Source organism: Convolutriloba macropyga, chromosome 1 (assembly GCF_964194025.1).
Source record: "Convolutriloba macropyga chromosome 1, txConMacr16.3, whole genome shotgun sequence".
Classification (NCBI taxonomy): domain Eukaryota; kingdom Metazoa; phylum Xenacoelomorpha; order Acoela; family Convolutidae; genus Convolutriloba; species Convolutriloba macropyga.
Window position 1 is genome coordinate 8081648 of NC_134468.1, and position 144179 is coordinate 8225826.

Consider the following 144179-nt stretch of genomic DNA (forward strand, 5'->3'; position numbering starts at 1 on the left):
GAGAATTGAAGTTTTTGAAAAACAAGGACAGCAAATCATAGATAGAACAAAAATCACAAAAGCTGAGGAGTGGGAAACTAAAAATTTTTAATGTAAAAATGATATAAAATTGCGGATTACCGCAATCTCGCTTGAATAGGGAAATGTTATGTCTTGCAAAACGTGAAAATTGTAATTTATCTACCATCAATTTGATATTTAAAGTTTTATAAAAATGACAGAAGGAAATTAAAGAATCTTTGATATCTGAAAATAAAGGTGACGTAAAAAATTCTGCTTCTTTTAAAAGACGACCGATGTACAATAAATTCATTGAACCTAATAGGCGGTTTAAGATAGATTAACAGTTGACAGATTGGAGTTTCTCAAACCAAAGATATAGATGCTGCGTCGTCTGTATGGCTTCGGCCCCAGTGTAACAAAAGACCTCTGTTTTGACCAATAATACAAGTGCGCTTATGAAAAAAGACAAACTCTTCTTTGTGAATTGTGTTCTTTTGTGAAATTAGGTTACCACTCTTAGGTTCGTTCATAGACGTAAACAGTGAAAAAACTACAAGTATCCGAGCTTTTGGTTTTGAATTAACGCAATTCGAATTAATTAAGTGAAATTATTTGATTAGTTCCGGCAAACTTAATTTGTTATTCAGCAAAATTGATAAATTTGTTATTTAAACTAATGAAACACCTTTTAGTGCAACAGTAATCTACAAAATAGCGGAAATACAGTTATAAATACCAATTGCACAAAGTAGTATCCCGACAACTTGTAAACCGCTAGTAACGAACTGGGAGGTATAAAACATTCCTTCATTCATTGAAATTCATTGACATCCAGTCATTGAAATGAAAGTTGGTAAAAAGTTGGTCAACCGACCCGGACAGTGGAACTGCTCTCTAATCTTGATCAAAGCAAAAAACCAACGAGGCAAATCGAGTTGCACAAAACAACTACGTCGAGGTGCGAACAAGAACACGGAGCAGTAGGAGTGAATCTGCAGCCTCAAAGTAAACAAGTAGTGACAAAGTCCTTTTTTCACAGCACCCTAGAGTGACAAATCATCCATTGCATGCAGCAGCCTGAGCTGAAGACAAAGGAGGGCTACGAACTGAGCAAGAAAAAGGATCTGCCTAGGAAATTTAAAACAATATATAATCAAATATTACAATTTGATAATATTTTGAGAAGCTGCATAACAAGAGGGGACAGCAAGTATCTGATCAGTTGTATTATATGACTGTTATTTAAATATAGGAGACCAGCAGAATCTAACAGTTCTCCAAACAAGGTTGCAGAACCAAACTAGAACGTTCCAAGATCTATGGGAGAAATTTTCCAAAACTCAGTTGAAAATCGGCAAAACGAAAATCAGGACAACGAATCAAAACAGCCTTCAGATGAAAGGTTAAAGGACGCAGAGAAGCATGTAGCTCTAGAAAAGGAATATAATTCAAAGATACATTCAACAAAAAAACGGATATGAATCAAAGGAAAACGAACATGAGATGGAACTGCGTCCTTTGGAAGAACAGAGTACACTCAAACGGGAAGACAACAAGATGCACTTGATGCAAGGGACTCTGGTTCTAATGATGATGACAAGCTTAGTATAAGAAGCCGATAGCCTTTCGATTGCAAAAACCCAAGGAGCAAAACATCTTCGGCGGGCTGGAAAATTCATATAACAGTTTTGCAAACTTTCAATTGTGTAGATTTGATTATATGAAGAGCGGACATGACAAATATTCTTGAGTCAATTTTCACTGAGAAAACTTCTTTAAATCTAAATCCCCAAGCGGCGAGCGTTGCAAATTTAACTGTTTCCAGAACAGGTCTGAGCTAGATGTATTCAGCTGTAGTCGTCACCTACCAAAGTTGAGGTGATTTCTTTGACAGAAACACAAACGATCAGCCGAAATGGTCGAATATGTTTGTAACAACACATCAAAACTGTTTCACAAGTAACTAAAGAAAATGAACTACTAGAAAAATGCTGACTGGGAAGGCAAAAACGGCCATAGCAATTATGGGTCACTCCGTTCAGTTATATAGTAAAGCTTGAGCTTTGTGGGAACCATGGTTCGGCCGACCTGTGAATCACCAGGCAATTTTATATTGGATTCAAAATCTTCAGTCAATTGTTCAACAACCATTAACAATGTAGTCAGTTATCTAAAGCAACAAAAAACATGAAGGCGACATGCCATCTAGTGCAAAACTGCAAATCGAGGTTAAAGAATACCCTTAAAATGAAAGAGGAACAGTGGTTCTATGTAGATTAAAGCAATGAGGACCGACCAGATCTCTGGCTCCTATAAAGATGGGTATCAGGAATGTCTTTTGTTTACTAAGGTTTGTCACAGGCCGTATGGCAAAACCAGGAGGAAAATCAACGATAAGCCGTTCTCAATATTAACGATTATTAGTGCAATTTCAAAGACGATGAAAGCGCAGCCAATACATAAAGATCACCACTGCTGTTAGCCGATGGTACACAAAAAATTGGAAATGTCTTTATTCAAGAACCTGAAAGTGATTGATAAATATTCAGCTCTTAGGATGCAACGCTTATGTTACGGGTGTCTAGAGAAGGACATGAAATTAAAGACTGTAAATTCAACGCCTGTGATACAACTGGATGAGCCAAAAGCAAAAACGTTTGCTGCACTCAGAAAACTAAACGGACGAGAGCAATAAGGCAGTCAACTTAAGCGCAGCAACTATCAGTCACGAAAGGGAATTTACTATTTTTCATCAGATAGTTCTTTCCTCGATTAAGAGCGGTAGCAAGATATTAAACAAATTTTTTGCTCGATAGCTGATCAACCGCATCATTCCATCATGTTACGGATAAAAGAGCCGGAATAAAAAGAATTTGTACGATTTTTACGAAGAATTTGAAGAGAAAAAAGGTGTCTAATAAAATAAGTTGACGCCATTCAAATGTGAATTCAATGTAAGCGTTTGTTCACCCCTCACCCTCATTGGGAACCACTAACTACGTTTAAACTGAACGGTAGCAATACTTCAACCACTTGAATTTCCTCCCAAAGAAGCTTCAACTTAATGGAAGTTGGCATTATTCTGGGCCAAGGTGCTTTCGAGATACAAAGACCATTGGAGTACCAGATAGAAACAGAAATAGCATGGGTAGTCAGTGCAACCATAACGGACAAGAGAAGACAAAATGTCATTTCGTCTTCACATAATGTGTGAAATTGGTTGACAATGTCCAAAAATGGTGGGATATATAAAACTACGCTTCCAAAGTAAGTGTCGGCGGTCAGTCAAAGAAAAAACTGCAAGAAGTAATGCTGCAAAGAGCGCGACAAAGATTGAAGACGCTTGATGAGAAGTAGGAATGCCCTGCAGCAAACCAGAGATCAAGCCCCCAAACAACTTACAGCTCTGCCTTGGGTCAGATTTACTCGTTGCAGCGAAGATTCCGAAGGGTTGCCATATTGAAAATCTGGTATTAACAGTCGATATATACAGAGGCCAAAAAGGAAATTGTAAGGATCCTGAAAAAGTCAGATGTCAAATACACTTGCCAAAAAGAATAGTATTTACCACAACATCAAGAGCTAAACCCTAACAAGGCTAGAAAATTTTGCGTGTTTGGGACGCCGCCTCAAATTATAAAGAAGTCTGCCTAAAAAATAAGCTACTAACAGGACCAGACTTGCACGCGTTGACTGTATGCGTTGATTCGGACAAAATTCCGATTTAGCGTGGTAACAATAGCACCAATAGCCGATATCGAACAGATGTTTCTTCAAGTGCAGGTCCCTGAAAATGAAAGAAGTTCAATGAGATTTCTATTGCGTCCCTGAACTAACAAACCTGAACCCATATTAAAAAAAATATCAATGTCGTATTTGGAGCTAGGAGTTCACTGATTTGTGCAAACTACGCTGTAAGGCCAGTGGGACTCGGCGATGAAGACCAGTCACCTATTGCAAAACAAAAGCAACTTCTAAACGGTTGATTGATCCAGTAAGTTGAAACGCCTCAGCAAGCCGTTGAAGTAATCCCTCAGCTAAAAGCCATTCTCCCAAAACATGCATTTCAGTTGAATCCATGGATCAGCAACATGAAATTGGTGACAAATTCCAAAATTTTAAGGTTGATCAATAACACGACGTTGGTGGATGTGGAACAAAAAGGTGAAATGTCAGTAATTGGCCTTGATTGGAGGGCTACAGATGACAGTCTTCAAGTTTGCAGATGAAATAGCAGGGAATTTCGATCACTACCTTCGTCAGTCTTCAATGGAATCGAACAGTTTGTCCCCTTTAGCTTGAAGACAACTATTGAATGGCATTTGGAGTAAAAATAGGCAACAACCCAGTCAAACCTATTGAGGAATAAAAAATTTTTTATTTGGACAGAATACCTACCAAATTCATCTGAAACCGGCAGCGAGAACATATTCCAATAGAGCGCAGAAAAAATGAAACTTCATGTTTAGCAGATGCCTCTTAGGACAAAAAGTGTACAGTGGCCTATCTACGCTCACTTGCAAAAGAACATTCAGCGGACTCAGCATTTTTTTTGGGAAGTGCCGAGTGACACCAATGCCGGACCTTTGAATACCAGGCTTAGGACCCCGAGCAACTGTTAGTGTATTGTAACTGAAAGTACAGATATTCAAGGAACACGAATCCAAGATTCATAGTTGTAGTTTTTGGGGTGACTTAACTACTGCACTACAAGGTTCCAAAGTTCACATAGCAAACAACCAATTATTCTTGCTAATCAAGTTGCTGAGATACTAAACACAACAGATGCTTCTCAATGGAAACAGGTAAGCGGCATCAGCAACCCATCCGACATTAGTATAGGGTCAGTCAACATTGAGAAACATAGGAGCAGCGAGTTACTCTTTAAATGAGGCTACTACAAAGTGAATGGTCAGAGCAAGTTGACCTAATCTTTGCCTCATTTGAAGAAAACAAGCACTCATCAATCTTCATAGAAGAAGCTGATGAAAACTAAGGAATGGTTCACAAGGGTTGGATTTAGCAACTTCAATAGGCTAGATAATACAATTGCATGTACAACGAGCATTGAGCAAACACAAACCAAAAAAATAGTAAGCGTTGAAGAAAGAGAAAACGCAAAGGCAATCATTTTGAAGCTACTACAGCCACAGCCGATTAGTGAAGAGCTGAAGACCCTGAATGCTGAAAAAAATCCAAAAACCAGCAAAATTTGGCAGTTATCGCCCTTTCTGGATAAAAAGGGGCTTTTTCGTGCCAAAAACAGAATACGCAGGAATCATTTGGACTTCAATGAGAAGCATACAAAAACTGCTACATTCGAAAATCACGCAAAAAATTTATTCTTACGAAAGGAACACAAGAAAAATCAACATGAAGACTCTGAGCAAGCAAGAAACGTCGTTCAGCAGAAAAACGGTTACTAGGCAATTGAAATGCTCTACGTTATATCGGAAACAAATGTAGTATCTGCAGAAAAATCGAATCTCAAACGATTAGAAGAGTTATGGCAGATCTGCCAGAAAAACGATTAAATGCTCCGGCAGTCTTTACCAATGGAGTAGATAATTTCGGTCCTTTCATTTTGAAGGTTGAGTGGGGGAATGAAAAGCGATAAAGTTGTCTCTTTGCGAGTCTAACTGTGAGAGCAGTGCGTATAAAAGTAGTATCCAAATTAGACACAAATAGTTGTCTCAATGCAATTATGCAATTTATTGCACGAAGAGGCGAACCAGCCGCAAAAATCAGCGACAACGGGACAAACCTGCTTGTTTCTGAAAGAGAATTCTCAAAGTACATCACTGCAGTGAACATAGAAGGAATCAAAGAACAACTTATTCAACAGGGATTTAGATAGAAGCTCAACCAATTTTCGTCACCCAACTTTGGAGAACGGTCTTTGGGAGCGATTGGTTAGCAGTTGCAACAAAAAAACAATGTAGGAATTCTTCAGAACCGGTCAGTCACAATGTTCTGACGACAACGAGAAGAGAACTTACAAAAAGTGCCTCTGTTTTTATCGCCCTATTTTGTAATGATAATAATATTGAAAACTCAATTTTATTGTTTTCAGGAGCGTGCGCTCATTCCAGCATATCTCGTTTTTCGATTACTTCGCCGATTTTAAATCTGTTTTGAGGTCTTGTATTTTCTTAAAGGTGAAGTTCATCAACATCTAATGTTTTCCTCGTTAAAATCTGAAGAACTAATTTCATTGACATTTTTATTTTTTGATTAAGGCGGCATTTTAAAACGTTTACTAGGCAAACGGAATGCTCTACGTTCAATCAGAAAAAAATGTAGTATCTGCAGAAAAATCGAATCTCAAACGATTAGAAGAGTTATGACAGATCTGCCAGAAAAACGATTAAATGCTCCGGCAGTCTTTACCAATGGTATAGATAATTTCGGTCCTTTCATTTTGAAGGTTGAGTGGAGGAACGAAAAGCGATAAAGTTGTCTCTTTACGAGTCTAACTGTGAGAGCAGTGCGTATAAAAGTAGTATCCAAGTTAGACACAAATAGTTGTCTCAATGCAATTATGCAATTTATTGCAGGAAGAGGCGAACCAGCCACAAAAATCAGCGACAACGGGACAAACTTGCTGGTTTCTGAAAGAGAATTGTCAAAGTACATCACTGCAGTGAACATAGAAGGAATCGAAGAACAACTTATTCAACAGGGATTTAGATAGAAGCTCAACCAATTTTCGTCACCCAACTTTGGAGAACGGTCTTTGGGAGCGATTGGTTAGCAGTTGCAACAAAAAAACAATGTAGGAATTCTTCAGAACCGGTCAGTCACAATGTTCTGACGACAACGAAAAGAAAACTTACAAAAAGTGCCTCTGTTTTTATCGCCCTATTTTGTAATGATAATAATATTGAAAACTCAATTTTATTGTTTTCAAGAGCGTGCGTTCTTTCCAGCATATCTCATTTTTCGATTACTTCACCGATTTCAAATCTGTTTTGAGGTTCTGTATTTTCTTAAATGTGAAGTTCATCAACATCTAATGTTTTCCTCGTTAAAATCTGAAGAACTAATTTCATTGACATTTTAATTTTTTGATTAAAGCAACATTTTAAAACGGTTACTAGGCAAACGGAATGCTCTACGTTCAATCAGAAAAAAATGTAGTATCTGCAGAAAAATCGAATCTCAAACGATTAGAAGAGTTATGGCAGATCTGCCAGAAAAACGATTAAATGCTCCGGCAGTCTTTACCAATGGTGTAGATAATTTCGGTCCTTTCATTTTGAAGGTTGAGTGGAGGAACCAAAAGCGATAAAGTTGTCTCTTTACGAGTCTAACTGTGAGAGCAGTGCGTATAAAAATATTATCCAGGTTAGACACAAATAGTTGTCTCAATGCAATTATGCAATTTATTACACGAAGAGGCGAACGAGCCACAAAAATCAGCAACAACAGGACAAACTTGGTTGTTGCTGAAAGATAATTCTCAGTACATCTCTGCAGTGAACATAGAGGGAATCGAAGAACAACTTATTCAACAAGGAATTCGATAGAAATTCAACCAATTTTCGGCACCCAAATTTGAAGAATGGTCTTTGGGAGCAATTGGTTAGCTGTTGCAACAAAAAAAACTATGTACGCACTCTTCAGAACCGGTCAGTCACGATGTTCGGACGGCAAAGATGTGTGTCGTTGAGCAATCATCTAACTCAAGACCGTTGCCAGCAGACAGCTAAGATGTCAAAGACTAAGGAGTATTGACTCTGTCATTTTTCGCAAAACACCAAAGTCTGCATACCCTATCTATCAAGCGCGGAGCGATTTGTTGAAAACCGAAAACTATTTCGACAAAGTCAAGTTCATGCAAACCTCATGTACAATAAATTTTGGAAACCGTATGTGTGACCTTTGAAAAATCGGTAAAAATGGCAATCGGTGGCAAACGAAAACCTTGAAGACGGGCATCTTGTTTGGTTGATCCAAAATAGTGACTAACGCCGCTCGAGGTACGGAGACCATCGAAATGTCTGATTGTGCGATTCAATCAGTAACAATTCGAACAAACGAGCGAGTTATATGACACTTAGGCTGGTGGTTATATTGAGAAAGACACATAATTTCTTATTACGCCAATTAATTTTGACTTGTTTAGCAATTTCCTTTTTTATGACTAGTTCTGCACACTTTCAATTTGATTCCGAAATAAACACATTAAAATCAAAAAGAAACCTTACAAAAAGTGCTTCTGTTTTTATCGCCCTATTTTGTAATGATAATAACATTGAATACTCCATTTTATTGTTTTCAAGAGCGTGCGTTTATTCCAGCATATCTTGTTCTTCGATTACTTCACCAATTTTAAAACTGTTGTGAGGTTTCTCTTCTGAGAAAAAGCAACAAAAAATTAAACACATATTTTATCAGCAATTAAAGCAAAACCTTCAATTCGCTCTGCTTATTTTCTTAAAGGTGAAGTTCAACAGCATCTAATTTTTTCCTCGTGAAAATCTGAAGAACTAATTTTATTAGTTGACATTTTTTTGATTAATGCAACGTTTTAAAACTGTTTTTTTTTTCCACGAGAAAATAGATATCCAAATTACTTCATCAACAAAGAAATTTTCCACTAAAAAGCAAAGGTTTTTTCTGTTCATATTCTTGAAAGTAACGCTCCAATTCCGAACAACACTCCATTTGTGAAAAAGCGCAAACTATAATTTTGAGTTAGTTTGCTTTATATTTAGGTTAACGCGACATTTATTAAAAGGTTGCATGAAATTTCAGAACACTTGAAAAGAAGCCAATCCTAAAAAATGAACAAGGAAATTTTTAGCAAGTAAAGCAAGAGTTTGAGGCACTTTAGTTGTTGGCCAATTTTTTTTAAAAAAAATAAAATCAATGAAAACATTGCCATCTACCATCCTAACCTATGAGCCTTGTTTGCTGTTTGATATATTTCACATACCGGGTATATTGCTGGAAATAATCCACCATTGATTCTCATACCACTTATTAGGATTGAAGGAAAAGAAAAACCATGATAAAATATGATTGTTGTACAAAAACATTTTCAAAGTGCAAACTATTTAGATTTCATTTCGCTTATAGGAAAATTTTATTATCCGTTTTTCGATTTGAGTTCGTTTTTCGATAGTTTTTCTGTTCACATTAGATAGCTCTGCTGGGCAAGTTCAGCCTAAAAACATTTTAAACAGAATCTGCGACGAACGAAACTATTCTAGAGAAGTCCAAACTGTTTCAAGCGAAATGCTGAACAAGCTGTTAAATAAGTTGAAGCGAAGCAAACATTTGTTCGACAGCGTAACAAACATAGCCGGAGGAATTCCGGTACCAACTCGAAGCATCAGAATTTCACAAGCAACATCGTAACGCAAGCTAAAACCAATAAGCTATGTCTTTATTTTTTTAATAAATTTTCATCTTACCAGATTTCATTGAAACCTTTTTTTAAAAAATTAACATATGTCATAACGTGCATTATTTGAGCATTAACTTCATTAGAACAAGTTTACAAAAAAAAACAATTAAGACGTCATCAAGAAATCATATAAAGGAAGCTGCACAAAATTAAATATTAAGAAAAATTTGACAAATTTTTCTACCAAATCTAATTTGGTAGTAATTTACTACCAAATCTTAAAACCGCAAAAATCATTTTTATTAGTTATCTAGTGAAATGTCTGGTGACGTTAGAAACTATTACAATTTTTAGGGTAAACAAATAGTGATAGAGCCACAAAACTAGCTGGTTAGAACCGAAAGACAGAGAACTCCGCAGCTGAACCTGCCGCCCAAAAAGACGCATTAGAAAATCAGATATGCAGACAATAATAGCAACAACAAAAATTCTCAAGCAAATAAAGAAACAAGCAAACACTCAATTTCTTTTCGTTGGCGTCACAGCAATTAGGGCCAAAATAGGATATGCTTTTCTCTTGTTTGATATATAGACAAAACAGATGCTAACTATTGCAAAGTTTGAGTGATCATGAAAAGACAAAGTAAACAGAACAGTCTGAAAGCGAATAATCGTCTATTACCAAAGTCTAGCCTTGAAACCATTCGCAGAAAACGGACAACAGTCATCTATAGAAACGTTCTTCAAGAAAATTGTCAATTCTACGCGACATTAAATAAAATCAAACCAACAAAAAAACCTGAAAAAATCTAAGAAACCAAGTCTGAAACGTAAAAATATGCAAAGAAATCTAAAATATTTAAACAACAAATCAGAGCCAATAGATCTGTCGTACTCCACTTAGAATCAGTGGTCACTTGCGGAGCGCGTTAGCTTATTTCCCTCAGAAGTGTGATTCGCGGAGCGCGATTCCAATTTGAACTACTTTCGCTTACTTGCGGCACGAGATACAAAGAGATTTGCAACTGAATTTGAATTAAGAAACTGAAGTTATGAAGCTCAAGTGGTTGTAATTAACTAAACAAGGTGTGATCAGACAGATATGTCTGATCACGAAGCGGGAAACCAAGACAGGATGTAAATGAACAACTTAAAATCAAGAATAGAATGAACATGAAATGATAAATCAAAGGCAAATGAAATTGAACTAAATTAAGAGCATCGTATTTAAATGTACTACATCAAATAAATAACAAAGTATGATATCCTTGGGTATCACATAACCCTTGTTGCGACAAAAAAAATTGTGACAGAAGCAATTTTTCGCATGTATAAAATAATAACAATGTTTACAAACTAATACTTGGTCCCCAGTTAAATAAATAATAACAATATATGTACTGCTTATCATAGCTAAGAAATAAGTTATACTAATTTAAAAGTTTATGTTTGATTCAGTTTGAATTAAGATTCAGTTTTCATCGACTTTACTCATCCATCGTTTCTTGGTTTTCGGCTTCGAATAACGTCATAGAGCGTACCAATGTCGGGGTATTTATATCCAGAAAGGATGGAACTTGCGGGGCGGGTGGCGAGGCGTCCCCTATTATCGTGTAGATGTTGGTTTCGTCCAGTTGTTGTTCCGCAATGTGTTGGACAGTTTCGACGATCGACTCAGGTGGAGAATCTGATGATGAGTTGTTGAAGCCATAGTATGAGGGGCTGCGACGGTTTCTGTCCGACAATCTTTTAGTCTGTTTAGTTGTACTTGGAAGGGGCAGCCGATGTTGTCGGTTGAGAAGAAGTGGGCTGCTCGCTATGAGAAACAGTAGTCTCTTCTTGCTGCTGCATGCGAATGGCGAGGAAGTTGGGGATTTTCGGTATACGCCCTCGCATCGCGCTTGAAATGTTAGATTTTGAAGATGATACACCGCTGCCAGGGTCACGTTTGCGATGTTTCATCTACTTGTCCCCTTTTATTTTTCGTGTTGTTTCTTTAATGTGGCTTTGTATGAGTTCCTCCACCAATTTCTCTCCTTTTCGTGGTCCTCTACGGTCGCTGTTCCTTACTGTTACCACGGGTTTTCCAGGCTGTTCCTTACTGTTACCACGGGTTTTCCAGGCCCTTTAATCGTTGATGTAGTTGGTCTCACTTTGAGAATATTCGAGCCAGGAGCAAGCACGTCGTATAGGCCTTCTATATTCTTCTTTGAACGCCGCTTGCCGTGTATCTTCCTGGCCAGTTTAAATTCCTCAGCCTGTTGTTTCAGAGGAAGAGGTCGGCAGGCCTTTGTCCGTAGAAAGCGAGATTCGCCGTCTGTGCCTTTCGTTCCCTTTTGTGAGCGTCCTGCGAAGCGCGGGTTATTCCAGCTTCGACCACTACGTCAATCCAATGGCCATTTGATCATTTATCATCGTGAAGGATTTCTTCTGGCATAACTGTGTCTCCATCTAAATATTAGTTTACAATGTTCTTTTCATATGAGAGATTAGACAATTTAAGCTTAGTCCATATCACGCTCAGCGAAGTATTAGGTTTTCTTCCAAAGTGTGCTTCGAAGAGCGAGATCTTTGTTGTTTTCTGCTTACAAGTTCGCAATTGGTGAACTATTATCTTTAATGCATACTTTACATGAAAGGCGTTATTAGTCGATTTTTCTTCTTTGATACATGCAAGTCTACTTTTAATCGTCTGAATGAGTTTTCTACCAAACCAATAGCACGGTGATCGTCTACTGGAGCTTCAATAATGTCAATATTATTTTTGTTAGAGAAGTTCGTTACTTGATTACCAACTAAACTTTTCGCTTGATCCAATCGAATAGATCGGGGAATTCCGTGATTTTCAATATACATGTCCAAAAATTTTAGAACATTTGGTCCATTAGCTTTGTCATAAATACATGCAGTAGGGTATTAAGAAAAACGATCAATAGCAGCTAGGAAATAACCTTCTTTACCCTTTTCATCGAAAATTGGACCTCCAAAGTCAATTTGGATTTCTTGATTTGGTTCAACACACGGTACATGAGGATAAAACTGCTTAGCAGGAATCACAGATTTAAGATTCTTACCAATCACTGTGCAGGGCTTGCACTCTGTAGCTTTGACAATAAACTTGCGGTCCATGTATGGCCACCAGCAATGCGTGGCCATGCATATCATACTCCAGGTACCCGGATGGCTGGAGTGAATGTCGTCAATCAACGCCTCTCGAAGAACTTTTGGTATTGCGACTTTTTCGTCAATGCACACACAGCCGGAACGTACGCGGAGATTTCTCCAGTACTAATATATGTACGAGTTTAGGGCTTTAAGACGGCTTTCGTTGTTCGTAAGTATACAGTCCCGTACCTCTTTCAGAACTACGTCCTTGCTCGTTAGGGATGCGGTAAGAGACTTACTAAAGATCTTAGTTACGATGTGATCGAATGTTGGAGTTTGTGGGCTAGGCGTAAGGGGGTACTGACGTTCAAAGAGAGAGTCGGAGATCTCGGTGTTGTTAATTGCGGAGAGCTTGCGGCGCGAGCATTGCTCGGCGAATTTGATCGTTTACTTGCGGGGCGAGTTGTTTTTTGATGCGCAGATAATTGATTGGCTGTGCGGGAAGCGTCATTAAAACGAACTTTTGTGATACCCTTTTTAGAAGGCATGTTGTTGTTTTTTTTGTTAATATAATTTGTTTCTAAGATGTGTTGGATGACAATGAAATATTTGAGTTAGAAGTGAACGACTGATTTCTAGTATGATTCAAGGCAAAAAGCACTGATTCTATTTTTGGGTAGTGACATTTAGAGATATTTGCGGAATGTCTCCTAATTGGCGGGAATTTAGCTTGAGTGAATTGAGTTTCGCACGTCGCGAGAGATAATTCATTCCGATTTTGGAAGAATTGTTTCAATGAATTGTATTTTGCTCTCCGAGTGAAGTGTCAAGTGGTTTTTGCAACGCAGGATATGCATATTTTAAATTGTTTATATTGTTACCATTATTTGTAGTGTGATTTTGCTGCGCAAGTGATAAGTGAGAACTATGCTTGTTTACGCGCTTTGCCTGTGTGCTAATTAAGTTTATAGCGTTAATTTTAGCCTCAATTTTAGGTGTGATTTGCTCTGCGGGATCATGTGCTTGTAAAAATTTATTAAAATGAACGGCAGATTTGGTGGGTTCTAATTTAAGGGAGTTAACTGATGTAGAGATAATTTCAACTTTGCCACAATAAATTTGTATTCATAAGCAGATACTTTTTTAGCTTTTTGATTTGGGTGTCGGGATATGTAGTCTACTAATCCCGTTTTTGCATCAGGCAAGTGTTCAATATCGAATTGGAACGGGATTAGCCTATTGATCCAGCGAGTTAAACGGCTGTTATATGATTTATTAGATCGATTTTCTTTCAATATAGAAAGAAGGGCTCTATGGTCTGTAATGACTGTGAAGTGTTTACCGTAAAAGTAATTTTTATGCAATAGACCAAACTACCCCGAGAAGTTCGAGTTCCTTCACGCTATATCGCTCCTCGCACGAAATTAAAAATCCAGATGTAAATGCAATTGTTTTCCATCCGTCAACGATTAATTGTTCGAGAGCTGCCCCGAGACCGGAACGTGAAGCGTCACATTTTACACGCAATTCAAGTTGCGGGTTATAGTGACTATTTTTGGTATCATTTGCGATGCGGTTCTTTATTTCAATAAAAGGATTTTCATGTTCCTCAGTCCAGATAAAAATAGATAACTTTCTTTGCAAGGGTCGGAGTGGGTGACTAATTTGAGCTAAATTTGGTATGAACTTACCAATATATTGTACTGAACCCAGGAAGGAACGGAATTCCTTTAATGTCTTTGAAGCCTCGAGAAAAAAAGATTGCAGAGGTTTTGCTCTCGATGGGCGAGATGCCCGATTTGTGAAATGATTCCCCAGCCAATCAATTTCTAGTTTTGAAAAATAAAACTTTTGAAGATTGATCCGAAGATTTTCATCATCTAAACGTTTAAGACAATTCGAAACGTATTGTTTGTGTTTTGCTTCCAATCCTTTACTTACAATCAAAATATCGTCAAGAAAACAATAAGTGTTTTTTCAAACCAATGAGAGTATAATGCATTTTTGAAATTCTGCCGGCATATCTGTTAGACCATAAAATCCGTTTGAAATCTGTATGTGCCAGTCATGTCTCCACTTATTATTTGAAAATACAGTCATCTGCTGTGTTAGCCTCTAAGTTTAATTGGCTGTACGCATTATTCAAGTTCAGCGTAAAGAAATAGGTTGTGTCCTGCGATGCGGGAGCACTAGTTCGTTGAGAGATAGATTCGATAATCCTATCAAAATTGGGCATCTGATACTTGTTTTTATGAATAACTTTATTTTTAGAGTCCAGTGCCAGTTTAATCGTTTGGTCTTTCTTTACTGAAACCACGATGGGGGATATAAAGTATTTGTCAGGACAACTACAGAGTTTTATTATGTGATTTTCGTCTAATAATTTTCGGAGTTCTTTTTTCACTTTATCTGGAGATTAATTGGTATCCGTCTACCTTTTTGGTGTCTAGGTTGACAACTTTATATGAAGTTTAGATTTAGCCGCGTAATTTTTCGATCTTCCGATGCGCGAAATCAAATTAGGAAAATTTAGGAAATCAAATTAGGAAACCAAGACAGGATGTAAATGAACAACTTAAAATCAAGAATAGAATGAACATGAAATGATAAATCAAAGGCAAATGAAATTGAACTAAATTGAGAGCATCGTATTAAAATGTACTACATCAAATAAATAACAAAGTATGATATCCCTGGGTATCACATAACCCTTGTTGCGACAAAAAAAATTGTGACAGAAGCAATTTTTTGTATGTATAAAATAATAACAATTTTTACAAATTAATACTTGGTCCCCAGTTAAATAAATAATAACAATATATGTACTGCTTATCATAGCTAAGAAATAGGTTATACTAATTTAAAAGTTTATGTTTGATTCAGTTTGAATTAAGTTTCAGTTTTCATCGACTTTACTCATCCATCGTTTCTTGGTTTTCGGCTTCGAATAACGTCATAGAGCGTACCAATGTCGGGGTATTTATATCCAGAAATGATGGAACTTGCGGGGCGGGTGGCGAGGCGTCCCCTATTATCGTGTAGATGTTGGTTTCGTCCGGTTGTTGTTCCGCAATGTGTTGGACAGTTTCGACGATCGACTCAGGTGGAGGCTGATAATTTTCAACGCCTCCCGCTCTGCGTAGACGTTTGGGGGGAGCTGCAATTGTCGAATCTGATGATGAGTTGTTGAAGCCATAGTATGAGGGGCTGCGACGGTTTCTGTCCGACGATTTTTTAGTCTGTTTAGTTGTACTTGGAAGGTGCAGCCGATGTTGTCGGTTGAGAAGAAGTGGGCTGCTCGCTATGAGAAACAGTAGTCTCTTCTTGCTGTTGCATGTGAATGGCGAGGAAGTTGGGGATTTTCGGTATACGCCCTCGCATCGCGCTTGAAATTTTAGATTTTGAAGATGATACACCGCTGCTAGGGTCACGCTTGCGATGTTTCATCTACTTGTCCCCTTTTATTTTTCGTGTAGTTTCCTTAATGTGGCTTTGTATGAGTTCCTCCACCAATTTCTCTCCTTTTCGTGGTCCTCTACGGTCCGCGTACAATTTTAATGGAGTTTGTTTCTCCTGTAAAGTCCCGAATTTCACTATGTCGCTGTGCCTTACTGTTACCACGGGTTTTCCAGGCTCTTTAGTCGTTGATGTAGTTGAGCTGACTTTGAGAATATTCAAGCCAGGAGCAAGCACGTCGTATAGGCCATCTATATTCTTCTTTGAACGCCGCTTGCTGTGTATCTTCCTGGCCACTTTCAATTCCTCAGCCTGTTGTTTCAGAGGAAGAGGTCGGCAGGCCTTTGTCCGTAGAAAGCGAGATTCGCCGTCTGTGCCTTTTCGTTCCCTTTTGTGAGCGTCCTGCGAAGCGCGGGTTATTCCAGCTTCGACCACTACGTCAATCCAATGGCCATTTGATCATTTATCATCGTGAAGGATTTCTTCTGGCATAACTGTGTCTCCATCTAAATAGTAGTTTACAATGTTCTTTTCATATGAGAGATTAGACAATTTAAGCTTAGTCCATATCACGCTCAGCGAAGTATTAGGTTTTCTTCCAAAGTGTGCTTCGAAGAGCGAGATCTTTGTTGTTTTCTGCTTACAAATTCACAATTGGTGAACTATTATCTTTAATGCATACTTTACATGAAAGGCGTTATTAGTCGATTTTTCTTCTTTGATACATGCTAGTCTACTTTTAATCGTCTGAATGAGTTTTTCTGCCAAACCAAAAGCACGATGATCGTTTACTGGAGCTTCAATAATGTCAATATTATTTTTGTTACAGAAGTTCGTTACTTGATTACCAACTAAACATTTCGCTTGATCCAATCGAATAGATCGGGGAATTCCGTGATTTTCAATATGTATGTCCAAAAATTTTAGAACATTTGGTCCATTAGCTTTGTCATAAATACATGCAGTAGGGTATTAAGAAAAACGATCAATAGCAGCTAGGAAATAACCTTCGTTACCCTTTTCATCGAAAATTGGACCTCCAAAGTCAATTTTGGATTTCTTGATTTGGTTCAACACACGGTACATGAGGACAAAATTGCTTGGCAGGAATTACAGATTTAAAAATCTTACCAATCACTGTGCAGGGCTTGCACTCTGTAGCTTTGACAATAAACTCGCGGTTCATGTATGGCCACCAGCAATGCGTGGCCATGCACATCATACTCCAGGTACCCGGATGGCTGGAGTGAATGTCGTCAATCAACGCCTCTCGAAGAACTTTTGGTATTGCGATTTTTTCGTCAATGCACACACAGCCGGAACGTACGTGGAGATTTCTCCAGTACGAATATATGTACGGGTTTAGGGCTTAAAGACGGCTTTCGTTGTTCGTAAGTATACAGTCCCGTACCCCTTTCAGAACTGCGTCCTTGCTCGTTAGGGATGCGGTAAGAGACTTACTAAAGATCTTAGTTACGATGTGATCGAATGTTGGAGTTTGTGGGCTAGGCGTAAGGGGGTACTGACGTTCAAAGAGAGAGTCGGAGATCTCGGTGTTGTTAATTGCGGAGAGCTTGCGGCGCGAGCATTGCTCGGCGAATTTGATCGTTGACTTGCGGGGCGAGTTGTTTTTTGATGCGTAGATGATTGATTGGCTGTAGATGATTGACTTTCTTTGCAAGGGTCGGAGTGGGTGACTAATTTGAGCTAAATTTGGTATGAACATACCAATATATTGTACTGAACCCAGGAAGGAACGGAATTCCTTTAATGTCTTTGAAGCCTCGAGAAAAAAAGATTGCAGAGGTTTTGCTCTTCATGGGCGAGATGCCCGATTGTGAAATGATTCTCCAGCCAATCAAGTTCTAGTTTTGAAAAATAAAACTTTTGAAGATTGATCCGAAAATTTTCATCATCTAACCGTTAAAGACAATTCAAAACGTATTGTTTGTGTTTTGCTTCCGATCCTTTCTTACAATCAAAATATCGTCAAGAAAACAATAAGTGTTTTTTCAAACCAAAGAGAGTATAATCCATTTTTGAAATTCTGCCGGCATATCTGTTAGACCATAAAATCCGGTTGAAATCTGTATGTGCCAGTCATGTCTCCACTTATTATTTGAAATTACAGTGATCTGCTGTGTTAGCATCTAAGTTTAATTGGCTGTACGCATATTTCAAGTTCAGCGTAAAGAAATAGGTTGTGTCCTGCGATGCGGGAGCACTAGTTCGTTGAGAGATAGATTCGATAAGCCTATCAATATTGGGCATCTGATACTTGTTTTATGAATATCTTTATTTAATTTTTTAGAGTCCAGTGCCAGTTTAATCGTTTGGTCTGTCTTTACTGTAACCACGATGGGGGATATAAAGTATTTGTCAGGACAACTACAGAGTTTTATTATGTGATTTTCGTCTAATAATTTTCGGAGTACTTTTTTCACTTTATCTGGAGATTAATTGGTATCCGTCTACCTTTTTGGTGTCTAGAATGACAACTTTATATGAAGTTTAGATTTAGCCACATAAATTTTCGATCTTCCGATGCGCGAAATCAAATTAGGAAAATTTTGTGCAATATGCTCTTTGAATTCTGACGATAAAACAATGGTGTTGACCTGATTAACATTTACTGACGAGGATTGTGTTACCGCCAGACCCAGACGATCAAATAGGTCTCTTCCAATGAGAAGTTTGAGGCCGTCCGCCACAACAGTGAAAGTCGCCGAGTTCGAAGTCCATCCATTGCGTGTGATGGGAGTTTGTATTTTGCCCTCAATGCGAATTGGTTCGTTAGAGAATGTTCTTAAGTGTGGACTGACCTGCTCGTGAATCCAGATCGCATGTGGACTACTGTTCACTACTTGCGTCGCGAGTGATCGATTAAGAATACTGCATGCGCTCCCGTAGTCCACGAGAACAGTAGTTGAAACATTGTCTATTTTGATAGGCATATTGAGGGGCTCAATCTTAGCTATGTCATTTTCAATTAACGCAACCGTATTATCTTCTCCAATGCTATAGTCGAATTCGTACAATTTGGTTGTCCGAAGAAAATTTACAGAATCTTCTGGGTGAGGTTCCTCATCCACTGTATTCACTGTTCGCTTTCTGGATTTCTGGGGTTTTATATTCTTTTGTTTTCTGCACTTTTTAGCGAAATAATTCATTAGTCCGCAGTTATTGCAGATTTTTAACGATGGTTAGGTAGCCATTTATCACGATGGTTAGGTAGCCAATTCCCACCGCAATTTGAGCAATATAGAGGTGGTCCACTGTTCGGTTTCTGGAAATTGTTTGAGTAAGAACAATTTGATGATCGGGGTTGCTTGGAAACTGAATCCCGTTCACGCTTGCCGAGATGAGTGTCTTCTTGTGCTGTTGAAATTGTTGCTGGTTTTGCATGCCGAGTTCCATATTAATGGCCAACTCTAGTGCCTGGCGTGGTTCTACTATCTGTTTGAGAAGTTCTTTTGTATCTCCGGATCAATTAAATTAGTGATGAATACATCACGTATCAGAGTTTCCTCTTTGTTCTCAAAATCACAATTTTCTGCTAATTCTTTTAGCTTACCGTAAAAATGTTTGACTGTTTCTCCCCGAAGTTGTTTTGTTATGAGGAATACGCGTCCGTCGAAAGGAATGTTGCGAGGGCGGATGAATGCACCTTCCACAATCTTCCAAAAGTCTGCAGTAGATAGTGTATCGATCATGATTTGCGGATTCTTACAGTTTAGAATCCGACGACCTTCCACTCCAATACTCAAGTATAGGAGAGACACTATTTTACGATCCACCAGTGACCATGGCTTGTCTCCACACATGATACCAATTTCGATTAGTCGTTGGCATTTGTTTTGCCAGTTTTTCTTCTGCTGGGCGTTGCGGACATTCCTTTCTCTTTCTGATTGCGCAGAGGAACCCATTATAGTCTCCTCGTATATGGGTTCTAATGGAAGATCCACCATCTCAGGTTTAGGTCCAAGTAGAGTGTCAATAATTATGTTTTCCTTTGCCTATAGTGCCAATTTTTATTTCATTCTCCATTTTTGCCAGCGAAGAGGGTCGGGTGTTGGCTTATCCCAAAAAGCGTCTATCCCAAGCGATGTACGCTTGTTTGCTGACTGTGCCATGTCGTACTCTACTTAGATTCAGTGATCACTTGCGGAGCGCGTTAGCTTTTTTCTCTAAGAAGTGTGATTCGCGGAGCGCGATTCCAATTTGTACTACTTTCGCTTACATGCGGCACGAGATACAAAGAGAGATTTGCAACTGAAGTTGAATTTGGAAACTGAAGTTATGAAGCTCAAGTGCTTGTAATCATTTAAACAAGGTGAGATCAGACATGTCTGATCACGAAGCGGGAAACTAAGACAGGACGTAAATGAACAACTTAAAATCAAGTATTGAATGAACATGAAATGATAAATCAAGGGCAATTGAAATTGAACTAAATTAAGAGCATCGTTTTAAAATGAACTACATCAAAAAAATAACAAAGTATGATATCATTAGGTATCACAAGATCTGAAGAGTTTGCAAGAATGATAAATGGTAGAATATGGAGAACATTTAAAGCTTGTAAAAAACAAGACTGATTCTTAATTTTTGAAGGTTGCAAATATTTGAAAAGTTGAAAGATGAAAAGAGCAAATCATTCATTAGCATTCATGGCTTCAAACATACATAGCTATCCTGCTGTCTGAATAAAAAAGTGAAAAAGAATTCGAAACACTAAATTACTTTCATAAAATTGTCATCAAAATATTGTAAAGATTGCGATTATGAAATAGTTTTTATTGAATTTCCAAGGCCAGCGCCAAAAAAATCAATTATCAAAAACACACAATCAGAATCCACAATTGTGCAGAGAAACACTTCCTTGTAATTTATACTAAAAATTAAACAAAAAAGTAGAAAAACGACAAATCGCCAAAATAGTATTAGTATGAGTGCAAATTTAAGGAACAAAATTACATCAGCTAAAAAGGGAGTTGACTTCATGATTTGTAAGAAAAAGACATTAACATATATACAATTTTGTAAGAAAAATGGCAGCTCAAAGATCCAAAAACAAAAAAAAAGCAAAAGTCCAAAAATTAACTTAAAAAATGAGAAATTTGTTACCATTCTGCATTTTAAACGCATTATTAGGCTTTCAAAAACTTCATAAATACTCACCATTGGCAAAATCTATTTCAACAACAAAACAAATGAGCAAAAAATGCGCCAAACGGACAAAAAATAGCTAAGTACGGTTATCTATAAGCGCCTTTCGTTCAAAATCACTTTTTGAAGTCGAAAAGGCATTCGTTAAAGGCAGCACAAGATCAAAAAACTACTCTCGCTGAGCAAAATCTGTTCAATATGGGAGCTTTTCTCACTTTCGCTTTTAGGTTTAAATGAGGAATGAACAAAACCACTTTCTGTAAAAAAAAACAAAAAAAAAACAAGGCAGGATAAGTCCTGACTCAACCCAAAGAATATAGAAAAAGCCATATAAAAAAAATAACCGAACCGATCACAAAATGGAAAAATTAAAAAAATGTGTAGTAAAAATAATTGCCAATGTGCCGCATGAGAACAAAAAACCATTAGCGAGAGAGCAAATTTTTCAAATTAGAGCAGAAAAATTTTACGCCGCAAAACCAGTTGCTTTTTCGCTCCATTTCTTTCAGCGTGACCCAAATCATCACTCCAATTTGACTGCAAAAATCATAAAAATGTGTGAACATGTCCTACCAGAAAGGAAGCAACCCAATACAATTCAATTCAGTTCAAAAGACCGATAGAAAACCAATACTCCTCTTCGAGTCGTAAAACAACAGGAGCGCTCAATTAGCCGGCTGAGAAGATGAGGTCGGCTATAATTAATAAATTATCTAAACATAGTGCACTTTACTGTGTTAGATAAACACCCTTCGTTGAAGTTACTTCAATTGAAATGCATGTTCTTTAGAAGAGCCAATCAATAAGACAAAACTTAAGTAATGGTTGCGTGACTCTGCTTGAAATCACTGAGAACTTCTGGCGTTTATCGAGAACCACGAAGCGGATCGAGATAATAAGTTAGAAACTCGAATTTACTTTTGCAGCCACGTAACCATGCTCAAAAGACTCACGTGGACATTTTAAAATGCCGTGAAGTCTGCAGTGCCAGAAGTTAAAATACCACAAGTTGCTACTTAGCCAGAAGTTAGCTTTCGTCATTTTGAAACGTGCGCGTTTGGTGTTTTAAGTAATGGTTACGTGACTCTGCTTGAAGTCACTGAGAACTTCTGGCGTTTATCGAGAACCACGAAGTGGTTCGAGATATTAAGTCAGAATTTCGAAGTGACTTCTGCAGTCACGTAACCATGCTTAAAACACCAAACGCGCACATTTCAAAATGAGGAAAGCTAACTTCTGGCTGAGTAGCAACTTCTGGCATATTAACTTCTGGCAGTGCAGACTTTCGGCACTTCAAAAATGTGCACGTGAGCGTTTTGACAATGATTTTCACTTCCTTTCCTGGGTCTTAATTTAAATTATCTTTTGAATAGTTAAATTTTTTGATTTCAGCTATTTACTTTATTCGTGAAGATTCGTTGATCTTTAAAAAATAAGTCTAGGTTATGAAGTCTAGTTGATCTATACAACAGATTCTAAGCTTTTCTTCCCCTTAAACTCTGGCAGCAAATAATCATCTGAAACAGAAGTTTTGAACAAATGTTCTGTGCAAATGATGCTATAATAAACAAGTGTCTTCAAATATGTCTCTACACGACAAGAGCTTAGAAAACAGTCATCAATTGAGGATTTGCAGCATTTGAGTTAAGGCACATCCCCCAATTATGCCAACATTTTTCCTGATCTTTTCCGCGTCCGAAAGCTCTAAACTATTTAGAATAAGCAATAAAAATTCGTACATATATTCTCCACTCTTTATACCTTTGCCAAAATCTTTTGCCCGGATTGTACTGAGAGGTGTACAAATAAATAATGTAACAGTTTCAAAAAAATAGTATTTAACATTTAAATTATTTACTCATTTTCTTGTAGACAACTGTTAGAGATACTTGAGTATTTATAAGCATCAAGTTGAATCCGAAGCACAGCCTTTAAGTGTTCTAATTGCCATTCGCCTAACTTCCACGAAATTTTCTTCAAAACTTTTGCCCAATGGCTACAAAAACATCTTTCGCCTATTCGAGTTTTCAGTTTTCGCCTAATATCCTACGCCCCCTTAAAGACGTTATGATGCACGTTTTGTTCAAGTGTTCACACTTATTACACAAACGGAAATGATACACAGTTTCTGATGATTGGTGGTCAGTTAAAGTTTGTCAAAATACGCCTTGAGAGCCTTTCCTTCTCTCGCTATTACAACTTCACGAATTGAAACAGCCTCTTTGTTCTGGGCAAGTGCTCTCTTGAACCTGTCGAATTTGTGCGTCTTGAAAATCCTTTCAGCAGGAGCCAAGTCTTCAACTTTGCAAAATGGGTTTGAACACATTTTTAACACGAAGTTCAAACTGCGAGACTCTATTCCTCCCGTTGCATCACGCACCTTCTCAAAGTTTTCCTGAAATCATCGATAGTTTTTTTTCTAGAAATGAAGCTTTATGCATGACGAAAATTCAAATTGAACACAAAATCATAAATGACATTCGAACTCAAAAGTAATTATTTTTGCGCAAATTGTTGTCCTCGTCCTTTAGTCTAATACAATCTTTACATATTTCAAAGAGGTTCTACCTTTTTTACCCTGATTCGTTTAACCCAGCATATCTTATCCCCATATCATTTAACCCCTCTATCATTTCACCACATCAATCAGCAGTTGACGTTGCAGGCATGATGTATCATAATGTAGTGGATAACTTAATCCCATTTTCGGTTGTGAATCATCACTTGTGAGAGGTGAATAAATCGGGCTTAAATGATAGGGGTTAAATTAATAGGGGTGAAAAAGCGGTACAAATTCAAAGAAAATGTGAAACTACAGTGCTACATAAGTCCACTAGAAATATAATTACAACGCTCCCAAATTTTCTGTTTTCAGCAGAAAGGGCCAAATTTCTGCCCGTTATCCAAAGCGTAGGAGAGTCTGATGTCAATTTCCTAGCGCGACTTAGAGAAGAAGTACGTTACTGTGACTTCGAAACACTTAAAACAGCAACCAACCCCGAGGATGTGTTGGTAAAAAGTAAAATTTATCATAGGCTTGAGACCCTCAGGCAAAACTAAGACTACTAGACGGCATAAAAAAAACGACAATGTCTCTTTCTAAAAAGACAAAAATCCTACAGTTCTGAAGTCAAGCAACGACTTTTGCACGTTCAACAGGTAACAAACTGCAAATAAAAGAAGAAGTGGGATATAACTTCAAAAAGATGTTTAGAAAACCAAGTGAAAAGCTCCCTGGTATTAAAGCCAATGGTAACTTGTGCAAAAGATGTCGAGGTAAGCCACACGGCAGCAAGCCATGACCGGCTTTGAACAAGAAACGTAAGACCTGTTAAAAGGCGCGGGCACTTTGCTAAAATGTCCAGAAGTAAAACCAAGCCTAAGTCCGGCAAGTTTGACCAAGAAAACAACTTCTGTGGGGAAGAAGGTTAGCTAGGTGGTCAAACATCTTCCGAAACGGAGATGGGAATGTACTATGCACGGAAAACATGTTAAACATGTCAGTGACAGGGGAGTACATTACAGGAAAAGACCACAATATAAAAATGCCAGTTCATACCGTTGCTGATAGTACCCTGATATCATCTTTTTTCTTGACGAAACCTGGTAAAACTCAGTTAGATGGAAAAATCAGACGTCTTCAGGTCTATGAGGGACACCAACTGAAGCTTCTGGGATCACTAACATGTGATGTTGAGTGGAACGAAAGTATAAGCAACAACACCTAACAGTTGCAAAGTCTGACAAAGAATTTGGCCAACTTGAGAGAGACCTAATACCCCAAGAAAGCATCCACACTGTGAGTGATAAGACTACCTGCAGTCAAAGGGTACAAAGCGCATGTGAAATTCATACCGGTATCACATTTGTGCAACGGTCTTCAATCTGGGAGTGTTCAGAGAGCTAAACTACTTATTCAATTCTTAGTTTATGCGACTGAAGTCATTGTGTCGCAATTTCGAAAACTCGTCGGGAACATATAATCGCACTCGACGCTGTTGGTCACGATAAATGCCGTCAATTGAGCTCAACTGCCCAAAAATGTGGATGAGGGGACAGTTTAGAAAATGCAATATCAGCTGACTAAAATTGTGAGCAAAATTTAGAGTATGCAAAATCAGGAACCCAAGTCAGTCGTCACGCAAAGAGTCAGAGGGTCCATCTAACGCTTAGAGTAAAATAAGACGCCAACTGAAACAATTGCTTCCAACATTTTAAAGAGCAGTTATTCTTTGACAATGTATACTGTTCAGTTGTAGCTTCACATGATCAAGAGTCTATTTTGAGGAGCATTTTCAATAACGATTCGACTTCCGTTTGTTTCGTACTTTGTAAGAATCGACCAACGACTTCCGCTAGAATTTCGATTGCCGTAAGTTACACCAAAACAGAAATAGCAGTTATGGAGAAACTACAGATGAAGTTTTCCAAGCTTTCGTGAGTACAATCTCACTTTAATTCTATTGAACTTGATAAAACGTTTGAATACACAATGCTGAAACTTACTTCAAATGATGTACGCATGATCATCTTAAACAGATTTTTTGAAACTTACTGCTTCCTAAAGACATGAAACAGATTTCTGAACTTACTGCTTCTTACAGAAAACTGGCAAACTTTATCTGGATTTTTTTAGTACTGCCATCTCTCCTCAATTTAGAGACGATAAAATTTTACTTCTTTATAGTCCACTCTTTTCTTGACACGAGGACATACCTTTAAAACAACCTATGCGCATGCAAAGGTTATTTTTATGATTAGGAAGAAAATAAAAATTGAATTAAATTTAGGATTTGATTATATTAACTTTAACGAATGCTTTGTTGATTTCTAGATATTGTTGTTTCAAATATCTTTAACCTTTTGGTCATAATCTAATTTGATTGTTTCGAAAAAAACAACAATCGATATCGTTTCAGTGCGAAACAGGCAGTTTACCGTGTAAAAATGCAATTTGAGCGTCTACTTTTGTCATTGAAGGCAATGAAAAAAGCTCGATAAATCAAGTTGTAGGTCGGTTGTAGCTATTTTGTACAAAACATAACAACACCAGGGTTCTTATAAATTGTGACGAAGTAGTAAGCAAATATAACTAAGACACAATTAATTTTTCCAAAAAAAAATTACTCAGACGGTAGCGCTGTGATATCGAAAATTACCTCGCAGTAATTAAGTAAGAACTCTCCAAGCTCCATATCGTATCCCAAATATTCAAAAGCGTAATTTTGGTCACCGTTCGGAATCTGATCAGATATCACAAACTCGACCACTCTCAAGGCCAATTCTTTGCCTTTCACACAACCCATGCCACGAAGCAGACCTCGTTTTTCTTCATTGCTCGACGACGATTTGTACAAACTGATCAGAACATCGAGTTCTTCTTTATCGAGTGTATTTGCGCCCACCACTTTCAAAACCGAGTCTCTTATTTTGGGACATATTGGCTCGTTGTTTTTTGCAAAGTTGTCGAATAAAGAACGGCAGTATGTGACTGTTTCTGGATGGCCAAGTTTCCCCATTTGAAACATAATCATCGTGCGCAGCATTTCAGTCAAGTGGGACTCGGTCTCTCTGAAACACAATTGGCGGCTATTTATTGCGAGATCATTTCCCACACATTCATTCCAGCCCTCAACACGTGTTGTGCCTAATTCAACCTGATTGTTTCGCTGTGAAAGCTTCAGTACCTCATACACAATAGAACAAGGTCACAAACACGGTTTTCCTCACTTAAACCAGACTAAGAGTTCATAAATGCTATCACTTTAGTATTGATTTTATGACTTTTCAAGAGAACAACATGAAAAAATTTGCGTAAAGCCTGCCAATAAAAATTGGCAATTTTCCTCATACGCTTATACATAATAGTTAATTATTTTTTATTATCACTGAAAAATAGTTTAACTATTCATCACACGAGAAAAAAAATTGGGTGATTTCACACGAGAGAGTTTTGAAGTGACCATGCAGACATTTTTTGACCTCATCATAATTTGCAGATATATATAAAAAATCAGCTGAGCAAAAGGCGCATTCAAGAAATTAAAAGATTGAAACTAAAAGTCAAAACAAAAATTTAAACACGCACGCCTAAAAAATTTACGTGTTTTTTCACGCGTTTTATGAAGAGTTCATGCTTTAACTTTAAAAAATATGCATTTCAGTGTCACCAATGGGATATGAATCAGTCAGTTTTTTTTTCGAAAGATTTTTCAATGTTAGGCCTCTATAAAAAACAGGGTTCAAACTCAGAAAAAGGGGGTAAAAGAGGTGCCCCCCACTAGAAACCTACCCCTGACTTAAAAATCACTCAGAATAGTACCGTCTAAACCACTTTTTTAATCTTTCATATTTGTGCTTCCTAATGATGCGGCCTAATGATTAAAGCAATTAAAGCAATTATAGCCTAATGATTAAAAAGCTATTAATGTCACTTTCGGATCAGTACCTCAAAGTGTGATAGGAAAACCACAAGCAAGCACTCCACTTTGTGCAGGAACGTCCTTTGGGAGTGAGTCTTTTATAAAAAGAAATTTTTCACAAAAAGTTGCTTAACATTTAAAATCCTGACTTCAATTACCTTTTTCTTTTAAATTTCGCTCTTCAAAAGTTCTTTTAAATCCCCTTCTTTCTTAGCTTTATCTTTGTCAGTAGTTCTTTTAAGTTGCCCTCTCCTTTAACTCAGAGCCTGATTACATGAGCCAAATTGACAGACTTTTATCTGAGGCTAGAATGACAGCAGAAGAATCAACGCAAGATGAAAGCGATTTTGATGAAGTAAGGAATAAAGGAAAACGTTTCAGAAAAAGCCAACTCCAATCAACAACGTACGGCCGATGATTGTTACAATTGATTCAAGACCATCACAAATTCAGTTTGCAAAAGCAATCAGGTCGAAGTTTCCAGCCGTCCAGATTAAACAAATAAGAGAACTGAGGAACAATACCGACTTCTTTATTCAGCTAGAGGACCTCGCTTCAAGAGAATGCTTGATGCTGTCACTAGACCTAAATCAGGCCTTTCCAAATGCCAAAGTGAATTCTATGAATCACACTTCCTCAGCCTAAAACAAAACCAAGTTTCGTCAATGTAAACGTTCAACACAGCATTACTGAAGATGAGGTAAAAGAAGAACTTTTAAACAACAACGCACTAAACGCCACCAAAGTTTCACGAATTACAAGTCGAGCAACATGCCAACCAACAAAATTAATACGCGTGATTACGGAATCAAGCAATCAAGTCAACGCAGCTCAAAAACATGGCGTCAAGATAGGCTGGCAGCTATACCGATGTGAAGCAAGCCAAGAACCACCACATGTTATGCAATGTTTCAAATGCCAAAAATTTTGCCACTCAGCAAGGGATTGCACTAATGCAATTCGATGTCTTCGCTGCTCGCAAGATCAGAGTGTTAAAGAATGCGCTGTTGCCAAAAAAAATGCCAAATGCTCACAATGTGGCGGTGCTCTTGCGACAGTTTATCGAGGCTGTCCAGCATATCAGCATAAGTTAGCAGAGGCCTCAAAGAAGATAAATGAACACAAATTCTCAGCCGTAGCTAATAAACTGAACTCTCAAGCAAAGACTGACCTAACGCCATCAACTGAAAAAATTGCTGTTCTGGTAACTGAAGTTTTGAGCAAAATACGAACAGTTCTTAACACTATGTCCTACAGTGACATAATAATTATTGTCTCTAACAGCGTCTCACGTATCTTGAACGAAAAAATTGATGGCCAGAGAATACAAGACAGCATACAAAGCGCAAATACAGCTCCTGTTATTTCAATTCAAACAAACAATTTACCAAACAGCCAAAACTTTTCGCAAAATGGATAAGCTCAAGATTTTGCAATGGAACTGACGCGGACTAAACATCAAAATAAGTGATCTGATTTTGTTTTCAATAGAAGAAATAGATGTAATTTGTTTGAAAGAAGTTAAGATCTGGAAAAAAACAACCCCCCTCAACAACTACATTGCTGCAACGGAAACCTTCAACAACGGTCATCATGGCTCTGCTATCGTAGTGAAGAACAGCATTGTTATGAAGCGAATAGAACCAGTAGAAAAAGAAACTGATAGCAACAGAAGAACACTAGAAACACTCAAAATTTGCCTTAAGTTGCTCACTTTCGATGATTTTTGGATAATAACTGCTTACAATTCCCCAGGAAAGCCGCACTCGACCGATTAAATATTTTCACGAAAACTGAAAAATGTCTTCGTATGTTGCGACTTTAATGCTCCCCACCATGAACTAAACTGCTCCTACGATTCTGAAAATGGAGAAAAGCTCCTAAATATTATTGACGAGGGCAATTTTAAACTGCTGAACAACGGTTATCACACATATCAGTCGTTTGACGGAAAATGCAAAATATGTTAGATCTGCACTTTTGCGACAATTCACTTTTTGCGCATTTTAACGACATCCAAGTATCAGAAGAATAAGGCAGCGATCACAAAGTTACAATTACGACACTGAACCTGAGAAAAGGTGAAGTTTTTCAACTAAAATCAAAACTCAACTACAGAAATTTTAGAGAACATGCAAGAAAATTATACAGAGCATCAAATCTCTGGCCTGTGAAGTATCCAAAAAAAATGAACTAAAACAGTTCAGCACCAGTTTAGTTGAATTAAAACACAAATCTTTGGAAGACTCAACAAAAGTTCTCCTACAGTGTTGAAACGCAAAAACTGATAAAACTGAGCAGAAAAAGGCGAAGAGAGCTCAAAATAGCAGTTGGCGATCAGTATACATCTTTAAGAACGGCGACAAATTACCTACAGAAAGAAATTAAACAATCAATGATGCGATCAGAAGACAGAACAAGAGCAAATGTCTTGGAGAGTGCATGTGATAAGGGTAGCAAAGGCTTTTGGAAAGCAATAAAAAACTAATAAAAACGAGCCCAAACAAAAAACAGCAGATATTGGCTCTTTGTTCTTTGCAAAGTTGTTGAATAAAGAACGGCGCTATGTGACTGTTTCTGGATGGCCAAGTTTCCCCATTTGAAACATAATCATCGTGCGCAACATTTCAGCCAAATGGGACTCCGTCTATTTGAAACACAATTGGCGGTTATTTGATGCGAGATAGTTTTCCACACATTCATTCCAGCCCTCAACACGTGTTGTGCCTAATTCAACCTGATTGTTTCGCTGTGAAAGCTTCAGTACCTCATACACAATAGAACAAGGTCACAAACACGGTTTTCCTCACTTAAACCAGACTAAGAGTTCATAAATGTTATCACTTTAGTATTGATTTTATGACTTTTCAGGAGAAACACTTGAAAAAATTTGCGTAAATCCTGCCAATAAAAATTGGCAATTTTCCTCATACGCTTATACATAATAGTTAAATATTTTTCATTATCACTGAAAAATAGTTTAACTATTCATCACACGAGAAAAAAAATTGGGTGATTTCACATGAGAGAGTTTTGAAGTGACCATGCAGACATTTTTTGACCTCATCATAATTTTCAGATATATATAAAAAATCAGCTGAGCAAAAGGCGCATTCAAGAAATTAAAAGATTGAAACTAAAAGTAAAAACAAAAATTTAAACACGCACGCCTAAAAAATTTACTTGTTTTTTCACGCTCTTCATGACGAGTTCACGCTTTAACTTTAAAAAATATGCATTTCAGTGTCACCAATGGGATATGAATCAGTCAGTTTTTTTTTCGAAAGATTTTTCAATGTTAGGCCTCTATAAAAAACAGGGTTCAAACTCAGAAAAAGGGGGTAAGAGAGGTGCCCCCCCCCCCAACTAGAAACCTACCCCTGACTTAAAAATCACTCAGAATAGTACCGTCTAAACCACTTTTTTAATCTTTCATATTTGTGCTTCCTAATGATGCGGCCTAATGATTAAAGCAATTAAAGCAATTATAGCCTAATGATTAAAAAGCTATTAATGTCACTTTCGGATCAGTACCTCAAAGTGTGATAGGAAAACCACAAGCAAGTACTCCACTTTGTGCAGGAACGTCCTTTGGGAGTGAGTCTTTTATAAAAAGAGACTTTTCACAAAAAGTTGCTTAACATTTAAAATCCTGACTTTTTCAATTACCTTTTTCTTTTAATTTTCGCTCTTCAAAAGTTCTTTTAAATCCCCTTCTTTCTTAGCTTTATCTTTGTCAGTAGTTCTTTTAAGTTGCCCTCTCCTTTAACTCAGAGCCTGATTACATGAGCCAAATTGACAGACTTTTATCTGAGGCTAGAATGACAGCAGAAGAATCAACGCAAGATGAAAGCGATTTTGATGAAGTAAGGAATAAAGGAAAACGCTTCAGAAAAGTGCCAACTCCAATCAACAACGTAAGGCCGATGATTGTTTCAATTGATCCAAGACCATCACAAATTCAGTTTGCAAAAGCAATCAGGTCAAAGTTTCCAGCCGTCAAGATTAAACAAATAAGAGAACTGAGGAACAATACCAGATTCTTTATTCAGCCAGAGGACCTCGCTTCAAGAGAATGCTTGATGCTGTCACTAAACCCTAGTCAGGCCTTTCCAAATGCCAAAGTGAATGCAAGGAATACACTTCCGAAGCCTAAAACAAAACCAAGTTTGGTCATTGTAAACGTTCAAAACAGCATTACTGAAGATGAGGTAAAAGAAGAACTTTTAAACATCAACGCAATAAACGCCACCAAAGTTACACGAATTACAAATCGAGCAACGGGCCAACCAACAAAATTAATACGCGTGATTACGGAATCAAACAATCAAAACAACGCAGCTCAAAAACATGGCGTCAAGATAGGCTGGCAGCTATACCGTTGTGAAGCAAGCCGAGAACCACCACGAAATATGCAATGTTTCAAATGCCAAAAATTTGGCCACTCAGCAAGGGATTGCACTAATGCAATTCGATGTCTTCGCTGCTCAAGATCAAAGTGTTAAAGAATGCACTGTTGCCAAAGAAAATGCCAAATGCTCAAAATGTGGCGGTGCTTATACGACAGTTTATCGAGGCTGTCCAACATATCAGCATAAGTTAACAGAGGCCTCAAAGAAGATGAATGAACACAAACTCTCAGCCGTAGCTAATAAACTGAATTCTCAAGCAAAGACTGACCTAACGCCATCAACTGAAAAAATTGCTGTTCTAGTAGCTGAAGTTTTGAGCAAAATACGAACAGTTCTTAACACTAGGTCCTACAGTGACATAATAAATATTGTCTCTAACAGCGCCTCACGTATCTTTAATGAAAAAATTAATGGCCAGAGAATACAAGACAGCATACAAAGCGCAAATACAGCTCCTGTTATTTCAATTCAAACAAACAATTTACCAAACAGCCAAAACTTTTCGCAAAATGGATAAGCTCAAGATTTTGCAATGGAACTGACGCGGAGAAAACATCAAAATAAGTGATCTGATTTTGTTTTCAATAGAAGAAATAGATGTAATTTGTTTGAATGAAGTTAAGATCTGGAAAAAAACAACCCCCCTCAACAACTACATTGTTGCAACGGAAACCTTCAACAACGGTCATCATGGCTCTGCTATCGTAGTGAAGAACAGCATTGTTATGAAGCGAATAGAACCAGTAGAAAAAGAAACTGATAGCAACGGAAGAACACTAGAAACACTCAAAATTTGCCTTAAGTTGCCCACTTTCGATGATTTTTGGATAATAACTGCTTACAATTCCCCAGGAAAGCCGCTCTCAACCGATAAAACATTTTCAGGAAAACTGAAAAATGTCTTCGTATGTGGCGAATTCAATGCTCCCCACCATGAACCAAACTGCTCCTACGATTCTGAAAATGGAGAGAAGCTCCTAAATATTATTGACGAGGGCAATTTTAAACTGCTGAACAACGGTTCTCACACATATCAGTCGTTTGACGGAAAATGCAAAAATGTTAGATCAGCACTTTTGCGACAATTCATTTTTTGCGCATTTTAACGACATCCAAGTAACAGAAGAGTTAGGCAGCGATCACAATGTTACAACTACAACACTGAACCTGAGAAAAGGTGAAGTTTTTCAACTAAAATCAACAATCCACTACAGAAATTTTAGAGAACATGCAAGAAAATTACACAGATCATCAAATCTCTGGCCTGTGAAGTATCCAAAAAAGAATGAACTAAAACAGTTCAGCAACAGTTTAGTTGAATTAAAACACAAATCTTTGGAAAATTCCTGCATTAACCAGAAAGAGTTCCCCTACAGTGTTGAGACGCAAAAACTGATAAAACTGAGGAGAAAAAGGCGAAGAGAGCTCAAAATAGCAGTTGGCGATCAGTATACATCTTTAGGAACGGAGATAAATTACCTAGAGAAAGAAATTAAACGATCAATGATTCGATCAGAAGACAGAAAAAGAGCAAAGAGAGTGCATGTGATAAGGGTAGCAAAGGCTTTTGGAAAGCAATAAAAGAACTAACTAATAAAAACGAGCCCAAACAAAAAACAGCAGAATATCCAAAATTATTCTACAAAAATTGCGTGGCGGTCACTGACAAGGAAAAAAGCGAAATGTTCAAACAGCTGCTAAAGGACACAATGAAAAATCACGAAACGGATTCATCAACAATTTCTGAACTCTGCGACAATATTGAGAATGAAACAGAAGCAACCATAAATACAAATGAACATACTGAACAACTTGGCATTGTGGTTACAACAAAAGAATTTGATGAAATCTTGAAAGAAACGAGTAAAACATGCCCTGAGCAGGACAAAATCTGCTACAAAAACAGAATGTTAAAGCCCCTGCATGTCTCCTCATATCTAGCTCCATAAACAACTCGTATGTTCCGGTTAACTGGAAAGAATCCCAGATAAAACCGATACCAAAACAAGACAAAGACCGATCGAAGGCTGAAAACAACCGACCCATTAGTCTTAAAAATTGCATAGCCAAAATATGTGAAATTGTTGTTAAAAATATCGTTATGGAATATTGTGAACGCCAAAATATATTTGGCGAGACTCAGAGTGCTTACAGGAAACACCGCTGCATAACAGATAACCTCATTAAACTCACTCAGCACGTCAGTGTAGCCTTTCAGTGGTCCGAAATGGATGGTTTCGTATGCTTGGATGTCGAAAAAGCGTTCGATGCTGTATGGCGCCTAGGACTCTCGCAAAGGAATGTGTTCGTGAAGATAAACTCCATTGTCAGTGATAGTTTCAGCCCGACAGCTGGAGTACCTCAAGGGGGCGTAATTGCTCATTCTCTTTCTCAATTACGTCAGTGGTTTGCCGCAAATAAAAGCCCAGATCTCACATTTCGCTGACGACTTTGCCCTCTACTATAGGTCAGGATCCCCCAAATTAATCGAAGAACATCTTCAATCGTCACTGAATAGTCTAATTAACTGGTGCGACTCCTTGAAAATCAAAATTAACCCAAATAAAACTCATTACTTGATCTTTAAAAACCCCTCAAAGAAAGAATCTTCTCTAGAGCTCAACATAAAATGAATATCCATTCAGAAGACACAATCGAAAAAATTCTTGGGTATCATTCTTACTCCACACCTCGAGTGGAATGAACATTGCAAAGATTTAATAAGAAGAGCAAACAGCCGGCTATTTCAACTCTGGAGGCTTAGTAACATAAACGTTAATGAGGAAAGTCTAATTTTGGTTTACAAATCTTGGATCAGACCACTATTTTTGTACTCAAATGCTTGCTGGCTGGATGAATTGCATGCTCTTATCAATAAAATACAAAACGTTCAAAACCGAGCCCTACGAATTTGCCTTCGAAAACCAAGATGGTACCAGACTCAAAAACTCCACGAAGAGGCAAACATGAAGTCAGTCAGGGAAATGCAGATGAAACTGGCCAACGTGTATATTCAAAGGGCAACCAAACACAACATACTATCTGTATCAGAGCTGATATATAAGAAACGACAGTGCCCGCTCAACTCTTACAAAAGCACTCTTGATCATCTAAATTACTAAATCTTCTAGCCGCATACACAATAGACTAGTGGCTAAGATGACTGCTCAGAATAGTGATCAATTAAACAAAAGGAGGATCAATCCCAGTTTAATCCCAGAAATTCAAAATCAAAGATCATCATCTTTCAAACAACAGAAATGGGTTCAATGACAGAATAAAATCAAAAACTGAGAAAGGAAAACTACGGAAACAGGAAAAAAAGTACAACAACAAACAAGAAAACAGATTGACAGATAGTGCAAATGAAAAACTAGCAGAAAAACCAAAAGTAGCTGTCGAATGGCACAAATGCGAGGAGCACAAAAAAGGTTTAACAAAGTAAACACAACCACGGTTCGAGTCCAACTCCAGCAAATTTACATTTATTTTCTTGGTGTTTCCTCCATCCAATGAACTGCATCAAATTTCTAACGTCTTGAAGAAGAGGAAAGTGGACCAGTTGTCAACAAAGCGAGGATTATTAAAGAAAGAATGAACATTTCTTTTCTCCGACCGGGGTTCGAGTCCAGCTTAGTTGCCTCCAACTTTCCTTATTATAATGAATTCATTTTCCCCCGCTATTTTAGCAATATGAAAAACAACAGAACAATCAGACGTGTTAAATGTATTTGGCCAGCCGCTCGCCTAGTCAATTCGGGGCCAAATATAACTCAGTCTTTGTCATTCTCTGCCCATCTCATTTAATTGTCTTCATCTGTTCGGCTAGCCGCTCGGCTACTGTCATCTATTATGCGTAGTTATTGCCAACATTTTCGCCTTCTTTCGAAGCCTCTCATTTCTACTTTATCGATGACTATTTTACTATTTTCATCAACACTCCACTGATTTAAAAAGAAAACGTCTGTGACATTAAACAAAAACAATCACTCTTGTGCTGCGCGTGGTTTGGTTTCAGTGGTTTTATGGTTTAGGTTAGCGTAGCACTTTTATTTATCAATTTCTTAATACTGTCACTTTTATATTAATGCATTTTCAAGTCAAAAACAATTCTTTTATTTATTCTTTTTCTCCATCTCCTCATTAATCATAACCGTTCCTTTCTTTTCTCGTCAATCCTTTCTTTTTCGACATCGAAGCAGGACTATTTGAAATCAGGGCCACCGATCTAAGCCCTAGCTATAATTGAATCAAGCGGACAGTAACATATTTGAATAAAAGCTGAATTTTTGTAACATCATACATGACACTTAGCGCGAACCGCTAATAAAACAGCAGAACTGGGAGCTTCGGTTTGAAACCGTTCGAGTCAGTTTGTCGATCTACGTTTTAAATTCGCAACGACTTAAACATTGAAAGAACGAAGCTTTGAAACAAAAAACCCGCAGAAACATAAGTCAACTTAGTGCAGTGAACTATTACCTCGAAGAAACAGAACATCAACACGCGTGGGTTCGAGTCCCACCTACGCCCCTCGAGCATTCAATGTTTTCCCATTCAATTTCATTTTATTTTTATTTTTATTCATCATAATTACCTGAAGAAACTATCACACTCATTTTAAACAATTTCCACGAGGCTAGCCAAGAAAACGATCCAATAGCGCTTGTATACGCAAAGTTCAGCCAGCAGAAGTCCTGCATGGTACTTGAAATGGCTGAGTCCATATGAGGCCGAGAAAGCCTTCTACTACAGTTATATAGAACTTTAAGTCTTAACAAAAACTTCTCGAACTTCTCAAACTCATTTTTTTCAACTAAATTGAGCTGCACAACAGATAACCTCATTAAACTCACTCAGCACGTCAGTGTAGCCTTTCAGTGGTCCGAAATGGTTGGTTTCGTATGCTTGGATGTCGAAAAAGCGTTCGATGCTGTATGGCGCCTAGGACTCTCGCAAAGGAATGTGTTCGTGAAGATAAACTCCACTGTCAGTGATAGTTTCAGCCCGACAGCTGGAGTACCTCAAGGGGGCGTAATTGCTCATTCTCTTTCTCATTTACGTCAGTGGTTTGCCGCAAATAAAAGCCCAGATCTCACATTTCGCTGACGACTTTGCCCTCTACTACAGGTCAGCATCCCCCAAATTAATCGAAGAACATCTTCAATCGTCACTGAATAGTCTAATTAACTGGTGCGACTCATTGAAAATCAAAATTAACCCAAATAAAACTCATTACTTGATCTTTAAAAACCCCTCAAAGAAAGAATCTTCTCTAGAGCTCAACATAAAATGAATATCCATTCAGAAGACACAATCGAAAAAATTCTTGGGTATCATTCTTACTCCACACCTCGAGTGGAATGAACATTGCAAAGATTTAATAAGAAGAGCAAACAGCCGGCTATTTCAACTCTGGAGGCTTAGTAACCTAAACGTTAACGAAGAAAGTCTAATTTTGGTTTACAAATCTTGGATCAGACCACTATTTTTTTTAATACTCAAATGCTTGCTGGCTGGATCACTTGCATGCTCTTATCAATAAAATAAAAAACGTTCAAAACCGAGCCCTACGAATTTGCCTTCGAAAACCAAGATGGTACCAGACTCAAAAACTCCACGAAGAGAAAAACATAAAGTCAGTCAAGGAAATGCAGATGAAACTGGCCAACGTGTATATTCAAAGGGCAACCAAACACAACATACTATCTGTATCAGAGCTGATATATAAGAAACGACAGTGCCCGCTCAACTCTTACAAAAGCACTCTTGTTCATCTAAATTACTAAATCTTCTAGCCGCATACACAATAGACTAGTGGCTAAGATGACTGCTCAGAATAGTGATCAATTAAACAAAAGGAGGATCAATCCCAGTTTAATCCCCGAAATTCAAAATCAAAGATCATCATCTTTCAAACAACAGAAATGGGTTCAATGACAGAATAAAATCAAAAACTGAGAAAGGAAAACTACGGAAACAGGAAAAAAAGTACAACAACAAACAAGAAAACAGATTGACAGATAGTGCAAATGAAAAACTAGCAGAAAAACCAAAAGTAGCTGTCGAATGGCACAAATGCGAGGAGCACAAAAAAGGTTTAACAAAGTAAACACAACCACGGTTCGAGTCCAACTCCAGCAAATTTACATTTATTTTCTTGGTGTTTCCTCCACCCAATGAACTACATCAAATTTCTAACGTCTTGAAGAAGAGGAAAGTGGACCAGTTGTCAACAAAGCGAGGATTATTAAAGAAAGAATGAACATTTCTTTTCTCAGACCGGGGTTCGAGTCCAGCTTAGTTGCCTCCAACTTTCCTTATTATAATGAATTTATTTTCCCCCGCTATTTTAGCAATATGAAAAACAACAGAACAATCAGACGTGTTAAATGTATTTGGCCAGCCGCTCGCCTAGTCAATTCGGGGCCAAATATAACTCAGTCTTTGTCATTCTCTGCCCATCTCATTTAATTGTCTTCATCTGTTCGGCTAGCCGCTCGGCTACTGTCATCTATTATGCGTAGTTATTGCCAACTTTTTCGCCTTCTTTCGAAGCCTCTCATTTCTACTTTATCGATGACTATTTTACTATTTTCATTAACACTCCACTGATTTAAAAAGAAAACGTCTGTGACATTAAAAAAAAACAATCACTCTTGTGCTGCGCGTGGTTTGGTTTCAGTGGTTTTATGGTTTAGGTTAGCGTAGCACTTTTATTTATCAATTTCTTAATACTGTCACTTTTATATTAATGCATTTTCAAGTCAAAAACAATTCTTTTATTTATTCTTTTTCTCCATCTCCTCATTAATCATAACCGTTCCTTTCTTTTCTCGTCAATCCTTTCTTTTTCGACATCGAAGCAGGACTATTTGAAATCAGGGCCACCGATCTAAGCCCTAGCTATAATTGAATCAAGCGGACAGTAACATATTTGAATGAAAGCTGAATTTTTGTACATCATACATGACACTTAGCGCGAACCGCTAATAAAACAGCAGAACTGGGAGCTTCGGTTCGAAACCGTTCCAGTCAGTTTGTCGATCTACGTTTTAAATTCGCAACGACTTAAACATTGAAAGAACGAAGCTTTGAAACAAAAAACCCGCAGAAACATAAGTCAACTTAGTGCAGTGAACTATTACCTCGAAGAAACAGAACATCAACACGCGTGGGTTCGAGTCCCACCCACGCCCCTCGAGCATTCAATGTTTTCCCATTCAATTTCATTTTATTTTTATTCATCATAATTACCTGAAGAAACTATCACACTCATTTTAAACAATTTCCACGAGGCTAGCCAAGAAAACGATCCAATAGCGCTTGTATACGCCAAGTTCAGCCAGCAGAAGTCCTGCATGGTACTTGAAATGGCTGAGGCATATGAGGCAGAGAAAGCCTTCTACAACAGTTATATAGAACTTTAAGTCTTAACAAAAACTTCTCGAACTTCTCAAACTCATTTTTTTCAATTAAATTGAGTTGAAAATTGCATTTTCAAGTCAAAAACAATTCTTTTATTTATTCTTTTTCTCTATCTCCTCATTAATCATAACCGTTTCTTTTTTTCTCGTCAATCCTTTTTTTTCGACATCGAAGCAGAACTATTTGAAATCAGGGCCACCGATCTAAGCCCTAGCTATAATTGAATCAAGCGGACAGTAACATATTTGAATAAAAGCTGAATTTTTGTAACATCATACATGACACTTAGCACGAACCGCTAATAAAACAGCAGAACTGGGAGCTTCGGTTCGAAACCGTTCCAGTCAGTTTGTCGATCTACGTTTTAAATTCGCAACGACTTAAACATTGAAAGAACGAAGCTTTGAAACAAAAAACCCGCGGAAACATAAGTCAACTTAGTGCAGTGAACTATTACCTCGAAGAAACAGAACATCAACACGCGTGGGTTAGAGTCCCACGCACGCCCCTCGAGCATTCAATGTTTTCCCATTCAATTTCATTTTATTTTTATTTTTATTCATCATAATTACCTGAAGAAACTATCACACTCATTTTGAAACAATTTCCACGAGGCTAGCCAAGAAAACGATCCAATAGCGCTTGTATACGCCAAGTTCAGCCAGCAGAAGTCCTCCATGGTACTTGAAATTGCTGAGTCCATCTGAGGCAGAGAAAGTCTTTTGCGCTACAGTTATATAGAACTTTAAGTCTTTTTAGAACTTTAAGTCTATTACTGTGTATATAACTGTGTATATAGCTTCTTTCACCTCTGGTTGTAAATAAATTTTATTGTATATAGGTGAATCTTTCATATTTGTGCTTCCTATGGGCAGTCAATAAGGGGGAAGGAGGTAGTGAAAGAAAGTGAAAAAAGTGAAGAGAATTTGATTATTCAATTATTTAATTTTGATTGAGTTTATATCTCTTTGACAGTCAAGTGGGGGTTTATTTCCCTGGGGGTTTCTTTCCGTGGGGGATTTTTTCCTATCTAATTTTGGTTTTTTTCCGAAACCGTTTCGCTTGAATTATTGCATAATCGGCCCAAAGACATCTACCTCCGGTCATTAACAGTTAGATACATCTAAAGCCAATTAGATATTTTTAAAATTTGATATCAAGGTACAACTTACCCTTCGTTCTTCTCCACGCCAATTTTGCTCGCTATCTTTTCAAACACTTCCATTTTAAACTTGTCAACTTTTGAGCTGTCGCAACCAGATCCGTAAAAAATGGGATTCAAACAGCTAAATACTTCAATCACAATGTTCCAGATCAGAAAATGTTGATCATCAACGTAACACTTCACAAGCTCCAAAAGCTCGACTATAGTCGACTGACCCGAAATAGCAAGCCGAAGCTTTTCGTAAAGTAACGCCGACCGGCTTTCAGCAGTCAAAATTTCTCCATTAGGGGACTGATTTATAGCATTGCTCAGCAATTTCATATTGTTTTCGGGATAGCTGACCAGATACATGCCTACAAAATCTGGGTTCAAATCAACCCAATCGGACTCACAAACGCCCTCAATTTCAATCACGTGCGTTTTAGATCGCATGACAAATTGTGACACAGGTTCTTTGGGACTTGATTGCGATATAATCGAAATAGGGATGCTCCATATTGTATTCAGCTCATCTTCTGTGCCATCATCAAGATGTCGTTTTTGAGATAACTTCAGCTGTCTTTTATTCGGCGTGAGTTGAGTCATTTCCTCAATAATTACCACTGGGAATCCAGTCTGTCTGGTCCATGAAGCCATCACCGATTCTAGGTCCATATTTGAAGCTTCACTAAAAATTTAAAAAATGTTTTGCACTACAATTACCACACAATACATTTACTAACTTAACAATTATGCCAATTTCAATTTAGCGATCTTTTCCGTATATGCTGCCCTCATTCTCCCCCCCCCCCCCCCCCCCCCCCAGTACGTTATGCACCAACCAGTTAGAGAGCACGTGCTATTACATAAAAAAATCATTATGTAAAAATATGGCACATGCGTCTGGGGGGTGCGAAAATTATGCACCAACGGGGGGGGGGGGGGGGGGGAGGTGACCGAGCGGGCAAAAACGTCGACTACGATTAGGGCATCATAACATATGATCGGTTTAATTTTTGGGTTAATATAATGAGTTTCAAAACTGTTACTCGTTTCGTGTGATTTAAAAAAAATCGCGTCCTTTTTCCACGAAAAATCATGAAAAGCAAAATCTAGTGTTCATCAGCTAGCCAATGAAAATTACGACACTTGCTAGGACCATCGAGGTGTTAATGAACTCCAAGGCAAAGCCTAGCTGCTGGATTAAAAAAAACATAAAACAGCCGAGAGTCATTTTACAATCAACAAAATGACTACATACACCTTTGAATTTTTTCTTCCTGAAGACAACTTATTAGTTTTTCTGCACTAATCAGAAGACATTCATTATCTTAATTGGAATCGACTATTCGGCACTCTTATGTGGGACTTCTTTTAGTATTCTTCATCTGGTGAGACCAATCCAATATTTTCCAAATTAACAATTGTTTCACTTTCAGGTCTTTTTTTAGGTCAAATTATTGAGTTTTTTTTTTCTTCTCACCGTTTTTTTCCAGAATGAGTCGTATTTATTATCCGTCATATCAATTATTCTGCAAAAAAGTGGAGATATTGAAACAAACCCTGGCCCAGCTCAAATAGAAAAATTGATAACAATAGACCAGTACTACAAAGAAAAGAACAGAACAGACGATAATCTCAAGTGGTACGTGAATTGTAGAAGCCTAAATAATAAATACCAAAAGTTATCAAATTTTTTGACATTTATCGACCAGTTGTCTTTTCTAGCTGTTACCGAAACATGGATTAAAGAGAACAATACTATTCCAAATTCTTTTTTGAGCAGTAGTCATCAATTTATTCACCAGCCGAGATCATCATCGACAGAACTGGAAAGAGGGGGAGGTGTAGGCATATGGATACCCAAGAAGTTTTCAATCAAAATAAATGACTTGAACACCATCAACCGGAGTTTTTTTTTTTGAATCACTATGGATAGAAGTAACTGAGCCTCTAGCACTGACAATCTAATCCTGTTTGGAGATTACAACATAAATATACTTAAAGAAACTGGGAAACAATTACTAAACAACTTCATTGCAGATAACGGGCTTCAGTATGTAAACACAAAAAAAGCAACATGGAAAAATGGAGAAACATTTTCTTTAATCGACCACTGCTTTATTTCTAAAAATCCAATCTTCGAAACAGATATAATAGAGTCAATACTTGAAAATGATCATTTCACTATTATATATCAATCATCATTGAAATTAGAATGGAAGCAGCAAAAGACAGAAAATTTAATGCGAGATAAAAAGAGATACACAAGAAGTAAGTTTAACCGTGATATTGCTTTGCAAGACTGGTCACTAATGTACAAAATCATTGGAGCAAATGAAATTTTCCAAAATGTATTAAATAGTCACGCACCTTTGAAGAATATAGAAGTAAAAACAAAAAAGGAGCACACAAAATGGCTATCAAAAGAACTGCGTATTCTCATTATTGAAAAGCATCGTGTATTCAATGAATGGAAAAAAGATCCTAATCAAGAGCTCTTTAACAGTTACAAAGTACTTAGAAACAGTGTTAATAGAAAATTGCGTAAAGCATCTGACGATTATACAAAACAATTTTTCGAGAATCTCCCAACTTCAAAAGAACAATGAAAATTTATCAAGAACAAAATTAACTCAAATAAACAGACAGAAAAAATTGCAAAGCTGAAAGAGGGCCATAACGTAATATCAGATGAAAAAAGCATTGCTAACTGTTTGAATAATTGTTTTGCCCGTCTTGGACTTTACAAGGGCGAAATAATTGCTCCTAAGTTGCCTTCTTTTAATTTTAAGGGAAATGAATTCAATTTCAGGCCGGTAAATAGAAGAGAGCTATACAAAGTTATTGAAAAACTACCAACACAAAAATGAGCTGGACCAGGGTATATAGCATCTTTGGCATTGAAAGGTTGTATATTGTCCATTGGAACCCATTTACAGTTTGCTATTAATGAGCGTATAAACGCAAAAACGTTCCCTGAAATTTTAAAAGAAGCCTATGTCACTCCCATCTATAAGAAAGGAGACAGGCACAACCCCAAAAACTATCGACCAATTTCGGTCACTCCGACGTTAGCAAAAATTTTTGAAAGACTTCTCTTGGAGCAAATGTCGGAACATTTAGATATGAATAAAATAATTTACAAAAATCAATTTGGTTTCCAAAAACAAAAGTCGTGTCTTAAAACAATAATTGCACAGACAGAGAAAATAAATCATTATGTTGAAGAAAAAGATATAGTCTTAACAATCTTTTTGGATTTAGCAAAAGCTTTTAACTCAATTTCCTTGGACAATTTTAGTTAAAAAATTGAAAAATTTGGTTTTGGAGAAAACGCAAGAGTCTTATTGAATTCGTTTCTATTTAACAGGAAACAATGCGTTAGAAACGGAATAGTTGAATCCGACTGGACAATTATAAATCATGGTGTTCCACAAGGTACTGTACTAGGACCACTAGTATTCATACTTTATGTAAATGACTTCGGTGAGGAAATAGGGAAAAGTTGGAATGTTTTACAATTTGCAGATAACACAGCAATTTTATGTCATGAAAAAATGAACAGTGTTTAGAAGCAAAGGCTAAAAAAATATTGATGGAGACTGAACAATATATGAAACAAAACAAGCTAACTCTAAATGAAATAAAAAACAGAAATAATGGTTTTCAAAAATGAAAAGTTACCAACTGTCAATTGCGTTGAATTGAATAGTCATTCATTGAAACCAACAGATGAAGTCAGATACCTAGGTGCTATTCTTGACAAAGAGTTGACATACCAAAAACAACTTAATAATGTGATCAGTAAAATGGCTTTAGCTATCAGATCAATTTCTTTGGTACGCAATCAATTACCTTTAAAGGCTCGAATTAATCTCTTTAGATCACTTGTTTTATCGCATTTAGAAGTTAGTGCAACTTTTTTTAAAGTGTGCCGTCCTACTCAATTGACAGAATAAACAAACAATTTAGATGGGGCATAAAAGTTTGCTTTTTTCGAAAATATGACAGTGCTCATAAACTAATTCTTGAAAATAAAATACTTCCCGCAGAACTTCAAATAGCAAAAACTTCATTAAATAGACTTTTCGATATTGTCCAATAAACAAACATACAGGACCAAAAAAATTCAGAATAATCGGAGACGTTGAAATTAAAGTTAATAATCGTACATATGATTTTTCTATCACAACAAATTGTAAATCAAAATGGAGTCAAAATTCAATTATGAGAAACTTTGTTCGGAAATGGAATGAACTTCCAAGAGCTCCAAAAAAGGAAAAATCAAAGAAAAAATTTAAAAAAGAATTAAAGGAAGAGATGCAAAAAAGACACGAACGAGTTCCAATGGACAAAAAAATTGAAGGCTTTAAAAGTTTATTTTTATATAATTCACGAGAACTAGAAACTGAACCTTAGTTTTTTATTATTATTATTATGTTTAGTTATTCAAGGGAAAGATGTAGTATGTTTGATTTATAATATTACAACATGTAACTTTAACCTTGGGGTTATTCGAATTTAAATGTTTGAGATTTGAAAAAAATGATCGTTACAAGCTCATGTAAATTTAATACAGTCAGAAAAACAATGTAAATATGAGCATTTGGGAATCCTCAACATATAATCAATGTATGCAAGAAAATGTAGGGGTCCCTGTACGCGCCCGATGAAAAAGTTATTCAGAGAGTGATTTATAAAAGAGGTTCTTTCAGTTCAAAATCGTTCAATTTAATGAGCCAGAATTGCCGATAGACATCAGTAGGTTAGTCGAGCTAAGCTTAGGCTCAAAACGTTGTTCGCTAACTACAGAGTGTTCATTCGTTTGTGTGATTAAATGAGATAGTACGTTGAAAGGTCTGCTTAAAGGAGCAAAAGGGTCACTGTTAGAACAGGCTATTATATAGAATATGATTTCTCACGTCTCCGGTCAAAACAGTCCCACACAAAATAGTCCTAAATTGCAAAATAGTCCCAAAAACAGACAAAACAGTCTCACACAAAATAGTCCCAAAATTTTACAGACTGTGACGCAACGCATTAATTAACGAAAGTTAATCTGACAATTAAGCTAAACCGAATCAAATTATCAAAGTATTAAAAGTGGACGCATAACTAGCTATTAAACTCAATGACATTTTTGTTTAAATTGGAAGGCATATAAAATATTGCCTCACGATGTTTGGCGTCACAATTTTTCCGACGCAAATTGTTAATATGAAATTTATTCAGACAAACAAAAAATCGGAAATGCTCGTCTTTGGAGGCTATGGCTATAATAGTCACCTACAATGCTGTATTTTAAAATGCAATGGCAGAGTCAGGCTACGCAATGAACAAATCGAAGTTATCACAGTTCATAGCCATTTACCTGATCCAGCAGGTATTGAAAAGAGAAAATTCCGCTCGGCGTTGAAACACAGTGCAGCAATGGCTGACGAGACTCCACGCCAAACAATATAGGTCCGAGAGCATATCAGAATGATGCTTTGCACGGCTTTCTTGTCAGTGAAAGATGTCATTACTGCATTGAAAAACTGCAGTCAAGTTGCCCAGAGGACTGTGAGCCAATTTTCAACTACTTTGAAGAAAATTACATGGGTCGATACAACTCAACTGGTCAGAAGCAGAAACCGCAATTGTACGTTGGAACTGCTGCGAGCGCATAAAAAGAGCTATCCAAGAACAAATAACTCTGTCGAAGGCTGGAACAGTAATTTTGTAAAACTAGTTAATACAAAACTTCCATCGCTACCAAAACTGATTGAAAAATATTAACATGAGGAATGAGCTAAATTTGAATGTGCGTACAAGTTTCAACGACTTAGACAAAGATGAGCATTTTGTCATTTGATTATTCGGTTATTACATCGCGAATTAGGGCAATTGAGAAGAAAATGAAAAAGATCAAATCTTTTCAAGTCTAAAAAGCATCTATGCAAGAATGGGCTTCATCCAGAACCTGCCGACATAGGCGAGCTGTCATCGGATTTTAGACGCGACATTTCTTATGTGAAATAATTCTGCGCCACTGTTGACGCAAGATAACTATTTTATTTTGTTGTTTTTATTTCAATTTTACTCGTTAGTTTTTATTTTATATGGTTTATCATCTAAATAGTGACAAATTTGCCGAAACTATGACCAGTTGGGGCTGAAAGATGTTGATTTCGATTCATACTGCCATAAGGCATTGACTCAACAGTATGGGTGTGCTCGAACCGGTCAGAAAATTTCGGTTAACAAGTGCCCGGTCAGGGCTGAAGAGTAATAAGCAAACAAACGATGAAATTCCCCGTTCAAGTCAATTTACCGACTAAACAGTGTCCACTTAGTGCTGAAGTATGAGATGAGGCAAATACAACTGGTCCTACCCAGTTTTGAGTTCAGAAAAGGAGGTAACAAAAGACGAACTACGACTACTATTCGATTAGATCAAGTCTTAAAAATGCAGGAAAGCATATTTTCAAAAAAAATCAGAACTTTCTTATCAATATCTTGGCAAACACACTGAAATATAACAATCCAATTTACAACTATTAGTAATGATTGGTTGTCAAACTCACTCCCATGTTTCTTTTCCTTGGAGGGGAAATAGCAGAAGTAGCTGGACTACAACATTAGTTTAAACAATTTTAATAAAATTTGAAACTATTGAAAACTAGAAATTCGCAAGCTCCAACGTTGCAATATTAGCTACGCTTTGGTCATTCGTAAACAGTAAATACATTTCGAGAAACAAATGTAATCTATACCTAATCAAACGCAAACAAAATTATAATCACAATAGTCAGCAATAACGTGGTAATTGTTCCTACAAATTTTAAAAATGGGGAAATATATATGCGAAGCTGGCCTTTTTCTTCAGTCAAATTTTCACAGGATCCAGTTTTGGTTTAAATTTATCAGAAATTAAAAAAAGGGGAACTCCTTAAAAGTTGGAAGGAAACCATCGATCGGGGGGGGGGGGGGGGGGGGGGGAGGGGAGCGGGTTGAGAGATCGCGTTGAAATTTGAGATGGATACTCAGGGAAAAATTTAAAGAACATTCAGTTAGATTAAATAGAGCAATTCTTTAAAGTTTCAAGCCTAAAAATAAACAATTTAAGCTATTTGAAACAAATATTCCCAACAAATGAAATATTTTGTTTGTTCTCTGCAAATTTTGTTCAAAAAACGTGTCTATACGTCTCTCTGTTTTGCTGGTTTAAAAATATTGTGCGGACCATTTTCTCACAGCATCAAAATGAATTGTTGAAAAATAAATTTCAGGCATTTAGGGCTCTCAAAACAGCAAATATTAAATTTGAAAATGTAAAATTAAAATTGTGTTCTTTTCTTAATTCTAGAGTTGATTTTTCAAAAAACACTTGTCATATCATCAGAACTAACCAATTGAGTATTTTCAATACTTTGAAGACGTAAAATAAACCGGTTTCAAGGAATCAATATCAAATCAAGCACAGTCATCATTGAAAAAAAAGGAAATCTCTTCTCATCTTTTTATTTGTATTCTAATAATGTTAAGGCAGATAGCTAGAAAACATAGCTGGCAGATTGCCAGAAAATAGCAGCAATAGCTTCGTAGACCTGCAGTCTCAAAAAACAGTAAAAAAGACAGACAAAAAAAATGTCTTCTCATTGAAGGCTGATATGTTATATTTTGATTAAAAATCTGTATAAGTTTTTGCTGCCTCTATTAGCTGCACAAAGAGTGACGCATACCCATTTGACCTTACATTTTTGAATTAAAGCAAATAAAAGTGAATTTCAAAGTGAGGCGTAGAAAAAGATGAGAATTTTGTCATTTGATTATTCGGCTATCACATCGCGAATTAGAGCGATTGAGAAGAAAATAAAAAAGCTCAAATCTTGAAAACACATACTTTTGCCTAAAAACTAGTCTCATCTCACAATGATTTCAAGTCTAAAAAGCATCTATGCAAGAATGGGCTTCATCCAGAACCTGCCGACATAGGCGAGCTGTCATAGAATTTTAGACGCGACATTTCTCATGTAAAATAATTCTGCGCCACTGTTGACGCAAGATAATTATTTTATTTTGTTGTTTTTATCTCAATTTTACTCGTTAGTTTTTATTTTATATGGTTTATCATCTAAATAGTGACAAATTTGCCGAAACTATGACCAGTTGGGGCTGAAAGATATTGATTTCGATTCATACTGCCATAAGGCATTGACTCAACAGTATGGGTGTGCTCGAACAGGTCAGAAAAATTCGATTAACAAGTGCCCGGTCAGGGCTGAAGAGTAATAAGCAGACAAACAATGAAATTCCCCGTTCAAGTCAATTTACGACTACTATTCGATTAGATCAAGTCTTAAAAATGCAGGAAAGCATATTTTCAAAAAATTTCAGAACTTTCTTATCAATATTTTGGCAAACATACTGAAATATAACAATCCATTTTACAGAAATTAGTAATGATCGTTTGTCCCACTTACTCCCATGTTTCTTTTCCTTGGAGGGGAAATAGCAGAAGTAGCTGGAATAAAACATTAGCTTAAAAAATTTTAATAAAATTTGAAATTATTGAAAACTAGAAATTCACAAGCCCCAAGGTCGCAATATTAGCTACGCTTTGGTCATTCGTAAACAGAAAATACAATTTGAGAAACAAATGTAATCTATACCTAATCAAACGCAAACAAAATTATAATCACAATAGTCAGCAATAACGTGGTAATATATGCGAAGCTGGCTTTTTCTTCAGTCAAATTTTCACAGGATCCAGTTTTGATTTAAATTTATCAGAAATTTTTTTAAAAAAAGGAACTCGAAGGAACTTAAAAGTTCGAAGGAAAACATCGCTAGGGGGAGCGGGTTGACAGATCGCGATGAAATTTGAGATGGATACACAGGGAAAAATTTAAAGAACATTCAGTTAGATTAAATAGAGCAATTCTTTAAAGTTTCAAGCCTAAAAATAAACAAATTAAACTAAATGAAACGAATATTCCCAACAAATGAAATATTTTGTTTGTTCTCTACAAATTTTGTTCAAAAAACGTTTCTATACGTCTCTCTGTTTTGCTGGTTTAAAAATATTGTGCTGACCATTTTCTCACTGCATAAAATTGAATTGTTGTAAAATTAAAGACCTCAGGCAATTTAGGGCTCTCAAAACAGCAAATATTAACTTTGAAAATGTAAAACTAAAAGCTCAAAATTGTATTCTTAATTCTAGAGTTAAGAATTAAACAGCAAATATTAACTTTGAAAATGTAACACTAAAAGCTCAAAATTGTATTTCTTAATTCTAGAGTTGATTTTTCAAAAAACACTTGTCATATCATCAGAACTATCCACTTGAATATTTTCAATAGCTTGAAGACGTAAACGAAACCGGTTTCAAGAAATCAATATCAAATCAAGCACATTCATTATTGAAAAAAAGAGAAGGAAATCTCATCTATTTATTTGTATTCTAATAATGTTAAGGCAGATAGCTAGAAAACATAGCTGGCAGATTGCCAGAAAACAGCAGCAATAGCTTCGTAGACCTGCAGTCTCAAAAAACAGTAAAAAAGACAGACCAAAAAAATTGTCTTCTCATTGAAGGCTGCTATGTTATATTTTGATTAAAAATCTGTATAAGTTTTTGCTGCCTCTATTAGCTGCTCTCAATTAATCATCATTATTTGAGTGACGCATACCCATTTGACCTTATATTTTTGAATTAAAGCAAATAAAAGTGAATTTCAAAGTGAGGAAGTCATTTTTGAGAGTCAGGTAAGTCAAATGTGACCTATTTAATCACGCGAATAAACAAAAAACTCGCTCCACTAAGAGCGAAAAATGACGCCACGCACCCAAGTCAGTTGAGATTGCATGAACGAATGAACAAAAAGCAGATTTAAAGTGGTTGTGACGTTCTATGGTCGTAACAAAAATCGCGACGACGAAATAAAAAAAACCAAGAGAAGGCCAATAATAGCCCCAGCTATCGCTGCGCGGCTATTAATAATCTCCTTTAGTAATGAAACACATATCAATTGCAAAGTTACAGCGTTTATGGACTGCCAGGTCGACAAACTTAATACACCTGGTCAATTTTGTTAATGAAAAAACTATTTTTCACTTCTCTGTATTTTGAAATTGCTCTTCGAAATGAGCTTTTCCAGTTTTCGGGCGTTTTTTTGTCGCAAGAAAAATCAAGATGTTTGTGAATGTGAAGCTCCTCAAATGAAAGAAGATAATTTTTTTTCGAAGGAAGGAAATTTTCTTTTCCAGTTCATAACAAATTATAAAATTTTCCTTTTCTTTTTGAAGAGTGGAAGGGTCAAACCACAAAACTTACTGATATTAAGTGCTCCTCAACGCTACTAAATAAGAGCCTTTAAGAACAGCTTTCAACGTTTCTTTGCATGATAGAAACAAACGAAGGAAGAGTCAAAAATTGTCAGAAATATTAAACGTTCGAAAAATTGCTTCAGTTTGAAAAGTTTTTGAAAATGCGGTTTTAATATATTCAGAAGTAAAACTGTGTTTGAAAAGCTGCTTGTGTGGGTGTATGTATGGGTGTTTGCTCTAGTAATGTCTGTGTTATGTGTGTTTTAGAGAGAGAGAAAGAGAGTTAGCGTGAAGAGATTTGCTAGATTTTTAAAAATTGACAGTCCCATTCTGCTCATGAAATATCAAAATTTAAAAAAAAATTCTCTACAAACTTCAAAAAAATACGTTTCAAAGTTTAGTGTCAACATTACAGTTACCGATACAATTGCCTTGAAAAGTCCGCGCCTAAATTTTTTAGCAAAAAACATACCTGATTGAACAGGGGCAAACCTTGAGTACTGACCAATTTACGAGTACACATTTTTTTAAATATGTTTTTTTTTGTGTTGGGCGTTGTATTTGTTGACATTTGTTTGTGTAATGTCTGCGTTTCTATGGTTTTTCTGTGTCTCTGTGTTTAAAAATGTACTACAGTTATCTTTTTGAAATTTTTTGAAGACCTTTTGGTTTGTATGCCGAAAAAAGACGGCCTTATTTTGCTTCAAACAGTACAAGTAATTTTCTCCAATGCATATAAGTTGCTTTTGGATACTCCCAACGGTTGTGACAGAAGTTGTTTTTGCAGCCATGAGAGGTATGTTGAAACACTCTGCACTACGCACAGACTCGCACGAGCCGTCTTGTTATATTTTACTTGTTGTTCCAACTTTTCACCCATATTTGAACCAATAACTTTACCCCACTATATTTTCACCCCCTGTAATTCCTTATACAACTGTTATAATTAACAATCAAAAACAGAGATATATAGGGGTGCCAAGTTTTGAGATTAATGCCCAAAATTAGGGAAACGTAGTGTTGGGGAAGGGTTTTGGGCCGAAACTTTTGTTTTTAGAGTTAAATGAATCGATGGTTAAAAGGAGTACAATTACACTGGATTTTTGTTACTAACCCTAAAAATTTCCATAGATCACTGGTGGATGCGTTGCTATATGCGAAGTGATTCAAGTAATTGCTCAGGCCTCGTACAAAAGTTTCCTTCCCCAGAAAAAAGTAGAGCATCCTGTTGAGAGAACAACCTTTATTGTAGCTTATGTCGTCAAAAATCTCTCTCACCTAAACACAAAACCGGTACATTCACGGTGTTTCAACAAAGAAAGATGGGAAGTTGGAACTGCAACCAACACACAGAGGCACGGGTAGAAACTGAATGTTTATAGCCGATAAGCTAACACTCGTATAGTTTTATATTAAAAAAGGCAATGGGCAATCCACATCTCTTATTGCGTAATACAAACATATCCGGCAGGTTGACGTAAAGCCGGAAAATATAGTTAGTACAGTGCCCTAGAACATAGATAGCAAAAGGTACTGAGCTGAATTGGAGTGATGGCCGCTATCCATTTAAAAAATGAAAATTCATTCTTCTTTATTGTGAACAACGTAAAAAGTTTCAATTAAAAATCAAATTCTTTATTTCATTTCATTCTCGAGCCATATATTTACAATCCGTTATTAACAGTTGTTCGTTATTGACCCTGAAAGGATTTAGAGTGAACTGAAATAACCTTAAAAAGTAATTTAGAGTGTGAGGTATGTCATGAAAAAAACTTATCGACTGAAATTCATGTTAAAACAGCACAATTCAACTAACAACTCACCACTAATAACACTATGCAAAATAAAATAGCTGAATAGCGGCATGAACGTCACAAACAAAACCGCTGTTTTGCACTTTGAGACAAGGACTAAAAACTGAAAAAGTGAGTAGGGACTACATACTTGACCAAACGCCGAATATTGCAAGGTCACCTACGACCAACCTGGCTGTATAAATATCTTACAGAGAACTATTTTTGAGGGAATTCTCTCAAAAAGCACCAGACTTCTCTCCGGGGTACCACAAGGTGGGGTTCTCAGCCCTCGCCTGTTCTGCTGGTATATAATTGATATGCCGAAACCATCTGACAATAGAGTTAAAGTACTGTATTTACAGACGACACAACATTGCATTCCCAAGATGCGGATTACAACCAAGCGGTGAAAAGAATAAGCGAGTACAGCCTGTACATCAGCGAATACCTGCCGTCGAGACAACTATGCGTCACCATCGAACTGGTCCGCCTTGTTGATCTCTCCGTGGAACCTCGAATAGTCCTTCCCACTAAATTTGAAACTAGTAGACATCGAAAACCCCACTTTAAAGAAGCTGAAACTGCGTGCAACTCTTTACTACCAGGGTTTTAGTTTCTCGAAGCACATCCACAGAACAAGACGGCAAGCAGCAGAAATTCTGTTCTAAAAGCGCTCGCAACATCTAAAAGCGGACTGCAGAAAGAGGGTCAAAACTCCATCTAAAAAACCTTGGTCAGATCAACGCTCAGTTATGCCGCTGCATCGTGGTGCCACCTAGCATCAAACACAGGATGGCAGAAACTCGAACGAAGGCAGAATGAGGCCCAGCGAGCGATAACAGGATACACGAGAATGAGCGACATTGATCTCCTACGGCATGAGTGAATATGTGTTCATGTCGAAAGTCACTGCAAACGCTTTGCAGCACAGTTTTAGACAAGAGCAGAGAGGGAAGGACACCCAGTCAACCTCTGCGTACACCACAAACATGACAGTAGAATGAAAACAAGGCCAGGGGGCACCTAGGGCAGCTGCAAGGAAAAGTTCGACATTTCCGACACAATCATGGGAAAACAGCTCTCCTAAGAATTGCGCACAGGCTACGTGCCAAGCTAACTCGAGAACTACACCGTTAAACATACCCGGCAGATTGCCGGAAAATAGCCGCCGTTGATTCCAATAAGCATGATTGGGATTGAACGAATAGAATATATTGAAAAAAAAATATAGATTTTTGTACAAAAATATTTTTCAAGTCCGATTTATTTTGATGGCATTTCGTAGTTGAACATACTTCTGTTTCTTAGAGAGACGCTACAGTGGCTACTATCAACAACAATAAGCATTAGAGGTGGTAACTAAGACTTATAGGAACGACGTTCAAATAGCGGGCATCTAAAATTGGGCTTTATGGGTTTATCCCGTTTCTATTTCTGACTTCAATTTTTTTTATACCGACTCAGTTCATTTTGAATTGCTTTGCTTAGCAACTGATGTTCAAATTCACTTTTAGCAGAATGAGAGAAGAGAGAAACTAGCCTAGAGAAGTCAAAAAGATTTCACGCAAAATGTCGAAAAAGCGGCAAAATGGTAAAGCGAAAAAATGTTTGACGAAGTAAAAAAAAAACATAGCAGGACAAGTCCTGACGTACAATTCAAAGAATTTTCATTGACTAAGCAGAAAATCTAGACCTAGAATGGGCCATGAGTGAATTCAGAAAACCATTTTAAAAAAATCAGAACAAAAAAAGAAAAAAACAGAAAATCAATATCAAAATGCCGCATGTGAGCAAAAAAAACCCTAGCGAGAAATGAAATTTTAATTCAAACAAAAAACTAGGCCTAGAATGAGCTGTGAATGGATTGGGAAAACCATTTAGAAAAAAATCCGATCCAAAAAATCGAAAAAAACAGTAAAAATCAGAGTGAAATTGCCGCATGTGAACAAAAAACCACTATCGAGAAACCGAATATTTGTTCAAACACCGTTTTCTCACTCTACTTTAAAATTAGAGCGAAAAAAATTCACGCCGCAAAACCACTCGCTTTTTCGCTCCACTTCCTGTTTCGGCGTGACCAAAATCACTACTCCAATTTGACTTCAAAAATCATGAAAATGTGTGAACCGATCTTAAAAAAAACATAGCAGGACAAGTCCTGACGTACAATTCAAAGAATTTTCATTGACTAAGCAGAAAATCTAGACCTAGAATGGGCCATGAGTGAATTCAGAAAACCATTTTAAAAAAATCAGAACAAAAAAAGAAAAAAACAGAAAATCAATATCAAAATGCCGCATGTGAGCAAAAAAAACCCTAGCGAGAAATGAAATTTTAATTCAAACAAAAAACTAGGCCTAGAATGAGCTGTGAATGGATTGGGAAAACCATTTAGAAAAAAATCCGATTCAAAAAATCGAAAAAAACAGTAAACATCAAAGTGAAATTGCCGCTTGTGAACAAAAAACCACTAGCGAGAAAACGAATTTTTGTTCAAACACCGTTTTCTCACTCTACTGTAAAATTAGAGTGAAAAAATTTCACGCCGCAAAACCACTCGCTTTTTCGCTCCATTTCCTGTTTCGGCGTGACCAAAATCACTACTCCAATTTGACTTCAAAAATCATGAAAATGTGTGAACAGATCTTAAAAAAAAAGACAGCGCCCCAATACAATTCAAATTCTTTGAATTGTAAAAAATACGAGTGCAATAATAGCCGGCTGAGAAGATGAGGGCGGCTATTAACAAGTTGATTAAGGAGAAACCAATCGTTCACCCGAGAAAGGTACACGAACTCGAAAGAAATCGGTCACGCTAAGATCGAGTAACTCTCGCCCAATTGCGATTGTCATATTGGCCCCCGCTCCAAGAATATCAACATAGAATAGGCAAAATAGACAACAATTTATGCCGGAGGTGTCAGCAGGAAACGGAAACAGCCTGGCACGCCCTATCATGCATTGCAGGAATTGATCACAAGTGTCAGTGGACAGACACTGGAAAAGCCGCAGAAGTAATTCAGATACTTCGGGCTTACAACAACAACCAACCTAGTATCTTCCTACCGGATACTGGTAACTCTGAACTAAAATCAATGTAACAGTCATGCATTTGGGACTATTAGCACCTATAAGGTGAAAAAATGAACTTTTTCTCTATTATACATATTTATAGTTGTGTTAGGTATCCACAGTCTACGACGCAGTTAAGGGAAATTTGAACACAAAATATGACTTGAAGCCATTCAACCAGCCAGCCTTAAGGATGTAAATTTGCTTGCCATTTGTATGATCAAATTGTTCAAATAATCAGCAAATTTAGAACCATTAGATACTGCTAACAAAAGCAGTTGACTCTATCGTCAAATTGAGAAACTCTAGGTTTTTAAACAGTTCAGAATCTGCAAGATTGTTATATCGGCTACGTTTCGAATTTTTCTTAAGCTGGCTTAAGCAAAATCTTATTAACAGTACTATCGTATAATGAGTGTTTATAAACATTATTAGAAGATTGCACAAAATTTATTACCTATGATATTCTTAACAAAAATAGTAAATTTAGAGGCCTAAGGTCAATACTGGCTCCAAGATTATTTTTTAAAAAATTCTAGTGAGAAAAACTGGGGCGGGCAACGTTTGAAAACAAGGCTGTGAAGATCATGTTTTTTGAGTTTCTTGAGCAGACGGAACAACAAATACAAAATGAAACAGTTCCAAAAAATCTAACATCTCAGCGAAGCAGCTCAAATCAATTAAAACATACCCGGCAGATTGCCGTAAAATAGCCGCCGTTGACACTCATAACCAAGATTCAGATTGAAAGAAGAGAAAAAAACTAATGAAAAAAATGATTTTTGTACACGAAGAATTTTAAAGTGGAAACTATTTTCATGTCATTTAGGAGCTGAACATACTCCTGCTTCATAGTGAGACGAAACAGGAGCTAGCATCAATTAAGCATTAAAGACGATAACTAAGAATGAAGTTTAAGTAACGGGCATCTAAATTTGGGCTTTACGGGTTTAACCCGTTTTCATTTCTGATTTCATTTCCCGATACTGATTCAGTTCATTTATTTTGAATTGCTTTGCTGAGCAACCGCTGTCTACAAACACTTTTAGCAGAATGAGAGAAGGTTGAAACTAGCCCAGAGAAGACAAAAAGATTATACGCAAAATGTTGAACAAGCTGTGAACTAAGTGAAAGCGAGAAGAATTAATCGACGAAGTAAAAAAACATAGCAGGACAAGTCCTGGCGTACAATTCGAAGAACTTTCATTGACTAAACAAAAAACTAGACCTAGAAGGGACTATGAGTGAAATTCGAAAACCGTTTCTAGAAAAAATCAGACCAGAAAATTAAAAAAAAAAACAGAAAATCAGTGTCAAAATGCCGCATTTGAACAGTAAACCACTGCCGACAAATAAAAATTTGGTTCAAACAAAAGACTAAACCTAGAATGGACTATTAATGGATTGGGAAAACCACTTAGAAAAAAATTCCGATCCAAAAAGCGAAAAAAACATTTAAAATCAAACTGAAATTGCCGCAGGTGAATAAAAAACCAATAGCGAGAAAGCGAAGTTTTGTTCAAACCTGGTTTTCTCACTCTACTTTAAAATTAGTGTGAAAAAAATTCACGCCGCAAAAACTACTCGCTTTTTCGCTCCACTTCCTGTTTCGGCGTGACCAAAATCACTACTCCAATTTGACTTCAAAAATCATGAAAATTTGTGAACATATATTAAAAAAACATAGCCGGAAGAATTCCGGAAGCAACTCGAAGCGTCAAAACTTCATAAATACACCGTAATTTCAGCTGAAGCTATTAAATGCAGCAAAATTTTATATTATTGAAAACGTTTGGTAGAATTAAAAAAGTCTGAAATAATAAGGATGATCAAAGTATTGATAGGCTGAACAAACTTACAGGGCTATCAATTACCCTCAAATAATTCATGATTCTAATCTCAAAAAGATCGCGAAATCAAACGGCACATAGTAATAATAACTTAGAAACGAAGTTAAAATTTTCAAAAAAAGAATGCTCAAATTTTGGAATCAGAAAATTACTACAATTATAATCCTAATCGCTGCAATTAAGACAAAAACAAGATATACTTCTTATTTGTTGTATATATGCTAGATAACATGATTTCATACTAATTCAAAAATTTAAAAAAAAAAATCACAGAAAAGACATAATCAAAAGAATAATACTCAAAAAATCATTTAAAAACAACACTAAGGCCGGAAGAAAAAAACATTATAAATAGCAATAAGTGGAAATTTTGGAAAAGGCTTTTTAACAATCTCTCAGTACTGCCTTATGTTCAATGAAATCAATTGCAAACCAAAGAAATGACGAAATCCTAAGAAAAAGTTAAAATCATTCAATTTTTTAACAACTGAAATCAATATAACCAATATAAAGGTAGGTGCCAGTACAAAGCTAGAATGATAAACTAGAATGTGAAGAATATGGACACAATATGAGGAACACCGTAACAAAAATTAATTCTTGATTTTTGAAAGTTAAAAATCAAATTAAAAAAATCAAGAAAACGAATACATTTCACTGTTCAGCATTCAAGACATAGAAAAGGCAATTGGTCATCAGAGACAAAGATCCATCCTCCTGAACAGAACAAAAAGAAAAAGCAGAATTCAAACATACAAAACATTGAAACACTTTGCAAAAAATGGTCAAAAATTATCAAAACTGCATTTATGAAAAATTTTAATTGTTTTTCTAAAGGTTAACGCTAAAAAATGATTGAATTTTTATTGAAACAAAATTAAAGTATCTCATGTTGCACAAAAAGACTATTTCTAGTAATTAAAACCAAAATACAGACAAAAACTGAGAAAAATTGGAAAAAACTACCAACATCGGATTAGCATATGCACAATTTTATAAAACAAAATTACATCGGGTAGAAAGAGGCGTTGAGTACATAAATTATCAAAGGGAAGTTGCCATAATAACTGATTTTTGACAAAAAGACGGCTGAAAAATCCAAAATTGAAATTAATAGAAAAAGACAGAAATTAACTAAAAACTCAAGAAATATGTGCCAATTTTGAACATGAAACGCATTTTCAGGCTCTGCAAAACACAGTGGTACCAATTTCCGAGGTTTACATTTCAATATAGCATCGACTAAAAATTATTGCTACAAAAACCAAATTACAAGCAAAAAAATGAGCCACTTAGACGAATAAAGGGCTAAAAACGGTTATCTATTTGTGCCATTCAGTCAAAAACTACTTTTCAAAGTCAAAAAGTCATTCAGTAAACGCAGCGCATGATCAAAAAACTTCTCTCGCTCAGAAAAAATTAGTTCACACGGCAATTGTTCTCACTTTCGGTTTTAGGTCAGAACAGCGTCTGAACGAATAGTACTTCCGGTAAAAAAAAACCTTAAGAAAACCAATAGTCCTCTTCGAGTCGTGAATAAAAAAAAGATAGCGCCCCAATACAATTCAAATTCTTTGAATTGTTAAAATAGGAGCGCTATAATAGCCGGCTGAGAAGCTGAGGCGGCTATTAATAAACCTATTAACCTCATTAGGAAAATATTCACCATTTAACTCATGCACTTCGATTCCTACAGTTGATATGTCAATGAATGGTGCAGAAAAGGAGGTTGTTTATTACACTTGTACACGAAATAAAATTGTCGAGAGAACATGGAGTACTTGAACATCTGGTCGATTTAATGTTTAGCAAAATTGATCGTAAGGTGTTTACAATTGTGATCTCCAGGTAATTTACTAGTGATCTCCAGGTAATTTACTAGTGATCTCCAGGTAATTTACTAGTGATCTCCAGAATTCTTCAACTTTCAGCTACAACGCATCTTGGGTGAGATCTGTTCTAATGAAATTCCCATCATAGTAGAGGTTTGAATGAATTGTTACATGAAAGGACATAATTTAAGGAATATGTTTTCTGGCTCCTGCCAGCCGAAAGTAGCTCCGAGTGTCCAAATTCTTGAAATCCGAGTGCTCAAATGTTGGCTCGTCTGACATGACAGCTATCTGGGTCCTAAATTCTTTAAGAGACCAAGAGAGACCGCTTCCAACAACTTTTTAAAAGCATCATCTTCGTGGTTCATCTTCAAAATCAAGCGATGTGCCTGGTAAGCACAGCAATCATAAAATCGCATGCTACTGTTGTGCTAAATTCTGATCCGAGTAAAAAAATTACTGTTGCCTTTTTCGTTCGCCACCAGATATAAACATCACTTCTTCGATCAACGCATTCATTGAAAGCTTCTCCATGGACGTTTCCGATGAACCTTGGACGATTCGCTCTCGAACAACAGACTGGGGCTCTGCTGTCACCTGCTTTGTTTCTGCTGAAGAAGAGTGCTTCAGAAGTTCACGCAGGTGCTTCAAATGAGGTCAGTTAAGATCAATATTAAGATCCGAACTGCGAAAAATGCAAACGCTGCTCGTCCTTTCAGTAATAAGGTACCGGCGATTGAATTCAGCTGCCTAAAAATGTGAAAGAGAGAGCAATTTAGATCATGCAAAACTCGTCAAAAACGTTTCAGCAAAAATTAACATAAAACGTCAAATACGACAACAAAAGTTGTTTCAAACTTCGTTTGAGAGCAATTAAACAGTTAGGTCAACGTGCCATGTTCCATAAAGGCCATTTGCTTCAGCGTTTTTCGACTTCTTCTTCATCTAAGTTGGAAGCGCTCTACCGTATTAGTTTTTCAGGATTTCAGGATTTTGCATAGTACTTTCCCCATTGTTTCAACCAGGAAAAGTGATCTATTGGCTTCCGGCGATGCTTTTTGGGCTTCCTAGACCAATCCAGGGCGACCATCCTGTTTTATCCAGGACATTTGACTGGCTAGAGGCTAATGGTGGTGTCCTGGTAGCTACCTCTTGACGCATGTTTGAGACTGCTAAGAAAAAAGGTTTTGTCTTGCAAAGCAGAGACGTCGGAGGACGCTTTCAACCCAAAGGCTGCTTGCTCTCTATGTTCGGATCTGCTGGCCTCATCTATGGAGTCAAGGGGGTTCGATCTAACCACCCTATTAAGTCTGACGACCAAAAATACTAATCAATGGGAGGAGCCTCCACCCCGAGGCGGACTAAGTTTCATTTCCACTAAATTTACCGCGGGATGCTATAATAGGAAAACCCAACACAGTTTGTCTGTAAATTGAAAGGTCACTATCCCTTTAGTCTAGTAGCTCTAATAAAACATAAACCGATTAACGTCGAATGAATTGCTCTCGAACGTTAGACGGGGCAATTTAATTTAGAAGTCGGCAGTCAGACATCCTAACGACTCAGCTACGATTGCTTTGATTTCCTTTCGCTCACTATCACTTTTGGCAACAAACTTGATTTGGAGGAGATCGCCTTAGACCTTAGATAACACAGAAATGAAGAACTAAACCGTCAAAAATTTCCATAACAAAGACAAATGTTTACAATAATTGCTTCGAACTTCGTACGTGAGTAATTAATAAACATAACCCCGCAGATTACCGGAAAATAGCCGCCGTTGATTCCAATAAGCATGATTTGCAAGAATAGAAGATATTGAAAAAAAAAGATTTTTGTACAAAAACATTTTTTTAAGTCCGATTTATTTTTATGGCATTTCGTAGTTGAACATACTTCTGTTTCTTAGAGAGAGGCCACAGGGGCTACTATCAATACCAATAAGCGTAAGAGATGGTAACTAAGACTTATAGGAACGACGTTCAAATAGCGGGCATCTAAAATTGGGCTTAATGGGTTTATCCCGTTTCTATTTCTGACTTCAATTTTTTATACTGACTCATTTTGAATTGGTTCATTATAATGGTTCATTTTGAATTGCTTTGCTGAGCAACTGATGTTCAAACTCACTTTTAGCAGAATTAGAGAAGAGAGAAACTAGCCTAGAGAAGTCAAAAAGATTTCACGCAAAATGTCGAAAAAGCGGCAAAATGGTAAAGCGAAAAAAAGTTCGACGAAGTAAAAAAAAAACATAGCCGGAAGAATTCCGGAAACGACTCGAAGTGAAAATCCATTTAAACGCCATCCACCAACTCATCAAACAAAACGTGCCTTCACTAATTTATAATTATCTTGAAACAAATTCATGAAACAAAAAAGTAAAAACAATAAAATCAAATCTGTTTGTCAAATCAAATAAAAAAATATGATAAAAAATCTGATCAAATTTTGTTATAAATTGAGATCCAGAAAAAACTATCTCTGCCAAAATAACTTCATCAAAACAACTAGTACTTACAAAAACCACATATGTGAATTTTGAAAAAATACTTTAGGCTAAAATTATAGCTCTTAAAAACAATTTTCACTGAAAAACTGGAAAAAGTTAATAAATTTTTTAATATTTCAAAAACATATAAATCCAAAGAAAAATTCCCTTCAGCCAATAGGGTATCCAGATGCCCGCAAAACAATAGGCAAGTCGTAAAAATGATTCTTACCCACAAAACTGTAACCAATTGTTATCATAAAATTGCTCAAGTAGAAGGGGTTTCTTCAATACCCATTTGAGCCAGTAAAACAAAATAATCGTCAAAAAAAAAAAACGCAAAAATTAGCCCGAAAATCAGCAAAATACATTAAAAACCTCCGAATTATCATAAAATTCATACGAATTTCCAGAAACCTTCAAACCACTACCGAAACCAGCCTAAAGTTAAAACAAAATCATAACCAAACCTCTTATCCAAAATAAATGGAAAAAACTGCTTTAAAATGCCGCACGTGAATAAAAAAATTCCGCTCGCTTAGAGAAAATTTTTTCACACGTCAATTTCTCGCTGTCTCAAAAACAGCGGTATGAACAAAAACCACTCTCTTTTCGCTCCGCTCTTCAATTTTGTTCAGCGCCAAAATCACTCCAAATTTTTTCACGCGTTTCATTTCCCGCTTCAAAAATCACTCCAATAAAATTGATTAAAAAAAGGACTTCTCCAATACTCCTCTTCGAGTCGTAATAAAAATAGGAGCGGTATAATAGCCGGCTGAGAAGATGAGGGCGGCTATTAATAAAGCAATGATGGGAAAGGCCCGTGACATTTACAACTTATTAACTAAAGAGCACAGTGCAGTTACTCACCTCGCTAGGGTGACCCACATCCACTTCGACAGGATGGGAACTTCTGAGACTGTCGAGAGAGAGGGCTCTTGTGAGGGCATCACTGATGAACTGAGTCCACATTTCAAAGTCAGGACGCAAGTAGTCAGTCACTACGTTCTGAATGAAGTTAGCAAAACCTGAACAAGAAACGTCCAGTGAATATGTGTTTCAATAATAAATGAGGCAAAGTGTACCTTTTCAAGTTCATAGTTTAGAATTACGATGTAACACAAGTTAGTCGACCTTTAGATGCACTATTAACAGTTGTAATTAATCATCCAGTCATATAAATTGATTTGTTATCGAGCTTCAGAGCTCAGCTTGTCAGGCAACTGTCTCATCTATGGCCCCGAAGAACTTTTCTTTTGAACTTAATTTTTGAAAAAAAAATAAAATTAAATACTTTTTGATATCAAAGTTGGCAAGTAAGTTTTAACGAAAATTTTGAGCAAACTTAGTAATTTTTAACAAAAAAATTGGTCGGTTATGAACTTAAAAAAAATTTAATCTGAAATAGAATATAATACAAGAAAGAGTGTAACAAATCATTTGCCACAAAAACGCTTCAATTAACCTAATACTTGATTTCGCAAATTTCTTATTTTTTCAATTACTTAAGATCTAACTGCTATCATAGAGCTATTCCCATATAGGTTAACTGCCAAACTGCAATTTTTTCATGATCTACAATAATTAATGCGAGGAATCTTATGCAATTATTTATCAATCAGGCTCTTTAATTTGTCTAATCGCGCCGTGATGAGCGTAATAAAATATCATTAATTGATTTTCAAACAAAGTTACCTTATACAGAAAATTATAAAACATAAAGATCGTTTCTGTTACCCCCGCCCTATAGCTTGTTTTGCATTTATCGAAATTTGATATCCTCCTCAATACTAGCGCTGTATGATTTTCATCACTGCTTGCGTTGCAGACTGAAATGAAAACAATTTTACAATAATTTTTCGGAAAATTAACTTGATCAGCCCAATTCTGTAGCCAAAACTTCAAGATGGTGCAAAAATACGTGGGGGCTAAAATAGAAAAGATCGGAATATAAAAATATTGTCAGTTATAGTGAGCTGCTTTATACCAACATTCATGTTGTTTTTCTTTGATAATGTGTAGCATTCTCAACCCCCCCCCCCCAAAAAAAAAAAATAATGCGCTCAAATTCCGCCACAGATATCGATAAAATCATCCGGCTTTATAGTAAGTCCCATAATTGTGCAGCGAAAGCGAACATTCAAAAAGCTCGGGGCATGCAAATAGGCAGTGTTTTGCTAGATATCTCCATGTTTTAAATTTGAACTTTCACCTTTGAAACGTTCGATAGCGTTGCAATTTTATGGGATTGACTATAAATCTACCATCTTCTTGCACCGGGAGAAACTGTTGATACCTTCATTGAGCCATATGTGAGTCCACCACTTCATAGTGACAAGATTCCCAAACCACTGATGGGTCAGCTCATGGGAAATGATCTCGTACACTGTCTGTAATGCATAGTTGCTTGTGCCATTCGGCTCCACAAACAGACAACTCGTTCTATAAATTACCAGACCCCAGTTCTCCATTGCGCCAAACTGAAAGCAAAGCAAATAGTCAAAAATAGCTGTGAAACAACATCTGCAAACAATGAAATGATGAGCAGACAGAAACGCTTTATCATCAGTGTAGCAGTAGCAGTGAGAACAAATTTTCATATTTATCTTCATTAAAGAACTAAAAGCACATCGTACTGAGTATATAAACTCAGCATGGTTGCTGTTTTCCACGCACATGTATTAAGATCAGGAAAATAAGCGAGTGCGACAAACGGTGACACACTCAAACGCTGATATTTATGTCGCTTGTTTTCGCATTTGTAACACGGTGACAAATTTTTTCATTATAATCCTTGAATTGGTCCCTCTTTTCCACACTCTTGATATCGGCTTTTGATTTACTATAAATGAATGGTGCAAACCCGTGTGCAAAACTTAGCGACGAGGGGACTTGGGGTGATTAGTCGACAAATTATGCATTTCTATTGCCACCACAATTCGCGTCAAAGACAGCGAATTTTGTTTCGATTTTTTAACATTTTGCCTACTGTGTTCGCTTTGTCACTGCTTTCAGAAAATGTGGTTTTCAAAACGTAATGCTGACCTCTGTCAAAAGTGACCTATTTTTGTGATTTCAGATACCAATGAAGGGAAGAGAAATTGAATTTTGACTTACTTCATTTCTGCTGAAATGTACATTTATGATTTATTGACTTACTTCATTTAACCATGTTTTTGTTCAATTTCCTCAAAGCAGAGATAAACATAAAGAGGCGCGTGTCATATTTGAACATGACCAAAAATGGCAAGCCAGAAATACCATTAAATTTGCCTATAGCATTTGTCCCCACCTTTACATCCAATGGAAAAGTTTTTTTTAGACTGAAAAAACATCTGCAGTTTGCAAGCAGTTTTGCAAATCTCGGGTTCGTCTTCCCATCTTTATCAGTGAGCAAAAAAATAGTTTCTAAAATTACATATCACGCACAAATTCACAATCAGAAAATATAACGCAATAACTGTGAAAACAGTGGAATTTATAAAAACTTCCAAACATTTTATTTTTTTGAAGATTTTCTTTTTGAAAAAACTGCAGCTTAATAACTTTTTTGTATTCAAATGGAAATGTCAAGATGTGATGACCCTGAACAGTAAAATTATATCCTATATCGATACAGTGTCTTCCACTTGTTTGCTAAAAAAAAGGCATTTCCAAACTGCGCATAAAATCAGCAATATTTGTTCAACCACATATTTGTTCAAATTTCGACAGATAAGTTAGTTTTCTACTGTCAAAGAAAAACAAAGGTATTTGTGACCAAAAAAATTTTGAAATATATCATTGACAACGGTATAAGTGTGCCTTCGTGTCTCATTTTTGTCCACTGTATAGATCTTTTTTTTACAAATTATGCATCGCATAACCAAAAGTAACCATTTTTCAATATAAACATCAAATTGAAGTGTTGGGCATTACTATACATCTGATATTACATATCGGGATCGATTTTAACCCAGCTTGACTTCAAAATACGATTCGTTTTTTCAGAGCTACATTTAATCCTTCAGAAAACTTGGTTTACAAACGATCCTTGTTATTATTATCAGTTCAGTTCGAAGCAACGATGGAATCACTATCGCCAACTTTTAAAAAAAATGTTTGAGGTATTTTTCGTTTTCGCTCCCAAGTTTTCCGCGTCAGTGATTTATGGCCTATACAAAAAGACAACATTTTGAGCTCCTCACTCATTGGTCGAGATATCAAAAAACTAATCAGTAGTGATTGTACCCGCTCATTGGTTGGCAAATCCCTTCAAAGGAGACTCCACTCTCATCCGGGAGATAAACATTCAGAAGTTTGCGCGCGTTTGCTCTTATCGTCGGCGAAACAGACGTCTTCAATATTTTGGACCGAGCACTAATGGCATTTCTTTTTCCTCGAAAGTAAACTTCTGTGCGAACGATCGTTTTGATTTTCCTTCATTAGTTGATCCTGTTTTTGTTAATAACTTCTCACTTGAATAACTTTGAAAACTTTGACCATTTTAAGGTAATTTTGATAGATTCAATTTTACAGGTTGGCATTTAAATTAGTTGTTCTGCGCTTTTCAAAGAAAAATTATTGTAAAAATTGTAGCCAATTTGGCTGTAGAAATTTTATTGCCCTGTATTCAGTGAAGATTTCTCGGATTCGTCTTTCGTAATCAGTAATTTTTGTTTCCAATTAACTGAACAGAACTAAAACTAATTCGTTTTTTTTGCCCCATCATTTTAATTGTTCAGACAAAATAATGGTCAAAACGGCATAAACTCAGCTACCCAAGAAAGCAAAGAATACACACTTTTGTGAATAAATATCAACACAGTGGCAATGAGGACATGAAATGCGTACAAAACAATAATTTTAATTAGATATTTAAACAATAAGGGCGTTAAGTTATCAAAACAACAACACATCCTGAAATCGATCGACATATCAAACGAGCTCAAAAAGTTACCCGCAAAAAATTTATTCAGGTAACCAACTAAAGAAAAAATAAACATACCCGGCAGATTGCCGGAAAATAGCCGCCGTTGATTCCAATAAGCATGATTGGGATTGAAAGAATAGAAGATATTGAAAAAAAAAGATTTTTGTACAAAAACATTTCTTAAGTCCGATTTATTTTGATGGCATTTCGTAGTTGAACATAACGTACTTCTGTTTCTTAGAGAGAGGCTACAGGGGCTACTATCAATACCAATAAGCATTAGAGAAGGTAACTACGACTTATAGGAACGACGTTCAAATAGCGGGCATCTAAAATTGGGCTTTATGGGTTTATCCCGTTTCTACTTCTGACTTCAATTTTTTATACTGACTCTGTTCATTTTGAATTGCTTTGCTGAGCAACTGATGTTCAAAATCACTTTTAACAGAATGAGAGAAGAGAGAAATTAGCCTAGAGAAGTCAAAAAGATATCACGCAAAATGTTGAAAAAGCGGCAAAATGAGGTAAAGCAAAACATTTTTTTATTCGACGAAGTAAAAAAACATAGCAGGACAAGTCCTGACGTACAATTCAAAGAATTTTCATTGACTAAAAAAACTAGACCGGAACTAAAACGGACTATTTAGAAAAAAATCCGATCCAAAAAATCGAAAAAAGTAAAAATCAAAGTGAAATTGCCGCATGTGAACATAAAACCACTAGCGAGAAAGCGAATTTTTGTTCAAACACCGTTTTCTCTCTCTACTTTAAATTTGGAGCGAAAAATTTCACGCCGCAAAACCACTCGCTTTTTCGCTCCACTTCCTGTTTCGGCGTGACCAAAATCACTACTCCAATTTGACTTTAAAAATCATGAAAATGTGTGAACAGATCTTAAAAAAAAGACAGCGCCCCAATACAATGTGTGAACAGATCTTAAAAAAAAGACAGCGCCCCAAAAAAAGACAGCGCCCCAAAAAGACAGCTCATGAAAATGTGTGAACAGATCTTAAAAAAAAGACAGCGCCCCAATGTAAAAAAGGAGCGCTATAATAGCCGGCTGAGAAGACGAGGGCGGCTATTAACAAGTACGACACGAATTGGCAACTTAAATCAAATTCTAAAAAAAGGCCATAAAACTAATTCAAAGTGAATGTCTTGGAAACTCTGTGCTGTAGCAGTAGTTTTTGGTCAAAACCAAAAACAGGCTGTTGAAAAAAATCTTCCACCAACTTTTTTATTCGTTGAAAAATTGCTTGACAATTGTTTGCTGAGGAATGTCTGCTCAGAAAACTATGTTTTATAATGAGGGGAAGAAATTAACCAGCAAAAGTGAAAACTGTTGCAAAAAATGTTCAAAAATTGGCACAAATGATGTCCTGATTGCTATTTCAACTAGTTCAGAGTCTAGAAATTTGATTTTCTGACTCGTGCGATTCAGTACCGGAATATTTATTAAAGCAACAGAACCTTAGTTGATATATTATTAATATAGAAATGAAAATTATATCACCAAAAACTCTGAAAACGCGGCTTGAAAACCAAACCAATATCAGTTTCACAGATACAAAACATAACAGAACAAGTTTGGATTTACTTTTCAAAAAGTTTAAATCATCAAAAACTGGGCTCAGTCGCTTACATGAGGCAATATTGATTAAAGTAATTACCTCAATTTGAAAAATTCCTCTCTTATGACTCCGGTGGTGTCAATTTCACTGGAAAACCACATTTCACCAAATTGATCAAATTAAAAGCCCAAGGTAAGCGAAATATAAAGGCTATTACGAAAAGTAACAACTGTTTGGACTCGAAATGGGGGACAAAAGCAAAAAAAAGTCAGCATTTGAAGAAAATCGAGGATACGCTAGAACTTTTAGAAACCTAGCTAAAAAACAGACTTGATCAGCAAGGCATGCTATATACAACTACAAAGCATAAACATAGCTGGCAGATTGCCAGAAAATAGCCGCAATAGAATCGCAGATCGGTAGTCTAAAAAAACAGTAAGACAGACCAAAAAAAATTGTCTTTTCATTGAAAGCTGAGCTGTTATAATTTGATTTAAAATCTGTATAAAATATTGCTGCATCTATTAGCTGATCTCAAATAACCTTCATTTAGAGTGACACACACCCATTTGACCTTATCTCTTTGAATTAAAGTAAATAAAAGTCAATTTCAAAGTGAGGAAGTCATTTTTCAGAGTCAGGTAAGTCAAGTGTGACCAAAAATTTAATCACGCGAATGAACAAAAAACTCGCTCCACTAAGAGCGAAAAATGACGTCAAGCATGCAATTCAGTTGAAATTGCATGAACGAATGAACAAAAAGTGGCTGTGACGTCATATGGTCGTAACAAAAATCATGACGACGAAATAAAAAACAGCCGGAAGAATTCCGGAAGCGACTCGAAGCGTCAAAACTTCACTGACAATACCGTAATTGCAGCGGAAGCCACTACCTTTTGTATTGAACCATTATTTCACTACATCTCCAGGTCTGCTCTAAAAATTGGTGAAACTTAAACCACTGTCACCAAGAGAAACAAAATGCAGCAAAATTTCATATTATTGAAAACGTTTGGTAACGTTAAAAAAACGAAATAATTAAGGTGGCCAAAAAAGTGATAGTCTGAAAAAGCTGACAAGGTTATCAATTGCCCTCAAATAATTCATTACTCTAATCTGAAAAAGATCACGAAAGCAAACGGCAGATAATAATCTTAGAAACTAAGTTAAATCTTTTCAAAACAGAAAGCTCAAATTTAAGAATCAGAAAACACCTACAATTACACTTCTAATCACTGCAATTAAGACAGAAAACAACACACACCTGTTCCTTGTTGTACATATGCTAGAAAACAAGATTTCATACTAATTCAAAAATTAAATTGATCATAGAGAAGACATAGGCAGCAGAAGAAAGTTCAAAGGCAAAAAATCGTTTAATTTAATACCGAGGCCGGAAGAAAGTTGCAGTAAATAGTCAGAGGTGGTAATTTTGGAAAAGCTAGCAATCAAACTCTCAGTACTGCCTAATGTTGAATGAAATCAATTGCAAACCAAAGAAATGACAAAAGTCTAAAAAGCTGAAATCATTCATTTTAAACAACTAAAAAAATCAATATACCAAATACAAATGTAGGTGCCAGGACAATGATGGAATGATTCTAACTAAAATGTTAAGAATATGGGCATAATGTAAGGAAAACCGTAATAAAAACACATTCTTGATTTTTGATAGTGAAAAATCTATTCAAAAAATTCAAGAAAAACGAATACATTTCATTGTTCAGCATTCAAGACATAGAAAAGATAACTAGTCATCCGATACAAAGATCTATCCTCCTGAAGAGACCAAAAAACAGGAAAGAAGCAGAATTCATTATACAAAACATTGAAACAATTTGCAAAAAAAATGGTCAAAAAACTTTTAAGACCGCATTTATGAAAAAGTTTTAACTGTTTTTCAAAAACTTAACGCCAAAAAATGATTGAATTTCTATTGAAACTAAATTAATGTCCCTCTTGTTGCGCAAAATGACTATTTCTAGCAATTACAACCAAAATGCAAACAAAAAACAGACGAAAATCGGAAAAAAACTACCAAAATCGGATTAGCATATGTACAATTTTATAAAAAAGAATTACATCGAGGGAGAAAGAGGCGTTGAGTATACAAATTATCAAAGAGAAGTTGCCATATTAACTGATTTTTGACAAAAAAAGACGCTCAAAAAAGATCCAAAAATGAAGAAATTAATAGAAAAAAGCCAAAATTTAACCGAAAAATGAAGAAATATGTGCCAATTTTAACTTGAAAACGCACTTTCAGGCTCTGCAAAACACTGTGGCATCATTTTCCGAGGTTGATATTTCAAAATAGTATCGAATTAACTTTATTTCTACAAGAAACCAAATTAAATGCAAAAAATAGGGCCACTTAGATGAAAAAACGGCTAAAAACGGCTATCTATATGTGCCATTCAGTCAAAAACTGCTTTTCAAAGTCAAAAAGTCATTCACAAAACGCAGCGCATGATCAAAAAACTTCTGTCGCTTAGCGAAAATCTGTTCACCAAGACAGCTTTTCTCATTTTCGCTTTTAGGTCAAAATGCCGCGTGAATAAATCTACTTCCTGTAAAAAAAAGACCGAGAGAAAACCAATACTCCTCTTCGAGTCGTAAAAAAACCAAGAGAAGGACAATAATAGACCCAGCTATCGCTGTGCGGCTATTAATAATTAAGTAATTAACCTATCTCACGACTACATGACAAAAGTATTAAAAGCGTCCAACATAACTCCCAACAAAACTTCTCCATCACATTCTGAACAACTAAAAAGAACAGATAGCCATAAAAATGTTACGTAGTAAATGGACGAATTAATATCCAATCAGAATCGAGTATTCAAATGCGTACAGAAATTCAAATGCGTACGTTCTAAATTAATAAAATACGTTCTAATATACGTAGAAAGTTCCGAAAAAGTTCATTTAACCTAATTTTAAGTAAATATAACCACTATATGTATCGATTAAGCTGGTTTTCGGCTTAATATTTTTAGTTTATCTAGACAATTGTTGGATGATTACGAACTGATTTTACGTCAATAACATCAGACAAAAAACCAGTAAAAGAGCATCGAAAAAACCTTGCCGTCTAAGTTTCACTTGTCGTCTTGAACTTGATAATGCTAATACGTTGCTTTGTACACCTTAATGCTTACACGTTGTTGCTGGAGCTTATACGAACTGAAATCGATCTACTGATTAAAATTGTTTTATCAGAAACTTTTTGGTACCGCTCCCGGTTTATGAACATATTGCAAACTTATTATAATAATTAATTGCTTTGAAGTATTGTTTCATTGCCTGACCCTGATTGACAGCTATCTGATCAAGATGTTTTTTACGAATGGCACTTGCTGGAAAACAGCAGAAGTCTAAGCTTAATATTGAGGAGTTGGTGGGCAAAAGAGCAAGTCGCACCCTTATCCCTTTCGATTCCCCCAACAAGAAGAGCTTCGTGGTTGACGAGGTGATGGGTTTGACGAGACAGGGCCCATTGGGAGAGAACTGTAAAGTGTGGGTTCTGGTCAAATGGGACGGAGACAAGGGATACAACTGGGTTGAACATAGACGACTCGACTGTGACGACTTAACTGCTAACTTCGTAGCCAAGGAGTATTCAGAATATCCACCTATACAGAAAAGATGATCGGAGCATGTTCAGATCAGAGAGTGGCAAAGAAGCTATCAAAAAGGCAACAAGACGAGTGAGAGAAATAGAGCTTTGTCGGAAACAAAACTGTAAGACAGAACCTTAATGAATTTTTTTGCTGATTTTTGTGATTTAATTAGATTTATCACTTAGACGGCAGGAAACCCAACCCGTGGATTTTTTTGACATTGGTGTAGTAGAAGTAAACTAATCTTTGAAAAAAACATTGGTAAGGGGGCGCACAAAAAACAATTTTTGACACGAAAAAACATCAATTTTAAAAATTTTTGGCCGATTTACCAAAAATTCGAGAAAAATGATATAGTCGGTTAATATATCAAAAAATAACCTCTGATATAGAGAAAATTGAGAGAAAATAATGCTAAATTGTTCAATTTTGAATATTTTTGGTCAATTTTGAGGCAATTCAAAAAAAAAATTAGAAAATTATTACCGAGTATTGATAAACTGAATTTTCGAGCACAAAAATGTCCAGTTTAGTGGATTACAGTTCCGTATTCAAGAAATTGCAAAAAATTGACCAAAAATAGAAAAATTGGACAAAAGCAGAATTTTTTGACAAAGTTGTCAAAATCAATTTCTCCAACAAGAAGGTTCGTTAATTGAGTGAAACTCAATACACAGAGAAGTTGTGAAAATTTTCACAACCTCCGGCCCACAAAAAATTATCGAGTTCCCATAATTTTTCTCATCGCTCGTTTATGTACCGTTTTTGTCCGCGTCCTTTTCGTCCTTTAACTTTTCAATTCTCTGTGTTCCGGATTTTTCAATTCTCCGTTTTTTCTCTGCTACTTTTCCGGATTTCGACGTAGTATGTCATATGTGATAAAGTACATTGTTGTTTTTGCTGTAGTATGTTGAGTATGCTAGTATGCTGGTTTGTTGTTTAGGTCTTATAGCTTTCTAGGGTGTGACTTAAGTTTATTCTCGAGTTACGGCTGGATTGTCCTTTGACTTTTCAACTTTACTGATTTACTAGCCCTCCTGTTGTAGTATATTGATTTTGCTGCTGTATGTTTGTGTACCTGTATGATTGCTAGTTGGTTTGGTCTCGCTGCCTTCTAGAGTGTGATTTAAGTTTATTCTCGAGTTACGGCTGGATTGTTTCGTGACTTTTCCAACTGTCTTAGTCTACAAATACACTGTTGTAGTTTATTCGATTTTGACGCAGTTTGTTTACTACCGTTAGCATGCTGATTGTTTGCTGTGGTTTGGGTTTTGCTAGGATGACTTAAGTTTATTCCGGAGTTACGGCTAGTAAATTTCTCGACCTTTTCATCCTTTTAGTGTACTACCGCATTGCCCTAAATTATTGTTATATTAAACCCCATAATGAACTATGCTAGATTGCCTTGCAGTAGCTTCTCTCCTTCTCCCTAGGGTGTGACTTAAGTTTGTTCTGGAGTTACGGCTAGGTTGTTTGGTTGAGTTTTTGCTGTGGTCTGCTAACATAGTTCTTTCCGACCTCACTTCCCGCCCGTTCTTTCCCACCGTCCCGTTTCGTCGCGTTGCGCGTTTTTCACCCGCTTTCCCGCACGTCCCGATTCCGTTCCGTCGCGCACTGCTCGCTCGACTTCTCGTCTGTCCCGTTTCCGTCGCGTCGCGCGTTGCTCGCTCGACTTCCCGTCCGTAACGTCTCCGTTTCGTCGCGCGTTGCTCGCTCGACTTCCCATGTGTCCTTTGCCTCCCTCCGCGTTGAGCGCATAGCGTTCAGCGCTCCACTTCTGTTTTTGTCGGGCACAGTGCGCTCGACGACCTTCTTTGCTCTTTGCGCGGTTTGTTTTACAGACTGTCTACAGTGTGCTGTGTTTGGTGTCTTTTGCGTTGGATTTGTTTTGCGTGTATTAGGTTTGTTTGAAGTGTGCATATAAAAGATAACCACGTGCAGTGGTAGGTTTGCTGGTCTTTGGAAATAATAGCATCGTGATGTCTAATAGTCTTGATCAAAAAGTCAAAAAGTTGTACGCTGCCTGGTCAAAGCGTGAAGCTGAATTGCATGCTATACATGAAGATATCCATCATTGTAAAAATAATCAAAGTAGGCGAGTGAAACTTGAACGCCTAGTAACAAAGTGCAACGAAGCATTTATGACTGCTGTAGACAAAAATGAGGACCTGATTGCATTTGCTGGAAAAACAGAGGATCCAAGTGCTCTTGTTCCTTCATTAGAGTCTTACTTGGAAGCAATGACAACTAAGAATGACAAGATACTCACTTCAGCACGAAACTACATCAACTCTGCTGATGATAAAGTGAGTGAGTTCCAGGAACCAAGGGCTTCCATTCGTTCTAGACTTCCCTCAATTATGACCTCGTCAAAAACATCTAGTCAGCGTAAACATGATTACGTAATTGCTAAAATGAAGCGCGAAGAAATGGAAAAACAGAATGAGGCAGCCATTCGCCTTGCTAAACAGAAAAGGCAAATGGAATTAGATGAACTGGAGGAAAACAACAGGAAACGGTTGGCAGAGGCAACTCTGCAAGAGTTTGAATTGCTGGACGCCGTTTCTAAAGGTAGCCAATCAAACAACTGCAAGTGCTAGGAGCTCAATGAAAAGTGAAAAGGCTGTCCAAGACTGGATCAACACCTCACTTGCTTTCACAATGAGGAGAAAACTAGTGAACCAGAGGTTACGATCGACCCTCCAGAATGTCCTAGCCACAACAACGGCAAAACAGTGGAAGATCAGAACACTGAAATTTCAGGGCATTCTGTTCCAAAAAATTGTCGAGGAAATTACATTTTAAGCAACGAGACCTTACAGCAACTCGATCCATATTATACCCCACCTGAAAACTTTTTGGCTGCTGCTAACACATAGGCGTTGTACCAGGCGCACCTAAGGGCGCAAATGGATCAAACAGGCCAACAAGACATGGCGCTTCCGAGCACAACTAACCAAGGAACCGCAGATAATCACCCCCCTTCTGTACACGCCCCAGGGGCTTCTTCACCACCCATTCAAGAGCCCGTTCGACCACAAATAAATCAAAATAATTCGTCCAATTTTTTTCCACACGCTCAACTTCAAATTTCAGAATCCAGGGGACCTGAAACATCAAGTCTGCCTAAGAATAATTCGGCCCAGCGTATATGCTCACGACAACAATATAATTTTGTCCCCCAAGCACCAAACGCCACTCTTCCTCCTTTTCCGACAACAAATCATCCAGCCCCCGCAATAAACGTTCCCTTGCACCCAAGCGCCCCACCAAGTCCAAACATTCAACAGCACAACTCCGAACCCGCTCATCCTAACGTCCTTCCCATTCCGAACCCAGCCTTCGCACCTAACCTCACTGCTCCCATATTACACGCCCCTTTGATTAATCCTCTCTCGTTAACAACAATTTCCAGAATAATAATAACCCAGTACACAAAGCTGTACGTTCCGTTGCTGCTCCTGTCCCAAATATGCCCAATATCCCATTTAGCCAAAACTTTGTGCCAAATATGAGTCATTGGCGGTTTCCACAGCAAGGACTGTCAATAGTCAACTAAGACACAACCACCGTGAATAGTCTGCCTCCAAATGTACAAACCCAGTTTGCACCATTAAGCACTTATGTTCCACTACAAATTTATCAGAATTCGCCCCCTTTGATTGATATGCAATCAACATCAGGTGCACAGCAGGAAAACCTGATCGCGACTACTAGTAATGTTGTACCTGGTCTAGCCACTCCGGTTTTTCAGCCAACATACCCCTATGTTGGGCCCACTCCGTTGAGTTTGAGCGGTCCGCAGGTGTCTGCACCTGCCCCTCCGATACCGGACAATGCGTCATTGATTAGGGAATTAGCTGATGCAATAACAAGCAAGAGAAACGACCCTTTGCCCGAGTGGAAACTTGCAGAGTTTAATGGCGACCCATTAAAGTGGCATGAGTGGTATGGTCAATTCAAAAGCGCGATTGACTCGCAGTCGCTCACTGATGACGTTAAATTGACATACTTTTAAAACACTCGTCACCGGTAAAGCAAAGATTGCAATCGCCGAGTTTGCTTACTGTGGTTTAATGTACAAGGATGCACTAAGGACTTTGGAACGTAAATTTGGCCAGCCACAGGCAGTCGTAAGTGCACACTTGGATAAACTAAGTAACTTTCCGCCTCTTAAAATGCACAATAGTGATAACATCATTAACTATTCTGCAGCCATATCCAGCCTCGGTGGGGTTTTCAAGTCACTATCATATGATGCTGACTTGAAGAGCGCTTCCCTACTTAACCAAGCGGTACAGAAGTTACCACCAAACATGAAAGAGTCATGGTCACTCTTTACGGTTAAGAAGCACTGGGTTAAGCCTACCCTCCTTGACTTTAACGATTGGCTTAAAGAAAAGGCTGAGGCCCATGATCTTATGAAACAGAGCGCAACCAAGGCCAAACATGAAGAGAACATAACTTCAGTAACAAAGACCAAAACAGCCTCAAAAGTGTTTGCATCAAACTCACAACAAAGGGACACAAAGAAGCGAACTCCATCTTCTTCCACAAACACTTACTCTCGGTGCATTGTATGCAAAGGTAACCACCGGCTATGGGAGTGTCGAATTTTCAAGGAAAAGACTCCAACCCAGAGAGCTAAGTTAGTGGCGGATAACAAACATTGCTTTTCGTGCTTAAGGGACAAGCACACGTTCCGCCAGTGCCCTCAGCCAAGAAAGTGCCGAGCAGAGGGGTGTAATAGTTCGCATAACTCACTATTGCATGGAGCAGATAGGGTTTTCCCAACAAAACAGTCAACAAATCCCAAAACTATCCAGTCTTCTGGCAACACAGGTCAAAGTAAAGCAACTACTAGTCAACAGCCGTCTAATAAGACCACAACAATGTCATTTGTAACTGATGTTAAGGGGCTCCTTCAGGTAACGGAATTGCAGTTGGTCAATTCGTCCGGTTTAGATACCAAGGCTTTAGTATTGTGTGATACCGCCTGCAGTAACACTTGGGTGGCCGGTAGTCTCACAGATAGACTCGGTTTGCACGGTAAAGCACTAAAGCAAACTGTCAAGGGTATTAATACCGAAGAAGTAGTTGAAACTAGGATTGTTGAAGTTTCTGTGAAACCAAGAGAACATCAAGATTTCGAACCATTTACCATCAACCCTTTCGTTAAAGAGAGTCTGAACGTCGGCTCTGATATAATTAATGTACAGGCCCTGCAAAAGACTTACCCACACTTAGCGGTCCTTGATCCCGTGACATATTCCTATAAAGACATTGAGATGATACTCGGACAAGATGTCTATCATGCCATCCGCCCGTTCGAATACTTCTCTGCCGATGAGAAGCGTTCACACGTTGCCGTACGCTTACCCATAGGTTGGGTCTAAGCGGTCCGTTACCATCAAGTTCTTGTTTAACCTCAACGTGCTTTAAAGAGAATATCGATCATGACAATGAGTTAGCAAGTCAAATAAAGTCATAGTACGACATTGAATCATTCGTGCCAAACAAGCAGGTCGACTCCAGATCTGCAGCAGATGCAAGGGCTCACGAGATCCTTGAGAGTACCACCATACACAATGGCCTGAGATACGATGTCGGAATGCTGTGGGCAGCAGACAACATCCAGCTCCCAAATAATTACTTCTCCTCTCTTGTGCAACTAAAATCGCTCGAAAAACGTTTGGCCAAGGATGAAGACCTCAGAGAGAAGTATACTAGTACCATCAAGGAAGACCTAAATAAGGGGTATGTAATTGAGGTTCCGGACGCTCACAAGGTTGAGAGCCGGTCCGATAAAGAGTGGTACCTACCCCACCATCCGGTTTTAAACCCGAACAAACCAGGTAAGGTGCGTAGGGTGCTCAATGGAGCAGCAAAATTTCATGGCGCCTCACTGAATAAATCTTTGCTCACTGGCCCTGATCTGCTCCAAAATCTTATTTACGTACTTCTTCGCTTCCGACAACATCCATATGCCGTCTCCCCCGACATCGAGGGAATGTTTCTACAGGTTGGCGTGTTACTATCAGATCAACCATCACTTCGCTTTCTGTGGCGGGAGGACCCCACAACTAACGTTGTAGTGTATCAATATACGCGCCATATATTCGGGGCTAAAGACTCGCCCACATGCGCCAACTATGCATTACAACGCACTGCGAGAGACAATGCCAAGTTTTACCCCGAAGCTGCAAAAGCCGTCCTTGAAAACTTCTACATGAACGATTATCTTGACTCAGTGAAGTCTCCAGAGAAAGCCATCAATAGATCGAAGGAATTGGTACATCTTCTCCATCTCGGTGGGTTCAAGCTTACAAAGTTCGTAAGCAATGTACCAAATCTGGCTGACCGAATTGATGGTTCCTCTCAATCTACTGAGCCCAAGGTTATTGTTTCATGTCAAGAGGACTCATCGCATGCGCTAGGGTTAAAGTGGGATCATACTAATGACACTTTAGTTGTGAGTAGGGGTTTAAGCTGCGATATCACCCAGTCCCTCACGCAACGCCTGGTCCTAAGTCTTGTCTCGAAAGTTTTTGACCCCATTGGTCTTGTCGCACCTTTTACGGTCGGTGCGCGACTGCTCTTAAAAGACATTTGGCGTGTCACAGGACAACAATGGGATGACGAGCTCCCACATGACATCGTTCAAAGATTTTTGGTTTGGAGTGCGGACTTACCAAAGCTTAAAAACATCAAAATTCCCCGAAGTTACTTTAGTGGACCCTTTGATAATATAGAGTTGCATATGTTCGGTGACAGTTGGCAGGATATTTTCAGTGCGGTTGCATTCTCGCAAGCCCGTGTAAAAACACCTACGGGCGAAGAAAAAACAGAGCTTGCGTTTGTTTTAGGGAAAGCGCGCGTGGCGCCAATGAAAGTAATGACTGTCCCAAAACTCGAATTACAAGCAGCTCTACTTGCCTCTCGACTGAAAAGGGAAATTACACAAGCACTTACCGTAACTGTTAACCAAGTATTCATGTGGACTGATAGCACGACCGTTCTCCAATGGATTAACTCTAATGAAAAGCAACCAATCTTTGTTGCAAACCGCGTTTGTGAAATTTTGGAGTATACCAGCGTTGAGCAATGGAACCACGTCGCAACTAAGGATAATCCATCTGACGCTGGCACGCGTGGAACGTCCGCTGAGGTTTTGCAACTAAGCAGTTGGGTCAATGGTCCACATTTCTTAACTAATTCAAATTTCCCTTTCCTGCCGAACAAAGACGTCATTAATAACATCAAACTTGGCGTCAAGCAAGCAGTCATTATAGAAGACAGTGTTTCTCTCGCTACATCTGTTAAAAAACAGACAACTCCCGTTCCGTCGTTATTCCCATTTGATAAGTTTAGTTCTTATCAAAAGTACTTGCGCATTGCCGCATACGTTCTCCGGCTTTTGCCGAAACATGCCGGCTACCGTAACCTCGATGGTAGCATTACTGACCCTACTGAGCTTGACGAAGCCGAGCGTCATCTACAGTATTTGGTGCAAGGAGAGTCTTTTGAAGCCGCAAGAAAAGATCTTCTTGACAATAAATTCGTTAAACGGAGTAGCCGAATTGCTCCACATTCACCGTTTATTAGTCCAAAATGGGCTGATCCGTTCCTCGGGCCGCATCAAGTGGTTAATTGAAGTTGGGTTTAAAGTAAAGTACCCAATCATCTAAGATGCACGTCATCCCTTTGTAAAACTGTTCCTTGAACACACGCACGTAAAGCATTATCATCAGGGCGTTGAATACCTAAGATCAATTGTGCAGGAACACTACACAGTACTGAAACTAAGATCATCCTTGCGTTCCATCAAAGCACACTGCCTGAGATGCCGAGAATTCCAATCTGTAACTATGCAACCAATCATGTCTGACTTACCTAAGGAGAGACTTGCTTACCAGTCTCCTCCCTTCACGAACACTGGCGTTGACTACTTTGGGCCATTCTATGTTACGGTCCGCCGTACTACTGAGAAAAGGTGGGGCTTCCTCTTCACCTGTCTCACTACTCGCGCTGTCCATGTCGAGATAGTTACATCCATGGACACCAGTTCTTGTGTTATGGGAGTTGAGCGGTTTGTGTCACGTAGGGGTACACCTGCCATGATTTGGTCGGACAATGGCACTAACTTTATTGGAGCGGAGAAAGAACTCCGAGAAAGTATTGAAAAGTGGAACGTTGTCAACATTGCTGCTGAGCTCGCTCACAAAGTTATTAAGTGGAGGTTCAATCAACCCAGCGCACCACATCAAGGTGGTATCTGGGAGAGGCTTGTACGCAGCTTCAAACGCGTGTTGTATACTATTCTTGGCACGCGTAGCCTCACGGATGAGGTACTGCATACTACATTTTGTCTCGTGGAGAATGCTCTCAATTCGCGTCCTTTAACACCCGTAAGCGCCGATCCGTGCGATTTGAACGCTTTAACGCCCAACCACTTTCTTTTAGGAGATTACTCTACCGGTATTCCGTCTGTTGTCGGCAATAATGAGCTTGACCATCGTAAACGTTACGCCCGTGCGCAGTCGTACGCTAATGTGATCTGGTCCCGTTGGATCAGAGAGTACGTACCGACGCTTAGCCGACGCTCTAAGTGGCAGACGCCTGCCGAGCAACACCTTAAGACCGGTGACTTGGTTTGGATAGTTGAAGAAACCAACCCTAGGGGTTACTACCCAACCGCTCGGATTGTGGAACTCCGTTACGGCTCCGATAGCGTCGCGCGCTGCGCCGTTTTACGTACGTCGACCGGTTCACTCGTCCGCCCGCTTGTAAAACTTCTACCAGTTTTCCCAACATCTTCTTCCGGTCCGGAGGATGTTACGTAGTAAATGAACGAATTATTAGCCAATCAGAATCGAGTATTCAAATGCGTACAGAAATTCAAATGCGTACGTTCTAAATTAATAAAATACGTTCTAATATACGTAGAAAGTTCCGAAAAATTTCATTTAACCTAATTTTAAGTAAATATAACCACTATATGTATCGATTAAGCTGGTTTTCGCCTTAATATTTTAAGGTTATCTAGACAATTGTTGGATGATTACGAACTGATTTTACGTCAACAACATCAGACAAAAAACCAGTAAAAGAGCATCGAAAAAATCTTGCCGTCTAAGTTTCACTTGTCGTCTTGAACTTGATAATGCTAATACGTTGCTTTGTACACCTTAATGCTCACACGTTGTTGCTGGAGCTTATACGAATTGAAATCGATCTACTGATTAAAATCAGTAGAGAGAAGGACAATAATAGACCCAGCTATCGCTGAGCGGCTATTAATAATTAAGTAATTAACCTATCTCACGACTACATGACAAAAGTAATAAAAGCGTCCAACATAACTCAAAACTTCTCCATCACATTCTGAACAAATAAAAAGAAGAGATAGCAATATAAAAGAGGGTTGAAGCAGATGATGTTCCCTGACAGACAGCACATGTGATCTTGCAATTCATTAGCTCCCTGTCGAAATTGAAAAAAAAAAAACAGCGCAAGAATTTAACAACTGTCTACGAACAAATTGAAAATTATTTTTTAAATGAAAGGGGTCAAAATTGTTTTAAAAAATGAAGAATTAATAATCGTAGGGAATTACATCTTAAAAGTACTCGTTTTTGTTACTGGTAAAGCTCGCGCTGTTCCACTGGATAAATCTATTTTTGATATTCAATGTGTTTTTTTGAAAGTGTTGAAAATAGAATCAGGCTAAGGAAATCTCAAAAATGTTTTTGTATTTGTGTTTTTAAGCCGCAACTTTGCATAACAAAGTAGTTAAAGCAGAATCAATGTTTTGAAGTTTTGGTCGATGTCCAGCTAAATGCGCCTCTGAACCCACTACGTCCAAAACAACTTTCCTTAGTTGTATTAAACTTCGTTATGAACTATCTTCAGAATTTTCGCGATGTCTTAGTATTTTATGAACTATTAACCAATTTGACACATGTGAAATCATTTGCTTCCTCTTGTTTCTCAAGATCTTAGACAAAAAATCAAATCGAAACGAAAAGTGGGTAAAATAATTTGAAAATTGATCGAATTGGCTTAAACTTGGTCAGAAATTTCCGTTCCTTTTAATCTAAAAATTACTTTTTGCTTTAAACTGCTTAAGTTAGTTTCAAAACAGTAATACAATAGTTGTTTTGAAATGCCCTCTGAAAAACTTGGGTCATTTAAAATGACCGGAGTAAGAACTAAATTGGGAAAAATTTTTGGCAGACAGACAATTTTTATTTGGGGGGGGGGGGGGGGGGGGGGGACGTAATGGTTTCTCTGCGATTTTATCGAAAAGGCAGTAATATGAGTTCAATTATCCAAAACAACTCTTTGACAATTTTAACCATTGCCGAAAAACATTTTCAAGCAAAACTTTGGAAAATTCTTTTTGTAGCGCTATTCTATACTCAGAGAGCCTGAATTGGATACCACATGTGTTATCCTGGGATGCCCTAAAAAAACTCAAAATTTTTCTGGACAAAAAAGTGGGGCTGTCATAAAGTTCTCCCATATTTTTTCTTCAAAAATATTGAAACAATAATTATTTTACAAACTTGTCAACGAGTACGGAATCAAATAGACAGGTGAAACTAGACAATTTTAAACTACAGGAAAGCTTAAGGTACCTTTAGAGACAATAAAGCAAATGGTCAAAAGCCTAGAAATTCTCCTAATTTGTCAAACTTACATCAAATCGTTCAACAGCTAGGGAGTCACATTTGGGCAATGGGTAGTCTATCTTGAAGAAATCAGTGAGACATTCAAGTGCCCCAACTGATACCTCAAGAGCCTTCTCACACTCTGGCATCTTTCCATAGTCAGCATACACTCTGTGCACGATTCCGTTTTTGTCCACCTTCTCAATGTATTCGAAGAGTCCAGCTGCGAATGCCACAAGGTATGTGGACATCTTGGGCGTACGTGCAAATTTAACAACCTAAACAAGATCACAGTTCAGAAACAGGAGTGACGGTTACTCTCGTTTTATAAGGCTACAGGAGTTTACTGCTAATTGTTAGTTGGCTTTGGTTGATCTTTTTACCATTTTATGATTTTTCAACTGTAGGTTTGTAAGCGTCCGGTTTTCTGCTAATATCAGCAAAATTGAAAAAAAATTGCTGACAAAGAGCTCTACTAAGTTTTGAGAGGATCAAGTTTTGAATGAATCTCAATATTTGCCAAACATTTCTTATTTATACCTACAATTTCATCCAATCAAATTTTAGTTCATTCTATTAATAGTTAGACTATATTGTAGGGTTTTAGTGTCAGTTTTTATGCTTGATAGGAGTCAAAGCTCAACAATGTGCAATAATAAGGCACAGATTACAAAACAAGACGCTGTGAGCAACTATATAATGCAACATTTATCGACTTAAGACAATCACGTGCAAGTTTTAAAATACCAGATCTCTGCAGCGCCAGGTTTTAAAAGTTACCAAAAGCTAACTTAGCGATAGATCACGCGACTCCAGCTAAAATTACTTCAAAATTCTGCCGCGATTCTTGACGACAGCTAGATTTTCTCAGTGGTTTCACCAAATTAACGTGACCTATACATTCACGTGCTGGGCTAGTTTTTGCAAGTTGGCGTCAAATCTGGTACCCCAGTGAAACGAAACTTGATACACCTTGCCATGTCATGCAAGATCTTGATAACTAATGCAAAACTTGAAACATCTTGCCAAGATCTTGATAGACAAATATTTCTTGGAACACCTGATGAGATCTTGGCAAGATCTTATCAAAACATGACAAGAAATTTTCTTGGCGTAACTGTATAAGATCTTGATAATTCTTGAGTTATAGAAAATTTTGTTTGTAATCAACCTGGAGTGAGGTGGTGGAACCAGCAGGAATGTCTTGTTAAAAAAAGACGGCATCCCAAGATTTTTACTCTGAAAAACAGTTTAGATGCTAAATCAATTGCAATCTCGTCACTCTTAACCTTTCGGTTCTCATTTCCGGGCAGCGGTTTGTTTGAAATTTCATTCATGTTGCTGATGAGAGTCAGCTCTTTATCCCCGATCATTGTGATATCAAACTGGGCTTTGAACTCCGGCTCATCCCAGCATGGAAACGCTCTCCTGGCATCTGCGGGCTCAAATTGAGTCGTGGCCGAATTCTTTCCTGGATGAGTTTTATCAGGTGTGTAGTAATATCCAAACAGACCGTCCAAAATTTTGCCCGAGAACTCCATGGAAACTTTGACTTTCCCGGGCGACAGCTCAGTTTTCAAACTTAACACGATCTAAATCAGAAAGCATATAAAATTATCACGGTTAATTCGTACGACCCATACATATAAATGTGTAGACTCGGATCCATCAGGTGAAGAAAACCTGATTACCACGCGTGAAAACTAAGTAATTCAAGTAGTAACTGAAAACTAAGTAATTCAAGTAGTAACTGAATTAAGTGGCAACAGAACCAACGAAAAACCCCAGCTGATGATATAATCCCTTTCAGCAATAATTTTGCCAATATTGGGGGGGGGGGGGGCTTTGCAAAAAACTTCAGATCAACCTCAGAAATTGAGAAAACTTGACAAAATTGATCATGATTTGTACAGTCTTAAAGTATCGATTATGGAATTCAGCAGGGTTATATTATAACGCCGCGGAGGCTGCGGGGAGTGGAGATTACGTTTTCTCAAATCCTGATCTCACCATGACAGCCACAGCGGGAGTGAGGAAAAGCTGATTGATTGAAATTTGTGAGAATTGTTTACTGGACAGTAACTATTCAAAAACACCAACAAACACTTCAAAGAGCTCCAAAGCAATTACTTTAGCAATGCAATAGTGAATCAGTATTATATGAAATCATAATCTTGTAATTATAAGTTTAAGACTTTTAAAAGTCATTCTCAACATAAATGACAAACATCGGACAAATTGCTCTCGAACGACTGGAGGGCACAAAATAATATTGTGGCCCACTTCAGACGGGGAGGGGCAAAAAGTTTATAAAGAGGCTTTGAAGTACGTTATTATAGAACACAACTAAGGTCTAAAGTAAAAACCGAAAACAATTTCCTCGCGCTTTACATTATACATTTGACAATTGAGTTCAGCTGCGAATGAGACAACAATTGATCTCTTTAAAACAGTCTACAGTGAACAAAAATCCAGAAACTGGCAAACGTTGAAAAGTATTCATTTGCTGGAGAAAATGGATTTCGTCTTGCGTCACAAGTTATCTCAGTTGTAGAATCAAAACGATAAAATCGAATTCCAACACAATTTTTGTCTGTGCAAGAGCTATTGAAAGAAATTTTCAGCCGTTATCATCCTTAAATACACGTAAAACAAAAAAAGAGTAGTTGGATTGACAATTACGAATCAAATGAAGCTGCCAAGAAAAACAAAATTGACAAGCATAATAAAAAACTTAACACAGCGGAATCGGGGCGTAGGCATAAAGAACAACGAAAGAGTAAAAACCTTCAAATACAAAAACAGTCAGAAATAACTGAAGGAAAACAATTATGTGTCAAAATCACACCGTGGTTTGTTTGCTTTGGTTTGTTAATTGTTTGGTTTGGTTGTTAATTCTTACCTGAATTGAGTAAGAGAAATCTAGGTAATAGAAGTAACAAATAAGCATCAATTAACGATGCGAACCTTTTCAACAACTCTTTTGCAACTATCGGGGAAAATCTTTGCAAAAAATTACAGAGAAACCGCACAATTTGCAAAAACCTCATCAAAGCTCTTTGATTCCATTCAAAACAAACACGGTGAATATTGTTAACTCCATCATGCAGCCAGAATAAGAATACAATAAAGACTAAATTGATATTCATTATTAGTTTTCAAAAACAACAGCTTTTACTCTGAGCACTCTCCTGTGTGATCTTTATAGCGAATGATTTAGTGCCGGCGCTTTTTCCAAATTGCCCCAAAATGGCCACGGTAATACCAATAAAAAAGAATGGCACATTATCAGAGTCAAAGAACTATCGCCCCATTTCAATATTACGAATAATTGGCAATTGGAAAAAAGATTACTGTTGGACCAAATAGTTATTTTCTTAAAACACTTGGAGCTTTTCAATGGAAATCACTTTGATTTCAGACAAAAAATTGCCGTTGAAACAATAGCAACTCTGGTAGAAAGTGCAACATCATCAAAATATTCGAAAACGGAAAATGAAGTGCGCTTTTTTCTCAAAAAACCTCAGAACTGTGGTTTTAGAAGTCCCATCCACAAAATTATCGAGTCCTAACTCGATGATCAGAAACAGTAGCCTACATCAATTACTTGAAACTTAACAGTCCGGAAACAGAAAAATTACTTATTGCAGAAGACACAACAATTAAAACAACTAGCGCAAAAATCAGTTTATGGAGAATTTTTTTGAATGAAACAGTAATACAGCTAGAGGCAAACAAACTCTCCTTGAAAACTGAAAAAGGTACCTAGGAGTAACCATTGACAACAAACTGAGTTTCTCAGGAGACAATAAGAACGTAGAACAGATTAATGCTTTTCTGTGGTGTCTGTACAATCTATGAATAATGCTTAATCCACAAACATAGCCGGCAGATTGCCGGAATAGCTGCGAAAGAATAGACCTGCGTGCCATATAATAGAGATAGAAACAGATACAGATCTAAATTGAAAAAACAAATCGACGCCGCTCAAAAAACTAGGTAAAAAACATTCAGCGATAAATTAATAAAGCTTGTTAAAATTCATTCCGCAGAAGCCTCTTATTAGGGACCTTAACTGCAAAACTGAGTTCCTTTGACCTTAAACAAATTCAAACTAAACTTAAGTTTTAAAGGGCAAAAGTCATTTTATTGAGGGAGGTAAGTCACGTACGATCAAAATCTAATCACGCAAATAACCTTAAAACTTTTGCTAAAGCGAGTGAGAAATGACGTCACGCGCGCAAATGCCGTTAGTGAGAGGAAGAAGTCATTCAGAAAATTTGACTTTTTCAGCTTTGCTGTGTGAACAAATGTAAAACGAAAGAAGAGCGTCAGACTACGAAACAAAAAACCAAGAGCACCGCAATATAGCTTCGCTCAGCTTACAGCTTCGCAGCTATAATAAATGTTGTTAGTTTTTATTTCATATGTGAAAAAGGTGTTGTAATACGGCATCATAGCATATGGGACTGCAAATAGAACAGCAATGTTAAAATTAGACTGCAATTTCAATAGAATCATTTGCACAATTTTTTCCAAAAAGAATTACAAGTCAGAATCACATCTACGAGAGAGACACAAGAACTATTCAGCTCAAGAATTCCATCCTTGCGAAACTTTCAAAGTGCAACTTAAAAACTCGCGGAAGGAAACATCAATTCTAAACGGCCAAAAATTTGTCAGCGATCAAAAATATTTGAGATTAACATCAGCCCAAAGACCATTAAAGACAATTGGCAGTAAGGACAAGTTTCCAAAAAACATTATTGTAAACAATCTTGCAAAACTTTTCACGTTCATTACGATTAAATAAAATTTCATTGACTAAGAAAAACAGTTCACAATAACCGGGCTAGATAGGTTTGCGGATGAACCTAGATAACCTTTTGCTCTCTATTGATTATCTAGTAATACTTATCTAAGGCGTGAAATATTATGTTGTGATAAACGGTTGAACATATACCTAAATATTCTTATTTCTTTCCGACACATTCTTTTGTTTCTGATTAAGCTCATACGAAAAAGTTTCTACTTTTAGTGTTTTAAAGTTTTATAATTTTTTTAAATAGTTTATTGGCTGAGGAACAACAGCTTAGAATTTGCCCTCCTTTTAATAGACGTTTGCAAACACCGACTTGAAGAATTAGACCTTATAAAATATAACAGCTTATAAGTGAAGGAGCCGCAAAGTTTTTCTATATGAAATAAAAACCCAGGCATAAAATAGGCCATATGCATTCAGAGCCTCATGCCAATGCATATATTAGAAACCTTATTTATGTTTTTACAAGATTCATATTCTTCAATGTCATATGATTGGACAGAATGCTTAAGTTAGACCCATCGAACGTTTCAAGATTAACAGTTCAAATTTAAAACATTCATCTATCACCATTTTGATGATCAATTACAACTCCTGACGTTCATGTGCGTTTTCCGAACGTTCGCTTGCGTTGCAACTTGAAACTAACCATAAAATCACTTCCTTTTCTACTGAAAGCTGTATGATTATGGTCCTCTCTGCTAAAGTCTCGCGAGACAAGCAGCCAAAATCAATGAAACAATCGGTAGGCGATTCCTGAGATATGTTATTTCCAACGCAATAAAAATAAGCAAAAACCGAATAACGTCGGAGGAATTGCTCTCGAACGACAAACTGGGGGCAATTTAATTTTGTGGTGTAGTTTAAAATTTTTTCGCGTTCACAAATTTGGACCTCATTGGGGTTCGAACAAGAGACCTCCAGGATAGCAGTCAGACATCTCATCTACGAAGCTACAAAGGCTTGGAGAGTCAACCGCTAACAATTTTATATTAACAAACAAACTACATTTCAGAATGAGAGAAATCACTAAAAATGAAGAAGTGAAGCGAGAAAAGTCGCTTCAAAGTCACAGCATGTTCAAGAACAAAGGCTTAAAAATGGTCAAGCAAAGATTTTGCATAAAAGAGATTACGACGCTTACAATAATTGCTTCAAACTTCGTTCGAAAACAATAAATAATAATAGTAATGAACTTCTTTGATGGAGATGAACAATACTTATGATTAACATAGCCAGAAAATTGCAGGAATAGCTACGAAATAGACTTGCCTGTAGTATAATACAGATAGAAACAGATACAGATATAAGTCGAAAAAGCTTTCGACGCCGCTAAAAAGCTATGTAAAAACATTCAGCGATAAAGCAATCAGGCTTGTTAAAATTCACTCCACAGATTCCTTTTTATTAGGGACCTTAATTAGACATGAGTTCCTTTAACCTTAAACTAATTCAAACTAAATTTAAGTTTTCTAAGTGTAAAACTAAGTTTATTATGTGAGGGAAGTCAAAATCTGATCACGCAAATGACCTAAAAGCTTTTGCTAGAGTGAGTGAGAATGACGTCAAGCGCGCAAATGCCGTTGTTGAGAGGAAGAAGTCATGGACTTTTTCAGCTTTGCGGTGAACAAATCTAAAACGAAAAAAGTGCGTTAGACGACGAAACAAAAACATAGCAGTACAAGTCCCGAAACAAAAAACTAGACCTATAATGAAACCCAGTAGCGAAAACCATGAATTGATCGGAAAACCATTTAGAAAAAACAATGATCAAAAAACCGAAAAAAACAGTCAAATTGCCACATGTGAACAAAAACACCACAAGCAAGAAAGCAAAGTTATGTTCAAACACCGTCTTCTCACTCTGCTTTAAAATTAGAGTGAAAACATTTCACGCGTCAAAATCACTCGCTTTTCCGCTCCTTTTCCTGTGTCGGGTGACCAATATCGTTACTTCAATTTGACTTCAAAAGTTACGAAAATGCGTGAACAAACCTTTCTCACTCCAGACCTTTCTAAATGAAGTCAGAATCTGGGACTTCTTTTAGTATTCTTCATCTGGTGAGACCAATCCAATATTTTCCAAATTAACAATTGTTTCACTCTCAGGTCTTTTTTAGGTCAAAGTTTTGAGTTGTTTTTTCTCACCGTTTTTTTTTACCACAATGAGTCACTAGTGTATTATAACTAAGCCCAGTGTATCCAGCGACAAAATGGAAGCGGCTGTTCTATCGAAATGGAACAAAGATAAACTCATTCAAGAAATTCTAAAACTAAGAGAGAACAAAAGATCATCACTCGATACTAGTAACTTGCAACAGGATGAAATAACAGAACTAAAAAAGACTTAGAAAAAAACAAGCAAGCAAATAGAGAACTCCAAACAGCTCTAGACAACAGCAAATCCCGATATGACCAAGCAATGTCAAATTGTTTTTTTGAGAGGACAAAATGAGAAAATGTTGACAAAAATTATTGATGGCAACAAAGACAAAGAAACTAAACAAGTTTATGCCAACAACAGACAGTTTTTTCCGAAGTTTGTACCACGATTTACTAAAAATCTTGTCATATCAGACAGCACGTATAAATTTGTTAAACAGGGTGATATAAGTAATGAAACTGCAATACACTCATAAAGCCTTGTTTTTCATTTGGGACACAATGCAATTGACCAAGGTACTGATGGAAAAAGGGCAGCTGAGCAAATGGGTGACTTAGTCAGTAAGTGTTTAACTAAATTCAAGCCCCATAAGGTTGCTATATGCCAAATTCCACAAGTTAAAAATGGACTATACGGACGGGACTCGAACAACCAAGAAATTGATGCTTATAACCAAGAAATCAACAGCATTGCTGACCAAATTAGAGGCGAATTCCAGTGGTCAAATGTATACGTCCTCAATTATGGTCTTGAGGCAAACGATATCAGACAAGATGGTGTTCACCCAAACATATATGGAATTCAAAAAACTGTTACAACTTTGCAGAAACATATGAAAAACATTGGCTACAACTGTTCATCAAACGATATATCATTGAGACAAATGCGTCCTAAACAGCAAAATGGAAATTTTTTGGCATTCAAAAGGGTATGGAATAACTTCAATAGTCCAAATGAGTTCTGATACATTTGGGTGACTTAATTCTTAGTTCTTTAATAGAAACGTTGAATGTTTCTTTTGAAGAAAAAATCTGTTTTGTTTGTGATTTTAATAATAGGCTGTGTTTGTAAAGGGGGGGGGGAAGTAGCCTTTTTCAAAAGTCACTCAAATCATACTAAAAAACCAAAGTTTAATTTTTGTCAGATTTATTATAATAATTTGTTTTCACTAGGGTTCGGTTTCATCAATATTACGTATTTATTATCCGTCATATCAATTATTCTGCAAAAAAGTGGTGATATTGAAACAAACCCTGGCCCAGCTCGAATAGAAAAATTGAAAACATTAGACCAGTACTACAAAGAAAAGAACAGAACAGACGATAATCTCAAGTTCTGGTACATGAATTGTAGAAGCCTAAATAAAAAATACGAAAAGTTATCAAATTTTTTGACAACTCTCGATCAGTTGTCTTTCGTAGCTGTTACCGAAACATGGATTAAAGAGAACAATACTATTCCAGATTCTTTTTTGAGCAGTAGTCATCAATTTATTCACCAGCCGAGATCATCATCGACTGAACTGGAAAGTGGGGGAGGTGTAGGCATATGGATACCCAAGAAGTTTTCAATCAAAATAAGAAATGACTTGAACACCATCATCCGGAGTTTTTTTGAATCACTATGGATAGAAGTAACTGAGCCTCTGAAAGAAAAACTGCTCATAAATGTGGCGTATTGTTCAAACGTAAACCTTTCAAAATTCTTCCTTGATGAAATGACATCAGAAATTTCAAATGTTTACTCAAGCACTGACAATCTAATCCTGTTGGGAGATTACAACATAAATATACTTAAAGAAACTGGGAAACAATTACTAAACAACTTCATTGCAGATAATGGGCTTCAGTATGTAAACACAAAAAAAGCCACATGGACAAATGGAGAAAAATTTTCTTTAATCGACCACTGCTTTATTTCTAAAAATCAAATCTTTGAAAGAGATATAATAGAGTCAATACTTGAAAATGATCATTTCACTATTGTATATCAATCATCATTGAAATTAGAATGGAAGCAGCAAAATACAGAATATTTAATGCGAGATAAAAAAGAGATACATAAGAAGTAACCGTGATATCGCTTTGCAAGACTGGTCACTAATGTACAAAATCATTGGAGCAAATGACATTTTTCATAAACTTATTGAAATTTTCCAAAATGTATTAAATAGTCACGCACCTTTGAAGTATATAGAAGTAAAAACAAAAAAGGAGAACAAAAAATGGCTATCAAAAGAACTGCGTAGTCTCATTAATGAAAAGCATCGTGTATTCAATGAATGGAAAAAAGATCCTAATCAAGAGCTCTTTAACAGTTACAAAGTACTTAGAACCAATGTTAATAGAAAATTGCGTAAAGCATCTGACGATTATACCAAGCAATTTTTCGAGATTCTCCCAACTTCAATAGAACAATGGAAATTTACCAAGAACAAAATTAACTCAAACAAAAAGACAGAAAAAATTGCAAAGCTGAAAGAGGGCCATAACGTAATATCAGATGAAAAAAGCATTGCTAACTGTTTGAATAATTGTTTTGCCCGTCTTGGACTTTACAAGGGCGAAATAATTGCTCCTAAGTTGCCTTCTTTTAACTTTAAGGGAAATGAATTCAATTTCAGGCCGGTAACCAGAAGAGAACTATACAAAGTTATTGACAAACTACCAGCACAAAAATCAGCTGGACCAGGGTATATACCATCTTGGGCATTGAAAGATTGTAAGTTGTCCATTGGAACCCATTTACAGTTTGCTTTTAATGAGTGTATAAACGCAAACACATTCCCTGAAATATTAAAAGAAGCCTATGTCACTCCCATCTATAAAAAAGGAGACAGGCATAACCCTGAAAACTATCGACCAATATCGGTCACTCCAACGTTAGCAAAAATTTTTGAAAGACTTCTCTGGGAGCAAATGTCGGAACATTTAGATATGAATAAAATAATTAACAAAAATCAATTTGGTTTCCAAAAACACAAGTCGTGTCTTAATACAATAAATGCACTGAGAGAGAAAATAAATCATTAAGTTGAAGTAAAAGATATAGTCTTAACAATCTTTTTGGATTGAGCGAAAGCTTTTAATTCAAAATCCTTGGACATTTTTATTCAAAAAATTGAAAAATATGGGTTTGGAGAAAACGCAAGAGTCTTATTGAATTCGTTTCTAATTAACAGGAAACAGTGTGTTAGAAACGGATTAGTTGAATCCGACTGGACAATTATAAATCATGGTGTTCCACAAGGTACTGTACTAGGACCACTAGTATTCATACTTTATGTAAATGACTTCGGTGAGGAAATAGGGAAAAGTTCAAATGTTTTACAATTTTCAGATGACACAGCAATTTTATGTCATGAAAAAAATGAACAGTGTTTAGAAGCAAAGGCTAAAAAAAATATTGATGGAAACTGAACAATATATGAAACAAAACGAGTTAACTCTAAATGAAGGGAAAACAGAAATAATGGTTTTCAAAAATGAGAAGTTACCAACTGTCAATTGCGTTGAATTTAATAGTCATTCATTGAAACCAACAGATGAAGTCAGATACTTAGGTGTTATTCTTGACAAAGAGTTGACATACCAAAAACAACTTAATAATGTGATCAGTAAAATGGCTTTAGCTATCAGATCAATTTATTTGGTACGCAATCAAATACCTTTAAAGGCTCGAATAAATCTCTTTAGATCACTTGTTTTATCGCATTTAGAATTTAGTGCAATATTTTTTCAAAGTTTGCCGTCCTACTCAATTGACAGAATAAACAAACAAATTAGATGGGGCATAAAAGTTTGCTTTTTTCGAACAAAATATGACAGAGCTCATAAACTACTTCTTGAAAATAAAATACTTCCCGCAGAACTTCAAATAGCAAAAACTTCATTAAATAGACTTTCCGATATTGTCCAACAAACAAACATACAAGACCAAAAAAATTCAGAGTAATCGGAGACGTTGAAATTAAAGTTAATAATCGTACATATGATTTTTCTATCACAACAAAATGTAAATCAAAATGGAGTCAAAATTCAATTATAAGAAACTTTGTTGGGAAATGGAATAAACTTCCAAGAGCTCTAAGAAAGGAAAAATCAAAGAAAAAATTTAAAAAAGAATTAAAGGAAGAGATGCAAAAAAGACACAAATGAGTTCCAATGGACAAAAAAATTGAAGGCTTTAAAAGTTTATTTTTATAAAATAATTCACCAGAACTAGAAACTGAACCTTAGTTTTTAATTATTATTATGTTTAGTTATTCAAGGGAAAGATGTAGTATGTTTGATTTATAATATTACAACATGTAACTTTAACCTTGGGGTTATTCGAATTTACATGTTTGAGATTTAAAAAAAAACAGCGCCCCAAAGGCCACCGCAATATAGCTCCGCTCAGCTTACAGCTATAATAATCAGTTAGCAATTTATTTACATCTGCATCAAAGGGGACTATCGGTAAGCACTAAAACCCTTGTGAGTGATCGCCCTCAGAGAACCACATCATTGTTTGAATAAATTACGAAAACCAACGTACAAATGATGAAACTTGATTTTTTTGTAAATATATATATATATATATATATATATATATATATATAGAAAAATGGTTTTCATTTATATTTAAAGAAATCCATTTTCGATTTCCCTATAAACTTATAAGCTATGCAAAGGTCCGGCAAATGATTGCAGGAAAATCTGAGCATCCCCCATTTGATACTCCCCTCTAATGAAGTCTAAGAGGTTAAGATTAACACTCACAGCAGTAGCTCTGAAATGAACAACATCGTTTTTATTTTAAAAACATTTAAGTGTCGCGAAAAAAATCAAATGATCATAACCGATAAATAAACGAATAACTTCATATATTACTCACTCTTTGCTCCTCGTCCAAGTAAGTCACTTCGGCAATCGCGCATAATTCATTTTGACACACAACAGCAGAAGAGATCTCAAGGTCTCTTGCATTCATTACGATCTCACTCACAGCCTGCAAACATAAAACGCAAGCGTTATCTATTTTTTCACCGACGATTTTAATTGCTTAACAAATCGAGGTTTATTTTATTTATCAAATATATTTTATTGTATAATCAAATATATTGTATTTTTCATCGGAAGGGTGAGAGTTTAAGGGTCGGATACAACTCCGATTATTTAGCCAAGAGATCTCAAAGTTCCGCGTTTTATATGAGTTTCAAATAAGATTTAATTTATTTGGTTTACTGAGAAACACATTTTCGTTTTTTCTTCACACAGGAAAAGCTATTTTTTGCGCCATTAATGCCGTTCAAAATTGAAAAAAAAACCTAAATAAATGAGTTTTGGAATGGTGCTAACGCTTCGTTTCTCTCGACAAATATACAGATATAAAAGATTTCTTCAAAAATATCAAATCCATTAAATTAAACAAGGGCTATGATGAATGATTTCAAAATTCTTTGTTCAATTATTAAGAGACAAACAGTTAATAATAAGTTTGTCAATTCAAGTCATCAGTTATTTTATCAGTTTTCTTTCAGCTTAGATGAACTCCTCTGACACCTTTAACCATAAAAGGGTTTCATATCATAAAAAGCTTCCATCATACCACTCAATTCATATAAAATAGAGCGACAGAAAAGTGAACCTATCTAATTTTCTCAATGAAGCTTAGCTGAGATTCTCGGATTCAGATGTAGTTTATTTATTCGAATGTATTCTTTACAGACCCGAGTGATAAGTTTTAGAAATACTGTTTAGAGAAGTTAAAGCAACTTGACAAAATCACAGAATCCCGAACCTCCGTTTTAAAACTATAGCCTCAGCAATTAATCATTAAGTCGTTGACCACAAAATATGTCAAAGACAAAAAAGATCTTGACAAAATCCGACAGTTTCTAATTAAAATAATACAATTCAATTAGTTTTTCTTTAAAAGTTAACAGTCTTCAGAAAAGGCAGCACTTCACTAGGCGTCTTTGAAGCCTATTGATGGATAGCCCGTAAGATCTGAGTGATGTTTTGTGTTGAACTAATAACATGTTCTCAGATTCCGAAAACCAATTTAATTTTAAAAGAATTATCTTAATTGCCTGAGTTATTAAAATTAAGAAGTTGAGTGCCACAAGTGCTTATTGAAAGCGTTATTTTCTAAGGAGTCTTAAAAGGCCTTCAGACATTTTTTCGGCAAGCAGATCTTTTTCCCAGCTTTTAGCAAAACTATTTTCGAAAGTGAGGATGCTTAGAATTTTTAGACGATTTGGACGATTTTTAGAATTCAAGTTAAGAATAAAAAACAATTAACTTTAAATCAAAAAATCCAAATCGATGTTCCCTAACTGGGTTACGGTGAACTCATAATATGAGGACCAGAAAGTTTATCTGGAGAGAAAGCAAAACATCAAATAGATTACATATAGGAAGTACAAATATCAAATTCAGTGACAACGCTACATTAAGAGGTCAAGAAAACAAATTCTGGAGATGAAATTCTGAGTTATTATAATTAAGAAGTTGAGTGCCCCAGGAGCTCATTGAAAACGTTATTTCCTAAAGAGTCTTAAAGGGTCTTCAGACATTTTTTTCGGCAAGCAGATCTTTTTTGCTAAGTTTTTCCAAGCGCGGGATACAAGTTAATAAGGGCACTAAATACAAGCGACTGAACGGAGGTAGTGGTAAAAACTGAAATTATACAACTTTACTGCTTCTATTTTCTATTTTTATCAACCAATCAAAAGCTATAGCGTGATAATTTCTAACCGCACTTAGAAAGCGGTGATGCAATCTTTATCGTTTTGACGCGATAAGTTTTTGCAGATTTTTGTCACTTTACATCGTTCACGCTCTCCATATTCTTTATTGTTGGTTTTACAAATACGAACATTGATTTTACGACTTCTTATTACTAAACTAGGATGAAAGTAAAAAAGGAACGTTTATAACTAAACAGACACGATCTCATTAAAGTACTTAATAGTCCAAAGGCTTTTCCAATCGTCAGCGTTCTTGTTTTGCAGCATTTTTTCTCTTTTAATTTATTTCAGACGTCTGAGGGCAACTTTGCGGTAACCATTATGAAATCTATCAATCGCTATTATTACTTTACCTGGTCAAAATTACGCTGATCTTCATTTTTTTCATGAAGAGAACATAAACCATCTAACGTCGCACAAAGTGCGCTCAAAGAAGAGGCAGGTTAATTTAATTCAAAGGGGGTTGTAGCCAAGGTAAAAATTTTGGGAGCAAAAAATTGCCACTAAGAAAGAATTCGAAAACCCGCACTCCCGTCATAAAAGCCTGGAGCATTGAATAATCCGATATCAGACCCATGTACTAGCTAATTTTAAAATCTTTTTGGTTTTAAGAACAGATTTAATTTTTGAAAGCTTGCATTTGAAATCACCCAGAAAAACCAAGAAGCCAAGCGTGAAAATGTCACTCAAGAACTGAAATCGGAAAAATGTTGTAGAAAACTGTCCAGCAAAAAAATGTGCCGAAAAAGACATACTTTTAAAAAAATTACATCAAACTTCGTGCGCTAACAATTAAAAATGCCCAAACCCTGGTCAAATTTTCTGCTCAATAATTACAACTTTAAATTTGAAAAAAAAACAATTTACCGCTTACAGTAGCTTTTTCACTTTTTCTTAAAGCTTTCACGGGCTATTGTAGTTTTCAGTTTTTACAACTCCTTCTGAATTGCAGTTTGGAATGGATATTCAATTTGGCTTCACTTCACTCATGTAACTGGAGAAAAAATTGGAAATACTTGAGTTGAGTTATTTTGTCATTTTTGAAATGACTCCGTTTTGGAGAAACCAGCATTTTAATATTTTCACAATTATGTAGAGGCAGCAATTCACTTCGATTGGAACAGTTGGAGCTCAGAGTGATGCTTAGTAGCAGTGCTAAGACTTAAAAAATTGATCCAATTTAGTCAGCTCTGTCCGATTTACGTTGGACATTAGTGGTAGTGACTGCCAAATAATTTTTCAAATTTTTGCTTTTATTTGAAAGCTCCCATTTTTCACTGTTTTCTCAAATTTGTGATTTTCGCAAATAATATGCATCCAGTAGCTGTTTGTCGATTCACTTTTGTTACCTGACTTGGATGAATGATTCTGAAACAAATCATTTATATTAGGCCAGAATTCTATAAATCCAAAAAGTGGTAATTTGGTTTCAAGTTCATACAACGGTACAGAAATGTGCATTATTATTGATAGTCTTATCAACATAGTCTGAAACGATACTCTTTATACTTTTTTTAAGGTCTTTATTAATTAAAAAATATAGCGAAATATTGTTTTTGTTAATTGACAATGTAAAATTTTACTTTAATTTCAATTAGATATAACTGGTTTATTAACGTTGATAACGAAACTATAAGGACACGAATTGGTCTAAAATGACTAAATATGACCTTCAAAGAGTATAAAGCATTTACTCGTATATCTTTGTTCAGACAATCAATTAAAATGTACTTAAATTTACCGTTGTATGAAATGAACTGCAAATTATCACTTTTTGGATTTACAGAATTCTGGCCAAAAATAAATTAACTTATGACAATCACACAACTGAATAAGATTACTTACCACAGAAATGTCAAAACAAAAAATCATCTTAAAAAAAGCCTGGTTTCAGATTATTTATAAGTTGCTTCAGATTATTTAAGGCGTTTTCAACACTTTACAATAATACGGACATTGTTAACTTTGCTGGGCCAAATGTTTCCACCTTCCGCTTTCAGTTAAAATAACTCACCTCAATCACATCACAGTCAATCTCCACTTTTCCTTTAAAGGTCAAAGCCTCTAAGTTCGAGTCAATAGTGACATCATACACAATAGGCAGAACACTCTGTGGCAAATGCTCGAATTTCAGCCTCTCTTCTGCCATGTTCAAAATTATCACTAACTCTCAACAATATTACTCTGATCAAAATATGGAATCTGAAAGAGGGCACGAAGGATGTCTTTTTCAACACGATTAAATGTATTTTGTCTCCCAAAAATATTCTACCTAAACAGCAAAAAATGGATTGGACTTTGAATGGCTGCGAATACGAAAGAAAGGGCCTCTAGTGCACATCGTTCTTTACAACTATACCCAAAACCAAGTTGTGATAAAACGTACAACCCACTAAATTATAATGCGTGATTGCAGTTATAATTGGAAGACCCTGAGCTTAGGTGGGTTTTGTCTCCCAACGTTCTTTTTTACCTCTGACGCTCAATTTGTGACGCTCCATAACGTTATCAGTGTTGAGTTGCGACATGCATTTTAAGGATTTATGGATTTGATTTTGATTTGATCAACATATTTAACATAACTGGATAAAATTAGAACAAGCCACACTACGATAAAGATTAGTACGCGGTAATTTATTACAATTCAAAGAATTTGAACGGTATTGGGGCGCAGCCTTTTTTACGAATCGAAGAGCAGCATGGGAAAGTCTTTGAAATCATTTTTTATGGAGTGAATTTTGAAACAGGAAATGAGTGAAAAATTTTGAAGCGGGCAAAAATTTCTGTGAGCGAGCAAAAATTTTGTTCACGTGCGGATTTTTTAGACAATTTTTTCGCGTTTTCTTTTACTTTAAAGTTTGCTTATAATATTGTATTACTTTTAGGGTTCTTTTGATAGTTTAAAAGTTTCTGGTAATTAAAATAATGAATTGGGTCTTTTCCGTTTGTACAGCCCCCCCCCCCCCCCCCAATACGTTATGCGCCCCCCAGTTACAGAGCACGTGCCATTACATAGTAAACCATCATGTAAAAATATGGCACGTGTGTCTGGGGGGTGCAAATAATATGCGCCCACCAAGCTTGGGGGGGGACACAAACGGAAAAGATCCAATGAATTTTATGCCAATTTGCAGGTTTGTCAGCTTTTTTCCTGAATTTTAGGCAAACTTTAGCCATTTTTCGCTGATTGTTTTGTTTTATTCCCTTAAGCAAGATTTGAAAAGATGTCTATTACGTACGGAGTTTATAGATACCAAGTAAATACAGTTGTGTTGTCATAAAATGTTTTTTGTTGAGAAGTATTAAAAAAATACGAAATTTTCAACAAACTTCTATTTTTAGCGTTTTATCGTGTTTTCTATAATCTTTTTTTTGCAAGATCTGTATACATATTTTCATGGTTTTGCAACTCAAACTGAAGATGATTTTATGTTGCAGGCTTTAAAACACTTTTTAGCCAAAATGATTTCTTTCTTTGGCTTTACGGGCCCTTGTAATTTTAAAAAATTTGATACTTTTTTCTTATTTTTTAGTTCATTTTTTAAAACCCTTGAGCAAGGTAGGTTCCCTGAATGGGCTTTTTTGCTTTCTTCGAGTCGTTTTCGGAAATATTCCTGCTGTTTTTTGTCTGCTCACACATTTTCATAATTTTGAAGATAATTTGGAGAAGTCCAATTTGAAAATGATTTTATTTGATCAAGGAAACAGGACGTGGAGCGAAAAAAAGTGGTTTTGCGGCGTAAACTTTTTTGCCCTTATTTAAAAGTAGAATGAGAAAAAGGTGCTTGAACAAAAATCTTTTTTTCCTCACAAGCGGTTTTTCGTTCACATGCGGCATTTTGACATCGATCGTTACTCTTTTTACAATTTTCTTGGATCTGATTCTTTTTCTAAATGGCCTTTCTAGCCCATTTGAAGTCTATTTTTTTAAGTCGATGGAAATTTTTTGAACTGTGTCGGGACTTGTCCTCCTATGTTTTCGTTTTTCGAGACATTTTAATCCTAAAACCACCATATAATTTGGTAACTGCCAAGATGCCAGCATCGGCTTAACCTATTAGAAGGATTGATTAACAAAGCTTTTCATCATCAAAAGATTTTTATCAAAGTTTCAAAAACGGCAACTTTTGTAATACTCGATTGAAATTGAAAAAGGGATGACCAGTTTATCAGTGAGCTAAACAATACTTAGAGATAAGAATGGAGGTTCACAAATGCTTATTTGGTCAGAGAAAACGCAAAAGGAAAAAACATACTTTAGCAAAACAACTAAAAATTTAAATTTTACATTTTTCACCTCTAGAGTCCGAAATAAGAGCATCGTACGTCTGAACAGATCAATCTTAACGACAATTCGATCTTCTTAAACCTGAAAAATGTTAAACGTTTCAAAAATTTCATTAACTCTGTTCACCTTAGACCGAGTGCTAATCACTTTTTCTGCAGAAAATGTAAAATTTATCATTATGGAGACAGGATCAGAAAAATGCTTACTGCTTGGTATGAAAAGACATGAGAAAAACTAAAAGTGTTGATATACAAACCTAGCATTTTCTTTACCTGTTTATCTGTTGAGAGAAAATATTGTGATACCCGAACGATTGGGATTTGAAATATTTGATACATAGCCGGCAGATTGCCGGAAAATAGCCACGATAGACTCTAGTGGCCTTCACTGAATTGAAGCAACTAAAGAAAAAAGATAGAAAGATCGACCACCAGTCCTTTAATAGACCAATAGACTTTTTGGGTTAGATTTGGACTGTCAATTTCATGCCAAATACGGTCTATAAGGAAAAAGCCCTAAAAGCGCTTTTTCTATGTTTATATTCAAAATCAAAAACTCAAGACTAATACTTAAGAATTAATAAGTTTGGCACGAACAAGCTATTGCTTTTTTTCACAAAAAGCAATAGCTATGAACTGAAATGACTTGCTTTAATTGAAGCCCTTTTAGCAACCAATGAGACCTGTCGATAATGAGACCAAGTCATAGAAAGCACTAGCTTTGTAAAAACCAGTTAAATCGATAAACTAACACTAATTAGCAGCATCAGAGACCTGTCCCCGATGAGAATAAAAGATAAGACATCAAAAACTACAATAAATACTTGCAGAACTGAAAAATTTTCACACAAAATTTTGAGAAAAAGTACTGTCAAAGTCATGAAAACCATTAGCTATTAACTCGAGCCATTAATTGGTTTCTTTTATGCCTCATTAGCAACCAATCAGACCTGTCATTGATGGTACTAATTCATGAGACAACAGATAATTTTTTTTAAAAAAGGGGAGAAATCTAACATTCAGTAATATTTTATGACAACAAATAGTGGCATGAAAGGTCATAAAAAATTTTAGTTTAATGAAATCAAGCAAAGTCAAATAGGCACAATTAGAATACATATGTACCGTCTGAAGAGCACTGAAGGGGAGGAAACTCTGAAAACAGCAGTCAAATTAACGCACCTGAAAAAAAACCATCTCAAAAACCGCCAAATTGTTCAAACACCAGTTTCTCACTCCACCTTAAAGGCATTTTGAAAAAAAGTCACGCCACAAACCTACTCGATTTTTTGCTCCATTTACTATTTCAGTGTGACCAAAATCACCACTCTAATTTGACTTCTCACTAAGGTGAAAAAGCCGAAAAAAGCGTGAAGAGATCTTAAAAAAAGGCAGCGCACCAATACAATTCAAATTCTTCAAATTGTAAAAAACCACGATGTCCCCAATAATAGCCGCTTGTACTGAGCCATTATATTCAACAGCTATGCTAACTATTAAGAAGAGTAGTAATTAGCTCAATCACGAAAGCGGATTCTGTTATTTTTTTGGTAAAGGTCTGGGCTAATTTTTTGTTTCATTTTTTAACTTTGAAAGAGAAGACAGCATCAAAACAATTAATTGTACATATATAATAAACATCTTTGACGTCATCATAATAATCACAATTCTTCTATAGCATCAGCAGGGATATTGGGCCAAAATTTGGGCAAATTATCAACTAAATAGTCAACATTGTCACCCTGCAATATTATCACATCTTTTTCTAACGTGCAGCCAGCGCCCAATTTTTTGGCCAGAGTCTTCTTTGCTTCATTAACTTTGATATCGAAAGTGTGAAATCCAGATATCCGCGTTTTTGAGCGCTTGCCTTCAACAACTACTTTGATCTCTATCTTCTTATCTGAATTTGATGTTTCTGTCTTTTTGGCTTGTTTTTCTTTCTGTGCTTTCCCACCGCGTTTCTGCTTCTTTTTCTCAACATCTAAAAACCAAATATCAAAAACTTGAGGGTACGTACACCATGGTTGCCAATAAAGAATTCTGCAAATTACATGATTTAGTATATAAAACAGAGACAAAGTGGGGCTCAGTTTCTATGTATTTGTCGACAATCCTTTCCAATCTATCCTTTCCAACAAAAAAATTCCCGTCCATCAAAAGTCACAATTTCAGGGAAAAGTTCCACATTTTTTTTAAATAAACAAATCGTTTTGTTGTAACTCCAATCCGGGGAATTCCATTCCATCAAGAAATTATTAAACAATTTCCAAACCTCAACAATTTGCTAGTTTAGTTCCAAAGATTAGCAATTTGCTTGACTGCGGTTCCAATCTTTAGTAATTTGCTTTCAGTTGCAAACTAGCACTGTTTTTGCTTACTGAGCCCCGTGTTATTGAATGAGCCACGAAATTGGAGGAAACAGAAAACCATTCAAATGAAACATTTGGGTGGCATTGAGGACTGTAAGAAAGCTATACGAAAGCAACCCGAGAGGAGATGCATGAGAAAACTATAGACAATTTCGAGAAGTCATTATATGCAATACAGAAAAATAACCATATTGTATAGTATAAATGACATTTCATCGCCACCCAGCCAGTACCGAATTGCAAAACTTTTTGATTTGAGGCCTGCAAATTTTTGGTAAAAAAGGCAAATTGTAAAACATAGCCGGAAGAATTCTAGAAACGACTCGAAGGAGAAAATTGCCCATACTTATGACTAAACAACTAGAACAACTATTGTGAACCCTAAACCTCCACAAATGCCATAAAAAAATAAGGAAGAATAGAAACGGCATTCAAAAACAAATTGAACAAAAAAAATATAAATTTGATGAGTTTTTTTATAGTACAAGTAAACATAAAGCCGAATAAAGTTTCTTTCCAATTAGAGCAAGGAAAAGCTCGCAAAACAATGGACAAGTCATAATAGGCTAAGAAACTTGTCTAAGATCAAAAAGAAAAAACTGCAAAAAAATAAAAAAAAAATGGTTTAAAATTTCTCAATTTTTCTAAGAAAAAAATGATTTATACCAACAAAACTTAAATTAATTGGTATCTGAAAATTCCTTAAACAATAAGCTCCTATTCAGAAACCCACTTAAAGCAGTAAAATGAAAAAAACAGGCAAAAAAATTCATTAAATTTCGTCTAAAAGTCAGCAAAACTGATCAAAAACCTTCAAATTAGCATTAAACTCAAATTAACTACTTGAAACCTTCAATTCCTATCAAAACAAGCCTAAAATTATTACTATCATAATCAAACCTCATAACAATCAAAAGTTGCAAAAACTGCTTTTAAAAGCCGTACGTGAACAAAACTTTGCTCGCTTAGAGAAAATTTTTTCATACATCAATTTCTCGCTCTCTCAAAAACAGCGGTATGAACAAAAACAACTCTCTTTTCGCTCCGCTCTTCACTTTTGTTCAGCACCAAAATCACTCCAAATTTTTTCACGCGTTTCATTTCACGCTTCAAAAATCACTCAAATAAAATTGATTAAAAAAGGACTTCTTCAATACTCCTCTTCGAGACTGTCTCTTAAAATCCATATTTGCAAATGAGCGGTTTAGAATTACACAAGATAAAACGCAATATTGACAATGCTGCGGGAGTTTGACAGAGCTGTGGCAGTTCAGTTTTACAATTATTCGCCCCAAACTCTCGCTAGGATATTGACATATTAAAGTGAGTTAAAAATTTCCCCTTGTAATATGATAGGGTGTTAATATTATTTGCAATTGGGTATCGGCTCAGCGGATTAATGATAAATCTAAGCCCAAATAAAGAATTCAAATAAATCGAACTGGAAATAACGGTTTTCTAAAACATTACAATCTATAGATAGTTAAAACCTAGATAGATTGGTTAGAGCTTTTCATATTAACTAACTAGTTAGTTTCCCCAAATTAGGGAGTCAAAACCACTTCACCATTGTCAAACATAACAACACTGATTTCAAGGACAATCGATAAAAGACAAAAAATCAAAAAAATTAACCCAATAACTTTAATTTTGAAATGTCAACTATCACGAGCACAACTCATTAATGTTGAAAGGAAGTCATAAAAATCATTAATAGACTGCAACATTTTTTTAACGCGAAAAAGCCAAATGTATGGCAGTCCAACTGTTGAAACGTTCATTGATCTCATAATAGAGGAAACAACATTGAAAATGCGCTCTAGGAACAAAACCAAAATGATCCGAAAAAAAATTGAACGAAAATAGATGTACTACGATATTCAATACAAGATATACACTGATATAACAGAGAAACTGATATAAACGTGCAACGAGAAAAATTGAATGTCAAATGCCTTGTAAAGGACACGTAGCATAAAAACAAAAACAACAGCTGCTTTTGAAGGAATTAAATTACGTTGTAAACCTCAATCACGAAAAGCAAACCTTCAGGATTCAAAAAATGAATCAACCAAAGTAATTGATCCTAACTCTTGATGCTTCCATCATACAGTAAATGATTAACAAATTCATGTCAACTTTACTTTCTCAGATCAAAATCTTAAAAAAGGACAAACAAATTTTTGGCAGCATACAGAATGAGAAGCTGCATAAAAATCAGATCTACCAAATTTGCGAAGTATTATTAAATTACAATGCAAACCTGTAACACGAGAACCAAAACCGAAGAAATAAAAAGACAAATTGAGAGCTCAGAGTTCAAACAAAGCGAAATTATTGTGAAATTGCTCTAAAAAGAGTTGGAACATAAAATCGATATTAACTTGAAAATAGTGCGTTTTGATGAACAAGCCCAAAAAAAGAATTGGACAAAAAATGGCACTTTGGATTGAAATGATTAATGAGTCTGAGCTCAATGGTTCTGATTTGGTGTTTTCTAGTGTCAACCGCAAAAATTTGCTAATAGTTTTTATCTGCGAAAATTTAGAAACATTAACCCACTAACGTCGGACAAAGTGGTCTCGAACGACAGGCGGGGCATTTAATGCAGAGGGGGCTGCAGCCTTGATAGTTTTTAAGCGTGCGAAACAATCCGACCAAGGAGGGGTTCCAGCCCTGATCTTCGGTGCACTACACTAAGGCATTAACCAATCGGCTATCTGGCCCTCACGCTAGCTTCTGGTGTCAAAGTCACCCGCGAAGTGAAATAGAGAAAATGTTAATAGGACAAAACGGTTAAGCGGAAATTGCACACACGCTAACAAAAACTGCTTCAAAATATCAAGAAATCCCACCCAAAAATAAGCTGACAAAATACACACGTAGTTGCTAAAAATTGTGTTTGAGAGAAGAATTTAAACAAAAAAGATTGATGTGAGCGGAAATGCTGTCAAACGAATCTGAATTTCATTGCTTTCAATTTGAGTCAAACTAATTAGAAATCACATAAAAAAACTGATAATTAGAAATAACATGAAAAACGCTCGGAGGAAAAAACGAATACACATTAACCACTTGCAACCAAGACTTATATGGCAAAATCACATCAAAGCTATCTGTTTCCATTTAATGTTATGTTGTTTTGCACTTTTGCGCAGTTTTTTGTCTGAGGGACTGTAAGTGTAAAAGACACTAAAAGCGAACCAGGAATCAAAATCTGAATGGATCACAGTAATTGCTCCTAACTTTTGACACTTCAATCATTCTCAAAGCAGAACCTTGAGTTGTAGGACATACCTTTAGCCATGTCGAGTGACAGATTCATCTCTTTGAATAGCTCTGGCATGTTGTCACTCATAGACTGCAAACAAGTGGCGTAGTCTTCACTGTACTCACAGAATTCAAAGGGCCGTGTACATTCCGGACAGTACTGCACCTGAAACAAGACACGCGGTTGGAGCTCTCTTCTCTATCGACGCTGGGAGTAATTTCATTGACATCGAAATTAACAGAAGCATAGACGTTGCCTCTTTTTTTTTACCTCAACCACTATAGTAGCTGCACTTAATACTTAACAATTTGATGACAGTTACATTTACGGGTAGCTTGTTTTAAACCACGCATTCGTCTCAGTCAATGCCATCAAACAAATTATTGACAATTGGAAAAAAAACAGATCTCGCTTGAACTAGTTTCATAATAGCCGATGATTGATGGGAAGTGCTAATAGCTGATGCTAGAAATGGGTAACATCACAATTCACCCTATCTGGAGAAAATGCCAAAATACCCTATGTGGCATAACACCCAACTTAATCCCTTTGCTCTTTTCAATCACCGATCCCATTAAAAATTAGCAGTCGGTATTGCAAGCTTGCTTTGGCATTTGCAAGCCAATGTTCGATAATTGTTGCCATGTTTGTTGTGGCAGTTCCATATCAAGTCCCACAGGCCACTGAGGTATGGCCAAATAAATTAGTCTTATATTTAAAACTTGGTAAATATACTTCAATAGATTATAAATTATCTCAGTATTAGACTAAATAGTATTTCTGGCAATTTTGACAATTGGGCAGTATTGCGTATATTGCGCTTTTTTGGCGCTATTGTGTATTTTTGCATTGGTTATTTTGCCCTGATAACCTAAAAATGGTCAAATATCATTGGCGCATTGATAATTGTAATGTATCAAGATAAGCCGGTAGTAAAATTTCAACCCTAAAAACGCCGCAATGTATATGAGTTGCAAAATCTGCGCAGCGTCCCGCTATTTCTTTTCTGAAAAATATTTTCAAACAAATTTAAGGGGAGACTGTCAAAAACCACTGACCTTGATAGGATATTTTGGGTCTTTGACAGGTGCCCCACCATCACCACCAGCAGAAGCCTCTCCTCCAGCTAGCACCTCTTCACAGTTGTCCACGGCTTCCGCTTCATCGCCCATTTTATCCCCTGAAAATGATACCCTTTCTGAACTGAAAGAGACAAATCTCTATTCAGCTAATCTAATCTCTATTTCGCTTATCAGGGAGCCAAGAGGTGGAATGCACTACCCAAGTACCTGAGAGTTGAAGCGTCTTATGATAGTTTTAAAACGAATTTGAAAACTTCTATTCTGCCAATCATTCTGATGAATTCCCCAACCAGTTATGAGGAAACAAAAACTGGTCAAACCAATCTTTGTCATCATTACATAAACCCCAACTGGACAATTATAATTTCAAACCAATCATGTTTAATATATCGTTTCGTTTTCTCGAATAAAAATTGTATAAAACGGCTCGTAAAAAACCGTCAACTTGATGATAGTGGAGTTGAGTGCATAGAATCAGAAATTTAGAATCAACATTCAAGAAAACTCATAGATTGTCACTGTTCCTAAGACCTACAAGATCTTTTTCACCTCACTAATATTTTCACTTTGAATGCAATGAATTGTTTTATTAAATGGAGTGAAACAAAAAGATGAAAATTTGAAAAATGCGAACGCAAAACATCCTATCATGGCATATTGATTATCTCAACATTATCCCGTCGATTTATTCTTGGACCCACAAATGGATTAATTGGACCCTCCCACATCAGAAAGGAGCTTAATTAATTGACAAGTTGAACCCTCCATAAACTTTTTCAACAGCTGAGACCACAGAGAGAGTAATGTGATAAACAATATAATAATAATAAACAATAAAAATAATCTGAGTTTCGAGCGTCCCGTCAAAGACCCCAAAGATCCAGAATCAGTGCTTCAAAAAGCAGCCCAGACGGAGAAAATGCAATCTCTACAGGTTATAATAAATTTCCCTTCAAAGCTAAGTCTTAATCACTGTTAACTAACACTCCAGCCTTATTAATAGTTTAATTTATTAGCTCGAATCATAATCCTGAAAGCGATTTTAAGTTCAATTTCACAAGCCTCGAGCATTTTAAACAAAGAAGCAGAGTTTGATGCAATTATTAGGTTCAGTTTTCTCATTGTTATTCAGTTTTTGTCGAATTTCACAATCGTACATTCGTTTTCTTTATCAATATCGCTTCTGTGCATACTTGCTAATAATTTCTGGCAACAAAAACAACACTTTTGCGATTGAGTACATGTATAATGTCTCGTCATTTTTATGGTCTCATTTGATAAATCACGGTTACTTTTAACTGCCACCGAATTTTACAATGATCACCACAGTTAAATTTAAATTTGAGTTGTTTTACTATTCTTGTTTTTTTATCGCTAAAAAATTTTCAATTTAAACCAGGAGTCAAAATTATTGAATGGTACACTCAAAAGAAAAGCAAATGTTTATTAGATACTTATTTCTATCAAAGCCAAAAAATAATTAAGGTAACTGCTTCAGTCAAGGCCGACACTTCACGAAGTACATTTTTTATCCTTGCCAAAAAAACTTGGTTGTAGAAATTTGTAGAACGAGAAGAAAGAATATTTTTAGTGCAATGAGTTAAAGGCAACAAAAGGGATATATAGCCAATTTTATTACCCTTGATTTTACTCTTAAAAATTCAAGAGCATGTTATGAGAAAAATTTTGACAAAATCAATACATTTAAACAAATTTTAAAGTCCGTAAAAAGACGTACAGCGAAGTCTTGATTGGTGACATGGAGTTTCTGTTATCGGACTTCTGTTCAGCATTGCTGACTTCCACACCAGGAGGACCATCTCTCTGAGGTCAAGGCAAACATTGTATTTATAAAAACATCAGTAGAATTTCAAGCACAAAAATTTTGGTAGAAACTAAAAACATTTTGAAAACGCTGAACCAGATCATCTAACGCGAGTAACTTGAAATATTAATATTTCAAAAATATTTTTCAATATAACACCCTTTATGTAAAACCTTTGGCACACTTTCGATTGGTTGAGATCTGGATGAAGTTTAGCAAGTCATAGAAAAATTATCAGCTGGTGAGGAATGTTGATTTTACCGTGCCAATATTTCAGATAATGTTAAGAATTGCAAACGTCTTCATGTTAACTCTTAACTCATTACGATTTAAATTATTCCATCGAAATATTTCATTAAAAAAGAAATAAGGGCATAAAATTAAATGTTTTTGCAATTTTTATGAAGAAAAATGCAATAACTATTAAAACCTAAGGATAAACTTGCTCATTGTAACGTAAGTTTTTTTTGTAATAGCATGGATTTTCGAAGTATTTTTCAATTTTGCAAACCTGGTCCCCCGACCGTTGACTTCTACGATATTTACTTTAGAACCGACATGCAAGTTACCTGTTTGCATGTCGGTTACTTGTAAAAATTAGGCGAAGTTAGAACTTTTAGAACCATCATTTTGATGTTTCCTAACCAGTTGCGAGACAAAAAAAATGTCACATAACCAAAAAAATTTTGTGGGAGTGAAAATCTCAATGAAGTCTCCCAAAAGGTATTAGCTTAAAAGCTGGCCTATACAAATAAAATCACAAAGAATACAGTGCAAAAGACAGTAGCTCCCAACGTTACAGAATTGAAGAAACCGTTCTGAACCAAGTACGAATTTCAACGATATATAAATTTTGTCGAGTTAGTTTTTCAAAAATGTTAGCGTTTTACCCCCCCTTTAAGATAAGAGTTTTTATGTGTAAGTGGATAACAGTGAAAGTAAGGAAAACTACTAATAATTTTCTTGCAAAAATTGAAATATTGGTCACTTTGTTCAAGATGCTTATTTTTGAGCAAAAGTAAAACACAGCGACAAGATTTTGTCCTCACTGATGTCCAAAGTTACGGTAACTAATTTCGACAACAGTTCACAACGAGCCAATTAGACCAAAATGGAGATGCCTAATTTATTATTAGTTAAAAAACAAACCAATTTGTCGGGTGAATTGCTCTCGAAAAAATTCGGTGGCGGGGTCCATTTATTTAGAGCGGGTGTAGCTTAAAATTTATGCATGCAACAAAGCAGTCTTCACAGGGGTTTGAACCCGCGACCTCTAGAATGGCTGTCAGACATCTTTTCCACTAAGCTTAACGGCTGCAATACTTCATCACTCAAGATCACTTTAATTTCAGCCGCAAACATAGTTTTTTTTTTCAAATTTGGTGCCGCACATAAAGAGAAAAAACGCTCGTTTATAATTCAATGTAAGTTTTCAAGTAATCTAAGTTCAAAACTGAACAGACAACAGGAACTAAATTGTTTGCGATTTCATAACAGCTGCAGAGCTCAGGCTTTGAAAAACAATTTTGTATGAAGAAACTAACTTTTAAGCTAAGTTTTCAATTCATGCCCACGGATTGAGAGTTACACATTATCATACACCTCGCATTCAACTTCAAACAGAATTACCATGGAAAAAATCTGAGGAAACACATGAAATTATCCAATGAGAATGTTTGGCCGCGCATTGAGAAATGTTAGAAGCAACTATATCGTGTTAATTTCTGTACCAATTTTCCTGTTGAAAACAATGTGACATAAAATTTCCAATTACGAAGTAAACTAAAATAGACAAAGTATAAAGGAAGATATGTTTCTATCTGATAGAAAATTTCAATAATTAGTCTGAAGAAACAATCGTTTGATAGACTCCATTCAAATTAGGTCATTAAAATTTCACTATTAAAAGGACATTTTATGTACACAATTTACACACGTACAACACAGCTCAGGAAAGAAGATGAAAGAATGCAAAAAGTGACAAAATAGAGGTAGAAAAAATAAATTATGATTAACTATGCCAACTCTGTACCAGCCACGACCACCCCCCACCCCCCCCCCCCACTAGCTCTCGTTGTAACCCTCCTAGCTGCCTTTTGTCTTCGTAAGCATGTCTCAAAGGAATAAATGCAACTTTTTTGCTTTCATCATAATTTAAACGGCCTAAAAGCCTTATTACTAGTCATAACTATTATACACAATCAATGATATCTATCACAATAGTGGTTTATAAAAAGATCATATATTTTCCCATCAGGATTTGAGTATCCCTTTTTCCCGTAATAAGCAGGAATGAAACCGTGAAATAGTCGGCCTATAAAAAGGTTTTTAGTTTGCGGAAATTTTGTTTTCATTTTAAACACAGCCAGTTTGAATCGGCATAATTTCACACAATGCTACCTCACGAAAGATAACTCAACTAAATGAAGAATAAATTACGGAAAATATTTTTAAACAAAAATTAAGGTTGAGTTGTCTTCGTGAAAAGGTCATAAACTTGAATATGCACTTGCATGATATGCGTATTTGATAAAGTAAATCGGCAACAGTCAAATCAGCCACCCATTTAATTTAACACCGCAGACCCATAATCTACTTAAAATTTAAAATTAGCAAAAAACACACAATTAAAACTATTCGCTTCAGCAGTTGATGAAATCCAGGTACGCACTTCAGCAGTTCATCGGGCACAACTTTCAATCGCTTTCATCTTCGAAATTATTTTTCGAGGACAGATCATGCGCGGGATTAGCTCGTTTCAGCTCGCCAAGCTTAGACCAGAGCGTGTACAAAAGCTTCTCATTTTCGCTGATCAAATCGACTAGAAACTTTGTCTTCAGGAGTTCCGCGAAATCAGCCATGTGACTGCTCTTTTCCTTGTAGACCTCCACGATACTAGTGGCCATTTCGCTGTCTCGGATTCCGAGGTAGTTTTCAAGAATGTCATCAACTTCTTTCGTGGCTGTTATGTCAAAGTTGCTCGGCATTTCAGTCACTGCAGTTTTGCCATCCCGTCTCAACCGCAAAGACACACGACCTGAAATGAAATAGTCAACTAGAGCTATTTTATCACTTCAAAACTTTTTAGAAAATTGTGAGACTTTGAAGCTTGGAGAATTCGAGAGAAAACAAGAATTACGGTAGTCAGGCCAATTTAGACGAAACCATTATACCCAATGCATTTTGATATTTTGGTTCAATAATCCGACAAATTAGCAGTCGCTACTACACGTATGCTTCAACAAGCTCAAGCGGACAAATTAATCCGATGTTCGGTTGTGACCGTTTCGTATCACGTCATTCGGCCATTAAGCATGTTTAAAACAAACGTGTAATAGCGACAGCTAATTTGTAGTTATTGAATTCAATATCAAAGTACTTTGGGTATAATGGCTTTGAGTAAAATGCGATGTAATCAGAACGAGATTTTAGCAGAATGCTAGATGATAGGTTTTAGCAGAAAACTTCTCGAAAAAGGTCAATTAAACTACTTCAAAACTAATCAAACAAAGTTTGTTAACCAGAGCAACGAATTTAGTTGAATTTGATACGACTCAGAGATTGCGCCTGTGCATGGGAATATTTGATTAGAACAACAAAACTTTAAGTTTTTTTAACCTATACCTGATAATGTTCGAGCCAGATTAGACGCTGCAGTCGTCTTTCCCAATTGTGTTCGAGGAGCAATTTGATCGAACTCTTTCTTGGGTTCCACCAGAACCACTTTGAAATCGATTCCCACAGGCAGACTTTTGAGCACCTTGGCGACCTCGTAGTGCCTCGACCCCACCATGGACTCCCCGTTGATTGACTGGATGTGATCACCCGGCAGAATCTCTTTGTATTTGGAGGCTACGCTGCCTGCTTTCACTCTTTTCACAAGGGCTTTTCCATGACCGTTGTCAGTTATTGTAATGCCTGAAAAAAAACTTATTTTTTATTGTTTAAAGAAGCTTACTTGTACATCTGGCGTGACTTCAACATTGAGAGAAGAAAATTTTCGCAACTGTTGTGTTCTTTGCTAATTGCAACCGCTTATTATCTCCCCTAAAATAATTTCCACATGGAATACTTAATGTATACTACATGAACTTAGCTCTGCACCGCCGTTTTCTTCAATTTTATACAGTTTCTCTAATCATTTCACCACATCTTTTCTTTAGCAAGTCTTCTCTCTGTCGAGATGGTATTCATTTCTTTCTACGGTAACTATTTGTTTACCTTGTATTTGCACATTGTGATATCCTTTTGCAAGGAATTATATGCATAGATTTATTTATCTTTACCAATAATCCATACTTGGTGAAAAGCCTCCCTCTGACAATGACAGATACCCAAATCCAATGCTCTAAGTGTTATATTCACCTCCGAGGACATGGAGTTTGATGCTACGGTTGTGGCACATATATGCATATCAAATGCAGTGATCTGTCAACTAAAAACAATCACCTTCCACCTTTCATTCGAAAACACTGCAGTGAACATGCAAAAACCGAGCCTCAGATAACAGCTAGCCGACACCCTCAACCGAGGCACACTCGGAACAATGCAATTTTCGGGGAAAATTCAAGGCGCGCAAATAAAAACTAAGGAAAGTCTGCAATGAAATAGTTCACTGGAAACCCATCTTCTTTACCAATTGCAAAAATTAAGTAGGCTTCAAAATTGATGACATTAAGCACATCATCCCCACTAAGATGCTTGAAAATGCGCCGCAGACTGAATGCGCTAAAAATTGCACAGTGATAATGCCGCATTTACTTCTCGCAAGATCCAAAAGTGAAAACGAGGCTTCAATAGCAAAAACCTTGTCTAGAAGGATCGATCTGTGTATTAAGTGCAAATTCACCGACCTGTTCGTTGAAGCAAAGGCACTTCAGGAGCGTTTGAGGAAATTAAACAAAAACAAAAAGTTGACGAATTTAAAGCCTTTGAAAAACAAATGGAGTCTGGCAAAATTTAGAAAGCTTTAAGATGTCTTTCAGATGATGCAAAGGGCGGTGTGCTATCAACATTTGACAAATTGATAATCGAAGGAAGAAATTGCACCGTACTCAATCTTCTACAAAAAAAAACATCCATTTAGTCAGAATTCGGATCCTAAATACGTTGTAAGCGGTCTGGAAAATTGGGATTTGCCGTTTCCTCCTATTTCTGAAAAAATTATTGGCTCTGAAATAAAACATGCCGCAATGAATACAAATGGCAGCCATGGCCCATCTGACCTTAATGCATGGCAATGTAGGCGGCTGTTGAAATCATAAAAATCCTCCTCAATCGATTTCTGGAAAACAGTGTCCAAACTTGTGATCCACTGATCACAATGGCCACTGAAGAACTTAATTTCTTGATCTTAAAAGGCTTAAAGTTTAATTGCACTCGATAAATGCCCAAGTCAGACCAATTAGCATTGGCGAGGTCTAAGACGAATTATAGGTAGGAGTATAGTGATGTGCGTAAAACGAGATCTCCAACCTTTTGGGGGAAACGTACAGATGCTCCTTGGACAAAAGAGTGGCATCGAATCTGCTATCCATGCACTCCGCCGACGCTTTCTATAAGATCTCACTAGAGCAATCCTACTAATTGATGCCAGGAACGCGTTTAATACCATGAATAGAGATCTGGCTCTCAAGAACATCAGAGCTTTGTCCCTCAATTTATACAGCAGTCAGAAACTCATAAAAGACCCCATCAGACCTTTTCAATGGTAAAAGAGTAATCAAGTCTCAAGAACGAACAACACAATGTGATCCAATAGCCATGACAATGTACGGAGTGGCTATAATCCCTCTCATCGCAATGTTTGAAAATCAAAATTTGACTAAAAAATGGTACGCAGATAACGGTAATGTGGCCGGTAGCCTGGAAACACTACGAATCAAGCTAAGTAAGCTCAATGAACATGGCGGTGCATTTGGTTATAATGTGACCCAATGCCATCTCATTACAATACCGGAGTTCGTTCCGAGGGCAAACAAATTTTTGGGATTAGATGTTGAGGACAATGAAGGTCATCGTGCTCTGGGTTCAGTTGTTTGGTTTAGAAAAAAGCTGCAACTATTTGACGAAAAAAAAGTTAATGAACTACTCTAAAATGCTGTAGAAACTCGCCAAACATAGTTAGGTGTCCCCACAGAGTGTAGAAATCATTTACAAATGGACTGCAACGTAGACTGATTTTGCAATTACTAGGACTACATGGATTAAAAATTACTAAACTACTCGACGCTCATTCTGCTGAGGGTGAATGAGTCCCTCTTACAATGACAAATGCCGGAAGGTTTTCTCTCTTGTGGTTAAAGACGTTGGCCCAAGCATTCTTCCGCATGAATACAGGGCAAATTAATACGACAATCCATTCGTATATGTGAGCCGTTACAGAAACATAACGCTGTATATGCACAGTTTCATAAGGAAGAAATCCTTCATAAAATCAGAAAAAAAAACAGGAACAGGCTCCGTTGACGATCAAACATCTCATCAATGAAAAAGGCTTGTTCTCTATATTTAGCTATGGAAAAAGCAGCATCATGCTGGCTAAACGCACCTACATTGAAAAGATATCAATTTGATGTCACTAAGGGACAGTTTAGAGATGGCTGTGCAAAAGGTAGCTATACGCACATCAGACACAATGACATCCGTGATTCTTTTGCCAACCTGCTCAATGAGGTCTGCGATGTTAAAAAAGAGCCATGTCTTCAGGCTTTGCAAGGTGAAACCTTCGCAAATAGAAGCACCACTATTGATGACGACGAACGACTAAATATCAAAGCTAATGGCTTATTCGATTCATGATTCAGCAGATGTTCTTGATGTGGAAGCGTTTAATCCGTATGCTAAGAGTTGCCCAAGAAGCATACCAGATTCCTAAAATAATCACGAGTCCATCAAGAAGCTGAAATACGAGCAAAGGGTAATCGAAGTCCAGATAGCCACCTTCTATCCGTTCATCTTCTCATGTACAGGAGGAGCTGGTCCATCAGTCTCAAAAGCCGTACAGAGATTGGCTTCCAGTGTCAGCGATTAGAAAGAAGATTCATAAGTTTCGCGCTTATGCGTAGCTCCATAATCTGCCTCCGTGGCTCACTCTCCATGAGCCGGCGCCCTGCAGTAAAAGCGTCAATAGGAACCATCGTAGAGGAGGGGAGGCTGTTGTCCTAAGGGTTCCTGTATATATTTTTTTCTAATCCTCATTCAAAATCAGTACACATTAGATTTTGATTGCTATTTATCATATCTATTTTGATTATAATTCTGATACCTTAAATTCTCTATCTTTCGATCTGATGCTTTAATTTTTGACTACCGTCAGGATTCATAAATATACAAAGGAGTTAACTTGTTGCCCACGAGTAGACCGACTAGCCTTTTAGGGGAGGGGATTTCCTTTAATTACACCTTTTCTTTGCTAATCATTGCTGAAACAATTCACGCCGCAAAACTCCCTAAATTATTGCTTCATTTCCTGTCTTATGTACTTGAAAAAAAATTGATGCCGTGGTATTTTCAACGGAAAATGCGCTCATCGAGAATTTTATTAATGGCGAAAGACTGAATGAAAGAACTGGTTGAGCGGATCGATTTTTCAGCTGTGGTGGAACAACTCACGTCACTTCTGATTACTGTCTTTGGTAACTTGCATGACTTGTTGAGATTAAGATGTTTTGAGATCATATTAGTATTTGGTTGTTGCAGCAGATTATTCTGTTCTCTAAATTGTTGGTTTTCTATTGGGCAAATTTTGCTGTGTCTGACGATGTTTCAAGTTATTTGATGGGCCGGGAGTAACCCAGGGGGCAATTCGACATATAACGTATACCCTCCCTCCCCCTATTACGGTACATATGCCATAGGGGGGGGGGTTATAATTTCGTGGTGGGGGGGGGGGGCGGCTATAACGGGAAAGACTCCAATTTTCTCTTAATTTCGGTCGATAAAAGTTTGTACCCAAATTATACAAAAGCGTACCGAGGTCAACAGTACAACCGTGGTGAAAAACTAAAAATTAATTTATAATCTAAGAATTTTTCTGGAACAAGTACCAACAAGGCTTAAATGATGCTGATGACTTCAAAGTAAACGAAACAAAAATTATCAACAAGACCGGTATCATTACCAATTGCGGCTTCAGATTTGTTGACAGTAACTTCTTTCGTTTTTCCAGCAATGTGTACATAGATAAAATCGTCCATATTGATTGTCCCACCGATCAGGAACTCCATGTCAACTGCAAAATTGTTGATTGTGCAGAATAATATGCTTGACTCATTTACATCAAGCACAGTAGCAAGTCTGTCATATAATTGAGAAATGTTAGCAAAATTTGATACATTTTTTGTTGAAGACCCATGCGCAAGTTGAACTCTGAAAGCAAGCTTTGTTGGATCTTTAAGCACCTCCTCAACTTCATGTCTCTCCACCATTTGTTCATATTCAGCATTATCTTCTCCCTTCTTTTTCTTTTTAAATAAATTTCGTAGTTTTTTCGGTAACTTCGGCATTGTATATTCTAAAAAATGATCAGCATATCAAGAACCACATAAATGCAAACCCTGTTTCATGTCTGACTGCGAACCGTACAATTTTTAAAAAAGACGAAGCTCGCTCGAATGATGGCTAAATCCGCATAAATGTCAGCAATATTCGCAACCTATAGTTAAACGATATGTTGTAACTGATAAGATTCTTCAGATATAGCCGAATCAATTTTCGGATCTATTCTGTCACCTCCCCCCCCCCCCCCCCCCCCCCCCCAGTGTTTTTAAGACCCCCAGATACAAATTATATTTTGTTATATAGCACGTTACTAAGTAAGAAAATAGGACGTGCGCCTGGGGGTCATAAAAAAAATTATGTTTACTAAGCTGGGGGGCCGAAACAGAATGGATCCCAATTTTCTCTCAAGTTCATTTGCTTAAAGTTATAAAATTTTACCCAAATTATAAAAGCGTACCATAAGTCAATGGTAACACCGTGGGCGACCCAATTGTCAAACTTTTTAGAGTTCAGTATTTCGTAAAAACTGTTGGATCTTTGTCTTTCGTGTCCCCAATTACAGAGCACGTGAAAAAAAAGAGGAGCAATCAATTAATTTAATTGGCAAAACCAAAAAATCAATTATTGCAATAGTTGCAATTATTGATCAATTAACTTTGACCATTATCAATAATTTTTTAATACAATTTAGCCTTGATTTAGGCAAAAAGTAACGCAAATGGTTACATTATCTGAATAATTCAATATTTTAACTGGAAACTTTCTAAGACGAACAGGTCCTCAACACAAATATGTCAAACTACATACGATCTGCGACAGAAAATCATAATCTGGGAACTTTTCGTCTAGTTCCAGGTTTCCGATGTGGGAGTATGTGGTTTTAATTTTTTCCAATTATTGAATTATTGGTCAATTAATTGTGTATTTCCAATCAATTATTGCAATTAAATTAAGGTCACCAATCAATTATTGCAATCAATTAACTGGCAATTATTGCAATTCCAATTAATTTTTCCAAATCCCTGCCCATCTTCCCTGTTCAGTGGCCAAAAAATGTTTAGCCGGCAAGGTAATTAAACCATATTGGGGGCTATAATTTGATAAGGGGCTCAAAAGGGAAAGACACGAGGCCTTTTGAAACAAGTTTAAACATTATGCTGCGGAATATGGCCATAGCTATTTCCTCGCAATATCTTGAAAGATTTAACTACAGATCATGGTTCAGCTTCAAAAACCACAAATAGCAAAGCATTCTAAAGTCTCAAACATTGGGACAATGCACTGCGCAGCATCAAAGATGTGCAAATAAAAATTCATCATCTAACTTTTTTTACATTAATAAAAGCTTACGACAGGGCATTTTTCGAGATAATCTTAAACTGGGGAAAATCCTCCAAATTCACAACAAAAACGACCCAAAGACCGCCTCATATTATAGTTCAATTTCCATTATTAGTTCCTGTATGGAAGGAGCAGGAATCTCTGCAACACGCACTTATAGCATAAATAGCAACATTAATCTCTGAAGGAAAAGACAACACATACTCAGAGGCAATAACATACATTGAAACGAAGATACGTTTCGCACTCCTATGCGGTGCAATTATGTCTCAGCGGCAGCCATGGTAGTAAACGTGTAATTGAGGTCAATAATATTAGAAGTGTTATGAGGGAGGGGAGACTAGACACCTAAGTAAAATTGTGATACTTTAACCTTTTTGCGCGGCTCCTGGAGTCAAGCATAGTGCTGTAAGTTTAGAATACAATGCGGCAAATTCAAAATAGGCGCTTTGATATTTCAGAAAGGGGTATTGCTCTTCCGTTCATTGGGTGGATTATATCCCCGTTCCCCCAACAATTCGATTTTTAGCGCAACGTCAAAAAACAAGTTGCACCAATGAATCCCCATAATTGATTAAAGAATATCTAAATCGAACTGCAACTGCATCTTGCGCTAAAAATGTCAGCACAACATTCAGTTTTGAATCTAACAGAATAAAGCCTAATTTGTCCTATTTGTTGTGATACAGCTGCAAAAGGGAATTATCAAATTAAATTTAATTTCATCAGAAACGAAAGTTTGCGAACTTTGTGTTCATCGCTGGTTTACGTAAAAGTGATTCACAATCGAATGAAATGATTTTCAAGGTGTTTACACTTGTCAATGGCCACATTCATCTTATTTTACAAAGTGACTTGAAATATTAACGAATTTCTGATATTATTTACGGTTAAAGTTACATTAATGCCAATTTCTTTACAATTAATCTTTACATCTAATAATTCGTAAATTTCTGTTCGGACTGTTGAAATTCTCAGGTATTTTGTTTTCATCTACTGAACAGGAAAAAATACCCACAATTCAATCAGCTGTTATTCGTCAGTTTTAGAAGGCTGACAAAATTCTGAACGAACATATACCATAATGACTTTTGCAAATCAAATGAATATTTTTCAGACTTGATCTAATACTTTAATGTTAATTAGCGCCCCTGGTAGTCAAAGCGTAATTCTAGTTGAGGTTTCAATTATTTAAGTAGATCTTTTTAGTTGTCTTTAGATTTGCATCCCCACGACAGTAATCAAGCATGTCCTTTTCAAAATGTTGCGCTGTAAAATAAGAATCAAATAGGTATTATCCCAACGGAAGATCTTTCCTTTGCAATTCTAGTGGTAAGGTGTCGGCTGCTTTATCCAACATAGATGGAAAGCCATCCGTCACATATTAGCTTATATACCACATGCCATTTCAATTTGCTTTCAAAAGATGATCTGAGTTTGGGAATGCACGTGATTCTCTTTCTGTTTGTGGAAGTGAATTGCACATCGTACAGTTTTCTTTCTGACTGCAAAGTTGCCATTGAAAATTCCTCTCTGTTAGAGAAGAATAACGGGTTTATGCAAATCTTTGTTGAGTGTGCTGTTTGCAAAGGGATGTTGTTCTTTCTCAGGATGTTTTGCCGTCACCTTTATTTTTTTTGATTATTTGAATTAACGTCTCATTAAAAGTAATAAATGGGTTCTCAAATTGACAATGATCCGGTGCTCAGGTCTCTTGGTTTCCTAGAAAGCTATGTCAAAGACTTCAAATCACTTGTTGCATTGAAATTCTCACGTATTGTTCCAAAAATCACGTTTCTCTTATATGTTGTAATGACTGACAGCTCCGGTAGTTTATGTCTTTGCTGTACAAAAAGTCTGCTGATTCCTGTGGCAGCTAATATCTCTGTCTTCATTCAACTCTTATGTTCAGATCCAGAAAGGCCAGGTTCCCATTTGATTCGGCTATCTCAAGAGTAAATTTTAGGTTTTTGTGGCGAGATTTTGCTCTAGTAAGGTAATTTAAAGATTCCCTTCTTGTTCCTATTCTGCAGAAAAATTTAAAAAAGAGGTCAAATGGGAATTAAAATTGTTTTAAAAAATTGTTGATGACTTGTTTTGCACTGTTAAGTGCAATCCTAAAGTTTATCCTACCAAAGCGAAATCTCTTCACGAAAAAAAGAAATCATCACCAAATACACTTCCCTCTTGAGATACTGGACTTGAATGGGACTCTGGCCTTCCTAATTTTGATGGTGTATGACAATGCAGAAACTAGCTGCCGCAGGAATCAGCAGACTACACAAACAGCATAAATTTAAATTGCCGGAGCTGCTATATATAACAGATATAAGTATATATATATATATATATATATATATATATATATATATATATATATATATATATATATATATGGGTAACAGTTGGGCAATAGGTGAACTAAAAATATATATCCTTAATTTATATTTCCACGTTAGAAATATAGAAAACTGGAAAAAATATAATCAAATAAAAGTCTAGTGATTAAATTTCAAACATTGAGGATTGTCACTTTTGTTATTGTGAACGTTAATGTGATAGTTTTAAATGTTCTTCGCCGAGTTTATGCACAGCTGCATTTCAAAAGTCTTAGCTGCAACAAATTTCGTTTGCATAATCGATCTTATTGCTTATATGAAATATCATGTCTGTAAATTTGGTGCCTCAAAAAATAAAGTTTTTGGCGGCGCCATTCGTATTATACCATGCATCGGAATTATAAACCAGCAGTACGTTATACTTAATGTGGTGGGTGGGTTCTACGCGTTCTATGCCCACTAAGCCAAAGTCTATACTTGGACAGACCCCTTTTTGTGGCAAAAAGCGATGACACCAGTCCAGTGAGCTCCAAAAATACATTGCTATGAAATATTTTGCTAAATATAATATAACCGCGTAAATTTTAAATTGATTACAGAAAATATTATGGATCCGAAAATGGCGAGTCATCTTAGCTGAACTTTTTCTTTGTTATGAAAAGACTTAAGCAGCTCGAACCATGAAAAGATATTAGCTCGACTTTAACTAGGAAGCTCGACCGTGTAATTACGGTCAATATTTCCCCCCCCCCCTCCTAGACTTTCAAAGTCTTTTCATAAGTCGAGGCCTAGGCCTGGAAGAATCTTTACTTTGGTCTCCGAACAGATCGTGGCCCAGATATTGCCTTCTAATAGGTCATTTAATTTGGGTCTGAATAGAAGTCGTTTTGGTCTGCAACCTCTAACAATTTCTATCAATATGATTTATTCAATTAGAAAAATTTGGGACTGAGGCTGAGGTCCGTGATCCACGACAGTTCTGATCCGTCACTCGGCTCGGGTCGCGGAAAGGGGGCGCAGTCCAGAGCAATAAGTTGGGATGCGCACCCAGTTAGTCTCGCGTTGACTCAAATTCCAGACCATTAAATGGGCCATTTAGTGTAAAATGATTAATCAAAATTAAACTAAAACAAGGCGGCTCGTTAATGTGCGTTCGCACATGATGTTCCGACCCGAGCACATCTACATTTTTGACTAAATTGTCAACCAAATGAAGAGATAACAAAAAAAGATTTGAGTTTTAAGCAAACGTTACACAAATTATCTACTAATTGAAATAAATAATGCCATACCTCATTACAGCGCCAACGTGATCTGACATTAAAGAGACTAAGAGACAAAAAAAAAACAAAAAACAAAATTAGCACAAACAAAAATTTTACGGCAAAAACGGAATATCTAAAGTTAAAAGCACCTAGTAACAACGTCAAAGTGCAGTCAAGTAAAACCTTAACGACACACGTTTACATTTTTCTAACAATACAGCAGATGGAAAATTTTCTTAATGAGACTGGGTAACAAGTCGACAAAAGGAACGAACAGTGAGGCGAAACTTAAAAAATTATTCAACATTTTTTACACCAAGAATTTTCAAAGATCTTAAAAATCAATAGCTTTTAATTAAATAATCCATAATAAATTTTTAAAAACTCATTACAAAACCAAGAGGACCTGTCTCTGGTTAGACTACGCCATAGAAGTGAACTAAAGAGAACAAACTATTGATACCATTAAAGTCGTTAGCTATCATCTGAATATTATGTATTTTTAAATCAATTGTTCGATTCTACTGATTCAGCTGAAGGATTTAAACTGAGAGATTAAATGAGTTTACTTGCGCCACATTTGAAAATCATTGAGATCTAATATTACGCGATAGTTCTGAAAGAAGAGAAAAAAAACCACCAAAATTGGCCACTCAATAAACGTTCAGAAAAACGCATATTGTCCGAAAAACGCATTTAACAAAACAAACCTTGTCACAAATAATATCAAAAAATAAGTTATCTCCTGAAGCACAAGAAATTGGATGGGACCTCTCATTGATGAAAATAAGTTACAATTTGACGAAAAGAACAACAAAAACTGAAAAGTTTGAAAAAAAACTTCAATATGATTATCATAAATTTTAAGACTATGCTCTAAAAACTGACTGCTTTGGGTAACATCGATCATTCAATGCTCAATTAGAAGCCTATGGGAACTGTCAGCAATTTAGGGCTACCTAAAGAACGAAAACAGCAAATTCACGAAAAAATTAAGCGATAGAATCGTCGAAGGCATTAAAAAAATGAACTTTTCACAAAAACTCTTCTATTTTCAATCAATTTTTGAGAGCAATGATATTTCACATATTTATCAATATAAATTCAAAAAATCAACAAACATAAACAAATACATTAGAACAATGAAATTTTCGAGAAAACAAGTATTATCAACGCAATTAATTTCATTAGCCTTCAACGCAAGCCAGTAAATATGCTAAATTACGCCTGGACGGGACATTAAGTTTGTTTGACAATCATAATTCATCAATAAGACCTTAAAACAAATTTTTGAATATAAAAACGACAACAGAGAGAGATAAAAACGAAAAATTCAGTAAAAAATTGCCAGAAGAATATGTCGAAGCAATTCAAATGATAAGCTATTCTCTGAAAACTTTATCTATGATCCGTTGAACTAATAGTTAGAAGATAAAACCGCTAAGCAGAATAATTTTGGCTGCAGTAGAACGCAAAAAAAATTCCACTAGTACTGACATTGACCAACAGTTCACGAAAAAAGTTTAGGATTGTTTAATATTCAAAAAAAGTTCGAAAAATTATTTTTAAATCTTAACAGCCATTAAACTCAAAATCTTTCAACAGAGCTTAATATCTACGCTCAGATATAACCGATGGTTGGAAAAGGATGTTTGTTGCGTGGTAACATGACATCACAATAAGTCTTATGACTGTGAAAACAATAACAAAAACAAGCAAAAACCAAAATTCGATAAAAAAAAAGAAAAGTGAGAGAAGAAAGTGTCGAAGCCAATTAAACCATTAGCTTTTCTCTGAAAACATTATCTGTGATCCACTGAACGTTTACTTGAAGCCAACTTGTTTAAAAAACATTTGGATAATGTGTATAGTGTTTAGATAATGTGATAAAAGTAACCAATAATAAAAAAAAAATAAAAAAATAAAAAAAAAATTGGAATCTTGTGTCATTGAAGTCATATAACCAATATTAGAAGAAGAAATCGCTAACCAGATTAAATTTGTTTGCAGTAGGAAATAAGAGGGTGCTGTCACTCCTGGACAGACTTACAGTTCACGATAATAAGTTTTATTCTTTATTGTTAAAATAAAATCGAAAAATTAATTTTTAAGTCTTAACAGCCATTAGTTGTCCCCTCAAAGCACTAGATATGTTCATTTAAAGCTCATTATGGAACATATTGCACTGTTAGTCAATGAATCCATGCCATAGGACTCCAAAAATAGTAAAACCTCAAAAAGAAATTCAAACTTTCATTTAAAATTACGAAAACTCAGAATCGAAGACAAAAAAACATGAGCAATTCCTTGAAAACGATGTTTTTGTTGAATGGGCTTATTTTGACTGTACAGGAGGTTTGTCATTAATAGAACCTTGATACAAAAATTGTCTTGTCTCCAGGTGACTTAAAAAAGCAAAAAAAGAGAAAATTTATATAAAAAAAGAGCTCTCAAATAGAATTCGAATTTTTTTTGATAGTGCACCTCTCAATGAGACCAGAACTAGTCCTTTTTATGGCCTTTAGTCTATTAGGAACAAAAAATTTGTCCATTTTTGGCGTGAAATTTAATTTTGAAATAATATTTTTATAGAAAATATTTTAATTTGGAGAAAAATTACACTAAAAGTTAACAAATCTCGCGTGTTCACACAAAACCTCAATCCTCGATAACTCCTCGAAAAAAACCGAAATCAAAAAAATCCTTTTAATTTTGAGTTCTACGCTGCACCAGCTTTTTAATGATACCACTCACATTTCTCTACGACGAATATATCGATCGGCCAAAATTGACTGAACAAAAAAACCCATTTGAGTATATAGTTCCTCCCCCCCCCCCCCCCCCACAAGTGGGGTCGGAACAAATATTAAATTAAAACTAAAAAATGCCAAATCATGAATCATTTTTGTAGTTATATCTATGATAGGCAGAATTGCATATCCACGGTTGTGAGATGCAGACTATGTTGTGTTTGAACCAATTGAAAGTCAGCTGAGATCGGACATTCTTGGCTCGGAAAGTGATAGCCTGGTCAATATTTGCAATCTGGAATGCGTAATCCATTAAGGGTTGATATGTTCCGGACATTCGCAAAGCTCCCCCTCCAAATCCAAGTTCGACAATGATGTTTTTACAAATTCTTCCATCGTACAACGCCTGTAGTCATGAAAACGTAAGTTTTTGCTCAGGCGGAAATGAAATGTGATGAATCAAAAACAAACGGAAAAGATCAAAATTTTGAAACCATTGACAGAAACCACATATATAGAAAAAAATATCGGATTTTTTTCCATTTTTGCAAACCCCAGCTTAGTGGGTGCATATTATTTGCACTCCACAGACGCACGCGCCACATTTTTAGCTAATGGTTTCCTACGTAACGAAACGTGCAACTTGGGGGGGGGGGGCATAACATACTGGGGGGGGGGGGGGGGGGGGGGGGAGGGGGGATAACGGATAACGAACGGATAACGTAGTGGGGGGGAGGCACAAACGGAGAAGGTCGAAATAGTTCACCTTAATCCAATTGAGAGGTTTGTATCCAGTTGAAAATGCAGTCGCTTTCATCATGTATTCTTCAGCAGACATGTGGAACCTCTGGCCAAAAGTGATGTAGGAATTCAACTGGTAACTACAGCAGCTTTCATTTCCTAAACACACAAAATTATCAGATTATATTTCGAAAATTCCCCCTGCCCTAACTTTTGCGCCTATTGGTGCACGTGCTACTTTTTTTTAAATCTGGTAGTGTGCAATTTATTTGTAACGGGGGGGGGGGGGGGGGGGTGGGTTAAACGGCGCTTTACTTGCTGCTTCTGGGAAATAAATTTCTGGGGGTTTTCAACTATAATTTTTTAAAACCAGATAAAGCAATAAGTTGGGTCGAAGAACCAGTTGCTTTGGCGTCAACTCAAATTCTAAAGCTCAAATTCAAAATCAACTGGCTGAATCGTTGAAATCAAATTATATTAAAAATCTACTAAATCTTGAATCAATTTTTTAGTTAGAATATATATAGTTTTCAGTCAGCGTTCTTTGCCGTATAAAATGGACGTGCTAATTTTGAAACTAATCTTCATTCAAAGTGGATAATTCAATTCGGATCGCTTGTTTTGCCATACCCCCTAGCTTAGTGGGCATATAATATTTTGGACCCCCAGGCCCACGTGTTTTTTTTTACATAGTAACGTGTTATATGTCAATAAAAAAGTTGTAATGCGGGCATCAAACGCTGGGGGGAGGGGAACAGACTTGTCTTTGACTTGTTCAATTAGTTAATCAACTGCTTCGTGTATCAATTACATCGATTGTAGATGTTTCAGTGTTCCTATCAATTGCGCACGTCTTGTAAACATTTATTTTGAATAAGAACTCTTTTTTTAAATAGGTCACAGAACCTTTTCCTAATTGACGAGAAAACTAATAAGTTTTTTTGAGATGCTCAATGTTGGGAAGGCTCAGTCCCAATCAAAATAGTCTACAAACAATTAACAAACATAATCTATGAGTGAAACTTCTGAATGCATTGTTTTCAGTGATTTGAATTAAGGTTAAACCGAAAACTTGGTTCAAAAAACATTATTTCATAAAACTATGTTATAATCAGCTTAATAATTGTTCACTGGCGTACAATAATATGGATAACCTAAAGCGTTTCTTCGTTAAATCGTGTGCGTATATTTAGCTGATTGTTGTATTGAGATTTTTTTGTCTGGACTGTTTTGTCTGCTTTCTTGGGAATATTTTGTGTGGGAATGATTTTTAGGGAATGTTTTGCCATTCGGGACTGTTTTGTCGGGAAAAGTTTTCGTAGTGTTTTGTCTTTTCTTTTTTATTATATATGTTGTTTAAACACTACATCCGATCTCTTCTGCTAGTGCCCCACCAATAAAGTAGGCACCCCCATTGGCATATGTTTAAACACAATGTATGCGTTTGAATTGTGATGTGTCAATGAGCGTGAATAAGCATTTACAAAAAAAGAGAGCGGAAGTTTGAACTTAATGAATATAACAAAGAGCTGCACATCATGCATAATTCACGCCATGTACACTACATATCATGGATTTCTACTACACCTTTTCCAAGTGCACGCAAGATCTTGCATTTCCCATGAACCACACTATCGTTTTCAAGATCTTGGAAAGATCTTGCGTGGTTTTCCAAGTTTTTTTTCAAATTAGTTTTACAAGAAACACGAATTCTTGGTATGTCGTTTCATAGGATTTTCTCCAAAATTTTGTTGTTTGTTTACTCCAAAGACACACCTTACGTCTCCTAATTGTCCTAATCACAAATTTCGATTCCCATAACAAATTTCTTAAGATCTTGGAAACCCACCCAAACTGTTTTAAAGTTCATGATAGTCGTCGTCATCCTTGGCAAAGTTTTGGCAAGATCTGTCAAATTCTGTTATGGATCATTCCAAGATCTTGGAAGTTCGCGTGGCTCTTCGCACCTAACTTTCGGTCTGTTCACCTACCAAAAACATGTTCCTATTTCATTTCTTGGAGTTACGAACTTTGTATTGGGATCCACGATTTTTATTTTCTTGAAAATCGTTTTAAATATGGATGTTGATGTACTATACTCGGCAGGTAGTTATGAAAATTATTAGATTTTTCGGAAATGAGCCAACATTAAATTTTTGGGCCATGCCTGAATTTCAGCTATATTGAACTGGAGGGATTGGACTACACTTTTATTCTTATTTTCCACGTAAAAAATTTTTTTGGATAAATTTAATCTCCGTACGTAATCGAGAATGATGTAATCGAATTTCGAATGAGCAGTGCAGTGTTAAATAAGTCTCATTCAACTATCTAAATATTCCAAGAACATTGTGTTTATTAGTGTTTAGTTTGATTGCCGAACTTCATATTATACGACTGCTTACTTAATACTAAAAACTGGAAGTGAGCAAAAATGCTACATAATATTGCGCTAAAATGCGCTAAAATTATGTCGGAAATAGTGTGAATTTTAGGCTGAAATGATGCTGAACTTACAAGACCTTTTTAAACGTATTTTCCACACATCTCCTTTCATTTTTTATAATTTAATTGAGCTGAAAATTTCAGCGCTTTTCTTCGAAGCTCTTGCATAAATTGTGGAAAGGTTTTGACTGGGTTGAGAACACAATGTTCTGACCTGATCAGACTTGTGATGAGTTTCACAAATTCGAAAATACAAGTTCAAAATTTCTTACGTCCAGTCTTTCATTTGTTAATCCATGTTTTCAGACCGTGGAGTTTTACACGATCGACACTGGCTTAGCCCTAGTGATAAGCGGATTCAAATCTTGCAAGAATCTTGCAAGATGATTCAAAACTTGCAAGATTCTTGCAAGAATCTTGCAAGATATCAATCAAGGCCAAAAAATAAATCTGGGTACAAGTGTTTTAGGAAACATCTTTGAAGCAAGTTTTTGTTTACTGAACAAGTTACGAAGCCTAATTCAATGAAAAAAATAGCCAGGATTCAAAATCTTGCAAGAATCTTGCAAGAATCTTGCAAGAATCTTGCAAGATTTTGAATTCCGGAAAAAATATTTATGTGTTTTTGGTAGCTAAAACTAACTGAAAACCAAATATCATGACTTATATCAGAATTCTTGATCAGCAAAACTGAAAATAAATGACTTTTTTCGTCAACGCCTTTTGAATGTGAAATCTTGCAAGAATCTTGCAAGATTCTTGCAAGATTTTGAATTCACATACAACTTTCCGACAAATAAATAGAAATTACTCGAGGCAATCAAATCCGTCTTTTTGAAGTTCAATTTATCTAATAAAAAACAGAAATATTTCAATATTTCTCTTATCTTTCATTAAAACAAATTATTTTTAGAGAAACAAACAGTTGGGACTTTTTGTTACTGATCCTGTCCGTAATTTAGCATGATTTTGTTGTAGTAAAAAAATTCCAATTAATTTGAAGTCTAATTATCTTCCTAAGGAGATTTAAATTAACCCATGATGCCTTCAGTTGATAGCTGTTAGTGTTAATGTCCTTGAAGTATTTTCATTAAGAAAAATCGATGTTTTTGAAAATTCATCTTTTGTTCTTCTTTCATTCGATTTATTCAAATAACTCATTTCAGTAAATTCTTGCCTGTAGGTTAAGCGTCTGGAATGAAATAAGAGGGATTAACTTCAAAGTTCATACTTGAGAATTTAAAAATTATCGGATTTTAACTTGATTTGAGATAAATTCCCGACAACCTGTTATCTTTTTCATATTTAGTGATTTTTGTGTTTTCTGCTTTCTTTTATTTGAGAAAACTGCGAAATTGCGTTGTTTTAGCGTACTATATCGGTACTCTCATAGTTTATTTCTGTTACTCCGCACCTTCCGGTCCATAGTCCGGAATGAGAAGGTAGGGAGAAAGCACAAATTTTATATTGGAAAACCTCAAAAGAGTCAACTTGTTCTTGACTTAAGATCCTTTTCCGATAACTTTTGAGCTTTTCAAATTTTAGCTATTCCTTTTATCTGGTGTTTGTCGTTTTGTTTGTTTTGGAGAACTGTGTAAGTGCGGATTTTTTACCGCACTGTATCAGTACTCCTATAGTTTAATTCAGTAACTCCACCACTGCCGTTCCCCAGCCCGGAATGAAAAAGGAGGAGGGAAAAACCACAAAACATACTGGAAAATCTCAAAAAAAGTCGGTTTTAAGCTTGACTTGAGATAATTTTCCGACAACCTGTTTGCTATTTTAAATTTAGTGATTTATTTTATCTGGTGTTTGTCGTTTTGTTTGTTTTGGAGAACTGTGTAAGTGCGGATTTTTTACCGCACTGTATCAGTACTCCTGTAGTTTAATTCAGTAACTCCGCCACTGCCGGTCCCCACCGCGGAATGAAAAAGGAGGAGGGATGAACCACAAAAATCATACTGGAAAATCTCAAAAAAGTCATGTTTTAACTTGACTTCAGAAGATTTTCCGACAGTTGATTAAATATTTCAGCTCAACCAACAGCAAAAAAGCGGCCAGGTAACCAGGACAAACAGGTAAATGTAAATTCAAAATCTTGCAAGATTCTTGCAAGATGGATTCAAAATCTTGCAAGAATCTTGCAAGATGGATGCAAATCTTGCAAGAACTTGCAAGATGGATACAAATCTTTCAAGAATCTTGCAAGAAAAATGGAAGAACTATGCATTCCCTTGCAAGATTTCTTGCTAGATTCTTGCAAGATTTTAAATTTTTTCATCACTAGGGAGAGCTTTAATTTCTATTGGGACAACCTTTTACATTCTGGCACTCACCCTGGGTAAGCTCGTTTCTATATACCGTCATCCTTAAAAATTATCTGATAAAATAGATTCCCATCGAGCTTCGCGGGTTCTTATCAGTTATTACGTTACAGCGTCGATTTGGACTATTTAGGAGAGGCGAGGAAAATTACTCGGGTAGCACAGTTTTTTTTTTTCGTTGCACAATCCTGACATACGGGGCCGAGCATTTTGAGTCGGATTTCGCTTTCATTTTTATTTTTTCGGCCTTTGAGTAAATACTACCATATAAGGGAAATGAGAATGTTGGTCCTATATTAGGAATTATTATATAACGAAAGTTCGAGTGATAGGGTGGATAACGCCGCACTAATGATCTAATTAAGATCAATTTCGGTAACTAAGTTTTAGTATGTATAATAATGCCAATTGGAACCGGATAACGTTGCGTCATCTCATACATATGAGTGCATTTACAGTAAACATATTTATTCTTGAAAAACTACAAATTTCGTAAGCTCTATCTCGTAAGGTGAAAAATCAAATAATAAACGCGCATAGTCATTTAACGCCAGTTTCAAAGATTGAAGGATGCTTTTTTATTCATACCGTGAAGTGAAAACCAGTTGAATAAGTCGAATCTGTCTCGAACGAGGTTCTCAAATGTCAGAATGTCCGTCAACTGGTGCGAGATCCTTTCGCTTTGTGGGATTTCCAATCGAAATGAATCCAGACAAAATGACACACTGAAACAATTCTACTTCATTTCCCTGGTCAAGATTTCGGCGGAAAATAAAGCTTGAGTTGCGGTGACTGAAGGTGGAAAAAAGCTTTGGGGTGAATTTAGCTAGGAAATTTTAGGAGTTGCGTTTTTGATTGGTGATTTTTTTTCACCGCGATCAACGCTAAAAACTGCAGATCTTTCTAAAAGCCGCATTCACGCAAAAGCCGCAAAAACTGTTAAAAGCCGCAAAAACTGCTAAAAGCCGCATTCACGGCAAATCTCTTTTTTTTGCAATTTTTAGCACCCACAACTCAGCCCGGGTTATGGGCCATAGCCATATACACATTTGCAAAATATTTTTACTCGAATAATTGTGCAAAGATCATTACAGACTACCAAATCGGGACGGAACACTCGGTTCATTTCACCCATACTTTTCCAGAAAATGTATCTGAAAGGATGCTAATTGGTTTAAACTGCTAAATATGGTTACAAAAAACTGTTTGGAAATCGCTTCAGTTTTTTGTCACCAAATTTTACAAAAAGGCCGACGTGCCTATTCTGTGGAATTTGGCGACGCAATCCTTGTCCCAGATTTTGCACTTTATAATTCTGCAAAATTTGCACAGTTTGCTGTATTCAATTTCCACACGCTACGTCCCGTAGATTACACAAACAAACAAGTAAAGAATGTTCACTTAAGTAGCAACTAATCCGAAAAGAAAGACGCTTTGAAAACAACAAAGTGAGCCGAGATTGCTGTAAGATTCAAACTGAATAGTGCATAGTCATTTAAATTACATTATGAAATATATTCCTTGTACATTATACTTTTGATTATGTAAGACATATTCGTTTAGGAGAACAACAACATTCAAAAAATATATTAAACGAACAGATTGTATATTTCAAGTTGTCGTAATTTTTGTAAGTAAGGATTATTTTTAAAATGATCTCTTATAATAATTACACAAAGCAGCTATAATAATGTTTGTAATTTTTCAGAGCCAATTCAAACAGGCCATCCTGTTGGGCTGACCAAATAAAGCAGTATAGGCTAAAAAAAATACTGGGCTTTCATTTGGCGAACAATGGTTAATTGATTTATTAACATCTGAAAAATCTCTAAAAAGAGATTGGTAATTATTATTTTCTGAAAAGTCCCTTTAAGAAAAATGATGTGCAATGAGTAAATTTTTAAAATCCCTCTGCATCAGTAATTACTAATTTCTGAAAAATCCGTCCGCATGAAAATTAATCATTATTTTTTTTTCAAAAATCTCCCTCAGATGTTTAAAATCAGATTCCAACAAAACAGTTATTTTTATATTAATTTGTGAAGTTTTCAAACAGCTAAGATAGAAACAACTATTGCAATATCTAAAACTATAATCGGATTTAGGCGGCAATAACTAGTTTTGAAGATAGATTGGCGCTTTTCTAGCAAAATCAACACAAAATGGATATAATTAGGTTACCAAACTTGCTCATTAGCGTATTTGTGGAATGTGGTGAAAAAGTTTCTCACCAAGTTCAACCAAATATGTCATTTTGGGGAATTTAGTTAAAATTCCATATGATAGGGGCGCTCGTCTATAATGTTTTTAATGATAACTATTCATGAGTTTTTGAGTTTTTATTGCCATAAAAGGTTAATAAAAATGATGACGGCATAAATTATGAACAGAAAATTTGAATGAATTGGGGATTAATGCAATTCAAATTAAATTGAAAGTTGTACTAATAATTTCGGATACCTTTAAATGCGTCAAGTAAAAATTGCTGGAATTACGAGCATAGTACGAGCTTGAGCACCACTGACAGTGTGTCAAATTTAGTTCGACTTTGAGAATGGTTGAAAATATCCGTCACATTTGCCCACGATTTATGTTTTTGATCTATTTTTGAACAAAAACGGTACCAAATTTCCAACTGAGCGGAAATCAGAGAAAGTTTGATTGATTTTTAATGAGAGAAAAATTCTTCATTTTACTAATTGTGGATTAAAAAGGTAAATCACTGGTTTGAACGTACTCTATATAGTAATTTTTTAAAATTTAATTTTAGTGTCTTAGATTAGATCATTATTAAACAAATCTAGAATTCTAGTTGTAAAATTGCATGCAGAAAGGGGAAAAATGTGACAAGGTAATATCATATGTGTCCAGGATGCGTTCAAATTGCTAAAAAAAGGCCAAATGTACGTTATGCGGTGGTGTAATGGTCGCGTGCCTTTTTTCTTCAACTAAGTTGATTGCAAAGTCCAGCATGACTTGATCTCATTTTATAAATTTAATAACATCTACATAGTACTATCCTACGACTTTTCAATTGATGCAATCTGTATATGAGCGTTGTAGTCTAAAATCTAAGAAGACATACATTATCTTATTGTCAGTCAGACTTTAAAAAGTTTTTCGGATCTATTCTGTCTTTCGAATCTATCCCCCCTCCCCCCACCTCCCATTTTAGTGGCCATCTTTTACACCACCAAGCACACGAGCTGTTTCAACAATCACACTTCTTACATAATAACGTGCTATATAAGAACACAGAAACTGTAATTGGGAGTATAAAAACACTGGCAGAGAGTTTTTCCTCGCGGAAATATCAATCATTCTTGTATTAGTTCCCTCATTTTCGGTCAACACAGTCGAAACTCGATATGGGCTTTGAAATTTATTTCTGGTTGTTTCGGTCTTGATCAGATTCTGGTCTCGTGTGAGAGTTCCAGTCTGCCTGGCAAAATTTTACGCATATCTCGAAAATATCGGCGAAAAAGGCATTGAATTATTTTTATTGCAAAGTTGTTATTCACCCTTTCTGGGCGCATTTCACTCCATTTGACGTCATCATGTTTGGTACGATGAATACCTGCGAATGCCATCCTAAAATTGAGTCGAAGTTGGCTGGCTTAACCGTACAATCAACGGCAACTACACCAAGAATAACTAAAACAAAAAAGAAAAAAGAATAAACAACAAGGTCTTTTAATAATTCCCAAGTCTTGTATGAACTGTGCTCAAATCGAAACCAGGTGACAAACTGGGTTCTTGTAAACATAGAACAAACTATAAATGTTACCATAAAAATCAGCGTCGCCATAAAAAGGCAAAACAGAACAATGAAAACTTACCTTACTTTTATGGACCATATATGGTTCGTTTTATGGACCATATATGGTAAGTTTGATCAATCCGAGATGTCAAATGCTGTAAGATTACAGAGAGACGACGTTATTGTTGCAACATTTTGCGAGATGTTGTATATTTTGCGAGAATAGTGAAAAAGAACCCGGGTTGACCAAACTTACTTAACCATAAACGAACCATATATGGCCCGTAAAAGCCATAAATTGTTTTCGTTCTCTGATCTTGCTATGATTCGTAAGTAACCAGATATGTTTCGTTTTATAATAATTAATTTTTAATGTTCCTGCATCAAATCAAAATAGATCTATCAAATTTCACAAGATCTTGCAAGATTAACAATGCCTCTCAAATAGCTTAATCATGAAAACTGCATAACAAACATGGTATATCATTTTGTTACTGTTCAAGCTCTTCCTAATAGCTTGCAGACCATGAACTTATATTTTTCTGAAATCCCATGAAGTAGATAACTTCGGAACCTCATCAAATTCACACTAGACAGTTTGTTCAAATTTGAATTAAATGATGTTGGCTGGGGAAAAAGATACAAGAACTGAAAATTTTACAGTTACTTTAAATGTACAGCACAGAATGGAATCGTTCAAATGTTAAAATATCTTTGGTCTTGTGAAAAAAAATTAAATTTTAATTTGAAGTTCAAAATGTAGTTTAAACTCTTAACCATCCATAATCTGACCAGGAAATGTATGCTTGGAGTTTTATCGAGCACTTGAATGAAATCACCAGATATTTTTTTAAGCAAGAACGAGCTAAAACAAAAAATGAACCATCCTTTTTGAAGCCAATATAGTTATAAGCTTCGCTAATAAATCTTCAAATTATTTAGCACAACAGTGTAACCCAAAAATGTAGCCAGTTAGATACGAAAATTTGGGCAAAGAACTTCTAATTACAGACAGAAACGATGCGATCCATATATATATATATATATATATATATATATATATATATATATATATGTGTGGTAAAAAAAATGACATCAATTTTTGCTAACATTATTGATGCATAACAACTGCTTGATATAATCTGTATGTTTCAGAGCAAATTAACGATAAAATTACAGCAGCTAACACTAACATTTAAAAATTTGAGCTTTTCATTTTTTGTTAGCAGAACCTTAATGAATAAGTATGATTTCTCATACTATTTGTTTCAGTTAATGTTTACGAATCCATAAGCAAAACATATCAGGATAATCAATAATTCAAAACGATGCTTAACAAATGTTAAGGGGTCTCTTTGCTAAATGAATTTTTGCTTTTAGGACTATTTCTCGTTTTCTTAAAAAAAATTGGGCAAGCACTTATTTATCATCTGACGAAAAATCAATTTCTGTTGAACTCTAATTTTTAAGTTAATGTGACATAGGAGAAAAGCATCTCTTCTTTTATGTATTAAAAAATATTTTTACAAAATTAGGTTACAGAGCAAAACCCTATCCAGACAGATATAATTGAATTTTAAACCCCACAAAAAGTGCAATTTTGTTTGAAATCAGAGTTTATTGCTTGCCGCAAATGTCTGAGTGAAGTGGCAATAATAAAAAACACTCAAAAACACATAAGAACACATAAAAATTGCAATTTGTTGACATTGGCACAGTAGTTTTTTTTTTAGAAATAATCTGTAAACTGAACAGAACAGAAGAAAACGCTTTGGATCTCTGATCCTTTTCATTTTTGAAAAAATACTGATATGTATTTGTGCATAATGCAGTTGTAGATTTCAACTTCTGTATTTGTATTGATTGCATTATAAACGCACGAAAAAAGCAAAAGAAAACAAATCTAATACAATGGGCAGTTGCTCTAATACCATTTTGTGGGCAGTGCAGAGCTCCGAATCAGACAAACTAGTCGAGGTGATTTTTTGCGCCTATTTTTTTTTTAAATTTCACTAAAAACAGCACAAAGTTAGCCCAAATATGTAAAACATTCTTTTAGTTAACATTCTAACAGCGTAAGTACTGCCAAAACAGTGCTAATTTCGTAATGGTACTGAGTTTTAGATAATTGTATATAATTATATCAGAATTTAACCAAAAATAGCTTTAAAATCAAACAAATTGGCGTAACCCTATTCTTGATCCTTTGTTGTAATATGAGTATTTCTAGCCAAAATTACAAAAATCAATAGTAAAAAACTTTTTAAAATATCAAAAAATGAGTTCTCATTTGCGTTGAAGGATTTTCATTAGAACCCTACCATAAAGTGGCCACCAAAACGATGTCTTTCAAATGTTTATTAGTTGCCAAATTGGTGCAATTTTTCTGAAGAGATGGTAACTGCAGTTTTTGTTCCATCCCGCACTCTAGTCGGGAAGGAAGAACTATATACTCAAATGGGTTTCTTTTGTTCAGTCAATTTTGGCCGATCGATATACACATCGTTGAGATTTGTGAGTGGTATCATTAAAAAGCACGTACATCATAGAATATGGAATTAAAAAGACTTTTTTTCGAATTTCGTTTTTTGTACAGGGAATTATCGAGGTTTAAACTTCTGTGAATATTCGACAGTTTTTATTCACATTTATGTAACTTTTGCTAAACTTTGGCACAATTTTGCTAATATAATTTAAAATAAAGTAGAATTTTCAACGGTAGATTATTTATTGTTACAGTTAGAGACAGAAGAGCGTTTCTGCATTGTTTGATTGGAGTTCCTTTGGCTCAAAATTGTGATAAAACTTTCAAAGTTCAGAATATTGAGACTTTGTCAAAAATTGCACAAAATATGCTTTTTTGGTCCACAATGTTTAAGTTTGTCAAAAGTGGAGACTTAGAAACCGCTGACAATCTCAATCTCGAAACACCAAAAGAGAACTAGTTGAAGCTCAGCGCTCTATAAAAGTCATCTGGAATTATAATTTTGCCGTTTTTGTAAATTCAACTCTATAATTATACAAAATGCAACAATGTTTTTTTAATATTTGAAGTAATTCACTCAACAATAAGTCTAATTTGCAACCATTTGGCCGGTTCCGTGAGCGCGCGACAAAATCAGGGATATGTTTGATATTGTCATGGATTTTAACAATAAAAAAAATTTTATTTTGGTGCCGCCTTTTCTTCAAGATATTTTGTTTCAGTTATTTTTTTGACGTTTGTTACTGACATTTTTTGGCTCCATTAATAATATCTTCTTTTTACGTAAAGATGAGGACGAATGTAGATAGAGTTTATTTCATAGAAAAAAAATGTTTTTTATCGCTTCGAAAAAGATTTTTTTAGCAAACTTTGACTAAATTATTTTAATTGGCAATCAGTTGTTATTCTCAAGAAATAACTTTCTCAAGTGGTGTAAGTGAGCCTGTTTCATGCATCCGGTTGTTACTTAATGTCTTTTATGCCAAGGAATGTAATTGTTTTAAAGAAACTACAGTGATTTTTTGAAAATGCATGTGTCACTAACAACAGGCGCAATTAGTTTTGGAAGATGTTGCAAGATAAACTGTCAATTCTTCAAGTCGAAAGCTTATGTTGGCTATGAATTTTAAAAATATTTGTTTTTCAAAAAAAGACAGTGCAATTCTGAGATTTGCTAATATTATATCTGTTGACTTGTAGCTTAGCATCTCTAGAGATGAGTTATTTGCTTTATCTTTTGAACTCCAATTTGCTCTTAATAACGCTTTTATTTTCCTCTTCATAAAATGTTCATGATTTTTGCATATTTTCCTATTTTTTAGGTTTTCGTTTTCTTTTCACAGCATCACAATAGTTGGCGGTCCTGTGGATCAGCTTAATGTTTAATTGGCTGGGACATCTTTTTCCTGCAAATTTTTTGTGCAAATTTTTGCGTCCAATTTTTTTTTGCCTGTATTTCTCGTTCTTTTTGCAGTCGTATGACATATCCTAGATAAAGAAAGGTCTCATTCACTCTCTATGGAAATATAAAAGAATCTCTCAAAGATTTCATTTGATGCATAATATTTCTATTCAGTTTGAATTTAATTCGTATCAAAAAAGCAATATTTTGTTAAATTTTGCCACTTTTTTCATTTTTTGTCGACCTGTTACCAAGTCGCTTTGAGGAAAAGTTCCATATTTTTTCTAATGAAGTAGGAGTTAATCTTTTCTAGTTCAAGTTTTATCTGATGCATTTCGATTTGGTTATTAATGATTTTCAAATAATGGACAACGAGTTTTGGTCGCACTTAATTTTTGTAATCATTTGATTTTTATCGCTGTCTTTTCTGGTAGTTATAATATGGTAGTCACAGGTCTCATCGGCCCTCTGAAATAGATTAATTTTATTCATTTAGTACTTTGTTGAACGATATGTTGATATGTTAATTTTTTTAACTCTTCCTCAATTGGTAGACAATTATGTGAAAAATTTAGATAAGCGGGGTTGGAGCTTTATGTGCGAACGCACATTACCGAGCCTACTTTTATAATACCTGATAAAATGATATTTCTCTCCGTCAAACACACGCAATAAGTCCCTCTCATGTCAAATAAGTTCTCTCTATAACTATTCCAAAAGATGCTCGTTAGATGAACTAATTAATTACTGCTCTCAATGCTTTGAACTAAAATACTCTGAAGCTTTGAATTGTTGTTTTGGACATCAATAGCGAACATCGTAGAGCAAACACTGTCATGTCTAAACTGTTTAACTCCATATTAACAATGGTCAAAATCCTAATACATCTGGAAACCGTTTCCTCTTGACCACGTGAACAGATTTTTGTTTTCGTAGACAACAGAAATGGGTTGTCTAGTAAAAAAGATAACGAAAACGTAAGTCTCCTAAAAAGTGATCAAAAGCGATAATTTCCTAAATTTACAGATCAATAACGATTGAAAATAATTGCTTACAGAAATTACTGCTCAATGACGTTCAAAAACTATCAAAAGTAGTCATATTGGAAATTTTGACCGTTCTTGATCGGCGCGGCCAACTGGAATTATGTAATAGTCGGACTGTTCATTACAATAAATTAATACGCCATCATAAATGGTCGAGTGCTACGCTAGTGAACAACCATTTAAAAACTCCTGGGGTGGGTAAAGTGCATTGTTTTACACAAACCAGTTGGCTGGTCAGAGTCTGGATTGAGTTGCTCATGAACGAGCTAAAGTCTGATGATGTCACAAAATCGTCTGGTTCGAGGTTATTGGATGAATTTTTGTAAGAAATGCGGTGAATTTTTGCAAGAAATGCAGTGATTGCGGTGAATGCGGTGAAAAAAAATATTTCACTGCATTTCACCGCATTTCTTACAAAATTCACCGCGAAATTCACCGCATTTTCTATAAAAAATTACCGCATTTGTTTTCCAACGTTTACTTAAATTTACAAGAAATATCACAGAAGTAAGTGACAGTTGGCGCAGTGGAATAAGAAGACATGCTGAAGGCGAGAGGTTCGAACCCATGTATGGAAGTGCCTTTTTTGTAAGAATGCCGAGAACGCCGTGAAAATAAATGATTCACCGCGATTCACCGCGTTCACCGCAAAAAGATGTAAGAAATACGCGGTGAATTTTTTCACCACATTTCACCCCTTTTCTTATGAAAATTCACCGCTAAACCTCGACCCGTGAGGTTTAGCGGGTACATGTGTATCATCACCGGAGCACATGTGTATTGTTATGAAATTCTAGAAAATCAAAATAAAGTCGAGAGAATTTTTTTGTAAACAGTTAGTTGAGAAAATGGTCCCCGATTCTGATCTCACCGGAGCTCCTATCAGATAGATTGAGATTTAAACAACCTGGTTTCATAAATGACTGGTTGCAGTTATTTTTTCATGTTTGTACATACCAAAAAGTTTCCTCACCACGGAGCTCGCCAGTCAAAATTTCGTTATCCTTATAGGTTGGTTCCAAACGACGTCCAGATTACACCTGCCATTCCATAATTCCGTTCTTCAGAAAGCAGAGAAAATATATAATATTTGGAAAGCTTAGCATTTCAGTAATGATTATCATCTTTTCTCCAAAAAGTACAGACGAAATAAACATTAACAATAGTTTGCATCACTTTTTGTAATGATATGTACAAAACCTTGATTGCTTCGGTAAAAAGGTCATATTGTGGAAAAAGATTGTAGTGTGGAAATTTGTTATTTTACAAACACGGCGCCGATTTATTTATTAAAGTAATTTTAATTTCCAAAATTCAGACGCAATTAGTACCATACTTAAAATAATGCAATTAGTTCCTAATATCCGTTGAAAAAAGTTTATTTCTTCTGGGAATATCAACTCTTTCGCTTATTATACTTTAAAAAAAGTGAATTCTTATAGTTGTTTGTTTTTCAACTCCGCCGTAGCTGGTCCCCCAAACATGCTGAGAAAGGAGGAGGGAAATACCAACAGATAAAACAGCAAAATCTCAAAAGTTGGTTTCATGACTCAACTTCAGATAATTTTCCGACAAAACCACTTTTGTGGTTTTTGACTAAAACAAAACCGACGATAACGACAATTTCCTTTGTTTAAAAAGCAAAGATATCTCAACTAGGGCTGCGACCGATTAGAAAACAAATACTAAAGAAATTCGAGCTCTCTCTTTCTCTTTCGTAGACGTAGGGACTCAAGCTTCGATTATTTCAAGATTTTTTCATTATGCGCAATGACATTATTACTTGTTTCTTTTTTGCAAAATGTATGGCTCACAATTTGATTTAGCCTAGAGACTGCTTTGGCACCCGCCCTCTCATGCTTCATCCGCCAAGAGATTTTTCAGAAGTAACCGAATGGTTTAGCAATAGTCGAGGCGTTTTCTTCGGGCATGTTTGAGAGCAGCGATTGACCTAAGTTTCTAAGCTCAGCTGTGCTTTAAACTTCTTTGCTGGTCTCCTTGTTGTGCGGATACTGCTGCTGAAACTGACACGCAAGATGATGGGCAGGATCCCTTACAATTTCATTGAGTGCATTTTTCAATCACGGATGTCCCCACGTGAGCTCCTCTTTGCTCCTGGTCCGGTTAAATGATTGGTTAATTAGTATTTGTCCCAATAACCACTTGAAAAGCGGGGTGAGCCAAATTATAATGCTAGTAGTGGCTACGCCCCAGAAACTTGTTTCGGAGAACCAATTCACATAGAGCCACAGAGCAGCTTGCGGTTGCAACCCACCAAAACAATTTTGCTGTCTTGTTGAACTTCAACTTAGAATTGAGCACAAGCACAAAGTTTTTTAAAATCTCAAACAATCATTTCTAGAATAAACACGAGTTTTCATGTGGTAATATTATCAGTCAAAATAACCACATTCTCCCTTTTGTATAACTAAATAAAAACTAAGGTTTGGTTTCCGGTTTTCGTGAATTGTTTTAACAAAACAACAATTACACAATTCCAAGTACTCTTAGAAAAGATACCTCGGAGACCAAATTTAAACAAAAAGTTATAGCAGAAATGCTCAAATTAGACAAAAGAGTAACAGGATTCAAATACCTTTTTTATTGACCTATTTTTTAAAACCTTATTTTGTGATGAAATATGAAATAGTAATGTTTGAATTATAAACTTTTAACATGTAACATTAACCAAGTGGTTAGTTCAATTTACATGTTTCAGATTAAAAAATATACAAACTTAAAAAACTGCCAACTTTTTAGATCATTTCTTGGCCCACAAATCTTCAGACGTCTTTTGGACCCGAACGGCAAGTATCTCAGCAGTCACAAGAAGATCTGGCAATAAAAATCACTGAACAAAAGAGACAGAAACCGCAGTCAAAATCAAAATGCAAATAATTAGACAAACAATCAAACAACGATAAAAAACAAGAGCAGCTTAAGTAACATAAGTGACATAAAGAGACTCATGGATGATTAACGTAAGAAGAAAAACGATTCTCGCCTAAAAATGCTCAAAAACAATATATGCAACAATTTGACATGAGGAGGAAGTAAATTACTAGCTGACCGTGGTGTTATCCTAAAATCTGAAATCCTTTTTTTGTTTTTTGAGATGCTACCACCTCCTGCGAGAGTGATGGTTAATAATTTACAGTACGTTTTCAGAGAACTAACACATGTTTGTCGTATTGCAATAAAAACTGCTGAAATTGAATTCTAAAGCTTTTGTTCATCCATGGTGCTAATTGGATTTAGTACAGTCATCGACTTCAAAAACAATTATATTGGCGCTTTCTTATATATGGCACTTTCTAATCTGGCATTTTCTAAAGTCGTTTGTTTATACTCAATAAACTGAGATTTTTTTCTCAAAATTTTTAATAATTTAGTTGAAAAATTTGACCAAAAGAACAAAAACATAAAACAAAGTAATTTAAAGGGAACTGTTTACTGTTCCGGTGCTGGATTATAGCTATTTTCGATCAAGAAGTTTACTAGTTTGTATAGATGCAGAATAGTCCCAGTGGCTAGAAAAACATCATCAAAAGTTAGGGAATCCAATTTATCAGTAAAATAAACAACAAATCATTTTTCTCGTGCGTTTCAACGGAAACATCTTTTTTTACAGTGATGTGAAACAAAAAATATTTGGTCATTTGATTTTTTTAAAATATTTTCTGCTGTTTTCCGAGGTAATTATTTTGGACTGCAAATTCTAAAGCGTTTCTAAAGCACTCCATGCATCATGATTTTTTTTATGTGTTGGAGCTTGAAGTTGAAAAAAACTTTAAAAGATTGTATAAGTGTTCTATGCGAAGTCGCGGAACGATTTCAGCTGCTATCAATCCTTGTTTGGCAGCATAAAAAGCAGTCTTTTCCTTTTGTTTGAAATTTTTTAGCTCATAGACAAAGAAAGCCTTATTTGTTAACAATTGCAAAAAAACGTTTGAATGACTAAATTCAAATAAGAAAAAATGGAAATCTTATAGTCTACAACATGGTTCCGTAGAAAACTTGATTTCGAACAAAAAGTAGTTTGTTGAATATTTAACACTGAAAATTGAGAAACAAGTTTCATTTAATCGTTTTTAAGAACAAAAAATTACATTATTCTTTAATTCTACCAGCAATCACAGATCGATAGGAGCACACTTCTTACCGATGAATTTTTTTTGCTTGACTAGTGTTACGGTTTTTTTTGTTGAGTTGGAATAAAGTTTTTCAAAACTCTTCACAATTCGTTGTAGGAAAATATCCACGTGTGCAATAAAGAAAACGGAATCGGCCTGTCTTACTTAACAAATGCAAAAAAAGTTTGAGGATCAAGGCCGTTTTGAACTTTGTTGTATCTGCTTTACTTTTATTGGATCCCAGATCAAAAACTGAATTCAATATGCCGAGACGAAATGTACGTACCTTTCTTTTAACAATATTATTCCGGAAACATGGATGAAGACAAAAGGGTCTGAAAAATGGCAATATGAAAGCAAGATAGTCTGGCCATAGAAAAAAAGGCTTCAACAAAAAGATCCGAAAGTTAGAATGAGGCTCTTTTGAACGCATGGAGAGCGCAAACAAAATTTTGCATT

General features: G+C 36.1%; 4 protein-coding genes across 4 annotated transcripts; all 4 read right to left on the reverse strand.

The window, feature by feature from the left end:
• Positions 1–22955: 22955 nt before the first annotated feature.
• Positions 22956–98582, reverse strand: LOC142334712 (puromycin-sensitive aminopeptidase-like). The gene is made up of 10 exons (XM_075382959.1): positions 98365–98582; positions 94493–94606; positions 83918–84220; positions 82658–82906; positions 64146–64329; positions 62720–62877; positions 51926–52089; positions 40523–41182; positions 26248–26659; positions 22956–23483 (listed from the first exon to the last, which is right to left on the reverse strand). Exons 1-10 carry the CDS (start codon positions 98497–98499, stop codon positions 23235–23237), a joined length of 2628 nt encoding a protein of 875 aa, XP_075239074.1. The 5' UTR covers positions 98500–98582; the 3' UTR covers positions 22956–23234.
• A 3657-nt stretch (positions 98583–102239) lies between these two features.
• On the reverse strand, positions 102240–109214 carry LOC142345241 (density-regulated protein-like). The gene is made up of 4 exons (XM_075397249.1): positions 109101–109214; positions 107339–107460; positions 106307–106445; positions 102240–102621 (listed from the first exon to the last, which is right to left on the reverse strand). Exons 1-4 carry the CDS (start codon positions 109180–109182, stop codon positions 102299–102301), a joined length of 666 nt encoding a protein of 221 aa, XP_075253364.1. The 5' UTR covers positions 109183–109214; the 3' UTR covers positions 102240–102298.
• A 1726-nt stretch (positions 109215–110940) lies between these two features.
• Positions 110941–117731, reverse strand: LOC142345257 (PDZ domain-containing protein GIPC3-like). The gene is made up of 3 exons (XM_075397250.1): positions 117310–117731; positions 112812–113105; positions 110941–112224 (listed from the first exon to the last, which is right to left on the reverse strand). Exons 1-3 carry the CDS (start codon positions 117692–117694, stop codon positions 111884–111886), a joined length of 1020 nt encoding a protein of 339 aa, XP_075253365.1. The 5' UTR covers positions 117695–117731; the 3' UTR covers positions 110941–111883.
• Positions 117732–125488: 7757 nt separating this feature from the next.
• LOC142345272 (uncharacterized) lies at positions 125489–139312 on the reverse strand. Its single transcript, XM_075397256.1, has 5 exons — positions 139176–139312; positions 134416–134548; positions 131483–131619; positions 126151–126284; positions 125489–125790 (listed from the first exon to the last, which is right to left on the reverse strand). The coding sequence occupies exons 1-5, from the start codon at positions 139225–139227 to the stop codon at positions 125527–125529; spliced, it is 720 nt and encodes a 239-aa protein (XP_075253371.1). The 5' UTR covers positions 139228–139312; the 3' UTR covers positions 125489–125526.
• Positions 139313–144179: the final 4867 nt, after the last annotated feature.

Coding starts and splice junctions, on each gene's coding strand:
- LOC142345257 (XM_075397250.1), bottom strand. CDS start 117,694: ATGCCGAAGTTACCGAAAAAACTACGAAATTTATTTAAAAAGAAAAAG. Junction 113,106..117,309: donor CAAATCTGAAGCCGCAATTG/GTAATGATACCG, acceptor GTTTTTTTTCAG/GCATTACAATAACTGACAAC. Junction 112,225..112,811: donor TCTGGCTCGAACATTATCAG/GTATAGGTTAAA, acceptor ATTTCATTTCAG/GTCGTGTGTCTTTGCGGTTG.
- LOC142345241 (XM_075397249.1), bottom strand. CDS start 109,182: ATGGTCCTCCTGGTGTGGAAGTCAGCAATGCTGAACAGAAGTCCGATA. Junction 106,446..107,338: donor ACCCAAAATATCCTATCAAG/GTCAGTGGTTTT, acceptor GTCTTGTTTCAG/GTGCAGTACTGTCCGGAATG. Junction 102,622..106,306: donor GTCACTCGACATGGCTAAAG/GTATGTCCTACA, acceptor TTTGGTTTTTAG/ATGTTGAGAAAAAGAAGCAG.
- LOC142345272 (XM_075397256.1), bottom strand. CDS start 139,227: ATGAGAGGGACTTATTGCGTGTGTTTGACGGAGAGAAATATCATTTTA. Junction 131,620..134,415: donor GTGAAATGCGCCCAGAAAGG/GTGAATAACAAC, acceptor GAATTGTTTCAG/TGTGTCATTTTGTCTGGATT. Junction 125,791..126,150: donor AACCTCTCAATTGGATTAAG/GTGAACTATTTC, acceptor TCATGACTACAG/GCGTTGTACGATGGAAGAAT.
- LOC142334712 (XM_075382959.1), bottom strand. CDS start 98,499: ATGGCAGAAGAGAGGCTGAAATTCGAGCATTTGCCACAGAGTGTTCTG. Junction 94,607..98,364: donor TTGACTGTGATGTGATTGAG/GTGAGTTATTTT, acceptor TTATGTTTGCAG/GCTGTGAGTGAGATCGTAAT. Junction 41,183..51,925: donor GATCTATGGAAATTTTTAGG/GTTAGTAACAAA, acceptor TTAAATTTTTAG/TGAAGCTTCAAATATGGACC.